General features: G+C 41.7%; 3 protein-coding genes across 5 annotated transcripts; 1 reads left to right on the top strand and 2 right to left on the bottom strand.

Annotated features, from left to right (window-relative positions):
- Window positions 1-8,203: 8,203 nt before the first annotated feature.
- lin7a (lin-7 homolog A (C. elegans)) lies at window positions 8,204-75,478 on the top strand. Of its 3 annotated transcripts, XR_004500969.2 has the most exons (7): window positions 8,204-8,308; window positions 31,651-31,769; window positions 53,685-53,756; window positions 63,461-63,670; window positions 64,108-64,319; window positions 70,697-75,197; window positions 75,239-75,478. XR_004500969.2 is itself a non-coding variant. In XM_033614668.2 (6 exons), the coding sequence occupies exons 1-6, from the start codon at window positions 8,272-8,274 to the stop codon at window positions 70,719-70,721; spliced, it is 675 nt and encodes a 224-aa protein (XP_033470559.1). In that variant the 5' UTR covers window positions 8,204-8,271; the 3' UTR covers window positions 70,722-75,478. The 3 variants fall into 3 exon arrangements, 2 of the variants coding, with proteins under 2 accessions (XP_033470559.1, XP_033470560.1); XM_033614668.2 differs by having other exon boundaries at window positions 70,697-75,478; XM_033614669.2 differs by having other exon boundaries at window positions 64,108-64,323; window positions 70,697-75,478.
- Window positions 75,479-85,891: 10,413 nt separating this feature from the next.
- On the bottom strand, window positions 85,892-88,158 carry myf5 (myogenic factor 5). The gene is made up of 3 exons (XM_033614452.2): window positions 87,537-88,158; window positions 86,589-86,661; window positions 85,892-86,403 (listed from the first exon to the last, which is right to left on the bottom strand). The coding sequence occupies exons 1-3, from the start codon at window positions 87,987-87,989 to the stop codon at window positions 86,204-86,206; spliced, it is 726 nt and encodes a 241-aa protein (XP_033470343.1). The 5' UTR covers window positions 87,990-88,158; the 3' UTR covers window positions 85,892-86,203.
- A 6,920-nt stretch (window positions 88,159-95,078) lies between these two features.
- myf6 (myogenic factor 6) lies at window positions 95,079-98,080 on the bottom strand. The gene is made up of 3 exons (XM_033614362.2): window positions 97,490-98,080; window positions 96,640-96,733; window positions 95,079-95,472 (listed from the first exon to the last, which is right to left on the bottom strand). The coding sequence occupies exons 1-3, from the start codon at window positions 97,997-97,999 to the stop codon at window positions 95,363-95,365; spliced, it is 714 nt and encodes a 237-aa protein (XP_033470253.1). The 5' UTR covers window positions 98,000-98,080; the 3' UTR covers window positions 95,079-95,362.
- Window positions 98,081-122,956: the final 24,876 nt, after the last annotated feature.

Below are 122,956 nucleotides of genomic sequence, written 5' to 3'. Positions count from 1 at the left end.
CAAATTACCAGAGTTTATCTACAAATGATTAATCTCCAAGCACCATGTTTTTTCTTACCAGTAGAGCGTCTGAATATGGATTTATAATAGAATTAGTCTGAAGATAATGATTGCCGTTTTGCATTTTGAATGGGTTTTGGATGTGGCAGTTGGCGTAGAGGCTTGTGAATGATTTCAGTCAACATTATTCATAGTTTAGAATAACTGATATATCATTACGGATTATTACAGCTGAGTGATTCTGCCTAATATTGACCATGCAAAATACTAGGGACACTTTGTTGTTGATTATTCTCATATGTAATGCCAGTCAAAGCAGGAGATGAAGACAAGAAGGGTTTTTTAAGCATTTAGCTCAATATAGATATCTTAATATTTTTTTTACCGTTACTCTGTGAGCAGCTAAAATGCCAAATAAACAGAGAGCAGCAATGAATGTCCTCGTTTCATGCTGTGCAATAATGTGACTCAGGGGACAATATGCTCCTCATAGCATTTCAAATGAAATGAGATGAAATCACTGGGAACTACTTTGTAATGTCATTACTTTAATGTCATGTATTATTTCCGTATGACAAAGTGACTGTGCGCTGTTTCCCTGAAGGGGGCGTCAGTCGCCTAATGGTCAGAGGAAAGCTGTGTTAAAGGTTAATCCCATGGCAAATGCATGGTATGGAAATCAGTGTTGCAGGCTCTCAGCTCTGTGGTGCCCATGAGTGAGACGTTTAATCCCAAAGTTGCTTCGGTTACAAGTAAAAGTCAGCTACGAGTTGGCAGCTTTGACAAGTGAAACAACATCATCATGGAGACACTTCCCTCAGTTGTTCCTGTAAAGAAAACTGTATATCTGTTTTTGACGTGCCTTGCAAGAAAATAAATACTATTTTTAAGATGTCTATCAGCTGACTGTATCTCTCTCATGTTTACATGATGATCTACTTTCATTATCTGTCAGCAGCTGCGAGATGGAGCCTGGTAATAAACAGCAGAGCAGCTGTGGGAAAGCAGCCTGTCACATCATGCAGCGCGCCTTCATACTCAAACTGTTACGTACAGTAAAGACATTATTTCTGAGATTATATCAGGTCATCAGGAAAATTTCTTATGGTTTTCCCCAGTGTTACTTGCCATACAGATCACAGTAAATGTAGCAGATGGATTAGAGCAGGGGTGTCAAACATACGGCCCGTGGGCCAGATCCAGCTATCCAAAGGGCTATGACTCAGTGCATATGGTCCCCATATGCCTGTATGCACTCCTGACAACGTTTTGGCATGCTCCTAATGAGTCAGTGCATGGTGTCCTGGGGGATCTCCTCCCAGACTTGGATCAGGACATCAGTGAGTTCCTAGACAGTCTGTGGCGGTACTTGGTGGCATTGAATGCACCGATACATAACGTCCCATAGGTACTCAACTGGATTTAGGTCAGGGGAATGAGAGGAGCAGTCAATGGCATCAGTGCCTTCGACATCCAGGAACTGCCTAAACACTCTGGCTACATGAGGCCAGGCATTGTCCTGCACCAGGATGAACCCAGGGCCTTCTGCACCAGGAGGAACCCAGGGCCAACTGCACCAGGAGGAACCCAGGGCCCGCTGCACCAGGAGGAACCCAGGGCCTTCTGCACCAGGAGGAACCCAGGGCCCACTGCACCAGGAGGAACCCAGGGCCAACTGCACCAGGAGGAACCCAGGGCCCACTGCACCAGGAGGAACCCAGGGCCTGCTGCACCAGGAGGAACCCAGGGCCCACTGCACCAGGAGGAACCCAGGTCCAACTGCACCAGGAGGAACCCAGGGCCTTCTGCACCAGGAGGAACCCAGGGCCAACTGCACCAGGAGGAACCCAGGGCCCGCTGCACCAGGAGGAACCCAGGGCCCACTGCCCCAGGAGGAACACAGGGCCCACTGCGCCAGGAGGAACCCAAGGCCTGCTGCACCAGGAGGACACCAGGGCCCACTTTTGTTTTTAAATATTTTTTTTTCTCTTTATTTTGTTTTTTCTTGTTCATATAGTTTTCTATCTTAAGTTGAGGGGAGGTCTGTTGTATAAGCTTATAGCTTCTTGACCTCTTCTGTCACATCCTTATTTTTTTTCCTATTATTTATCTGGATTCTATGTTGTTTTTACTATGTATGCAAATAAAAAAGGTAAAAAGGTAAAAAAAAAAAAAAAAAGAAAAAAAAAGGACACCAGGGCCCGCTGCACCAGCGTAAGGTCTGACAGTTACTCTGAGGATTTCATCATGGTACCTAACAGCAGTCAGGGTACTGTTGGCTCTGACATGGAGGTCTGTGTGACCCTCCAATGATATGCCTCCCCAGACCATCACCGACCCACTGATGTTACAATTAGCATAACGTTCACAATGGCGTCTCCAGACTCATTCACGCCTGTCACATGTGCTCAGTGTGAACCTGCTCTCATCTGTGAAGAGAACGGGGCGCCAGTGGCGGACCTGCCAATTCTAGTGTTCTCTGGTGAATGCCGGTCAAGCTACAGGTCCCACTAGAGGACGTCAGGCCCTCATGCCACCCTCATGGAATCTGTTTCTGACAGTGTGGTCAGAAACATGCACACCAGTAGCCTGCTGGAGGTCATTTTGTAGGGCTCTGGCAGTGCACCCTAATACGAGTGCCATCTAGTGCCATTATATTGGAGAGAGGGCAGACATTGTGACGACTGATATCGCCACACAGGGTACCATACAGACATGAGAGTGGTTCTGATCTTCTTATCTAACACTGGGTGAGAAAGTGATTTTCCAAAATGTTGAACCTTTAATGACATGTTGAATTTATTTAGCACCAGTCCTGATAGAGATTGGTGCCCACAAACCTTCTGACACTGTCTGAATGTTATGATCTTTAATCTGATAGTCAAACACACTTCAGTCTGGTGGTCTGTATTTGCCTTGTGGACATGGCCTCCCGTTCCCTCTGTGGGAGTGGAGACCTTTCAGAAATCAATTCACTTGCAGTTAAGAGCTTTAAGAGCGCTGCAGCGTAATCCCACCTCTTTAAAAAAAAAAAAAAAAAAGCAGAACTGTATTCCAGCCCATATGGGTGGGAGTCTGTAATCTCCCTCTGCCCTCTTTCCGTGCGCTCTCTAAGCCATCAGCATCCCTATCCGTCCGTCCAGCCCACCACTTAGCACCAGTTTACATCTGCATGCAGCTGGGTGGGACTGTGGGTGGCTGGAATTCACCAGCACATATGGACTGTGTGATTAGGTTTAGTAGCAGTTTCAGTCAAAAAGTGAGCTGATGACGATGAATATTCCCTGAGGGTGAAAACTGAATCTAACTGAAATCAGCAGAAACAGGTCGATATGACATTTAAAAAAAATACCATTCTTGGATTACTGCGTAGCTGCCAATATGAAGCAAAGTGAGGTGAGGAGTGAGGTAATTGCTTCCCAAATGGGTATAGGCTAAAGTGATTTTTCATGCCAGCAAGATAAATGAGATTCAGATGATTCCAGTGTCTGTGTGTGGATTCTGCTCTGAACAGCTGTGCACATGGAAGCTTAAATATTGGTCCTCGCCTCAGGTGTGTATTCGTGTTTACAGCTTGCATTTGTCATGGCGGAGTCACGGTTTGTGAGCCATGTGACTCCCCGGGCTGCCTTCACGTGCCCCCCTAACCAGGGATTTGCTACTTGTTTTTGTTGAGCGCTGCTTCTGTCGAGTGCAATGACTGTCCAGGTATGAGATATGCCACAGCAGCAGCAGGCACCATTAGGCAGCAGATCTACAGTAGATGAAGAGAGTCAGTAGTTTGGCTCTGTTCTGTGGTAGCACATAAACATGAGGATTAATCCTTAAGCCCTTCGACAAAGGTTCACAACCATCATTTAGTCCTTATCAGGCTGCATGCAGCGCATGTATCCAGGAGAGGAGATAACATGGCTCAGCGCTTCACAATAAACCTTAATGGCAAGCGTGGTCGCAATCAGCTGATCTCTGAAGTGCAGCGGATGAATGGATCATACGCGGTTAAGCGTTTACGCATGCAGGCACAGAGACACGCATGTACAGTATATGAGTTAGAGACAAAGGGCCACTGGTTTGACCTATGTGATTGGTGAAGCCAAATGTAGAAATAGCTGTAGCTTGTCTCCTTTATGGTGCAGGGAATCAATGCCCTCTAAGATCCAGTCCAAGTCCATTTCTGCCGCCACTTATCATCTCTGCACTAATTTATTTAAAAAGATTCAATGTTTTAGTGACAAGGATCCTTCTTCAGACATATCAACACTCATAAAGTGACACAGTGCTTAAATATAGCCCATAATTGCATGATAGCCCACAGCTGTGTTGAAGGGGTGTCGATAATCACACGCAGAAACACACCCACTCAAGATTTCCTCACATACAGCATCCATAGGTTTTTACACCTGTAAAAGTCTTATGACATTACTCAAGACATTACCCAGGTATACAGAATACAAACTGTAGATTAAGTTGTGTAAATATACAAAGTATGCCGTGGTCAGGAAGCTGCTTTGCAAGCTAGTAACACTCCACACTGGAAGAAGTTCGTTAAAAGTTGATCACACTGACAATGTGCATGTGATATGAAATCATGTCAAAATGTACTACGAAAAGTGGCAACCTCCAAGGCTGAAAAATGAAGCCAGCACTGCAGTGCTAAAAACTGCAGTTCCTCAAATGGCCACTTGAGGCTGGCTCCAGAAGCCAGTCAATCCTCATGCATTCTCGGAACCCATCGGCTGTATTCGGCGTCTGACTTCCGGCAGACGGCGATATGTTCCGCCTCGTTAGTTCACCGCACGGAGCGTTTAACCTGGCAACAACTGCAGCCGGCTCAAACGTGATTGGTCAATATCACGCGGACTACAAACAGCCTACAACCTGAAACCAGGGCTCTTCCGCTCTTCTTCCGGAGGCAAGATCTCCAGGGTTTGCCTACAGACTCTACATTCACTGAATGTAGAGTCTGTATATAGAGACTAATCATCATGTAACCCCTATATTGAAAACAACCCAGTCTCACTCCAATCCAGCGCTTGGGCAGTGACTTGCGGTGTCAGACACTGACGAAAAAAACATCCTTTAACGTCTGCATGATACGCGGCCGGTCGCTGCTTTAGTTTGACGTTACTCGGTGGCGTCAGGAGGGAACGTGGCGGGACAAGAACGTAAGTTCAGACGGTGAAAGTCAGAGTAGGGTGGATGGGAGGGATGGAGAATGGGTCCAAAAAACACTGACTTTCACCTGGGAGGGCAGTGGTTGTGTCCCATACGTTTATAATGCCAAAGCCTGTTCGTTTTTCCTAAACCCAACCATGTGCATTTGTTGTTGAAGGAAAAAACACAACAACGTACATTTGCAGTGTAAAGCTGACGTAGTGCCTTTATTTTGAAAGAGACAGTATGTAAACGGTAAATTTCCTGTGAAAACAGAAGTGTATTTTGAAAACAGACAATGCATGTAACAGGCAGAACTTGACATGGTGTCCCAGAAAGTCACCAGGGTACCTTTCATGCTATATCTCATTGTGGAAAGTCCATGACCAAATGTCGAAATGTGGTGAGGTCGGAGTGAGAACATGTGGGTTTTTTATGAGACTCACCCATTTAAGATTCATTAAGGCTTTAAGTTATTTCAGGTGACAAGATGTCTTCAGACAGTGTCCTCGGCTTCTCAGTTAGATCCATCCCTTGCTCCTCCACAGTGCCAGCCTCTTGCCCAAATATGGTCACTTATGGCTCCAAAAAAACAAAATGGCGACGACCGAAACGTCTAACTTAAGGCGTCAAAACAGAAAACCACAAACCAGTGGGTGACGTCATGGTAGCTACGTCCATTTCTTTTTACAGTCTTTGCAAAAAAGTCACATGCCACAAGTCACAAGTTTACAAATCATAAACCAAAAAAATAGAATACCCCACTGTTGATGGGAAAGTGTGGGAATGTCAGCTTTGGTTTTGTATTCAGTCTCCATCAGTCAGACAGCTGCCTTCAGAAAGCAGAGGTGGAGGTATTGCATCAAGCAGGATGACTCAGTTAGCCAGGTAACTTCTAAAATAGCCACAGCTTCTCTGAACTGACTCACTGTGGTCAAAGAGGGTTCAATCACAGCAGAGAAGCTATGGTAAAATAAAATAAAAGAATATTATTTTCCTTTTATGGCCTTCTGCAGTTTCAGTAGCGTAGTCGATACTACACTACTGCAAAATAAAGTTAAAGTACTTGTTTAATTACACATAGTTCACCACCTCCTAACACTGATATACAGCCTACACCTACACCTTCCACGGTTACTTTATTATTCATCAGTTACAGTAAGTGAGATAAAACAGTTGTCCTGACTGCTGCTCTGATTTATGAGATACACTGTGAGGCCAAAAGTACATGGTCCCCACATCCACAGACTTTTAAATACTTGTTGAATGTGAGCAACTTCCTGCAGCACAGCTCCAAAGTTATATGGAAAGACTGAAACAAGAAGAATGGAGGCTGTAATAGCGGCATATTAATGCCCAACATTTTGAAACAAGATGATCAGCAAACACATGTGGATGCTACACTCTGGGGTCCACATTCTTTGTTCATGTGACCACTTAATTTTACTGAATTAATGAGATTAGTTTTCAGGAAAAACAAAACAAAAAACAAAACAAAATCAAACAAACAAAAAAAAAAAAAAAAAAAAAAAAAACAGGAACAGGATATCATCATAAATGTTTTTTTTTAGAATTTAAGAGATTATTATTTCAGAATTCTGAAAAAAAAAATTCATTAAAAAATATCTGTTCTATTTTTTCTAAATGAATGAGATAATAATCTTGTTAATTCAGAAAATTATAATTTATGAGATTATTATCCTGTTATTTAAAAAAAAAGGAGCAGACTTTTTTTAAATTCTGAGATAATCTCATTAAATAAGAGAAATTTGAGTTTGAGATTTTTATCTTGTTAATTAAGAAAAACAAGAATGTAATTTTCTTTCATGTAAACTTTTCTCTAAAGTCTGAGACAATAATCTCATTACCTCTGAAAAATGAGAATTAATGAGATTCTTATTTTGTTAATTCCAAAAAACAAAAAAAAAGACTTTTTTTGATGAAAACTTTTCTGGAATTCTTAGATAATCTCATCAAATTAAAAAAATGGAGTTTATAAGATTACTATCTGGTTAATTCAGGAAAAAAGAGCAGTTTTTTTCTGATGAAAACTCAGAATTCTGAAGCAATAATCCTGTTAATTTAGAAAAAAAACGCAATTTTTTAAAATCAAAACATTTCTCAGAATTCTGAGATAATTATCCGTTAATTCAAGAAAATGAGAATTTATAGGTTTGCTATCTTGATTCCAAAAAACACAAGCAGATATCTTTTGATAAAAACTTTTCTCAAATTCTGAGATAATTACATTAAAGATGAAAAATTTGATTTTATGAGATTATCTCAATTCAGAATAACAAGAGCATTTCATTTCATGACATTTTACGAAAACGTTTCTCAGAATTCTGAGATAATAATACGGTTAATTAAGAAAAACAAGGCAAATATTTTTTTTTCTAAAGTCAATGCATTTAGCTTCTATTGATCAGTGCCTCTTTGTTTATCATTTCATAGTTGTTGACATCCACTCAAAGCCTCAGCTGCAGTATCATCACTTTTAAAATACAATTTAATCATGTGTTAGAAACAGGGTTGAGCCGAGTACTGGTACAGATAATGCACGAGTAAAATGTGTCATTGTCTGTACCCATTTTGGTAGCTGTGTTTAATCTGTTACTCTACATCTTAAAATAACAACTTCTGATTAGGCCAAACCCACTTTGACATAGGCCCCACCCACTTTGTGATAAGCCCCGCCCATTCCGAGTACAGATACAAATCATTTAGTTGGTTGAACAGATACAGTTATAGATGATGCACTCACTCGTCTTTAGGTAGAAATCAAATTTCTGTGAGGAAACAAATACATAAATGAGATGATTTTATTGCAGATGTGTCAAGACATCATCATGCCACATCTTTTTACAGTGGTGCTTTAATATGACAAGATGCACATTTATTTATTTATTTATTTTGTTTGCAAAGCTGCTGTTCCTGTGCAAACAATGCCAGGTTATGAGATATGATGAGGATGGAGGTAGATTAATCCCCCTCCCAACCACTCCCAGCACCACCACTCCCCCATCTCTCTTCCTCCCTCTCTTCCTCTCTCTCTGTCTGTGTGATGCTGCAGCTCTGTAGCTCTGTAGTCTCTCCAGTCTCCAGTAAACAGCAGTCATGGCGACAGTGGTCCAACCGCTCTCTCTGGATCGAGGTAAGGCGCTCGGAGCTTTCTCATGTCTGTGTCATCTGACGGCTTTTTGCACCTTTTGACAAACTTCGGGCAAAAGGACCTGGCAACCCGGGGTTGATCCAGGTGTTTGGATTTCCTACAGATTTGTCTTTAACGGGTCGGCATTTGAAGGCAACATGAGCTCGCGCTATTCTAAATAAGAAAAAACAGCCTGTCCGTTGCGCGCGTGCATTTTGCAGAACGGAGCGCTTGATTCATGTGTTTAATTATCGCATTAATTCACCATCATGCATGTGACAGATGGGCATCCGTACATCGCTTACAGCGCGTTTCATTCATTCCCATCTATATTATGTAACCTCCTCGGTATTATCACACCGTTACTGCTTGTTTTTTGTGCGCTTCATCTGTAAACATAAAGCTTGAGCTGCTGAAGCGCTTTGGCACCAACATCCACTTTGACATATACGAGACAACTTTTGTATTTGGATTTGTGCAGGTGCAAGCCAGGCAGGTTGGTGCCTTCACGGGAGTGTTTTTTGCACTTGTTGGAAACATCCTGTGTGCACGCAAATTGCAATTAAAGCCCATGATAACACACTGTGATGGTGTCAGCCTGCCTGTGCTGCTAATGCACCACAGGTAGTGTTTACTAAGAGCTGTGTGTAATTGCAGACCATGTGACTTACACACTTATTTGTGCATCCCCTGACCTCATTCATATGGTAGTAATGCCTCCAGGATCCAGTTTTGCATAATATGTTTCATTCTCCTTCTTAAAGAAAAGAGCTGCTGTGCTGTAACACAGTTTAGCATATTGTATAGACATTAAAGCCCCCCTTAGAAATATCATAGCAATACCACTGGGAGCTTTTAGACAGATTTCAGTACAAAACGCCCCGTATACATGAAGCACAGACTCACTTTATATCCCCGTACTTTCTTGTTAAAGTGACTATTTTTAGTGCACAAGTGAGAAACTCCCAGCCTTACATTCAGACCAATGCATATCCCATGGTGAAATGTAATATTGCGCAAGCCTTGCATAGGAAATGGATGCTGTCAAATATAGAGAGAGGAGAGCTATTTCCTCTGTGCCAAGTAAAGCTAGCATCAGCTCCCCAGTCACTTCCAAGCCACAGGAGGTGACTATAAATACACGTAATCTCGTGGGAGCATGAATTATTACGTGGGAATTAATCTGACTGGTGTCACTTGTTATGTGGAATCCAAGTAATTAGCCACAATTGATCATTTTCGGCTATAAAGAGGTTTTTTTTTTTGGACCCGCTGTGTGCTCAATTTCAATTTGTTCTTCAGTAAAGTTTAATGTGTGTGGGCAGTGAAGCTTTACTGATGCACAGTCTGCGGGCTGAAGAAGTGCTATATCATGGAGAGTTAATGAATTGAGTTTCAGATTGCAGGCAATCAGAAAAACAATACAACCCACGCATCTGCGAGTCATCCTATAGAATTATAGAAAGAGGCTTAGCCGTGCTGATAAACATGCTTTTAAACACTCAGAGGAATGTCTTCCATCTTGGTAAAATGTCAGCGTTCAGCCTTATCTGATCGCAGTCATTTGCAGGGGCAGAGATTCAGACGTGACCTCAGCCTGAATGCAGGAGGGGAGGACTGATCCATATTCGCATGCTGTGGCATGAATTCGACCAGTCAGCGGCTGGCAGCTGTAATGGCAGGAGCAGTAATAATGATAGCTTCACACAGGCTCTCTTACAGGCTCGCTTTCCTTCAGCTGCTGCCACTTTGGAGAAAACACTGTAATTGCTAATGAAAAGGTAGCCTCGTCTCATGTTGGGAGTAGGCTTCAGCTGCCGGGTTGCTGAGTTTGTCAAACACACGCAGGGAGGAAACGGATAGAGATGCTCGTTTCCAGAGCTCCCACTTGGCTTGTTGGGTCACAGCAGGATGAAAAGATCTTACATCACTGGCCTTCCTGTTATTGTCGGAGGAAATGGCTGTGATAAGCAAGCAGCAGCAGCATCCTCTATCAAGAACAATGGGTTTGAACCTCCCTGAATATTTTATAAAAACCAGTCTGCATTTCTCTGTGGAGCTGGCATTTAACTGCAAATAGGCAAGTCTCAGACATGACAGCAATTTTTGATATGGAATAGTGACAGCAGAGGTCCTTCTGGATGTATCTCAGTGGCTGCTGCTGGTCGAGGAGTATTTTTAGAAACTTACAGAGAATGAGCAAGCTAGATTTTCACCCCTTTGCCAAAAGAGAGATCGTCTGTGTGTGCAGAAATTGCAAGTTGTGGCAACTACGAACAACTATGAACAACTACGAACTTATTTAATGGGAAAAGTCCTAAGTATAGTGGAGGTTATACAGAGGTATACGGGGTATACCCACCTATCAGCTAAAAAGTCATTGAAATAAATAACAGTGTACCAACTTCCTACTCCCATCTACCCTGAAGTACACCCACCACATCAACTACCCAACACATTCTCACGCCTATCTCGTCACATATCGACGTTGGGTCATGGACTTTCCATGTTGAGATATGATGTGCAAGGTACCCTGGGTACATTGGTTGTTGGCATTCTGGGATGCTGTGTCAAGTTCTGCCTGTTACATGCATTGTCTTCTTTCAAGAACACTTCGGTTTTCACAGGAAATCCTTACAAAAATGTTTGTGGTTAGGTATAGGCAACAAAAGCACATGGTTAGGTTTAGGATAAATAACAGGGTTTGGCTTTATCATCTTATGGGACGTGAACACCACTCCCCCAGGTGGAAGTCAGTGTTTGTTGGACTTTCCCTGGCTTAACTTTCGTTCTTGTCCCACTGCATTTCAACGTGACGCTGCTGAGTGCTGTTAACCTATAACGGCAACCGGCTGTGTATCATGCCAACGTTAAAGAATGCATTTTTTTGATGGTTTCTGACACCGCAAGTCACTGCCCAAGCGTCGGATTTCGACGACTTAGGAGTGAGACCGGGCCCGTATACCTACCTCTTCTGGCTATTTACAGTATACTCACCTGTCAGCTAAAAACTGATTGGAATAAATAAGAAAATACATAAGAGTATACCGACTTCCTCCTCCCATCTACCTTGACGCACACCCACCACATTAACTACCACTATGCCACTGGGAAAGGTTACAATCAGCCTTCACTCCCAGGACAAATGATTGTGCAGTAGTCATGGGCATTTATCGGCTCCAGCTCTGACTGGCTACAATCGACAGTGTTGGAAATATGACACCTCGGTTGATGTGCCACAAAATATACCGTCCATCTCCGTCCAGTCATCACATGAATTGGAAAATTTGATCAGATGATGCTAGATCAAAAGTTAAAGGATCACCAAAGTTACTATACATCGTTCTTAACGTTCTCTCCAATAGTTGTTGATATATTTCACTCAAAACCACAAATGTCAACCTCATGATGGCTCTATACGAAGAGTGCTTATGTTTCACGTCTGGGGGAGTATGAATGTCTTTACAAAATTTCATGCCAATGCATTCAATAGCATAGTTGTTAAGATGGTAAAGTCTAAACTGAAAAAGCCAATCAACAGCAAGGCTCATATCACACTGCTAGCATGGCTAAAAACATCAGTTTGACAGAAATAACCCAACCTAAAGAAGAACTGACTTTACTGTGAATAAAATGCATGTTATACATTAGCAGCTGGTGTATATCAGGACTCATAACCTGCACGTCTGTGTGTGTCTAGACAGTGTATGATTCAAAGAAAACTGCTCTGTCAAACATCTTTTCAGGTATTATCAGCAGCAGTGTCTTGGTAAAAAACAACCAATTTTTGTGGCGCTATCCTCAATAGCAAAACAACCACAGGTTGCTAAAAAACAACCATCTTCAGTGACTAAAAAGCCACTGGAAACACAGCAGTGACTCACGAACACACAACTGTTTTTGTTATGTGTTAGTCTCAGAGCAGGGATCTGCAGCTTGGCAGGCATCTTGCCTAGGTGTCAAACCATCCATCATCCTCTCACCTCCCAGAGACAAAATCACCTCATATACTATGCTACTTTAAAAATATTGGTATGATGTAACGGGTTTGGGTTTGTAGAAATGTACAAAGCCAACATTTTCTATTGGTGACTGGGCTGCCACAGTACTTCTGATTCAGTTAGTGACTGCCTCCACATCCACTGACCTTTAAAAAGCCCAAAATACAGCGCTGAAGTTGATGTTCATCCGTTGGTTATAGAGGTAGAAGGACAGAGTGATAGCCTGGTGAAGCCTTTGGAAGGGCATGAAAGTGATACATTTTCAATTTGAGAAATATTTGAACTGTGCTCTTTACACAGAGTGCAACATCATGTAGCTGCGTCATCTTCAGGTCCATAGAGGCCAGTTTCTCTACAGTGCATTCCTCTCTGTGAGGCTGCTGAACATCACTTCAAAATGGCAGCTCCAGAAAGAACTCCTTGCTTCTTTAAGCACGACTCCTTTTTGCTTTCTTCCCTGTGTGTCAAGGTTTTGTGAGTCTCACTACAGTTTACAGCCTCCTGTCTTAATAGACTGAAAGGAATATGTGCTGCACTCGGCTGCCCCAGTCCTAGTTTTCCCTCTGAGAGATCATGGCGAGTTCACTGATTTGCGTCCGGACCTTATTCCCATCACATGCTCTCAGTCACACCAGCGATTGAAGGATTAGAGGGTTGCTGACAAGCTGACGTCACTCGTAGCTGTTGATATCTCAACCAACCCTTGTTAAATACAGAACTAAATGCTTCTTGAAGTAATTGTCTTGGAGGGGCACTTGACAGCAGATTTGCTAAGGGCGCCAAGGACCCCCAGGTCAAAGTATCGATGGCAGATGAAAAGGTCTTTTCAGGACATTGTACTCTAGCATAGCATCCCAGAGAGCATCTCTCACAGTGGAAAGGTGAGCTGAGTCACAGGAGGGTCGCTCAAGCAGAATTTCAAAGGAGGATCCTCAACCTTATGGTTTGATGAGCTCAGCTTTGGATCTGGGCGTGTTTATTTACATCGCTGCAGTTTTGTCAAAACAACGCTTTTAAGAACTGGAAATGAATTATGCTCAATTCTGTCACTGATATAAAGTGACTAATTGTACCAGAAAGCTAGAGCGTTGCCCAGTGTGAGCACATCCCCACAACATTGTTGAGCGTTGAAGCCTTCATCACGTGTCACTGTGGCTTTGTTCACCTCTGTGCCTTTTCTCTAATCAGCAGATAGTGAGGATGACCTTTTCAGTCTAAGAAAGGTGGTTTCGATACAGTGCATTCCTCCTTTTGAGGCTGTTAAACATCACCTAGACAATAATGATACATTTGAGTAATGCAATACTGTTTTGATCATAAAACTGTATTGATTTTTAATTTATAATTCACATGCAAAGATTTGTGTTGTGTTTAAATCCCTGACCACAAGATCTTTCAGTGTTGTAGTGTAGCCTAATTACAGATGTCAGTTTTGGTTAATTTTGCTTTTGACAGCTTGAAACCCATTGACATGAAGAGACCTCTCCTTTTAGTCCAGCACTCCATTGACTCGGTGAGCTTTAGCACCACACGTCAAAGCGCTATCTATTTAGAGTTGGCGACATTTAAATATTTTGTGATGTAAATGTCTTGGCTTTTATTTTATTTCATGTTGGCTTGGCTAGCAGACAACCAACTAGCCGCAATACTACACGGAAACATAGTGCCCACTGTCCACCCTCTGGTCTCCACTGGTTAGCTAATGTTAGCCTTGGCTGCTCTGCGCTGTTACCACCTGGGTCAAGTGGGAGCTAAAGTAGCTAGCGGCGCCACTAATTAGCGATTACCAATGGTAACATCGTCCCAGCGGTGGGACAGTGCTGCTGTGGAAACAAAGTGACCACCCTCCACTGAGGTAGCCTCAGTGAATATGTAGTTTAATTTTGAGCTGAAAAGCCCGCTTAGCATTGTTAACTACATTAGCACCTCTAGCTGTGTTGACACTGCTAACGTTGCTAACAGACAGTGATGCTAAAGGGGTTTTGTGGCTCAAAATTGAGATGTTTACTCACTAGGGCGACATGCAGGGAGACTATAGTGTGGGCTCAATGTTTCCACAGTAACGCTGTTTGGTTAGGATGGCGTTAGTAGCGGTAAACGCCAAATGGGTAGCACCGCTAGCTAGCTCCCACTACCTGGCTGGTGTGCAGTGCAAAGCAAGGCTAGCTAATCAGTGAAGACTGGAGGATTGGCAGTAGGCACTATATTTCGCATGTCTGTCCAGCTCTCGTCAGATTCAGGTGGTGCAAAACGCAATAAAGTGAAGAGGATGAAAATGAATGTATAGACCGACAGCGTCACCGGTCAAAAATGTTCTTGGCAGTTAATTAACTGTTGACCTAGCTGTAATTTATCTTTAGCAATTTGACTTTTCCACGTAATAACGTAATAACACATTGCTAGCAAAAACACAAAATACAACTAGCATTGATAGTTTACCTAAAATTAGTTTTAAAGGAAAATCTGGTAGGAATTAGGCAATACAATATGTATCACAATACAGGGGTTACAATTCAATATATTGTGATCATGAAAGCAAGGCAAATTTTTTTTTTGCCTGGAAGGTGCCACTGAGATACAAGATCTCTTCTTGCAGGGAGTCCTGGTCAAGACAGCGACACTATCAGGTACAGCAGTAAAAATAATAAAAATATGTCACATATTTAAACACATACAATACATTAGGCACCACAAGGGAAACATAGTCAGAGAAAAGGGGTACACAGGCCAAACCAATGATGTCCATACACAGTCCACTTGGGTCAAGGACCATAAAAGCAGCAACATGTTTCCTCTAAGGCCGTTTTTAAAATAGGTAGCAACATCTTGGAGCTCATTCCATACCCAGGGTGCATAATAAGAGGAAGCAGTTTTACTGAGCTCTGAGTGCACCCTGGGGACATTTAAAAGAATACCATTTGATGAATGAGAGCAATAGTTGCTTGTGTGAAAGAAGACAGAAGGCTGGAGATATAAGTGGGCAATTTACCTAATAATGCCTTGGCAATAAATAGTAACAATAGCAGCAGAGACCATCCAAAAGATTAATACAAAATTTATTTAAGCAATATCATACTCAAGGTTGTGCTGTGGTATTGAACATCGTCACAGCTGCGATTATGTCATAGGCACAAGGCCACAGGACGAGTGCTGAAGATAATCAAAGCGGGTGAGTTAAGTATCCAGGCTTCTTTCCTTTTACCAATTTATCGAGTAGTCACCTGCATGTTTACGATATTTATTTAATTATTAAATGATATATTTTGGTGGTTTGAGTTGAAGGTGTGAGAAAGAATAGTATCAGTAACATTGTTAACACTGTGCTACATTACAGAGAAATACAAAACCGTACTAATGAACCGTCATTAATATAGGCCTATATTTTATCTACAAGTGCACGTCACACACTGAGCGAGCCGCCTGTTAATGACGCTGTGGGCTAATGGGCATGTAGCTACTTCCATGTTTCAGATGATACGTCATGTTTGTAGTCGACCAATGAAGATGAGTTTACATATCACCTTGGGTTCGTCCTTCACCTTCTCAAAATGATCCCACACTTTGGATTTCCTGCCCGACATGTTATTAACTAGCATGTAGAATAACCGCAGGTACCAGCCCTGGAAATTAACGAGACTCTTGTCTGACTGCTGAGCGTGGACACTTCCTGTGGATTTCCTCACTCCTTAAGTACAACTCCTTTTTGTTTTCTTCCCTGTGTGTCAAGGGTTTGTCTCTGTACAGTTTACAGCCCAACATCTTGTAGCTGTGTCATACAGACTCTATAGAGACTAGTTTCTCTACGTACATTCTTCTTAGTGAGGCTGCTGAACATCACTTCAAAATGGCAGCTCCAGAAAGAACTCCTTCTTTAAGCACGACTCCTTTTTGCTTTCTTCCCTGTGTGTCAAGGTTTTGTGAGTCTCACTACAGTTTACAGCCTCCTGTCTTAATAGACTGAAAGGAATATGTGCTGCACTCGGCTGCCCCAGTCCTTGTTTTCCCACTGAGAGATCATGGCGAGTTCACTGATTTGCGGCCAGACCTTATTCCCATCACATGCTCTTAGTCACACCAGCGATTTGAAGGATTAGAGGGTTGCTGACAAGCTGACGTCACTCGTAGTTGTTGATATTTCAGCCCACCTCTGTTAGACACAGACATAAATGGTTCTTGGAGTAACTGTCTTGGAGGGGTACTTGGCAGCAGGGTTGCTAAGGGCACCAAGGTCCACCCCTAGGTCAAAGTAGTGATGGCAGATGAAAAGGTCTCTTCAGGACATTCTACTCTTGCATAGCATCCCAGAGAGCAGCTCTCACAGTGGAAAGATGAGCTCAGTCAGATCAAGGTCACTCAAGCAGAGATATCTCAGCCTACCTCTGTTTAATACAAAAATAAAGGGTTCTTGGAATAATTGTCTTGGAGGGTCGCTGTCCAGTAATTAGTGAGGATGAAGAAGACAATAAGTGTGATGTTTTCGGTCTCTGCTCTCACCACAGGCTCCCACAGGAGCCATTAGTCCTCAAGGAGTGATTTATTTGTTGTGCTTCGAGGGGATCGTCGCAGTAGGGCAAATTAGAGCTAATTCTCTTGGCATGGGAATCGTTTGGTAAAACCCCGTCGTCCCATTTCACTCATTCAGAAAGTGATTATTTCAGTTATAATGGTTGGAATAAGCAGCAGAGTTGCCAAGGGCACCAAGGACACCCAGGTCAAAGTGGTGGTGGCAGATGGCAAGGCCCTTTCAGGACATTGTATTCATGCATGGCATCCCAGATAGCATCTCTCAGGCTACAAAGGTGTGGAGGAGTGGAGGCGGAGGAAGGTCATTCAAGCAGAATTTGAAAGGAGGATCCTAAGGTTTCAGAGATTTATCACGACCGCATGGTTTAATGAGCTCAGCCTCGGATCTGGGCGTGTTTATTTACATCCCTTCAGTTTTGTCAAAACGACACTTCTAAGTACTGGAAATGAATTACGCTCAGTTCTGCCACTGATATAAAGTGACTAATTGTACCAGAAAGCTGGAGCGTTGCCCAGTGCGAGCACATCCCCACAACAATGTTGTGGGGCCTTGTCGAGCGTTGAAGCCTTCATCACGTGTCACTGTGGCTTTGTTCAGCTCTGTGCCTTTTCTCTAATCAGCAAATGATGAGGATGACCTTTTTTAGTCACAGCCTGATGTTAGAGGAGCTCAGGGAAATTAGTTTCCAGAGTATGCTGCCACACACACAATGTCAGCTATAGTCATTTTACACTATCTTTCTTCTCTGCATTGAATTTTATTATTCTTTTAAAATAGATCGAAAAAAGAAGCTATAAAGACCTCTTGTATGCGTCTACAGAGTTTGAGTGTGTGATGAGGTAAGCGTGGGTCTCTTTGGTTGTTAAAGCTAGTCGTATCAAGGGGGAACTACATTTTGCTTGCCTGATATCAGACAGAATTGTCAACTTATTACACTTCAGTCTGATATTGCCTCCAGTCTAACTGATTCCATCGGGGACGGTATTCCATTTCTCCAACCATGGGGGTAATTCACACATTTGCAAGTTACAAGCAAGTCTCAAGTTTTAACCTTAAAGTCTCAAGCAATTCCAAAGTTACTGTGGTCAGAATCAAGCAAGTCAGGTTGAGTCCCTGCTTTAAGTCAAGCGAGATAAGTCAGGTCATTGCTCAGGTCAAGCAAGTCACAAATCAAGTCGTGAAATTCTGACAAGTCCAATAAGCTAATGAGTTAGCAGCAGCATGGTGGTGCAGTGGTTAGTATTATCGTCTCACAATTAGAGGGTTCCTGGTTCGAACGGAGCTCCTCTGTGCTGAGTTTGCTTGTTCCTCCAGTAACAGTGTGGGTTTTCTCCAGGTACTCCGGCTTCCTCCCACAGTCCGAAGACATGCACATTAGGTTAATTGGTGACTCTAAACTGGCTGTAGGTGTGAATGTGAGCATGAATGTCTCTATAGCCCCTTTTAGGTAGGGATTGTGCAAATTTGCAGGAAAGCCCAATCAGTCTTTTTTCAGCATTGGCAGTATAAAAACAAAATCAGGGAGTGCAGCAAAATGCCGCCTGCCTACTTTTGTTTACAGAGAATGTGCCTTTTTCGGGGCAATGGGGGGCATGAGCAAGTAACAAAACGTGTAGCTCAGCGTGTGACGTAAACAGTGACGTGGGAGGGAAGCCGCGGCTGGTCAGTCCTTCGGCGATTCTCTCATAAGTCTGCCCGTCCTTCACTGTCCCTGTCATCTGACGGTTAATGGCCTCTTTGTTTGCAAGGACAAGGAGGGCGCGCAATTCTTTGTCTCCTCAAGTGCTCATCTTTACATTGTCTGTCAGGTTTGTGTTTCCCTCTTGCTACTAGCTGTTCGCTAACTCCTGCTATCAGCTGCTTCCTGTTTATCCACTGCCAGTGGGTCGCACGTGCGGCATCATCAACAGCTCCTCTCACAAGTCATCAACAGCTCCTCCTGTTGCGGAAGGACGCCTCTGTCTTTTTAAACCAAAAAGGTCCCGCCAATATGACTACCCTACGAGGCGGAAAGTTGGGCACCTCGGATCAACTCGCCAATCTGGCACTGTGTGTCTAAACGCTCGCAGCTTGCCAGCAAAACGGCCCAACATTCCTGGAAAATCTGGCAGTGTAAAAGCGGCTTCTGTGTCAGCCCTGTGATAGTCTGGCGACCTGTCTAGGGTGTACCCCGCCTCTCGCCCAGTGTCAGCTAGGATAAGCTCCAGCTCCAGCCCCCACTCAACCCCTAACAGGATGAGCGGTTACAGAAAATGAATGAAAAATAATTTAGCTAAAAGGACACATTTATGTACCTTTTTTGTGGGTTTTGTGGTGATGGAGGCAGTTGGATGTTTTGGTGATCATGCCACTGATTTTTTAAATTGGTGAGTTACTGCGAAATTCACCCCTCATACAGTTGTCATGAATGTTGAAGTTAGCTCAAGAGACCCAAACTGTTTTTGTACCAGGCTGTAAACATGTTTATTTCTGCTGTAAAGTTGGGCATTTTAACATGGAGGTCAATGGGGATTGACTCAGCCTCAAGTGGCCATTTGAGGAACTGCAGTTTTTGGCAACGTGTGTTGGCTTCCAGAGGCTGTCACTTTGTTCTAGTATAAATACATTTTCTAAAAGGAAAACTACTTCATTAGAAGCTTTTATACTGTCATAATCCATCTCTGACTGTTAGCATCTAGCAGGAATTTTGCTGCCTGTCCTTCCTGTCTGTTTCTACCTTAGAAAGCCTTTCCACAGCCTCCAGACAGGAGAAGCTGTTGCATTCAGTGTATGTGCCCGTATAGCTGTAACAGCCATGAGAATTTTTGCCCCAGTCATTTAAAACATTTAGTAAACCTTCAATAGAAACCCAGGTTGTTGAGGTCCATTAACACTGACTGTTTTGCTGGCTCACCTGTTTCCACCTAACTCCCATCTGCGTTGTAATACTGCCTCGAAATTGATGTCATGAAGTCATATTTTCGACACGGGAAGTCAAGTACACTATATGTTTTGCATTCAGGTGATGAAAGTGAACAATGTTGCTAGGCAACCAACAACAAAACTGCATGTTGTCTTCACGCTTTTCCTGCAAGTACAGTGAACATAATCCCACTTGAGGACCGCATGAGGTCAATTCAGGACCTTGCAGCCTGAAGCGAAAAAGAGAGAAGGGATAAAACATGTTGGGAAATTTACTCCCATTTTAATCCTGTTTGAACACCTTGAACTGATGGTTTGGAAGCGAAACGGTGGACTTAAGAGCCAGCAGTGAAAATCTGTCAGGCACATTTATTAATGCTGCTTTTTGGTTCATTACTGAACCTTCATAAATATTGTGATTTTATCGTCAGCACACAATGGAGACTTTATTCAGAGAAAGTATTAGTGAAGTCTTGACAGTCTTGTAATTAAAAAACTTGCATTAAACTTAGCTCATTTAATCGTTAAGTATCACTAATGAGAATGCCCTCATCCTAAGTATAGCGGAGGGAAATTAACTGCTGACGGGATCTCTGCCGGTGTCATCGCTCTGCTTAATATGGCAGCGGTGCATTATACTATAACTGTATCCTGATGTAGCGTGTGCACAATTTATTCTGACTGGTGTCACAACTCCTCAAACATGTCAAAAGATACTCTGTAATTACAACTCATGATTTTCCTTTGCACAATGTGATACTTTGGTTTTTTTTTTTTTTTCTGAAGCTCTCTCTTGCAGATAATGAGAGAGAGAAACTTTTTTCGTGTGTCACCGTTCTTTAAAAAAAGACCTCCTCATTTAGATACAGCAGCATCAGCTCTTTTTTCTCTTCCTTTGGAGAAGAATCTGTCAAACTGCACAGTAAGAATGACCTAATTGCATACAGTCTGTTTGCTTCACAGATATGCTAAATTTGGCAGATATTCAGTTGTCAGCGTGGAGATTGAGCAGATTTAGTTCTCACTGAGGTGGATGTATAAAACTTGTGCAGATGTTGCACACATCTGGACCCACTGATTCCCCAAGAGCATAAAACTGCGGGTCTCTGGGTTGAGATTAAAGTCAAAATAGAAAACACGAGGGCTGAACTTGATTTCCCTCCACTGTATTTTAAGAATAGATTTGGTCAGGGTTGCTGTGAAGTCCAGTAGTGGAGGAGTATTTCCCTTACATAGCAGTTGAGTATGACAGATTAAAGACTCGGATGCACATTTGAGATGCAACCTGGCGGAGGACTGAGAGTAAGAGGCACGTATATATATATATACTGGGGCAGGTTGATGAGACTATTGGGAGCAGCTGTGCAGCTGGATGTGGCTGTCAGCTGATGATCAGAGGTGAAAAATGCTCACACTAACTGCAGGGTAGGGGTGGAATAGCAGGTTCTGGAATGTCATGATATTAGTAGCTGCCAGATAAATAACAGAGGTTAAAGGTGCATAATCATTTTTATATTAAAGGGGATTTATCATGCTTTTTCTGTCACAATATTACAGTGTTGGATGTTCACATTAAACATAGCCAAAGTTTCAAATAACGAGGTAATTGTGTGTAAAAGTAATCCCCGTGAGCAAAACCTCAGGCTTCAGACCGCTCTGAATATGCTGTTTTCAACATTCTTTTCTGCTTTGGCTTTAAAATGACGTCAAAGTGTGACAGATTTCTTTATATGGTTATCTGCTCTGTGCACCTTACTGCAAGCATTTACATCAGCCTACATACACTGCTACATGTAGCCACATGCTAACGTCAGGGAAACATGTAAATGTGGTTGCCCATGTATTTTTTTCCCCAGATTTTGAAACATAAATCTGCTGGAACATGTCTGATTGTGTTAAAAAGCTTTTATTGGTAATTGTTAATGGGTGAAAGTGCCACTATACGCAGTCATTACCCTATAGCAAGTACACTTCTACATGTAGCTACATGCTAATGCCAGGGAACCATGTAATCTTGGTTGTTGATGTTGTTAATTTGACCCTGGTACCAGGTCAGATTCCTGCTGGAACATATCTGATTGTGTTTAGAAACTTTTATCTGTGATTTTTAAGTGCCACTCTACACAGTCATTATCCAAGTACAAAGACACTGCTACATGTAGCTACATGCTAATGTCGGGGGAAACATGTAATCTTGGTTGTCGATGTTGACCCTTGTTTTTGGATCATATTCTTGCTGGAACATGTTTGGCTGTGTTAAGAGGCTTTTATTGGTGATGTTTAACAGGACAAAGTGCTGCCATTCTCCATTGCAGTCATTGCCAGGCTGCAATTACACTGTTGTATGTAGCTACATGCTAACGTCAGAAAAACATGTAATCTTGTTTGAAAATGTTAATAATATTTTGTTGATCTTGGATCAGATTTCTGCTAGAACATGTCTGGTTGTGTTTAGAAGCTTTTATTCGTGATTTTTAATGGGTGAAAATACAGCTACACACAGTCATTACTCAATTGCAAATACATTGCTACATGTAGCTACATGCTAACATCAGGGAAAAATATAATATCTTGGTAGCAGATGTTGTTAATTTGACCCTGGTTTCGGATCATATTCCTACTGGAATATGTCTGGTTGTGTTTAGAAGCTTTTATTCGTGATTTTTAATGGGTGAAAATACAGCTACACACAGTCATTACTCAATTGCAAATACATTGCTACATGTAGCTACATGCTAACATCAGGGAAAAATATAATATCTTGGTAGCAGATGTTGTTGATTTGACCCTGGTTTCGGATCATATTCCTACTGGAATATGTCTGGTTGTGTTTAGAAGCTTTTATTCGTGATTTTTAATGGGTGAAAATACAGCTACACACAGTCATTACTCAATTGCAAATACATTGCTACATGTAGCTACATGCTAACATCAGGGAAAAATATATCTTGGTAGCTGATGTTGTTAATTTGACCCTGGTTTCGGATCATATTCCTACTGGAACATGTTTGGTTGTGTTAAGAGGCTTTTACTAGTGGTTTTTAATGGGAGAAGTTCAACCATCCATAGTTATTACCTGGCTGCATATGCATTGCTGCTACATGCTAACATCAGGGATACACAATCTTGGCTGCAAATATTGTAAATTTCTCCCCAATGTCATGTCATATTCCTCCTTGAACATGTCTGGTAGTGTTTAGGAGCTTTTATTGGGAGATTTCTCACGGCAGGGAGTGCTGCTATTCTCCGTTACAATCATTCCCCCAGCTGCAATGATTGGTCAGCGTTTCCTGGAAGAATACATGGCTTGAAATACAGTTTATTATTTAATTATGACATATTGTAAAGGTGTTAAATTTAGCTGTGTCCATGTGTGTTGTTGTTGTGAAGCAGAGTTGGTTGGATCATATTTCCTGTATTACCCTGCAGCTGAAGTTATTCATGGACTGCATGTAACAGGCATGTTTGTGCTGAACACATACTTAGTGTTATCTTCAACTGTGCTTCATTTGCTCAGTCAGCCTCTTTTCTCAGTCCAAGGTATAATATAAAATAAGTGTGGTCTTTCACCGTGATTATGTCATCACACAAAGGGTCATCCAGGAGCTTCCCCCCCATCCCTCTCACTGCCAGACTATTAGGTAATGTAACATGCCATTTCGCTGCACATCTGATTCGGAAAATCTTTTCCTGTAAATGTGACGTAACTGTGATCCCCCTGCAGTCATCTCAGCATGCTCTGTCATGGAACACAATCACCCTTCAATGCCTCTTCCCCTGGGTTTTTTTACACCCCTCTGATCAGTCACACAGCTCATCTGATGTCCCACTTTCACATCAAGCATGCAGAGCCGTGGGTATTGGAGTGCACTTATGGGACTTTTTTGCTTAAATCTGTGCGGCTCAGAACTTAAGACACAAACAAAAGGGAGTTGTTGTTTTTTTTGCACCATATTATGTGCTAGAAATAATCCAGCAGGCATGTGCCAGTTTTCATGCAACACTACTTTGATTTGTTTACACATTTTCTCACAACGCTATCTCCCGTGTGTGACAAACAGTGTGACAGCGAAGCAGAAAATCTTCACAGACAGAGATTAGATATCACTGGAAGCAGTAAATGTGCCAATACAGTGCCAGCAGACATTTCATTACCCCTGAGCAGCTCCGTGTGAACCAAAGAGCTATATGATTACACTTACTACCACTCATTTTGAGGTGACACCTGTAATCACCATTTCTGTGTCCCTGTACTTTTGCACTGGGATAAAACTGCAAAGGGCCATGACGTACATTGAGTGGAGCAGGCTTACAGTGTTCATCCCCTGAAAAAAATGTTGGCACTGTACATTTCTGCAAACCATGAATATGTTACACTTGCACGTTATTATGCAGCAGAAACTGTAAAATTTTATGTTTAAAAAAATGTCACTGATTTGGGTAGGTTCGGACACAAAAACCACTTGGTTATGGTTAGGAAAAGATCATATTTGGCTTAAAATACTCGTTTTGGGGGGCACAGTCCCTGCAGAAAAAGCAGCAATGTCTCTGTAAAAAATAACTGCTTTTCATAGCAACAAACCACCACAGTTTGGAGCCTAAAAATCTGCTGGAAAAACAACAACGGGTCATGACAGTACACCACTGTTTGGAACCTAAAAAGCCAATGGAAACATGCAGATGGGTTGCTACAAAACTACCATGTTTATAGCCTAAAAAGCAGATGGAAACACACCAAGGGGTTGCTACAAAATACCAAGTTTGGAGCCTAAAATAGCTGCTGGAAAAACATATACTGGTTGCTACAAAACACCCATGTTTGGAGCCTAAAAAGCCAGTGGAAACATACAGATGGTTTGCTACAAAACGGCCATGTTTATAGCCTAAAAAGCAGATGGAAACACACCAACGGGTTGCTACAAAATACTACGTTTGGAGCCCAAAATAGCTGCTGGAAAAACACCAACTGGCTGCTACAAAACACCCATGTTTGGAGCCTAAAAAGCCAGTGGAAACATACAGATGGTTTGCCACAAAACTGTCATGTTTATAGCCTAAAAAGCAGATGGAAACACACCAACGGGTTGCTACAAAATACTATGTTTGGAGCCCAAAATAGCTGCTGGAAAAACACCAACTGGCTGCTACAAAACACCCATGTTTGGAGCCTAAAAAGCCAGTGGTAACATACAGATGGTTTGCCACAAAACTGTCATGTTTATAGCCTAAAAAGCAGATGGAAACACACCAACTGGCTGCTACAAAACACCCATGTTTGGAGCCTAAAAAGCCAGTGGAAACATATAGATGGTTTGCTACAAAACTGACATGTTTATAGCCTAAAAAGCCAATGGAAACATACTGACAGGTTGCTACAAAACATCCACATTTGGAGCCTAAAAAGCAGCTGGAAAATTACAGACAGGTTGCTACAAAACACCAATTTGAGCTTAAAAAGCCAATGGAAACACAGCGACCGGTTGCTACAAAACACCCACGTTGGAAGCCTAAGAAGCCAGTGAAGGCACACCATTGAGGCACTACAAAACTGATATGTTTATAGCCTAAGAAGCTGATGGAAACATACAGACAGGTTGCTACAAAACACCAATTGGAGCTTTAAAAGCCAATGGAAACACACCGACTGGTTGCTACAAAACACCCATGTTGGAAGCCTAAGAAGCCAGTGGAAACATATCGACAGGTTGCTACAAAACACCCACCTTTGGAGCCTAAAAAGCAGATGGAAACACACCGAGGGGAAACTACAAAACACTCATGCTTGGAATGTAAAAAGACAGTGTAAACATACTAGTGGGTGGCCACCCATGTTTGGTGCTTTAAAAGCCGCTGGAAACAGCAAAGACTCACCAAAACAAAACCGGTTTACTGTTTGTTGATCTTGGCAGGTGTTTCGCCATGTCTATCCACCATCTTCTACACCTCCCAGTGACAGTCAGCTCATACATGACATCACTTCACATCACGTTTTAGAAACGTTGATATGAAATGTATGAAACGGGCAAATGTAATACGTATTTATGATTTGCAAAAACATACAATCCCAACATTTTCTTCTGGTAACTGGGTTACAGTATTATAGTTATTACAATAATTGTAATACTTAATTGAGCAGCTCATCTATTTGATCCAAAGCTTATGAAATTTACCCAAATTCAAATAGAAAGATTATATCAGGAAATGAGCAGGCATCACTTTTGATCAGCGAGATGAAAGCACCAGCAAAAATGTCTGCAATATCAATCTTTGAAGTTGAGTTCCAAACACCTAGTCAAAGTCCTTGATGTGGATAAGGAAAATGGTGCTAATGAGCATGTGAAAGCAAATAACTGCAGAAAGGGGGGGGAAATCTTTCCTGGATGGCCCTTGACCTCCATTTAATGAGAAAGAAATGCTCATAAACCTCCTAGACAGATGCCCTTGCTGCTTGGAAGTGTACCAGCTCATTACAAGCTATTCAGACTCTGTGTTTTATATATTCAGGCATAGGGGGGAACTGACCCACACCTTGATAGAAAATATTAATATGGTATACTTATCAGAAAATCAGCTCTTTAAAACCCCATATGGTGGATTTGTTTTTCAGTTAAAGCAGCTATATTATGGATATAGAGAACTGGATACAGCGAGGCATGGCCCCATTCATTCCTATTAATGTTGCTCAGTGGTGAATGAAACTCAAAAGGTTCAATTTTCAGTTAGGAAAATTTTTCAGATCTTCCACATCCATGAACTTATAGAGCAAACGCACTAGTGTTTCGTTTCCCTCCTTTCCCTTTTCCAATCGCTATAATAAATGACAGTAGGAAAATAACTCTAGAGACAGCTATGTAGTGAATTTTAAAACTTTAGAACATAATGATTTAAATCAGGGTATTTAGAGGGATACTTCAACTAGGTTTCTGTCACTCTGATGGGAGGAGTGTGTACACATGGACGGTGTTAAGGCACACCACTTGGGAAAACATGAAGGGAAACATGTAATCTTGGTTGCTGATGTTGTTAATTTCTCCCTGATTTGAGATCATATTCCTGCTGGAACATGTCTGGTTGTGTTTAGAAGCTTTTATTGGTGATTTTTAACGGGAGAAAGTGCCGCTCTAGTCATCCCCCAGCTGAAAACACACTGCTACATATAGCAACATGCTAATGTCAAGGAAACATGTAATCTTGGTTGCTGGTATTATTTATTTTCCCTGATTTCAGATCATATTCCTGCTGGAACATGTCTGATTGTGTTTAGAAGCTTTTATTGGTGATTTTTCACGTGAGAAAGTGCTGCTATTCACAATCATTCCCTAGCTGCAAGTAGGCTACACTGCTACATGTAGCTACATGCTAAAGTCAGTGGAACATGTCATCATGGTTGCTGATGGTAATTTTTTTACTAATTTCATATTATAGTTCCGCTGGATGATGTCCGGTTGTGTTGGGAAGCTTTTATTGGTGATTTTTAGCTGGAGAAAGAGCCGCATTTCCCGGCTGCAAACACACTGCTACATGTAGCTCCATGCTAATGTCAGGGAAACATGTAATCTTGGTTGCAGATGTTGTAAAGTTCTCTCCGATTTCGGATCATATTCCTGCTGGAACATGTCCAGTTGTGTTTAGAGGCTTTTATTGGTGATTCTTGACAAGTTCTGAAAGTGCTGCTACAGTCATTCCCCAACTGCTGCACACACTGCTACATATAGCTACATGCTAACGTAAGGGAACCATGTAATCTTGATTGCTGATGTTGTTAATCTCTCCCCAGTTTTGGATCATATTCCTGCTGGAACATGTCAGGCTGTGTCTGTGTGTTATTGGTGATTTGTAAAGGGAGAAACAGCCACTTAGCACAGTCATTCACCAGCTGCAAACACACTGCTACGTGTCGCTACCTGCTAATATGTAGGAACATGTAATCTTAGTTGCAGAAGTTGTCAATTTCTCCCTGATTTCGGATCATATTCTTGCTGGAACATGTCCCTATTCTCAGTCACATTTATACACAATGCAGAGATGCAGAGATATAGATGACCTTGAAGCACTGACCAATGAGAGAAAAACTGGCTTTTTCAGGAGGGGTGCTTATGGAGACAGGTGCATGGAGTCTTTCTGACAGAGGGGGAATATAGACCTGTGTTTTAGCACAGACAGTATGAGGAAAATGGTGTTTTTTGACCATTAAAGCATGTTAACATGTTTTAGTAGGAGCACAAAATGCAAGTATGAACCTGAAAATGAGCACAATGGTTCTCCTTTAACATTGTGTCGAATTTACAGGTACCGGCGACCATCTTCACAGGCAATTCTGAGTCTAATCGTTTGATTAATGGCTGATTAGCATCATCATGATGACTTGCCTCATTGCCAGCTCCCATTTGCCAATACAGCTCCCGCCGGACCAGTTCTCGCGAGCTGTAACCCGCCTTGATGGGAACTGAACTTGCAATTTCAAGCAGATCAATATAATCCGCGGTGCTTTATTACAGAGCACCTAAAATAGAAACAGGCATTGGATTTCTGCACTCACTGTCGACCATATGCAGTATAAAAGGGAAAATGCAATAAAGGGTACAATCTCAGTGTGTTCCATATTTCCTTTTTATGGCCTTAAACAGTATTCACACAGTCGGAGCTGGAGTCTCCTTCTTTTCTTGTCTCCCACAGGTCTGCAAACAGTAAAAGCTCCTCTGTCTGCCATCTGCTTTATTGAGTTACTCCCATATTCCCAGAATTCAATATCAGTGTGTGTGTGCGTGTGTGTGAGTGTAATGCCGGTGCGCACAATTCATCATTGTGTACTGTGAAAAGAAACACTGATACAACCTTGTAGAGATGACAGTACAGAGAAACTGATTAGTCAGTTTGTATTCACTTGCTGCTTGTTTAAGATCAGATAGCTTATTTTCTAAAGGTATATACTCTCATCAGCTGTGCTCATCATTAGGGCTGCAACCAACAGCTATTTCCATGGAAGCTGAACCATATTTTAGGCATTTTGATGTTGTAAAGTATTGATTTATCAACTGGCATAAGCACTATTTGTAATACTTGATTGCAACAGAGGAAAACAAGTTGTGCGTGGTTGTTGATCTCATTTTTCCTACATAAATATTGATGAGTGTGTGTGTGTGTGTGTGTGTGCGTCTGATGCAGAACACATGTACAGTAATCTGGAGAATGTATACGTGGCTGTTCAGCATTGATCGATCCCTTCTGGGCAACCAAACGAGCTGTGTAAGGTCTTTTAAAAAAATGATGCCGTTGATGCTCGGTGGAGTGACATGAATCTAAAACAGCAGCCTAGCTGTCAGTCATGTAAAGTGTGGGTGTTCTGTTTGCTGGTGGAAAATAATGTTAAATAAATTGAATTGAAATTGATTTAAAAGCGTTACAAAAACTAACTTTGCAAGTCTTTTTAAATCACCTTTTATCATGTGCCATCAAGGAACAAAAACAAAAAAACAACAAATTACAACCCATATTTACATTTTTTGTTGGGCGGCAAACTATAGTTGCCATAGTGAACATTATGGGAGCAAAGGAGAAGGTCAGGCGACGTAGTATTGAGAGCAATAAGTGGGAGTGAGAGGAGGTAGATGGGTCAAACAAACACTGGACTTTCATCCAGGAGACTGGTATTCATGTCCTGTGTGAAACCAAAAGTCAATTCAGAAAACTTAGTTTGTCCACTTATGAGTGATGTCAATGTGAGTGATTACATGTGACATATGTCATGTAAAATATGGCAATACGTACGTTTATTAAGCTAAGCCATGATCTTTTTCTAAACCTAACCACGTAATTTTGATGCAATTGCCACCGTTTCATAACGTTACCCACGAGTTTGAAACTGCAACTATTAATGGTTATATTAGCTATTCTGTCATTCACCAGTAGGTTAGCTAGTCTAGGAAACACTCCTGTGGGTCGTATTCAGAGGTATGAACATATGACATATGTGTACATATGAGTTTGAGGACTTGTTGGAGCATTTAGCAGCTTAACAGACAGATGTTTCCCTCGAGAGCTGGTGGTGACCAAAACAGAGCTAAAAGGAGAGCAAATATTCACAACACCTCTCCAGATGAATTCAGATGTTACTTGTTCGGAGCTCGCTCAACAGATCAGCTTTACATGGTTTTCAACATTATGTTTGCAGCTTGCATCGCTGCCCCAAAGTGTCCAAAAAATCTATTTGTGTATGTTGAAAGAGCTAACACGTGTAGCGCTAAAACGATCTGTGTTTTTTTTTTCATTTGAAATTATTGGAAATGCAAAAAAAGTTTGGGTTTTGGACTGTTCCTTTGGAAAACAAGTAGTAACGGGCAGTCTGATTCTTTTCACAGTACCAGTTTCTTTGAGTTTAAATATGTAAATGTTTCGGACCTTTAAAGTTTGGATACTTTTTGCAAAATATGGTGTCAGTTTCTCCATAACTCTAGGTTATAGAACATGGACGTTTGACAGCTAGTGCTGCCCGCCCCACAAAACTTCTCTTGGGTCATCAAGTATACGTTTACATTTATAAAGTTAAAGTATCAATTTTTAAGCATTGTTTCAGCATCCCACTTGTATGTAGGTAGGTAAGCTCAATACAATGTTACAGAAATGTCACTGACCAATGATATGTCGTTCTTTGGGGGACAAGTAGCAGACGTCCCTTTTACCTTCACAGCCTTGTGCTGCATTCATGTGGTGTGGGAATAATCTGAAAAATGAGTTTACCATAGTATTTCATGGCTCACCTGATAAGTTTCCTTTGCTCTTTGTCATCAATGTATTGTTTAATCGCTCTGAATGATAGAGTACAACATATCTTCTTTGTAGCGCCCATGTTTTTGACAACCTAAAGCCCATGTACACAAGTCAACCCATCTGAGAAGCACTTGAATGCACCAATGGCCTTGGCTGGCAAAGGTCTCAACTTAAGTCTGATTTAATTGCCTCTTGTTTACTCACTGTAGCAGGGAGCATGAGCTGCGATAACAGCGAGTGGGAGAGTCAGAAAAGCCAGGATTCATGAGCACTCGGACATACCATTGGCTGACCTGGTACATACCGGACACTAAAAGGAGCTGCTTAAAAAGATTTGTTTACTTTTTTAAAAACAAGCAATTTGAAGAACTCCCAATCTGTTTGGGAACTTGTCATTGGCGTAATTACCATTTTAATGAAATAACCATGAGATTAATTGATAATGAAAATAATCATCAGTTGCAGCTGTTAAAACGGGGGTAATGCAACACCACTATATTTTGGTGTGTAACTAGAACACAGAAAAACTCCCCCGCTCCACTGTAAAACTGTACCAATCGTGTGTGTCTCTGTGTTGTCGCAGGTCTCTGGACACACAAGCTGAATAAAACATGTTATTGACCCAACAGTCCAAGTCCAGTGATTGAGTACCAAATCACTCCCCCCCTCCCTCCATTATGTATCTCTATTTGGCCTGCCAGTTTCAGAGGGCGAGAAATTAATCAGCCAAGCTGGCGGACTCATTCAGCTCAAGCTAATTAGGGGAGGAGAGCTCCTGTAGACCCCGGAGTCACAGCCTCTAACTTAAGGCTTACGGTTTAGTGTAAATGCTTTGTAATGCCCGCCGGTGCCTACTCTTACCAGGAAGTGTTACCTTTGAACAAATGAGTGCCTGACTTATTCTCCCTCTGCCTTATTCTCATGCATATAGCTAAGCCAATGCAAACGATCCATGGATGGGATTGCTATTCTATCTTTCTTGCCCCAGCTGGCCTTGACTGAGTCTATTTCCATTATCCCACCCATTGATTCGCTCCAGCGCCTGTGCTGTTAATGTAATTGAATGGGGCATTTTTTCCCCCCTTTGTCCCCTTGGCATGACTACCCACACACATACACTCACACCCGCTCTCCATCCCTCTCTCTACCAGATGTTGCCAGGGCTATCGAGCTGCTGGAGAAGCTGCAGGAGTCGGGTGACGTGCCCGGTCACAAGCTCCAGTCTCTGAAGAAGGTCCTTCAGAGCGAGTTCTGCACAGCCATCAGAGAGGTGAGTCACAGCCAAGGAGGGAGCCGCTGGTCCGTGAACACCGACATGACTCATGACTTTTCGTACTTTTTCTTCTGTGAGACTTTTTATTTATTTTTATTTTCTACTTTTTTATGATGACCTTTCTGGTGCTAGAACTCGGTTGTTGCAGAGCTCCTCCAATCAATCATTGTGCTTGGTGCTGGGATGTTTTTCCCCTCGGAGTTGCTGCTGATGAAGCTGTTGTTTTTTCACCTGCTCGGTTGTGGTTGCTGTGTTGTCAGGACCTTAAAGGAATACTTCACCCACAGAATGTCTATTTGTGTATCAGTTAATCACCTAGTGTTACTTTGAATTTGTAATGAAGGCTTTGTTTTTCTTTCATGCCTCCACATTGAACAAAGAATCTAAAACCTAAGAAAATTCTTGATGAATTGAAGTCATTGGGGTCCATGTTCAACAACTATATCAAAGCATCTGTTTATAAATTCTCACACAACTCGTGCAGTATAATCCAAGTCCCATTTATCCAGTCGTATGCTCAGTGCTCCTCAAACACAAGCATTTTTACTAAAACCTTACTATTACAACACTTTTGCATATGTGTAATGAACATGGGTAACTGTATGCATTTGCGTGCCTGCACCTGGTGCACTGCTATTTACATGGCGGATTTGCAAATTGGATTAGGGGAGTAAGACATCAACTCTGCTCTGCTCTGATCTCTGCTATGTTCTGATTTTGCAAAATGTAATTCATATTTTCCTCAGTAATGATGTGTTATTTCACCTACCGACATCCCATCCATGCATCCCTGTGTATGTAACAAAAAGAGTGTGTGCATGTTGTAAGCCCACCTATGTAGGAGTGTATTATTATTTGAATAACGCACCCTTTAAATAGCAGGAAAATACTGTACCATTGAATTTATATCAGGTTTTTGTTGGTCAGTGTCACGTTCCACTGCCTCAAAATAGCCATGCGCCAACAATGCACTTGAACACACCTCATTTGAAGACCTGTACGCCCATAGGCGCACACATGGGTGCAAGTATATTTACAACTAATGCAAGATTTGTACTTCTGTGTTGAATCAACACTGTACCTACCGCGTAGGCTCTGTGTCGACGTAGAGCCTTCACAGTACCCTACCTTGTAGCCTGATGTGCACCTCCCCAGAAATGTAAATACACGTTGCGGCAACGCAGACATCCTGTCTGCTTTTGTAAGCTGAAACCATTTCCCTCAGTGGAAACAAAGCTTTTATTTACTTCAATTTCACAGATAAGAAACAATAAACTGTGAAGACGATAAAGCCTCCACAAAAATAACATTTTAAGTCTAGTGTGTGATTCATCCTGGCTTCATATGAGCAGAGGAAATCTCTGCTAGTCGCTAGGCTAAATATTACAATGACATGTAAAATGCCATAGGCTTGTGCTAATAACGTTAGCATGTTGTATTTGTTTGGGAAACATGTTCAGTATAAGACAGTTGTTTTGTCAGTGAACCTTGTGAGTTGTAATGGAGTCGCATTTTGTAACGTTACCTTTGATAAATGTTGCTGTTGTCCCTGGCTTCATATGAGCAGAGGAAAAGTCCACTAGCCGCAAGGCTAATTCCTACAATGTAAAAGGCCATAGGCTTCTGCTAAAAACATTAGCATGTAGTATTTGTGGGGAAAATGTGTCCAGATAAAGACAAGTGTTTGTCTGTGAATGGTGTTGTGCTAGTTACTGAAAAAAAAAACCTTGACTTAGGACTCTCGTCTTGGCTTGCCATCACGCCGTGACCGTGACGCACGTGCACTAGTGTCATCTATATTCTGAGTACATCCTGGCTCTAGATGACTGAGTGGGGATGCTAGAGGGTGCTAGGTGCTTTTCTTTTTTTGCAGTGTAGTTTTTCTAAGCCACAAAGAAGACAACGTTTATTGATGTTTTGGGAAACTCAGCCCTGCAGCCCAAGACATTTCCTAACTGTACTGGCTCAATAAAAATGAGCTAAAGAAAACATTTGAAGAGCTACATGATGATGTCGAGTCTGTCGCCCACTGCAGACATTGTCTGTCTACAGCAAAAGCTTCCTCGGGATAACAATGGATATCACATTACTGGATATAACGTTACTGGGACTAAAAATCTACAGAAGCGCTAACATTACCGCTGAATGTACAGCACTGTGGTGAGGCCAGCAGGTCGACAGTGACTTCAGAGATGGTGAGAGACGTGTTTCATTAAGATGCTCTGGTAAGAATTGTTCATATACCTCTATCTGACTTGACTATCTTTTATTGTTTAGGCCTAAAATGTTTTAGTGAAAGTGAACTTCAGTTTGTGAAGGAATACTGCATGCTGCGCGCCGTTTTAAAACCTGGCCAAAAATAACGGAGTAATGCACCGTTTGGTAACGGTAACTGAGTTACTGAATTTAAAAACTAACATGTTAGAGTATTAGTTACTGCCAAAACTAACAGCATTACTGTAACGCGTTACTAATAATGCGTTACTGCCCAACACTGCCTGTGAATGCTGCGAGTTATTGTGAAGCTGATTTGTGTACTTGTGTTTGAAATTGTCTCTATTAAGCCATGTTTAATGTGTGTTTAATGTGTGTTTTGAATCAACTAAACACTTCATAGAAACCCCGCTGACTGACTAGGGTTTTGAAGGTGTAACTGCAGAGTGACACAGACACACCACCACACAAGTATAAATGCTCATGATGGTGTAGGCCACATGCGTAGGCTACAGCGTAGGCTCTGCATAGAGCTGACACACAATTATAAATCTGGCTTTACACGACAACTGCATCAGCCTGAAAATAGCAATGCATCCTTTTATTTTTCTGTTAGATGTATTAAGTGCCTCCCTTATTACCAGAATAGCACCCAGGATGAAAACATCTCTCTCTATAATACTTTTGGTTGCGGCCAGTACAAGTTATATAATAAATAAAGTGGCAAATTTAGTGTTGCATTTAACATTAAATTTACACCTAAATTTGTGATCAGCTGGTGCACCTGTCTGCTATAGCCATGCTTAAAGCTGTTAACAGAGCAGTTCCATGATTTGGCTCCACTGTAGGTAAAACATAGCACCTGATTATGTTGCAGTGTGGGCTCCCAGGCAAACACTGGTGCTTTGAAACTGAGCAGAACAATAAATTTAAAAGAATTATGACTCTACAACAAAAGAAGCTGAGAGTGTACCTTTAAATTAGTGTTGTGTTACATCAATCAAAAGTGACTGCAGCGTAATGAAAATGTCAGAGATTATTGCTCTGCCTTATTACTGCCGGAGCCAAGCAGCAACAGTGCATTTTTGACTGCATGAAAAATTCACACACATTTCAATAATCACAAGGCCAGAAAACATTATGAGCATTTCATTAACTTGAAGGGTTGATAAGCTCGTTACACTGTATTTTAATTAAGCAAATCCCTGTTAGAGATTGCTTTTAATCACATTTTACAGGGACGGAAGAAAGTGTGAATCATAAACAGAGAGTTTTTCTTCTCTCACTTTGAATGCTTTGATTCACACGCACGCTAACAGCCACCCACTGATCCATCATCTTAACACCATTCATCAGGAGGACGGGGTACAAAACAAACAAGAGCTTTCACTCTTACATGACACCACTACACAGGCTGATAACAGCAGATCTTGTATATTTAGTGTCCTGTCTGTTGTGATATACTGCAGCATCACCCAGGACATGTATTTGTTAAGCAAACAGGGCTTTGAAGAGCGAAGAGACAGATGACAGATGCAGCAATGGCATCCGTGTTGCAAGTTAATTGTAAACAAAGTCAACATGTAATTTGTCCTCGGATAACAACAGACGTGATCAGACTGTCGTTATGTTGTGAATTAAAGGGACATTATTACGGTTTTACTGCTTCAGAGCACAAAATAACTATAATATATTTTGGAGTATTGATCTGTATCAATGACTCGGGGTTTTGTAGGCCAGCTGCTGAGATCTCTGGTTTATTCAACTCTTTACCTTCTGTTTGTCAGTTAGATATTTATAAGATGATAAACCAAACTAACCCTTTTTATGTACTTCATCCCTGCGCTGCAAAGTAATGCACTTATATTTCAATTATATTAGAAAGCTTTATCAATTTCCACCTCGTATTTTCATGACTTTCGGTGATCCGAACACGTGTGTACGTCGTGCATCTCCAGCAGACCACTTCTGTTCAGATTTCATTTCTGCCCACTTATCTTACGCAAGAAGGTCAAAGGGCACGGCACACAGTTATTACGTCCACACTGGGGACCGCCCATTGTTCCGATGGCCCAAACTTTCGAAGCTCCACTGGTCCGAAAAATGTCCCACAGGACTGAAAGTATTAAATATAAAGAAAGGTCAGCACACTGTAGCTCCCTTAAGTCCAGTTTATTAGCACATCCACAAGTGACATTTCGAGCTAATGCTGTTGTTCAGACTGAGCTGTACAGTATGTCCTCCTGAGACCCTGTGTCCTAATATGAGGACATCACATTTTGGGTTTAATGGACCTTATGCTTCATTCTGATTAACCTAGACCTATTGTCCTCGTTTGTGGACACTTTATGTGCCATCTAGTGGTAGTAGGAGCATAATACTGGGATCTATACTTGTGCTTTAGCTCTATAGAGCCTATGCTGTAGCTTACGCTGTTGTGAGCATTCATACTTGTGCGGTAGTGTGTCTGTGTCACTCTGCAGCTACACCTTCAAAACAGTAGTCAGTCAGCATGATTTCTGTGAGGTGCTGTAAAGTTTAGTTGATTCAAGACACACCCAAAACACACATTAAACACACATTAAACATGGCTTAATAGAGACAATTTCAAACACAAGTACACAAATCAGCTTCACTATAACTCGCAGCATTCACAGACAAACACTTGTCTTTATCTGGATACATTTTCCCCACAAATACAACATGCTAATGTTATTAGCACAAGTTTATGGCATTTTACATTGTGTAAATTAGCCAAGCGGCTAGCAGACTATTCCTCTACTCATATAAAACCAGGGACAACAGCAACATTTAACAAAGGTAACGTTACAAAATTCAGCTTCATTACAACTCACAAGGTTCACTGACAAAACAACTGTCTTATACTAAACACATTTCCAAACAAATACAACATGCTAACATTATTAGCACAAGCCTATGGCATTTTACATTGTATAAATTAGCCTAGTTTACAGAGGAGACTTCCTCTGCTCATATGAAGCCAGGATAAATCATACACAAGACTTAAAATGCTATTTTTGTGGAGGCTTTATTGTCTTCACAATTTATCGTTTCTTATCTGTGAAATCGAAATAAATAAAAGCTTTGTTTCCACTGAGGGAAATGGTTTCAGCTTACGGAAATAGTCACATTTCTGGGGAGTTGTAGAGACATGTTGTCTTCCATAGGGCAAAACAATGGACGGTCATTCAACTCGTCATAACATGGCCAAGTTGTAGAGCATTAGCGTGTCAACAACAACCACATTCTACATAGATGTCATAGTCCTTGTCTTGGACGCATCGGGCTGTATTAGCATTTACACTACAAAACATATGTTATCAAATGTGTCCCAGACCACGTTGGCAAGTAGTTAGAGAGATTGAATGACAGTACGTCTTGTTGGTCAATTACACTTGTGTTTAGAGCTGTCTACTTGTGATGGGAGCACCCAAGATGCATGTTAATCACACAGACAACAAACAATATGTTGACATTACATTCACTGTACACAACAAAAACACAATACAACAAATAAATAACACCATAAAAAGTCATTTGAGACATAATAACAGCAGAGAGGTGCCGTAAAGACCACATCTAAAAGTATTTTTAGCATATTTCTTATAGAAACTCATTAGAAGCTTTTGTTTACAGCCTCATTATGATAACGAAAAGGTCGGCAGCACTGTCAGTGACACCAATTAGGGTAAATGGCTTCTGACAGAGCATTACATAAAAAAACTCTGACATCATTCAAAGTGACAGAGAGGAAGAAAGCTCTAGTCTTCTCCTCTCACAGGGTCCAGCTCTGCTCTGGCCCTCTCGGGGAAGCCTGGCACATCCTCACACCGACTCCACGTCTGGCAAGCGGCTGACTGATCTCAGCGCCAGTTACTGGAGTGCAATGACAATGATTCTGAAAAACCTCTGAAAAGGGCCTCAGCAGCAGCAGCAGCAGCGGCAGATGCCCTTTTCCAAGAGGTGAAGATGCAGACTACTTCAGCCACAGAAAGCTTGCTAAAGACGGTCACCAGGGAAACCGGCAGAGACGCTCTGGGATTAGCGGGCTGCAGAGAGGCTGACTGTGGTTTATGGTCGATTACAGGTTTGTGAGAGCTGATGATACGACAGCTTCTCTCTGTGGTGCTGAGCCAGCTGGAGGACAGGTTGTAAGTGCTGGCCATCGCATACTGTAGGTTATTATTGTTATTACCGGAGCATTAAAGGAGCTGTGGTGGAATATCACCGTTCTCGACAGCTGGGTCCTCCGACGAGCTGGCTGCAAGACAGACTGATAGTGGAAAGTGGAGAAGAAAGGAATCTCAGTGGGAAAGCAGCAGTTAGGATTGAATGGCCTGATATGCACGAGTCTGTCTGAATGTGTTTGTTTGTGACAGCAGGGAGCGTTCACATCCACAGGGTTCACTTACCAGATAAATCTGTTCTTCTAACACATGGCAACCCTCTATTTCAGGCACTAAAAATGTTGTCAACATCACTTTGAAGAATCCCAGTGGTGTTTTGGTACATTTTAGCTCGTTTACTGCAGTACAGTGTTCTTTACATTTCTGCCAACCATATGTTGTCTTTTATATTTATGAAGGTGTATGAAAAGAGAGAGCGTTCACATTCACAGGGTTCACTTTCCAGATGATCTGTTCTTCTAATGCAGGATTAACACTTATATACTTAGTTACTAATGTAACTACACATCGCGGCGACGCAGACCTCCTGTCTATTTCTGTAAGCTGTAACCATTTCCCTCAGTGTAAACAAAGCTTTTATTTACTTTAATTTCGCAGATAAGAAACAATAAATTATGAAGACAATAAAGCCTCCACAAAAATAGCATTTTAAGTCTTGTGTGTGATTTATCCTGGCTTCATATGAGCAGAGGAAACCTCTGTTTGTAGCTATGCTAATTTATACAATGTAAAATGCCAGAGGCTTGTGCTAATAATGTTAGCATGTTGTATTTGTTTGGAAAATGTGTTTAGTATAAGACAGTTGTTTTTTCAGTGAACCTTGTGAGTTGTAATGGAGCTGAATTTTGTGACGTTAGCTCTGTTAAATGTTGCTGTTGTCCCTGGCTTCATATGAGTAGAGGAAAAGTCTGCTAGCCATTAGGCTAATTTATACAATGTAAAGTGCCATAGGCTTGTGCTAATAACTTTAGCATGTTATATTTGTTTGGAAAATGTGTTAAGTATAAGACAGTTGTTTTGTCAGTGAATTTGTGAGTTCAACAAAAGGTCCAAAACATTGAACTTGTGCGGTTGATTTCAGGGAAACCGTATGACAGTGTGCTCGCTTAGCTGAGTAATGTTATTGTGCTAAAATATGGTCACACATTATATACATATATACATATATCAATCAATCAATCAATCAATTTTATTTATAAAGCCCAATATTACAAATCACAATTTGCCTCACAGGGCTTTACAGCAGGAAGATGATTCCACAGGAGAGGAGCCTGATAGCTGAAGGCTCTGGCTCCTGATCTACGTTTGGAGATTTTTATACATATGTAGTCAGTCTGATATGAAATACAGTCATTATCTTTATCTCTTATATATAAAAGTGCAGGCATATGACTCGTCCAGCCGTTCATAAGTCTCTTTAATGAAATATTTCACAAGACATGCTACGTCCCTGGCAGGCCAACATATCCATTTATTTATTAACAAAAAATATACAAAAGCAGTGACAAAGTTGTAAGTAAAAATATCATAATATGTCCTTTATTTAATCCATAGAGGTTTACGGACAGAAATAGTCCAGGTTCATTATTAATCAGCTCTTGAAGTTTTCCAAGCAAGAAAAGAACGGAAACCAAAGGTTGTAACAAATATAACCACAGTCAGGTTTTTCTGGGGTTAAACTTTCCAGTAGTAAAGACTGTGATAAAGTTGGACATTTGTTTTTAGTAGAAGTACGCATTTCATACTGTGCATTTTTTAAATCAAATTTAAAGTCAGGCATATTCTTTAATAAACAAGGATTTAAATCAAATTCTGTTTATAAATTGGATGTAGTGAAGGAATGGATTGAATTCCAGTAATTTATCAGATTATTGCCAAAACAAATTCATAATATTCTGTCTTTAGTTTTGCATCTAGGACAGTTTGGTGAGTTATATTTTGTAATTTTATGCACATTTATAAGAGCGAGACAGAATTTATGGAGGGACCTAAAATTAACTTCCTTGGTTTTATTACTTGTAATGAGAAATCTGTTCTTTAAATGGTAGGCATGAGATGAGCTTCGACTTAATAAACTGTTTCAGACTGAGGTCTGGATTTCAAAACCTCACTCACACTGGAGTATAATTTGGTCTATATTACATCCATGTTTGTTGAGACATGATGTAATGTCACTGTAGCTGCCTCAGAAGAACGAGGAAGACAGCTGAGAGACAGAGAGACCACAGGGATAAACAGTGTGCAGATCAGCATATTTTCACAGCAACAACAATCGCCATGTCTTTTGTACATGTCACATGATCAACCTTCTTTGTCCTTTCTATTCATTTTTTTTCCCATGGTGCCACACATACAGCACTTATCAGATTTATGTGTTCAGGTGTTCTTATGTCGTCACTAGATTCAAGTTGTCAAACATCTACTGTCAGACAACATTTTATTGGTGCTGAGAAAGCTGACATAGCCACATGATTATTTTCACTACTTCCATTTTTGTTCATCTTTCGGTTTGATTCTCGACATGTCAGATTCAGATTTCTGTATTGTCATTGTACACACATACAACGGAATTCAGGTGCACTCAAGTACCGGGCTCGTATATAAAAATAAGTGATAAAAAGCAATAAGATTGTCATAAAATAAATAAATAAACGCCTCTATTCCACTCATATTCTACACAGTCAAAGATACCATATACTCATTGCCAGTGTATGCAGTTAAAATCGGATTAAAAAAAGTGTGAATGCATATTGTTGCACATAAAAAAGGTTATTGCACTTAAGAAAAAGGTCTGTAATCTGTTTCAGTGAGTTTCCTTCAGGTCAGAGCTCAGTATGGTGATGGCTTTGGAGTAGAGACTGTTTATTTTTGAATCTTGTGGTTTGTGTTTTGATGGACTTGTGGCGTTTTTGGGGGGGTAACAGTTCAAACAGGTAATGAGCAGGTCTTTTAGGATGTTATGTGTTTTCTTCAGGCACTGGGAGGTGAAGATTTATTCCAGGGCAGGTAGCTGTCTGATGTTCTGCAGTTTTTATGGTTCTCTGTGGAGATTTTATCTGCTGCAGAGCAGCTAACGTACCAGAGGTCGTCTGAAATGTTGTCTGAAATGTGCATGCCAAGGAATTTAAAGCTGGTCATCCTCTCCACCCTTTCTCCATTGATGTGCAGTGGTTAACGGACATCCTGCTTCCTCCCAAAATCAATCATGAGTTCTTTTGTTTTCTTGATGTTGAGAGTAAGGTAATTTTCTCTGCACCACTCTGTCAGCATCACTACCTCTTCTCTGTAGGCAGCCCCATCATGGTTGTATCATCTGCAGATTTAATTATGGTGGTGGTGTTATGGGATGGAACACAGTGATGAGTGTACAGAGAGAACAGGAACGGGCTCAACACACAGCCTTGAGGGGCTCCTGTGCTTAGTGTCACAGTGGGGGTCCAGTAGCAGCCCATCTGACTGTGGCCTGTTTGTCAAGATTTGAAATCTCAGATGTTGGAGCTTCCTACAAGCACATCAACACAACACTCTGGCAGAAATAAGCACTTTCAACATAACTGTCATAATGACAGTAATATGAATCCAGTAGCCTCCTGGAGGAGCAAAAATGCATCCATCAGTCTAAAAAAAGTAGTGTGTGCCTTGTAGTAAATGTATAAAAAACAAAACTCTGGTGTAGTCCCTAAATGGGAGCATTTTTCCTCCACTTCAATGTCTTTGTGTTTTCACTCCTTTCTGTATAATCCTGGTCTAATTCATTCTGACTGCACTCACTTCTCCTTCCTGTATGTCATCCATCAGTGTTAACTACCTGAGTTAAAAGAGCCATAAAACGCAGGTTAAACTGTAAGTCCAACCCTCTTGTTGTTAATTTTGATCACACACACCTCTGTGACATTTCATTATAACAGATGACCTTTCTTTCAAGTCCGGGCCTTGTGTAATCTGATTCTTTCCTCCACACACACACACGTGACGTAGCTCATTTCACAGTCCACTGGGCCGACGCAGAGCCTGACAAGATGGACATACTAATCTGTCTATATCGTAAAAACCCTACTGTAAGTCCACCTCCAGACCTGATCCTGTACTCCACGTCAATAGAACTTACCGAACATGAATCAGCCTTGTTAAGGATGACAGGCCCGGTGTCAATATGAAGAATGGATAGCAGGGAAACAGTCTGTTCAGCAGTGTTGGGCTAAATGACGAAGAGAGAGTTTGATGAGCTGGTTGTCTTTCCCCGCCACGTTCATCAATGACGGAGAGGGGGTAGAATCTCTGGGCCTGTTCGTTAGTCTCACTGCATCAGCCTGAATGAGTTGTCAGGGTCAATCAGCCTTGCAAATGGGAAAGGAAGGACACAAGACAAAATGACTGGGAGAGCTAACCAGCTGGAAATGATGGAGAGTGGGAATTCGCCGTATATTGGGTTAGAGGGTCCCTCCTGACGAACACAGGAAGTGCAAAAAGCAGGCCGGAGCGATAGTATCTTTCATCAGCTTTCACACTGCAGTTGATTTTCCACTTCAGCAGAGATTTTCAATCAACATAATTGACTGTGGGGTTTTTTTATTTATAAAAGCAAAAGCAAGCGAGGGCGGAGGGTTTGTGTTGATTTGATCCTGATGCCTCTGCCTCCCACGTCACATTAAGTTAAAGGATGAAAGGTACATTAAAGTGGAGAAGTGAAGTTGATGTTGATTGCACAATTCAGTGGCTATAGAATAATGACACCATGGGAGTTTGATTGGTTCCCTATAAGCCTCTCTGTCACCATGCAATTCTGAAGGCCTGATTTGAGTTTGCTTGCTTGCTTTTTGAAGTAATAGTATTACTTTACTTGGTACTCCCTGCTGACAATAATTTGTTAGACTATTCATTGGTTATTTTAACCTTTTTCGTCAAAATTCAGACTGTGTCTCTGTGTGAATGGCAGGGTCATCGCCGGTAAGCACAGCTAAGGTTAGATAACTTGCAAATTACTTTTTTACCTGGGGGTTTTCTGTTGCCTGCGACTGGTGTTTTGCCAAAACTCTGTCTAAAGGCCCTGACACACCAAGCCAACAGTCAGCCGTTGGTCAATTTTGGGCCATTGTTGGCCCTTGTCGCTGTGGTGTAACCTGCACCATTTGCTCTTGTTAGTGCTAGTTGGCGCTAGTTGGCTTTTTTGCCGCTGATTCAGCATGTTGAATCAGTGTGGGCGATGGCAGAACCTGTCAGTGAGTAAAATCACTCTGATTGGCAGTTCAGCTCAGCACATGAGAAGAGATTCCGAAGTGAGGAAAGTAAACAAAGGGCTAAAGTCACGAGGGAATTATACCAAAACAAACTTTTACAGAATATAAGATGTAATATTATCAGTTTTTTTTTGGTAATTTGCAAGACTACTTGTTACTGGGAAAAGCTACCATTACTGTAATGCGTTACTAGCAGCAGCAGCATTACCAGTAGCAAATAACTGAGACATGTATAGCTGGAGACACATTCCATTTGTAGAGTACACGACACGCACCTGCAAACAGCACTTACCTGCAGTACAAGACAATCCCACCAACATGATGGTTATCTGATTCCTGCTACAATGGACATTATAGTGAACAAATATCAGGCCAAATGTAGGAGTAATCCACTTAATGATTTTTAATACATGAAGATGTGATTCACCTTTTAAGTGACAAGATGTAATCCTTAACATTACCCTTATGGTAACCTTTACCGCCTCTCTTTTAAGCGAATACTTCATAGCTAGCTAAATGCTAATTCAGCATTTTCTTCAGGGCTTCCACTTCCAGACCAAGGATCGCAGGGGGCTGATCATGGACTGATGTACAGGTATGGTTGGCGAGTCATGTAGATGCAATGCTGCTTGATTTAGGGCACAAAGGAAGTGCAGCAAATATTGCACAACAGGAAGAAGATAGTGCTTTTGTCTTCCCTGGTAGTTGTTGGTAGCTATCCACAGTTTCCAAAGAGCATCAGTTCCTTGCAGTCACTATCCTCAGTGGCAGAAATGACGAACTGTGGAACAACTGAGTAACTGCCGCCAGCACTAACCATGCCGGTGTTGGTGTCGGCAAAGCCTTGGGTGCCGTAAAATGAGCGTTGTTAATTGAGGCGGGAGTGAACGACGCTCATATTCAAGTTCTTAAGTTTCAAACTGATGTGTTCAGTTCAACGTTCACTAAAAACATGTGCATGTTCAAAGAAAGCGCTCTTTTAGTGTGTTCATACACAACACTGTTTGTAGTAGTCAGGCTCTGAGGAAGACGGATCTGGTAGTCTTTGCGACAGCAGTGCAAACAATGATGCCACCTGGAAATGCTAGTTGGGTAAAGGTGAAAAGTTGTCTGTTTCCACTTTAGGTCAGTCCGTGCAAGTCTGAGGTTTTTCCCTCTGTGTCATGGTTAGCATCGCCAAGAGGGAGGCTGTATTGTTCTGTGCTGACTTTTTTTTTTTTTAATCCTATTCCAACCACATCAACCAGGCTAATGCATCTTCTGCCCATCCCCCTCCCTGTCTCTCTGACTCAGTAGAGGAAGCAGGAAGCCATGGTTACAAGCAGGGTGGTCACGTTAGTTTGCCCCGCAGGCATCTCTCTCTATTCTCTGGCTTTGTGGCATCCTCCTTGTAGGTGCCCGTGCCCGTATCCCATCAGTAATCATGTGTGTTTGTGTGTTTTACTATAATCCACTTAGGTGAACCAGGCAAAAGGAAACATGTCGGAGAGGGTGGGCCGATGGTGACAGTGTTTTAGAGATGGGCAGTGAAGATGTCTGGCGAAAGGAAAGGCAGAGGGAGAATTGAAAAGATGCCCGCAGGACAAACTGGCCTCTTTAGAGCAAAGTGCAGTCACTACAAGAGCAGGCCGACATTCAAAAGCACACAGCTATTTGTTCCCTGTTACGGCTCTGTTATTCAGGACACTGCATTCAGGTGAAATACGTAGAGACATATTAAATGTGTATCTCAGTTATTCATCAGTTCTTATGCACAAAGAAATTGTCTTGTTTCATCTCCACACAGCCTTTTGAAGAGGTAGTGTTTACAGAATAATTTCTGTCATTGACATTTAATTGTGATGGAAATATCTGAAGTCCGTCTGACATTTAAACAGATTAGAACACTGAGGACGATCGACCATGACTTCAAGTAATTCACACCCATGCCGGTTAGTGGCTAGCATATGTCAGTTAGCTACACGAACGTATTAAGAGACCTGGGTACAGCATCGGTGGTGGGGCCCCATTCATTCCTATGAAAGTTACTTGGTGGCGCGTGAAGCCAAAAAAGCTCTACATCTGCAGTATGAAATTCCCTTGATGATCGGTGCAGGCACACAAGAGAGTTAAGGTCGTCAAGATCGGCTGAGTGCTGCCGAGATGCCAACTTCCACCAGCAAAGTGGCTGACTTCCAGTTAAGCGCTCTGCTAACTTGAATGGGGATTAAATAATTTAATCTTGGGGTTCTTTTAAGCCCCATTTCCACCAAACTCTTTCAGTATGGTACCTTTGGAACCAACAGTAACCCTTCAGACATGGCACCTAGACCCTAGTGTTTCCACCACAAACAGTCCTCTTAAATGTGGGCGGGTTTGTTGTCATTCACTGCTCCGTCCAGCACTCACTGTATTTCCTCCTTTATCAGTCTGCACCTCATTTATCGTCCACTCGGGGGTTTAGTGTTGCTGTAGTCCGACGCTACGCAACCCTTTTCTTTTCTTTGAGTGAGGAATAGAATATATGCAGATGACAAATTAATATATATAAACACTTGAAGAGGGAGGCACGGTGTTGTGGTGGTTAGCACTGTCGCTTCACAGCAAGAGGGTTCCTGGTTTGATCCCGGGTGTGGGAGTCCTTCTGTGCATGTTCTCCCCGTGTCAGCGTGGGTTTTCTCTGGGTGCTCCGGCTTCCCACAGTCCAAAGACATGCAGATTGAGAATAGGTCAACTGGTGACTCTAAATTGTCCGTAGGTGTGAATGTGAGTGTGAATGGTTGTCTGTCTCTATGTGTCAGCCCTGCGATAGTCTGGCGACCTGTCCAGGGTGTACCCTGCCTCTCGCCCAATGTCAGCTGGGAAAGGCTCCAGCCCCCGCGCGACCCACAAGAGGATAAGCGATTAGAAAATGGATGGATGGAAATACTTGAAGATCACTCATTATTGTTGTCTATTGACCAATCAACAGACTGCAGTGTTCACAGCTCCACCTCTTAGTACCAGATCTGTGTGCTAGGTACCCCAACAGAGGGGGGACCAAACATGGGGACGATACGGAACAGTTCCATTGGTACCATCCACAATTTTTTGCAGTGGAAATGGAGAAAAGCGTACCAGACTGAACTGAACCGTACCATACTGCTCAGGGGAAACAGGGCTAAAGACTTTGGAAATGTTATCGGACCAAATTAATTAAACCTTTATAGTAGAACGTGTCATTTCGTGGGGGTTGTGACACTCAAAATTATCTATCCACTGATTCATAGACATCTCTTCCCCATTGTATGACTATAAAAAAAAAAAGTCTTTTGAGCCCAGTGGCATCACATAACAGACCCTTGAAGTTGCAGTACCACTGTTTGTCCACAGTGAAATTGGCTTTAAAGCTCGGCACATTTCCTGGGGGCCCCATCAGCTGTTGTTTACTCGAATCTTTGTTCTCAAGTACAAGACCCCATTGTGTACCTGGCTTTAACCAAAGAGGTCACCACTTTGATTCGGCCATAGCCTTGGTAGGCTACATAGCTACATACCATTGTAGCTGAGTGTCCAAAGTGTCTTTAAAAAGCCCAGTAATTGTGATGTGTTGATAAACACGTGAAAATGTTGGGCTGGTCAGCTCAACGTCTGCCAGGTAAGCACAAACTAACAGCAGCAGCAACAAAATCCTTGCGTCTACAGTGTTAACTCAAGAAAAATCATCCTCCCTAAATTTTCTGTTTACATCTGCTCACAGTGTAAATATCCACCAAAAACCAACATACAGTATGTGAGCAAAGAGAAGTTAAAAGAGAATCACAACTTTATGTCTTGTTATTTTTTATCCACGCTCAGGGACTGTCAGACTGCACCGAACATCCCATCCAACAAATGAGGAAAGAGAGCAGAAATTTATAAAGGTAGAGGAGGCAGTTTCCCTCGCGCTCTCTCAGCGGTCATTAATTAAACCTTCAGCTCCAAAATAAGTTTTAAAATCCATCCCTGATGCACCCTGTGAGAGAACACTCTGCTTTAACTCACCGCTGCGCCGCTGCTCCCTCTCACACACTCGATGCCAAATATCACATGAGCACTGCAGCTCTTTCTGTAACACTTCTGTCATGTCTGAAAAGAGCCATTACTGAACGTGTACGATAACAGAGATCAGTGTTTGGAGGCCCAACCCATATGGAACTGACATATATGTACATTATTTTCATATAATTTCTGTACACTTATATATGTTTGACACATGTCTATCAGTATATATGTAATATCACTGACAGGCTTTGGAATGGATACACACACATACATATGCTATAAACATATCTTTATATCCAGATGATATGATAATATATCACTTTATTGGTAACAGCATATATGTCATATATTACATTTCTATAGGGGGAAAGCCATTACTTAAATAGATACATGAAGCCAAAGTGCTAAGAACGAGCGACAGAAGCAGGCAGAATAAATGAGTAATTAGTAGTAGTGTGTAACAAAAGATAACTATGGGAAAAAGGAAGCAACTCGGCCAGAAAACCCTTTCATGGCATTTATAAAGCTGTGCTCAGCCCCAAAAAGTGCAAAGGTGGAAAAAGTTACCATTGGGGAGTTGAGCGTGTGTGTATGTGGACTGCAGGCTCCTTTTCCCGCAGATGCATCAGCGTTACAAATCTACAAATATGTGTTGCAGTGTGAAACGTAGAGCCGCGCTTTCATGTGGTCTTTGAGATTCATGAGCAAACAAGACAACAGAAGCTCAGGGATATTTTTCCTCCCATCTCTGAGATCTGTACATACAAATATCTCAGGGTTTGTATCCTATAAGTATACATCCTCTTTGATGATTCAGAGAAGCAAGGCCCTTGTAATGTTGTACCGTGGCACGCCAAAGCCACCAGGCGTGTTCGCTTCCAGGCGAGCTGCCATGCTTTGATGAGAGACATCATGTAGTGAGTGGAAACAGATGATTAAAATTCATCTCTGAGCCACAACGTATAATATGTCATAGAGGAGAGATTTCAGCTTGTATTTGCGCAGTTGTTAATTATAAAAATAATTTTTCATCATTACTCTGATTAGAATTTGATTGCTCATTTGCCCAGTTAACTGAAACTGCCATGAATGTGAATGTAAAACAAGTAGATTTGTTTGTACTTGGAAAACTTTGCCGCAACATCTGCTGTAATTTATTTGTTTGATAGAGTCAGTTGCACCGACTCAGCAAAAAACATTTCCTCTGAGACTTTTTATAAGCAGCCCATATGTCTCAACGCCTGGAAAGGGATAGTTCAGAGCTATTGAAGTGGGTATGAGGTACTTATCTATAGTCAGTGTACCTACCGTAGATGTCAGCTGGCACACCTCCAGTTTGGAGAAGCACACAGGAGCACCACTACAGAAGCTAAGCAATGTACTGCTGTGGATGGGGGCAGCAGCAAAATGTATTTTAAACACTAATAAATCAGTATCAGTTTGTGTACGATAGACCAGGGGCGTGAATATAGACAGTGCAGGCAGGGCAGTTGCACTGGGGTCCAAACACAATGCACTCCCCATGTTCCTGTGGGAACCATTGTTGTTGTTGTTGCTTGCCAGCTTGTCAGTGTTGCCAGATCTTGGGAGAGAAACAAGCAACCAGGCCTATGGAAACAAGCCCAAAAGAAGCAACTACCATGCGTTTAAATAAGTTATTAGATGGATATATATAGAGAAAGGTGACGTTTGAGAGCAAGCCCAAATAAGCAGCTCCACTTTAGAAACAAGCCCAAAGTCACGGCTAATAAGCGGACCTGGCAAGTGGCAACCCTGCGGCTTGTTCTCCTCACATTTCTTCCATCCTCCTGCGTGCTGACGTGGGACGTATCCCGCCTCTCATTGGCTGATGGTCTTTGTCAGTCGTGTCAGACTTCTCCAGTTTTCTAGCATGCCAGATATCCAGTCCCAGTCGCCAACGAGGGGGCGACTTGCTCCTAGGCTTGTCCACACATGAGGACTCATCGTGGCAGACTATCTGCTGACTCACCTCCGACCCAAGGTGGCGCTCTCAAGATCCTCTGCGATGTCAAAATCGTGGTGAAAATCGTGTAATGTGAACTAGGCTTTAACGTTCCACCTTAAAAGTCACCGGCAGTCGGCCCAGTGAATGAAGTTATTTTTTCTCCGACTCCAGCAAAACTCCGGCAGCAAAACATCCTTTCATTTTATAGTTGCAGTTTACTAATAAAACTCTCCACAGTATGAACAGTGGTTACATGAGCCTCAAAACTGACCGTCCTCTACTGACCAATCAGACTGCTGTGTTCACAGCTCCACCCTTTAGTACCAGATCTGTGTGCTAGGTACCCCAACATTTTATCATGCTTTTACTGAATCCATTTTATCCTTTTCCTTGGTGTCATGGTTCGGTAGCCTCTCTGTTAAGAATAAGAACTCTTTAAATCAAATTGTGAAATGGTCAAGTAAGCTGATTGGCGAGTCCCAGCTGAACCCCTCTTCCCTGTATACCAAACAGTTACAGCGGATAGCCAGGACCATTTTAAATGACAGGTTGCATCTTTTGCACAGCGAGTTCCAGCTTCTTCCCTCTGGACGGAGGTTTTTAGTCCCAAGTTGTAACAGCTTTGTTCCAGCAGCAATCACACTGGTAAACAAGCTGTCAAATCTTTGCACAAAACTGTCAAAGTCAGTCACTTTAGAGTATGTATCGTATTTTTTATTTATTGATTGATTTTTATCTCATTGTTTAATTCTTATTCTACTGAACTGTTTTTATTCTTTTAACTCACGTCTTGTAGGGAATTTTGCTCTCTTTGCGCTTTTATTTCATGGATTGCAGCACTTTCTGTCGATTTTAAATTTCTTTCTTGTATTCTATGTTTTATGTTTTGTTTTGATTGTTCAAACTGTGATAGATGTTTTGATTCTCGACTGCAAAACTAGTTTATTCTTGGGTATCAATAAATAATAACCTGAACCTGAACCTTCCATTGGTACCATCCACAGCTTTTCACAAAAAAGCGTACCGAACTAACCTGAACCATACTGCTCGGTGGAAATGGGGCTAAGGAGAGTGGTGCTTAGTTAAAAATGGTGCTTTATATGCCTTGGGGATGGCAAATCCATCTCCATCATGGCTTTCTTTTTTGTGACATAGCCAGCAGCAACTATAACAGGCTGGAGGGGCAGGCAAATGGGTGACCAGTGAGTGTGAATCACAAGGTAGACTGAATGATCTGAAGGATGAGCAGAGACTGGGCTGCAGAGCCGGGGTATTTGTATTGCTGGGGTTGATTAGTGGATGGCTATCAGGTGAGCAGGCAGATTGGCAGCAGGAGTTGATTGGTAGCAGCACTGATGAGACCCAGACACACAGACAAACAAGGACCCACAAGAAACAAAGGGGAGGGAGGAAAACAGCTGACACATGAGCAATGAAGGAAAGGCACAGACTATGACACTAACAGACTGTTACAGCAGCAACTCCCATGTTCTGCAAGGTAAAATTACTGTTTTTGTCAGTGGAGTTTGGTGGCTTCAAAGAGAGCATAAATAAGTTTCAATTCAGTTCCTTGTCAGAAAATGACTGACTGTCTGACTGCAAGGTAAAGCAGTAAAAATATTTTGAATATAGTGTACTTTTAGGGCCCATCCCAAAACCCCCCCTTAGCCCTACCCCTAGATTTGTACGTTCCCGCGAGGGTTAAGGGTGTCCCAATTCCTTTTTGCGTGTAGGGGGCATAACGAGGGGTAGTGGGTATGAAACTAGCCCTTCGGAGCGAGGAATTTCAGATGCTGACTTGCCAGCGAGGGGTTAGTCTTGCCACCAGACAATCAGAGATCTCCGCCTTCTGATAGTCTGGGGACACTCCTTTCTAAAGTGTGTTTAACACACCGGCGAAAATGGCCGGCAACAAAGCAACGCCTCTTGCATTTTTGAAAAGGACACGCCTTCTCGGAAATGTGCGCTCCCCCTTTTCTCGTGCGGAAGGAAACAAACACACAGAGAGCTTGAAAATGGATGCCGAGAGATTTAACTCCATTTTATCAAACGTGTGATCATCCGTGAAGAAAATATTTTTTCCAGCGGATGTCTTAGTTACAACATGATTGAGCTAAGTGGAGTAGTTTCATGTCGTATCCGACAACGGGAGGCTTTTAACAGATGACGTCCTGTTGTAGCTTTGCTGCTGCTGTTAACTGTCCCTGTCAGCTGCAGCCACTGATGCTTTCTAGACATCGTGATTTACCAAAACTGAATAAATACCACACATAGCAACACAAAACTGCTTCGCTAGCTCAATCATGTTGTAACTAAGATATCTGCTGGAAAAAAAAAAATTTTCACGGACCGTTTAATGAGTTATTACCTATTACAGACACCGCTAACAGCTAACAGGGCTAACAGCTAACGGTTAGCCCAGCTAAAGGTGCACACAGAAATAGTAATGTTTGTTCAATCATTGTGTTTATAGACTTTACAAACATCGGATTAGTCTAAACGGTGATACAGTGATGTGAAAAATGTGATATATAGGCTATATATATATATATAGCTAAAAGCTCTGCTGGTTTTCTACCCGGAAGTATTTGTAAACAACAAGGCGATTCCCTCTAACGTTATAGTCCGGCCGGACGGATGAGTCATGGCCTTGTAAAAGATTATGTTTGTTTCTTTTAGTTGGTGAGAATGTGTCGCCGCAAACGCGACAAACATCCACTAACTTTGACGGCATTTTCTGCGAGCACGGCTGAGCCATCTTGTACCGCTACACGTGTTTCTAGTGGGACTATGTTTACAAGCACAAGAATTCAGCGAGCCACCGAAGGACCGCCCTGCAGATTTACTATTGGTTCTGCAACGTAGGGAGTTTTTTTAAACTCTGAAATTGTATCCGCCCATCTAAACACAAAATCAGGGAGAAAGTCATCAGTCTTTAGTTAAGCAAAGTGTCTAAAGACTGACTTGTGAGTCTAGCGAGGGGTAGACGTCGCCATGGCTACCACCGAGCAAGAGACAGGGAAGTAGTGGGCAAGGGGTAGTGGGCAAGGACTAGGGGTAGGGCCAAGGGGGGATATTGGGATTGGGCCTTAAACTGGTATTGATTTTTGCTTGAGTTTTGCTGCTCCCCACATCCACAGCAGCACGTTGCTCAGCTTCAGCCTGGTACTCATGCCTGCTTCTCAAAACACAGCGGGAGTGGGACTGCCATCTACTGTTGGTAATACACTGACTATGGATAAGTACCTCATACAACCCTACTCCAAAAACTCCAAATGATCCTTACACACTTTCATCTCCATCCTCTGATTGTACTGTTCATTATGTGGTTGTCAGTGTTGGAGGGATTTTAGGCTGCAGCACAGCTGGTTAGGTGAAGATGTATTTGAATAGCAGCATTCAGGAGTGCACTTACAGAAAAAAGTACTTTTGTGTTACAGTGTATTAACTACACATCCTCATTCAACACTGGCTCCATCCTCTCTGCTTAATCTGTGAACAAGTTCAGTTGTAAGGTGTCTTTAAGAGACATCTTAACTGGAAAGGTCAGCTGTCTGCATTGATTCTGTCTGCCTCGGCGAATAGGCAGAAAATCTTGTTTTTTACCCAACTCGACGTACAGCAACCCGGCTCTTGGCACCAATTCAGGCCCAGTGGTTTGTGCTGCAAGGTCAGGATCAGGTTGAGCCTGCGTTTTCTTGAGCTAAGAATTTGTCTCATTCGTGAAGAGACGTATTCATACCAAGATGCTGCACAAATAAGGAGCACCCTTTAGATGGATTTAGTTCAGACTACAATTATATAATCTTCAAGTCTGGAACCTTTTGCACCTTAAAACATCCTTAATACAGTAATTGAAAAGTACTCTTATCTTGTCTGACACAAAATTTTCATCCTCATTTACCCGATTTGCTGCTGTTTGCAGTAAGTCTTCATATTTCAAAGGGATTTCCTGATACGAGTGAATTTAAGAAAACCTTGATTTGCATGGCGTCGCCTACAAATGCATCTGAGCGCAAAATAATGAGATTTACATACTGTTTGCATGTGTAGGACTTATTCCGAGCAGGACTTATGGATGATGCAATTAGTACAAGCATACAATAACTCTGTTGCCGAGCGCCGTATGTTTCCATCAGTCAGCCTGTTAATGCAGCACGTGTCCATACAGCCAGCTGTGAGCGAACACCATTATTTGACTATGGAAATGAATTGTTTGAGCTCAGATGCATTTCCAGCCCTGTGAAACATAATTATAACACCTGTCTCTCTTCATTTCTTCCAGGTGTACCAGTACATGCATGAAACCATTACAGTGAATGGCTGTCCAGAGTACCAGGCGAGGGCCACAGCTAAGGTAAGATCTGAGCTCTACATACGTTATTTGCAATATAACATAAGATATGACTGTAGCTAATGAGTGGTGAACTATCTGTTAATCACATTACCCGGCAATATCGTTCCCATCTTTTCTTCTGGCCAGAGCAGAATGAAATGAGCGGAGTACGCTCTACTTTGTTAATGGCCCTCATTAAGAGTGCGTGTGTAATTAAGCAACAACATGAGAGTGCCAGTTTTCTAAGAATAAGTCGAAAGCTGGCAGAATATCACGTGTAAAGCACCTCGACTGTATGTTTGCTGCTGTACCACAGTTTTAATGCTGATCAATTAGTGCTTGAGTTTAAGCTGTAGGTTGTTTTTACACGTGATGTTCCTGCTTTAATGTCCAGTGTGTAAGATTTAGGGGGATTTCATGGACAGGATCTCGAGGTGCAGCCAGGGGAGGAAGGGGTCCGCTTTGGGGACCTTAGAATTTCTCTCTGCTTTTCGGAGATGACGTTGTTATGTTTGCTTCATCACACCGTGACCTCCAGCATGTACTGGGGCGGTTTGTAGCCGACTGTGAAGCAGTCTGAGGCCATGGTTCTCTGCCGGAAACCGGTGGATTGCCCCCTCTAGGTTGGGGGAGAGTTACTGCCTCAAGTGAGGGAGTTCAAGTATCTTGGGGTAGGATGGAGCATGAGATGGATCAGTGGTTTGGGGCAGCTTCAGCTGTGCCAAACTGTCGTGGTGAAGAGGGAGCTGAGCCGGAAGGTGAAGCTTTCGATTTATTGGTCCATCTACGTCCAAACCCTCACCTATGGTCATGAGCTCTGGGTAGTGACCTAAAGAATGAGGTCGTGGATACAAGTGGCCGAAATGAGTGTCATTGGTGGGGTGTCTGGGCTCAGCCTTAGATATAGGGTAAGGAGCTCGGACATCCAGAGGGAGCTCGGAGTAGAGCCGCTGCTCCTTCACGTTGAGAGGGCTCAGGTGAGGTGGTTCAGGCATCTCATCAGGATGCCTCCTGGGCAACTGGTGTTCCGGGCCCGTCCCACTAGCAGGAGACCGTTGGGTAGATCCAGGACACGCTGGAGGGTGTGTGTGTATGTGTGTGTTAGGAGCTGTAGGTGGAGCTGTCGATCATGTGCAGGGGTTGCAGTCAGTTTGGTTCTGCGTTCACTTACAGCATCATGTTTTTGACTTGAGCATGAAATCAAAAGTACGAAGAACAAGCCATTATTTGTTTTTTGTGTTGGATTCATAAATGAATAATGAGATAACAAACTGTTTAATTTTCCAATTTTGGATTCCCTGTTGAATATCCTCCCAGAGTGTTATCTAGTATGCATTTTTGATTTCTCCTAGCTAGGCATTAAAGGTCTAGTAAGCCCAAAATGTGATGTCCTCATATGAAGATATTAAGAGAACATTTGTGGAGTCAAAGCGGCAGCTCCCAAACCAATGGATGACGTTGCTGTGGCCACATCCACGTCTTGTGTACAGTGTAGGGTCTCCTCTCAGATCCCTAGTTAGTATGCTTTGGGGAAAATAACACCACTCACAAGGTCAAACAAACTTGTAATCAATACTGGCATCAAAAGCAGACTTTTTTTCCCCAGATAAAAGACTGACAGATTTCAAAATGTGCTCAGAATGTAATTTCTTCAAAGGAAATCTTTCCCTTACAGTATTAATCTACCAGAATGTCCAGTTCCTCATCCTTGTTTCAACAATCTTCAGTTACTAAATGTCTTTCATTTGAGCTCTAAATCTTTCTTTAATTCCACATAATGTCCCCCCGAATCATCAGATTAGCAGCCACTAGATTTCCAGCTTTACTCCCATTAGGCACAAATTTTGTTTGCCTTAGCAACACTGATGTCACTTAAAATCCTGTTACACAACCTGGATGAGAAATGAGTCTGTGAAACGATATAATAAAAGCATATATTTGTTTCGCTGTTATCACAACTGACAGGCTCGCTGTATCTGATTGATTTTTTTCATTTTGTTTGGTCAAAGTGTTACTGTACATTCAAATCAAAGATAAACTGTTTCTGTTTTCACTTTGTAAACAGTGATATTTAGTCAGGACTCACTGCTTATATGAGAGTGTCTAGACGACAGCTGGAATCTTTTTATTGATTCAACACATAAAATGTCAGTCATTGAAAAAGCTCATCCTTTCTACTTCTTCCTCTCGACTATTTAATATTTCAGGCAGTTTTTTGTTGTTGTTGTTTTTGGTGCACAAAAGAGAGAGTCACTTGAGCGGGTCTTGTCATCAGCACCTCACCTGCAAAGAGACACAGACCTTTATGAAAGAAAACAAAGCGGGCAGGCTTGTCTGATTTCGTGTAGAGGATGAGGATGATGAGATGCGGGGAGGAGAAGAGACGAGCACCTCTCTGTCCTTCAGTTGTTCAGTGTCCAGCTGGGTCCGCTCCTCTTCAGTACATCAGAGGGAGTGGGTGGATGATATGAACAGAACGGGATGATGAATGCAGAGAGACTGTGCGAGGCTTCAAATGATGAGTGCCTTTTTTCTTTTGTTGCTTCCTCTAACCAGCACTCTGCCTCCAGCACAATAGTGCCGAGGCTGGTGAATTGCAATTGAAAACCAGGGTAGAGGAAACGTTCAACATATTGAAAAACACACATTTGCTTTCTTGCTGAGAGTTAGATGAGAAGATTGATACCTCTCACATGTTTGTGCGTTAGAGGAATAAAGGGGGATTTCTACCTACACACACAGCCTATGCTGTTTCCTAGCATTTATACTTGTGTGGTGGTGTGTCTGTGTCACTCTGCAGTTACACTTCCAAAACAGTAGTCGGTGGCAGGGTCTCTGTGAAGTGCTGTGAAGTTTAGTTGATTCAAAACACACATTAAACACACATTAAACATGGCTTAATAGAGACAATTTTAAACACAAGTACACAAATCAGCTTCACTATAACTCGCAGCATTCACAGACAAACACTTGTCTTTATCTGGACACATTTTCCCCACAAGTACAACATGCTAACATTATTAGCACAAGCCTATGGTATTTTACATTGTATAAATTAGCCTAGCAGCTAGCAGACTTTTCCTCTACCCATATGAAGAGTAACATTTAACATTTAACAAAGGTAACGTTACAAAATTTAGCTCCATTACAACTCACAAGGTTCACTGACAAAACAACTGTCTTATACTAAACACGTTTTCCAAACAAATACAAAATGCTAACGTTATTAGCACAAGCCTATGGCATTTTACATTATAGAAATTAGCCTAGCAGCTAGTGGACTTTTTCCTCTACTCATATCTCCATTATTATTAGCACAAGCCTATGGCATTTTACGTCATTGTAATAATTAGCCTAGCGAAAAGCATAGATTTCCTCTGCTCATATGAAGCCAGGATAAATCACACAAGACTTAAAATGCTATTTTTGTGGAGGCTTTATTGTCTTCACAATTTATTGTTTCTTATCTGCGAAATTAAAGTAAATAAAAGCTTTGTTTCCACTGAGGGAAATGGTTTCAGCTTACAGAAATAGCTGGAGCATATCCCAGCTGACATTGGGTAAAATTAATTTAATTCAGTTCAATAGAACTTTATTTATCCTGAAGGAAATTCTTGTGCCAGAGGATGCTTGCAATTACAGTTACTATTACTATCATATTATATTGCTGTCAGTGCCCTTTGTGTCAGCTCTCCTCTCTACAGAAGGGAGGAGTTATACAGTCTGACGGCCACAGGTAGAGAAGACCTCCTGTGGCGCCCTGTGGTGCTCCTTGCTGGTCTCAGTCTGAAGCTAAATGTGCTCTGATATGACTCCAGAGTGGAGTTCAGGAGATGAGGAGTTGTCCAGAATACTGAGTAGTTTCCTTGTCTCTGACACCTCCACTAAAGACTCCAGTTCCACTCGCAGGACCGAACCAGCTCTCCTGATGAGCATTTTGAGTCTGTTGGCATCAGCTGCTCTGAGTAATGAAACATCTGCAACCTTGTTCTGCAGGTGTTGAAAGATTTGAGTCTCCTGAGAAAAAAATAAAAAGCTCAGGTTGTGTTTGTGCATTAAATATGGAGCTTGAGCCAGGAGGTGGTTAGCACAAGTTAAACAGCTACTGGAAACAGGGGATACAATCAGCAGGGCAGTATGAAAAATATACCTTCCAACACCCCTAAGGCTCACTCATTCACAATTTATATCCTGTTTGTTTAATCTATTCAAAAAAAGAAGTGTAAAAACATCAGGTTGTGTCTGAGCATCACAGTTTTTCTCTGGAAACTGCAATCCACTTGATTTCCATCACAAACCCTCTCAGCACAGCAGTAGTCTTCTCTCCCAAACGTGGTAACACCTTTTAATCAGTTTCACACATGTTTCACACACTTTTTCAAAACAGTTAACACAGATCTCATACAAGGACCAAAAACTCGATTGCACTAACTGTGTTAAGCAAAAGGAAAATATCTATTTGCAGTTGATAGAAACTTGCATAGTTATAAATCTCTGATGCACCTGTGTGAAACTTCTTTACGCAACTCTTCAACCAGCAATCAGTCCGTATACACCTATAAAAGATGCCACCTCTGTGTTGCTAGTTGCAAGCACGGATCAAAGAAGAAAAGAGACCGCTATACACTGTTGCCAACTCCTCAGTAAGAAAAGGAGCTATTGGCTGACATCATCGCCTAATTTGCATAATTGTCCATATGCATGTAATTGTAATGGACACTGTAGAAGAGAGGAATAGCGTCGTGGGAGAGACAAAAACTGAGTAAAAAACACCCTGAATATGTTTAGAACTACAAATGAACCTTCTTTCAGTGATTTATATTAGACAAAGAAAATTTTACATTTACATCCCACCCTGACTGTAAACCAGGTCGGGATCAGCCAGCGGCGGTTCCGCGCATGCACGATTCACTCGCAGTCTGGACGTGGAGGGGTTAACATCTCCTGCTCTGACTGCTGCTGGGAGGGAGGACTGGGCCGCCTGTGAGTGCTTTGGGGCGAGGGAGGGCCCCACGGCAGCATCCGCTCCTTGTTGAGAAGAATAAGAATGATACGTGCTTTCACGTCAGAGTCTCCAAAAGTCTCAAATAACATCAGAAAAAGTCACTAGATTTGTCGCTAGTCGCTTTTTTGAGAAAGAGTCGCTAGAGGGGTCTGAAAAGTCACTAAATATAGTGACAAAGTCACTAAGCTGGCAACACTGCCGCTATGACTGAAGCATTTCTAAGTTTCAAAAGTATGAAAACAAGATTAGGTCAAGACCTATGTGACTTTAGCAGCAAAGGGATAACAGGAGGTGGTTAGCTTAACAGTTAGCGTAAACGGCTACGGCAAGCTTTAGACCAGGGAACTGGTTGGTCGCAGTCCAAAAGTTCAGAATGGACCACAAGTGACTCCGAAACGTACAGTGAATTTCAGACAGCTACTTGACCAAGATAGCTAACTAGCTTGAAGACAGGCGCAAATTCAAGTATGATGCTGAATGTATTTGACTGTGTGGACCTTTAACTAATGACTAAGCGTAAATCTGGACCCTGTGGCTGGACCAGTTGGGAACCATTGCTATAGACTGTATATAAAGATGAGCGACATGACAGCTCCCCAAAAGTGAAGCCGAAACATCTTGATCGCCCCCTGGTGGCTGGCTGCCGTATAGGTCGTAATGCCCACCCTCCCCATGTGGGCAAAACTAAAAACTCAAAGTACACATCAAATACATGTTTCCCAAAGATGGTTTCTGTCATTTAAGGTAGTTTTCATCACTCTGCTGTATATTTATGTATTCGTATTTTCTAATAACTTTGGTAGAGTGTCATGCATTTCCCCCGTCACTCAGGGAGGCTTAAGGGAAAATATTTGTAGCACCAGGGAGGATCAAGAATACAAAAAACAAACAAACAGTGGCTTCATGCACCACTGAGCAACTTCCATAGCAATGAACGGGGCCTGGCCTCAAACGCTGTATCCAGTTCTTTATATGAATCCATGCTCCAGCTTCATACTTCATGCACAGACATCAGAGCGGTGTCAATATTCTCATTTCACTCTTCAGCGACTAATCGTATTTCTCACAATGTCAAACTATAAACAAAACAAAAAGAGACTTTTTTAAGGAAAGATTTGCTGTCAACAAAATCAATTTTATTGATTTCCTCCAATTACTTATCTCCTACTGCATTTGAAATATCTCCCGTCATTTGTCAAGCAGGCTCCGACGTGAGATCTGCACAATAACATCTTTATAGTTATTTCACCCCACAAAGAAACTGTGATGGATAAGCTGGAAAAAAAGAAGTGTCTGTCTCTTTTTTCTGAGCCTGAAGCAACCATGAAGACATGATTTAAGCAGCTTTAAAACTCCTGCCTACTTTTTTCTCTTCGCCCAAAACTTTGAGAAGTTACTGCTCCTTAAATCTGTATTAAAATTGCATATCCACTGGGCAATTAAACACACGGCTAATGGCCTGAGCTGGCTTTGCTGTGGGGACACTGTCAACTGGGAGCACTGGAGGTTTTTAAAAGTTTTTTTACTCTCTCAGGAGGTGCTCACTACGCCAGGACACGGCGCCAATTGCATTCAATTAGTATCACATATAGTCTGAAAGGGAAAAAGATGCATACTTTAGCGACGGTATTGAAAATTAAGTCTATAAGCTGCTGCGGTAATAATGACGAAACGCGTGAAATATGCTGCTCATCTGCCTCTCGAGTACTTTACTTAGTGAGACGGTAAATCTCCCGACAGTTGAGATTTGTGTTTCACCTGAACAACTCGATTCTCTTTGATTGCTTCATTAATTAAATCAATTCAGCCTCTAATTCCTGGCTCGAGGCCCTTATTACTGATCTTAATGGAGACAGGGACTGAGAGGTAAAAATGGGCTCCAGAGGTAAAAAAAAAAAAAAAGGGAGTGGATGATCAAGTGACTTTGGATATATTAAGTCATACTTCCACTGTACGGTGCTGTTACCGAGAAAGTATCCTCCAGCAAGCTTTTTATTTGAAAGGCCTCCCCTGTGTTTGAGAGGCGCCGGCCATCTGCCAGATTGTTTTTTCGTTTGCAGAAACCCAGATAAAGTTGTGAAGGTCGATGTGCTGTGAGGCCTGGGAGGCGACGGTATGCATGCTGAGGAGCTGCCTTTTAGCTTCACAATGGGACAGTGAGAGAGGGAGGAAGAGAAGAAGAAGGAGGACAGAGAGAGAGAGAGAAAAGGGAGGGAGAGGGGGGAAGTTGGGAGAATACAACAAGCAGATTAAAACAGGCAGTGGTAGAATGAGCAGAAATGAATGCGTATATATGAAGATGCATATGAATATGGAAGAGAGAGTAGAGATGGGGATGCTGCCTGGAGGGAGCGTCAAAGACCTCAAAGTGCCAAGATACCCGCCTGCTGCTGGGGAATTTGGATACACATCTGCAAAAGCTTCTGACAGAGCCTCCCCTCCTCTACTTTTTTCATCCTCCCTTCTCTCGATCTACCTCACATATCATAAATGATGCCGACTTGACAGCGAGGCACCTGTGGCAATGCATCTGTGGATCAGTGGGCACGAGGTGTCTCTTTCTCTGTGCATCTGCCATTAGCTTTCCCAGCCTCGGCTAACAAGCTCCTGGGTGCTTTGTTCTGAACGCACAAGGAGCAAGGAGCTCGGGGTTCAAAGAAACCCCACAGCCAGCGAGCAACATCAACCAGCTGGTAGAGATACAGAGGGTGAAAGTTGTCTGGCTGCTTCTCCAGTGTGAACTTGGATGTGTTAATCCATGTGCTTAGAAAGCCGGAGAACTTCTCATGTGGAGTCTAAATCCCCCGGCCATGACTAAATCCTAACGCTTTGTTAAAGCCCTCCTCACTGAAATGAGAAGGTGCAGCAGAGGTTCATATTATATTCCCACCTCCACCATCATTTTGTACTACTTTTTAAATTGGTTTCCTCCTTTGCATTCCTTGTGAGTGTAATGAAGAAGATGAGAAGCCAGTGCAGATTGCAAGACTTGCTGTATTCCTCCAACATCAAGACACTGACAAGACAACTGCTGTCACAGGCTGTTTTCATGCACTGTTCGGATGAATACCTACGAAAAAGTAATGCAGCAGAATGTGTATAACATACATAATCATGATCACAGTGATTTGTATATCACCTATGTAATCAGGAAGGCTGTGATCACATGACCAATTTGCTGTAAGTCCATGTAAGGAAGTAGGTTGAGATGGTCGATGGGTCAAACAAACATAGGACTTTCTCCCATGAGAGTGGTGTTTATGCCCCGTGTGAAACAAAGTGAACTTTAAGTTATTTTAAAGGTATGTCATCACCATGTTTCTTCTCCTAAACCTAATGTTAAATTTATAGTAAGTAGGTAATGTGATAACGCCCAACCATGTTTCTTTTCCTAAGCCCTAAGCCTAACCCACGTGACTTTCTTAAACCTAACCTACATAACTTTACTCTCCTAAACCTAACCTTAACTTAACTTTAAGTACAGTAAAGTGTCTAACTTCACGTTAAGTAGATAACATGACAATGCCGAGATGCGTTTTTTTCAAGGCCTAACCAACAAATCTTTCCTAAACCTAAACTTAACTTTACGTTAACTACATCACAAAGTACATGTAAGATGAAGACACCCAACCATTTTTCTTTTCCTAGGCCTAATCTTCATAACTTTCCTAAACCTAACGTACGTAACTTTACTATACTATACCTAACCTTAATTTTACTTTTAGTACATTACAAAGTACGTAACTTTACGCTAAATAGGTAACGTGACAATGCCCAGCCATGTTTTTTTTCCTAGGTGTAAACCTACGTACCTTTCCTAAACCTACCTCCTAAACTTTACTTTTCTAAACCTCAACTCAACTTTGCGTTAAGTACGTAACAAAGTATGTAACTTTACATTAAGAAGGTAATGTGATGACCCACAGCCATGTTTCTTTTCCTAAGCCTAACCTACGTAACTTTACGTTTCTAAACCTAACCTTAATCTTACATTAAGTATGTTACAAAGTATGTAACTTTACATTAAGTAGATAAGGTGACAATGCCCAGCCATGTTTTTTTCCTAGGCCTTATGTACATAACTTTCCTAAATCTAACCTTAACTTCACGTTAAGTACGTTACAAAACACATAACTTTACGTTAAGTAGATAATGTGATAATGCCCAGCCATGTTATTTTTCATAAGCCTAATCTACATTAAGTACGTTACAAAGCATGTAAACTTACGTTTTGTCAGCCTAACCTACATAACTTTCCAAAACCTAACCTACATAACTTTACATTAAGTATGTTACAAAGCACGTAAACTTAGGTTTTGTCAGCCTAACCTACACAACTTTCCAAAACCTAACCTACGTAACTTTACATTAAGTACGTTACAAAGCACGTAAACTTACGTTTTGTCAGCCTAACCTACATAACTTTCCTAAACCTAACCTACATAACTTTACATTAAGTACGTCACAAAGCACGTAAACTTATGTTTTGTCAGCCTAACCTACATAACTTTCCAAAACCTAACCTACATAACTTCACTTTCCTAAACCTAACCTTATCTATCTCGTTTTCAAACTAAAATGGGGTCAGATGTGTTTTGTAATGTCTGAAAACACTGGAGTAGTGTGGACATTACAAGTAGTGAAAGTTATGGGCTTTAAAACAAAAACGTGTTAGTGTGGCTGAAGCCTAACAAATCCCATCTTGCTTATCTTCTCTTAGGCCACAGTTGCAGCCTTCGCAGCCAGTGAAGGTCACTCCCATCCGCGGGTGGTGGAGCTACCCAAGACGGAGGAAGGACTCGGTTTCAATGTGATGGGCGGCAAGGAGCAGAACTCACCTATCTACATCTCCCGCATCATCCCCGGAGGCGTAGCCGAGAGGCACGGCGGCCTAAAGCGAGGGGATCAGCTCCTTTCTGTCAATGGCGTGGTAGGTCTAACCACACTTAACATTTTGATACAGCTGGTGTGGAACGGAGGGAGTGTGCGGGTACAATTTTCTGTCCTTATTTATTATTTAAGCCTGCTCCCAGAAAGATATATCCTCAACTGAAATATTTTTGGCAACGTGTCACAAGATGGAGCACTGTTTAATTTCCAGTCTGAGATGAGAGTCAACAGTCAGGAGAGCTGTTGAGATCAAAGTGCTGCACATGTCTTGAGTACGGAGCAGAAACACTTCTCCAACTGCAAGAGGGACTTGAATAACTCTGACTGTAAGCCTGCTGGTTTTCACATAATATCACAGGGTATTAAAAATGAAGGAAATATCCTTTTTCTCCCTAAGAGGAGTTACTATTTTTAAGGCTATATTCAAATCAGCTTCCCCTTAAAATCCCACACCCTCTGTCTCTAAACCCCCTGTAGAGCGTGGAAGGCGAGCACCACGAGAAAGCAGTGGAGCTGCTGAAGGCGGCCAAGGACAGTGTGAAGCTGGTGGTTCGCTACACCCCCAAAGTGCTGGAGGAGATGGAGGCTCGCTTCGAGAAGCTCCGCACGGCCCGGCGGCGCCAGCAGCAGCAGCTCCTCATGCAGCAGCAACAACAGCAGAACCTGGCCTCGCAGCAGAACCACATGTCGTAGGTGAGGCGCTTCATTGCTTTAAGGGTGAGGGGTGGGGGGGCGGCGGACACCAGGAGCACAAGGTAAGGCAGAGAGGAAGAGGCATGGCATGAATGAAAAGCCAATCTCAAGATTTAAAGCAGCAATATACGACATTCAGACTATGAATATGGCAGCAAACAGCTATTTGCTGTGTAAATATATGGAGGAATAATGCATGGCGTCCAGAGCAGAGAGTGACGTCACGAGACCTCTGTGCATGTTGTAATCTGAGCCTCTCCATTTTGTTGTGGTAGACAGTCCCGCCGCATGTGCATGTTAGCGCATGTGAGCCTCTGTGTGTATGTCCCTAAGCGCTGCCACTCTGCACTGAGCTTATATGGCGGTTATCGCTGATAATGCAGTCTCGACTCACGGTGGCGGGACGTCATTGTCATGGAAACGTAACGCCAAGCCTACAACCTCCCCCAAGCTTAACACTGTTAGCTCCGTCAGCATTGTTGCCATTGTTAGCACTGTTTGTACTTTAAGCGGCATTAGCTGCTAGCACCATTAGCTGCTAGCTGCCTGCTCAGCCACCTCCATGTTAAGAGCTGTGTGCGCTTATTTACTGTCTTTCTGAGAGTTAGATGAAAATATCGGTGTCACTTTCATAGATGGATGCTAATAATGGAGCTATAGTCAGCAGGCAGTTAGCTTAGCTTAGCTTAAAGACTGATAGCGGAGGATAACAGGTCGCTCTGTTCAAACAGAATTGTAAAAACAGTTTGTGTAGTTTTTTTCAGCATGGAAATCTGCATTAGTCTGTTAATATATAAATACATGTGCTTAGTAAGCTCTAGAAGTGCTGGTAGGTTCATTTTTTTATTTTTGGGCAGAGCCAGGCGAACTGTTTCCCCCCCACTTCCTGTCATTATGCAAAGCCAAGCTATCTGTCCCCTGGCTGTAGCTTCATATTTAGTAGACAGATTTGAGAGTGGTATTGATCCTCATATCAAACTCTTGGCCAGAAAGCAAATAAGTGTATTTCCCAGAAATGTCACACTGCTTCCTCAACATCTATATTACCCACAACTACAATAATGATGAAATATTCAAGTGTAAGTGTAAGTTAGGAGTGGACAGTGGATGCAGATATCCACATACGGTATCACCTTTTTGTCATTTTCTTCATGAGCACGTGCAACGCCTCAGACCTAGACCTCCCAGCTGTCCCAATTTCAAGGTGACCTGACTTTTTCTGTCAGAATACGCTGCTGGCAGAATTCTAATCATCTTCAAAATTTCTTCAGAAATCTTATTTACTGTACAAACCTTTTATAATCTATGTATATTTATTATTGTACACCAATCTTTGTAACCTTTTTTATGCCTCTGTGCACGCAACAGCCGTAGTCAGAATGCAATATGTTTACAGGTTATTCTTCTGTCCCATTCTTGTGAACGTAATATCTCAAGAACACTTAAGGAGATTTTTGCTTCAACTTGGCACAAACGTCAACTTTGACTGAAGGACAAACTTGTTAGAATTTGGTGGTCAAAGGTCAAGGTCACTGTGACCTTGCGTTTATCTTGGTCTTGAGGGAAGTTCTTCAGAATTGGCACAAATGTCCACTACGACTCAATGATGAACTGTTTAGATTTCAGTGGTCAAAGGTCAAGGTCACTGTGACCTTGTCTGCATCTCATTCTTGTAAACACAATATCTTATAAAGGTCTTGAGGGAATTTCTTCAAAATTGACAAAATGTCCACTTGGACTCGGTGATAAACTGTTTAGATTTTAGTGGTCAAGGGGTCAAGGTCGCCTTGACCTCATCTGTCTCATTCTTGTGAACGTGATATTTCAAGAATACCTTGAGGGAATTTCTTCAAATTTGGCACAAATGTCCACTTAGACTTAACAATGGACTTATTAGAATTTTGTGGTCGAAGGTTAAAGAGGACCTATTATACTCATTTTCAGGCCTCTGTATTTGATTTCTGGACTCCTATAGAGCAGCTACACACGATTACCTGCACACAAAGCTTTGTAGATCTTCAGGACGCTGTGCCTCTCGCTGCACTCCTTCCTTGTATTTCCTGCATCCCGCAAAAACGGTCTGTGTAATTTACTCCACCCCCCGGCCGTCACCTTCCGCTGAGCCCACTCCGCTGTGATTGGTCACACTGCTGAGGACTTCCGAAGGGCTACAGAGTGCTGCCGGCATGCCTGGGCATGCCCATATAAGTAAGTTCGGCACCCATTAACGTCACACGGACTACACTGTTTAAAAAAAGACTGTAAAACACAATGTGCAGGGCTCACTTCCAAATGCACGAACCTCATTATTTGACGCGTTGGCATCGTTTAACATGAGTATGCAACATTGTAACAACATTTATAGGTCAGAAAAGAGGAAAAGCATAATAGTTCTCCTTTAAGGTCACTGTGACCTTTCGTTTATCTCAGTCTCATGAATGCAAAATACACTTTATTTTGAAGTACAATGAATATCCAGCACAGAGCTTTTTTTTGAAGTGCCGTTTCCTGCTGTAGTGTGAGTGAACAACAGACAGCTACTTGACAGAGACAGCAAACTACCTCAACAACATGGCCAAATGCAAGTAAGAGGCTGACTGTATGAAACTGTGTGGACCTCGAACTAATGATTAAGGAGAAATCTGGACCCCATGGCTGGACCAGTTGGGAACCACTAATCTAGATCACCTTACACTCGTGTTACTTTCACTAACAGTTCCATCTCGTCGTTGGTCCCAGCAAAGAAATTTCTGGTCTCACTATTTTCTGTAACTAAGCAACCAAGATCAGACAATCTGCATCCTGTGCACATCCACACATGCATGTCCTGTGTACATGAATGGTCATGTGATGTGTTTTCATGTGTGATAGTGTGGACAGAGATTATTTCTGCTTGCATGTACAAAGATTGTTTTCGTTATAAAATGCCGTTTTAAAATGAAAACGTGTTGTTGTGAATGTGTCCTGAGTGTTCAGCTGCTCCAAGTGTCAAAACTAACATATTTTACAAGCATACGGCTACAGAGGAATATAGGTGGAGAGAAATGAAGTGGAAGCAGGCTCAGCTCTCCTTTTGAGTTGTATTCGCCATGCTCTGCTTTGCCTTGAAACCACTTATATTGGCTCGTGTGCAGGTAGCAGACATTTACATCCCAGCAAGGAGCCTTTAAACCTCAGTGGTATCTTTTGCAAACTCAGCAGCCGGTATCCTCTGTGCAAACTTTACTGCCTCTGCTGTGTTCTGCCAGTGATTCTGTTGTAAAGGCTGTAAATTATTCAAGCTTAAACTGATTACATCTGTGGCTCATGCTCTGCAGGTACGCCGAGAAGTAGATACGGCTTGCAATGCTGTTAACTTGGAAGCTACAACTGGAGTGAGGGTCTGCACACACACCTCTGCTTTGGACAATATTTTCACAGTCCAAATTTAGAACAAAGCTCCGTGCTGCATGTCAAACTGAAGCACACTTTCACTGTGTGAAAATAGCAAAACTTAAAAGCAAGAAGAAACTTTTCAGACACTAATCACACCATTAAGCTAAATCATATCCTGCTACGCTTAATTCTGCCCAGGCCTTTCGAATTATTTAAGCGATTCCCCGACGTATTGGAGGCGGGCATGTGTCCAAGATCTCTGTGTCACTGCCCGTTTGATGCTAAATCCCCCAAGCATATCTCTTGTCTTGCACTTGGCACAGCGCAGCTTGGGAAGGTATTTGGGAGCTTGTAACAGTGTGTTATGGTGGAGCTACAGACAGGGAACCGAGCAGGGATCATGTTTTATCAATGCAGGCATGCTGACCACAGAGATTTGCTTTGTCGGCCAAGAGGCTGCTGACCAAGTGACACGCACAAGTAGACAAGAATGCAACATAAGCCGCTGGTTTGCCTGGTATTCATCCGTCTTTGTGTCTTTGTGTCTCTTTGTCCAAATACAAACGCCTTACATTACAGCTGAAGTGAGGTTTTGAAGACGGCTTTAATCTCCCGATCAATAATGAGTAGATGAATAAGAATGAATATATAAGAAATGCTCCTGAAAGTTAATGTGTTAGTTTATAAAAGTGTTTTAATTGGGGTATTTTAGGCAAGGCGACCCACCTCTACATTAAAAAGCTGCAGGAGGGGCGTCGGTGGCTTAGTGGTAGCGCAGACGCCCCATGTACAAGGCTGTTGCCGCAGCGGCCCGGGTTCGACTCCAGCCTGTGGCCATTTGTTGCATGTCCTTCCCTCTCTCTCTCTCCCTCTTCACGCTTAAGCTATCCTATCAATTAAAGGCTAAAACGCCCAAAAAATATCTATAACAAAAAAAAAAAAAAAAAGCTGCAGGAGACGCTGCATATATATGCAGCATTTAGTCACCCAAACGACATCAACAAAACCCTACATAAATTATCATAAGTTCTGAGGCAATATAACTTTTTGGTTTTACTACCTTGTCTGGCTTCATCAAAGAATTACTGCTGTAGTCTGAAAAACTATCACCCCACTTTTATTTAGAGCCTGTGGTGGGTATAACTCTGCGTCATGCTTTGGTTCCCAGGGTTTGTCTTTCAGCAATTTATTGCAAGGCAGCAGCATAACCTCCTTCTAACTGTAGTAAAACACCGCATTCACAGGGTCTCTCTTGCATAAATGCTCCCTGTGTCTGTGTTACACAATGAACAGAGTTATTAAATGACCCATGCTACAGTGGCCAACATTGTCTCCGCACTCTAGCGTTGCGAGTAACACAGCTGCCCTGACAAATGCCCGCAAAAATTTGTCCTCTAATTACAGAACACTTTAGCTCTAACGCACAGTCGACAGAATAAAATGTTGGCGTTGTTCATTTCTGCACACCATGGATATGTTACATTTGTAGGTTTCAGACATATGAGGTAGTTCAGGTTACATGTATAGGAGCTGAATTTCTCTTTCGAATTGATGCCTGACGTGCACTTCCATAATTTCGTGCAACCTTATACCCACTACAACACCTGCAAGTTATCCCAACCATCCCTTTGGGGACATACATGGGATTGGTGCAGAGATGAATATTGGTCTTTCTTTGACAGTTGCTCATATGGGACGATACAAGCACCTGCTGTTGTTAGTACTGTTGGGCTGTTAGCATCACTGATAATGCGGTTCCAACTGGATGACAGGAGTGGGTCACTACGGAAGCACCACTTTCTGGCCCACCCTCCCCAATCCCCAGGTCGCCATAGTCACTGTGAGCTAACCGGCATTAACACTGGTAGATCTGTTAGCACTGCACTGCTAGCCGTCACCATTTCAGCTCAGACACCTCTAAGTTTGCCTGTGATGTCTGAGGTGAGAACTTTGTCCAAACCTGGCCTGAATTACATATATTTCATAGGGGGAAAGCCCCATGATTTGGATCCACTCCAAAATTTAAGGGGTTCTTCCTTGGCCCATGCAAGTTTCATTAATATTGGGCTTGTGGGTTTTTCCATAGTCCTGGTTACAATAAGACCAACACACAAACCAAACCAAATTCAGGACCTCCTTGATGGAGGTAATTCAGGAATAGCTTTGTGGCTTCCTTGTATTTGGCTTGAAATGTAGGGTAGTGTGATGGCCAAAGACTACCTTAAAAGCTTGAGAGTTCGGTTCGGTTGAACTCAAGTTCATTTGCCCCCTAAGTGTGGTTCATTTGGGCAGGTGTGAACACAGCAATCACACTCAGGTGCGCAGCAAAACAACCGGACCAAGACCTTCTTGAAGAGGTGGTCTCAGTCTGGTTACAAACGAACTCCGGTGCGGTTCGTTTGTGGTGAGAACGTGTTCCGACCTGGATGTGAACCAACTGCAGTCACATGACACATTGTTTGGGTTAAACATGAGCATGTTACAGTCCTGGAGGATTATTAATGTGAACCTCCTCCTGTACTGCCTTAATATGCACATTCAGCACATCCAATGCATCAAAACATTGTTTTCTAGTTGGAGCCGCGCCTCGTTTTCAAACTGTATGGTTTGACTAAAATGAACAATGACAGCAATATAGTCCACGATGAGCAGCGCTAAAATCAACCTGCGTAGTTGTCCCTCCATTGTGACATTAGAAAGTGTCACATTATCTTGCAAGTGTACTCTTCTTCTACGTTTGGTTTACTTCCTGGATTTTCCCACATGGAAATTCTGACCAATCAAGAGCAGCTTTCTCATGCAGGCATTTGATCTGGTCCGCTTGTAAATGCTGCCGTGAGAACACGAACCAACTCTAGGGAGTTATACAACAAAGCAAGACAACTATTGGTCTGAAAGCACCGTTAGTCTTTGTAAAAATCAAGTTTCTATTAGTCTGAAATGTCAGGAAGCTTTAAGGCATCGCTCTCAGCTTGTTTCTCCTTTTCATGATCTACAGGTTGTTCCAAAAGAAGAAGAAGTGAAGGAGAGCGAAGAGGTGGATCTCAAAGGCCACCTGTTCATTGTTGAAGATCCCAAAGGAATCTCTCCGTCGTGGAGGAAACCAACAAGTGGAAGACTCTTTTACTTAACTCTCTCCCTTCCAGTGTACCACCGATTACTGAGCAAAAACAAAGAGAGCCGTTTGTCCCGAAATTGGTGCTTCGAAAAACAAGTATGAGGGAGGCTAGCACTGAACGTCGTCCATTTTAACTTTGTATTCCCTTTTATAAGTTGTTCTCCCCCCCCCCCGGTTGTGACTCTTATTGATTCTCCCCTTTATCTTGTGTTTGTTGTTTTGTTTACAGTCATCCATTTTTGATTGCTTACCGACATCCATTACACCGTTGTGGCACCTTTGCCATTTTGCCATAGATATCATTTGTACAGTGGTGTTTCTATTGATTCTTCAACTGGTGCTCGTGTCTCTGTATGAATGACCATCGGTTTCTTTCTGTGTGTGTCAAACTCGTCCTGTTTTGGATAAACGTGAACTCTTTTTTACCTTCTATATTGTAGCAGGAGAAGATTTTTGTATCTTGTAGGTTTAGCAATAACACACATTCTTCAGTTTTTACATTTCGCCACTAAATTCATGATCGGATCCATGCATTATATACAGAGTTTAGGGGATAGGTGCACATGTAAATCACTGTAAAGCAAAACTGGGTCTTATGTACTGTAAGGCAGCTTCTGTGTCCAAATCTATCCTCTGTGCCATTTAAAGAGATTATTGATTTACAGGTGGCATGAATAATTAATGTGCAATAATTATTGACAGACTTTGTAAGCTACTCCCGACTGAGATTTATCCAGAAATTATATGTCACCGAGAGATTTTAACAAGGTTCAAACTGACCCTCGGAAATGTTAACTGTGTCCCGACAGACAAACAGAATGTCACCAGTTTTCATTTGAGCAGAGCGGAATTAAAAATCAAAGAATTACGTTTATTTTTCAGACTTGTCTATTTTATAGTTCATGAAATCAGAGATTTAACATAAAGTTTTATTGTTCCTTTTAAATATTATATGTTCTTTCTAAGACGTGCAGATTATTATTATTATTATTTAAAAATCTATTCATTGTATTAACAGCTGAATACTAGCACATGTAGATCTGTTCCCTGCGTTTCTGTTCAGACAATCATTTTTGAGAAGTTATGAGACTGAGTGGAATGTTTCGCCTTCTTTTTTCCTCCGTACCTGTAAGGGAAATCTGTTTTTAAGCTAAAGTGGTTATCCTCCACGTTTACTTTTCTTTCCATCTTCGGTGCTAAGCGCTCCTTGTTGTGTTTGTTTTGCACTTCACTTCCCGGAGATCACTTCTTTGTGTCTCTGATACCTTCTTGTTTTTTCTGACTTTTTTCATTTTTTGTAGGTGGTGCTCTTTTCTTCGTTTATTCAACCGTTCAGGCTTTACCTCTTTTTCTGCTTCTACTTGGCATAAACAAATCCCAGTGCTATTAAATCAAGGCTAGGACACGGTACATGATACAGGGAGTATGACACATGCCAGCCTCGTCTCATGGAAATACATGAAAGGAACACAAAGTTCTAACAACGCATTACATGGTGGCGGGCACAACATTCTAAAATGATGTGCTGGTAACAAGAAAACAATGTTAACACAAAGTCAGTGAGGATCTTTTCTTGTGGTAGATACACAAATTTAAGCCCCCCTTTGCTAAATAAAAGTGTTTCTTTTGTATATGTCCCCTAAAATGTCTGACCTTGACTATACTGAGCTGTATCAGTGCAAAGTTTGTCACTAGAGAGGTGTTTTCACATTCCTCTACTGAAGGAGGCGATGTCTGTGTGCTTCCCTAAAATCTGCTGGGCAAGCTAAATTAGCTACGTCATGAATATGAAAGCCTTTCTAAGCCGGTCTAATACAGGAAACACATATCGACAGGGAACAGACTTTGACACAACAACAGCAACAAAACCTAAAAAACTTCCAGCTGTCAGCAGACTCATCAGTACAGGGTCCGGATTTAACGTTAGCATAGCTAAAGTTTTGACAGCAAACATGTTTGAATGAGCGGTTTTTGGATGTAAACTGAGTCCTGGAGTTTCCTTTCACTGTCAACCAATAAACCCTACTGCAGCAGATGGTATTGTATGTTTCATAAACACTAATGCTCAGTCAGCCACCTCCAGTTAGCCTACAAGCTAACAAGCTAAGAAACAACAGAAATAAGATGCTAACTACACGTAGCATCCTGATACATCTGCTAGTCACTAACTTTGGTGCACAACAGACTCCTCGTCTGAGTCTGAGTCTGACTGAGGCTCAAACATTTAGGGCTAAATCTCTCCAATGTTTCCTGTAACGCTAATAGTAGCCATTTTGATGCACAACAATTCTCACTGAGGGAGAAAGAGCAGATCTGCTTCAGGCCCCTTTACAGAGTGTTTTTTTTTTAACTATTATGTGGGCAAACCACGTGAAGTAAAATATTAGTTTCAGTATTTTAAAATGTGTCTGAAGAGGGAATTTAAGTATAAAGAATGAGAAAGTCACATAGGGCAGCTGGGAGGGGTATTGGATGTGTCACAGAAACAGACTTTCAACCAGGAGACTGCTGTTTGTGTCTAATGTTACACCAAAAGTCAACTTAAGTACGTGACTTTACGGACTTTACGTCACTACATAAAGTATGAAAGTTTATGTCACTTAATTCAGTGCATAGATATTTTAACCAAAACCACGATCATTTCCTTAACGCATTTGTTTGTTCTCTAAACAAAACCAGGTGTTTTCTCTCCCTAACCTAACTAAGATAGTTCTTAATAGACTTTGCATTGGCATTGTTTTCACGCAGCACATCTCATGCCCACCACCACTTAATACCTTGTTAAGAGGTTGTGTCCATTTCACAATGTCTGTGAGACTGTGTTGCACATGCACAGTCTAACTGCAGCAGAGATGTTGGAGGGTTCTAGCAGAAATAAAGGGATGGTGCTGTTCAGGCGCTCTTTGGGTGCGCTCAGTCTGACAGAACTTTTTTCGAATGGATGGCGGCCAATATAAAAAGCAAAAGTTTTCAAATAGAAACCTACAATAAGGCTATTGTTCCTATGAGGACGAAAAATAGGGGATTGCCCATTGTTCTGACAGCCCAAAAGACCGAAGCCCCATCAGTCTAAACCATGTCCATTTAGACAGCTTATTTTTCCAACAGCCCATTATCCCAAAAACAAACGCACATTTGCAGTGTATACATCTGGAAACCATAAATGCATTATATTTGTAGTTAGGTTTAGGTACAAAAATGCTTAGTTATGGTTATGTTTTGGCTCAAACATCCAAGTTTGGAGGCACCAGGGACAGGTCGGTGAGAAACACCCAGATTTGGTGGCTCAAATTCAGCTGGGAAACTCTACGCAGGGTCAGTAGAAACACCTGGGATTGGTGTATTTTTGGAGAAACTGGACTATGGGACAAATGCAATGGGCCTTTGTTGTTGGAATAACACACTATTGTAGAAATGGGCTTTCAGTCCAATGGGACATTTCTTGGACTAATGGGGTTTTGAAATTTTGGGCCGTTGGAAAAATGGCATGACACCAGATAAAAAGACTTGAGTTTTATTGCGAATTGACATTAAATTTAAGGGTGTCTCACACCAAGTAAGTCCACTCATGACTTGCAGATTAATTTAATGACATGGTCTGCTTTCCTCATACCTTTATTTTTTGTATAAAATATATCCTCCTGAGGCCCAGACTTTTCTTTGATTTGCATTTTAAGTCCCAATAAATAAACAAGTTTCAACCATAAAATGTGATCAGGTTCTGGACTTTGTCCACTTCTGTGTCGGGATCGGCTGCAAACTGACTTGGCAGAGATGGCTGCCATCTTGTTTTTACATGGATTAGTGTATTGTGCTCTTACTGCCACTAGATGGCACAAAAAAGTGTCCACAAATGAGGACAACAGGTCTAAGATAAGTAGAATGAAGTATAAGGTCAAGTAAATCCAAAATGTGATGTCCTCATATGAGGGTCTCAGGAGGATATTCTGACCCAAGGCCGGCAGCGGATGCCTCAATGAAACAAATGAATTGTCCCCATGTTCTGTGATCGTGCACCAGCTATTGAGCGTCTCAGCAAGTACAGACCAGATTTTACTGCGCATGTGTTATACCCCAATAATATGACGCGATATGATATTGTTCCTCTTAGCCAGCTGCATAAATCCAAAACATAACATTACTTCCTATATGCCGGAGGATTTTTATTCCCCAGCTGTGTGTTAAGAACAGAGAATGATAAGCTGTCATGAAGTTATTAAGTTTTCATGAAAATGTTGCCGATTATTCCTTTATGGATTTACAGAAAATGATCATCTCCATCTTTAATCCCGTCTGATCTACATCACATCTAATTGCACAAGTCCAGCAGAATGAAATCCATGTGTCACGCTGCCAGATATTCCCATTTCATAAACAACCTGTGAGCACTGAGGTCACCTAATGCCAGATCTTTTGCATTAGGTGACCTCTGGGCTCAGGGCTCAAAGGATATTCACTCACTCATCAAGCAGAACATCTCAATACAACAGATCCCTTTTTGTATCTTTAAATCACAGGTACTCTTTCTTAATTGACTTACATTTTTGAAGCTGATGGTCCTGTACTTACCGTAAAGATAAAAAAAGACAACAAACTGTTGATATGCAATTGTTATACATACTATATTTGTATAAATAAATCTATGTGCTTGTGTACAGTGAATGCTTTGTTGTGCCTTCCTTCGGTATCCTGTACTTCATCTTTATGGTCTCATTTAGCATTTAGTCGACTGTGAACAGGAGCACCAGCAATTATGTTGCCAGTGTGTCGCCCAGAGAGGTATTGATTTGATGCCTACTGAATAATAGCAGAGAAGTAGATCAAAAATATGGATTTACTAAAATACAGATGGTTATGTCCGAGCCCTCCCCAAAGAGATAGAAAATGATTTATTTGGAAAGGTTTCAGAGGTGACACAGAGTACAGCCGACTGTGGTGGTGTGCACTACAGGAGGGAGTCTGAGTCAGCCTGATCGTACAGACGAATTAGCAGTTTAAAAGAAATACTTCACCCCCCAAATGATCTTGACCATGTGTTAAAGTAAATCTGTTAAGAAATCTTCCTCAACTGCCTCTGGTGAATGAAGAATCCAAAAACAGAGAAAATCCTTGATGAATTGAAGTCCTAGATGACCACACATACTTCTGCAGAATAATCCAAGTCACATTTATCCAGTTATATGCTCCATACTTCCCAAACAGACAGCCCTTTCTGACAGGGAAACTGAAAGGACCATGAAACCTATCTATCGTCGCTGTCTGATGAAAAACACGTATCTCCACTTTTGACGATTTTGACTTTCTACGTGCTTTGATGGACACTTCTGACAGCCAATGGAGATACGTGTTGAATAGATGATGTAATAGACGTCTTTCCATTGGTCATTTGGATATCCAACGCTAACGGTTGCTAAAGAATATTATGGACACTCCATGCACTGTAGAAATTCAAAATCGTCAAAAGTGGAGAGTGTTTTTCATCGGACAGTGACGCTATGCTCTCCTCAAAGCCAAACTCTATTGACAGAAACAGGAATTTTACCGCACTGCGCGTCAGAGCTGCTGGTCTACCACTGCCTTGTGTGGTCCGTTTCTTTGTGTAATTGTGTGGCTTTAGCCCTTTTAACACAGAGATCGCAATATAGGGCTGCTATGAAGTCCCTTTCTTACACCTCATTTGCATTTTTACACAGAACCAAACAATGGCAGCATTGTGCTGCTGCAGTGGGTCATTATAAGCCCAGTTTCCACCAAACACTTTCAGTATGGTACCTTTGGAACTAACAGTAACCCTTCAGACATGGTACCTAGACCCTAGTGTTTCTACCACAAACAGTACTCTTAAATGTGGGCGGGGTTGTTGTCACTCACCGCTCCGTCCAGCACTCACTGTATTTCCTCCTTTATCAGTCTGCACCTCATTTATCGTCCACAGAACGAGGCTGCACGCCGACATTTTCAGAACAAAATATAACAGGCTGCAGTGAGAGTCTCTCTCCATGGGATATTTAAATATAGCAGGTTTGTGCATTTAGTCCTTCTCAGGCAAGTGCAGTCGGCTGGAGCCCACAGGAATGATACTTTTTCTCCGAGGGTTCGAGTGTACGAAGTTCACATAACGTGGTCGAAATTCTTTTCTTTTTTTTTTTAAAGATTATTTGTATGGGCTTTTTGCCTTTATTGACAGGACAGAGAGTGAAATGGGGAGACAGAGAGAGAGTGGGGACTGGCATGCAGCGGGGGGCCGCGAGCCGGATTCGAGCCCGCAGCTGCTGCAGTGAGGCGATGCCTCTGTGCATGGGGCGCCGGCACTATCCACTACTCTACCGACGCCCCAGGCTTTTGCCTTTAATGGATAGGACAGTGTGTGAAATGGGGAGACAGAGAGAGAGAGAGTGGGGACTGACACGCAGCAAAGGGTTGCAGGCCGGACTCGAACCTGCGTCCGCTGCAGCGAGGTGATGCCTCTGTACATGGGGCGCTGGCACTATCCACTTCACTACCGACGCCCCCGAAATTCATTTTTAAGCACTTGAAGATCCACTCATTACTAAAAGTGTATGTCATCCAAGAGAGACGTATAAGCACTAAGTGGTGATGTTTTTGGCTCAGACTCTGGTGTACCTTTTAATGAGCTAAACATTGTCACATTTAATATACTGAGTCTTAAATTACTGAACTCTTCCCATAAAATAATCCCCATATGTAGATTTTTAATTAAGAAATTAAAGAGTATAAACTCCACTTTTTGGATTCCTGAACAAAGACCCCTCTGTTTGATACTCAAATACCTGCTGAATAATCACTGTACTGACAAAAATACAGCAGCATAATGAAGTTACTAATTCTACAGTAAAAACAGAGATGTGTTAATTCCTCATAACAATGGCACAACAGCTTGTCACTGATTGTTTTTCAGTGATCTAAGTGTAGCTGCAGAAGGTGGAGTGATTAAGCCTTGGACACTGAAATGTCCCTCTGAAGACTCGTCCAGGTTTTTAGCCCGGGAACAGAAAGTCAATGGCCTTTTGTTAGCGCAATACAGAGAGCAGACACTGAAACTAATAAAGAGACTCTAGTAAATGGAAGGTATTAAACTCAAACGGTGACAGTAGAGGCACGAAGCAGGGCTGTTTTTTCACCGGCGACGTGTTGTACATGGTGTTATGTGCAATAAAATCCCTGCTGGAGCTATTCTCCACCAAATAACCAATCCTGGAGCGACTGACCAAAGCCTGAAGTGACAAAACTGAAGAGTGCAGGTGACATTAATGCAGGTGACAAATCCCTCACCCCTCTCTATGGCTGTTAACCAGGAGCAGAGGGAGTAACGCCTCCTCGGGATCACATAGTAACCACCAAAGGTTTAATTCTGAAAGCACAGATGATAAAACAATACATATCCTCATCAGCCTCTCTACAGTAACTAACATTTATATTATATTAATGGTGTGAAACTACTTCATCATCACCTCCTTGATCTCTTTTGTAATCTTCCATCTACACCTTCACGCCCTGAAATAGCAGCACTCAGAAAACTGTGTGTGTCAACGCTCTGCTTTTCTCATGCTGTTAACAGTGATATCACTCAGGCTGCTCCTTATAACCGCAGTGTCATGTCCTCAATATGAGGTGGTCTCATACTAACAAAGCCCATGTTCGCGGGTCTGAGTGGACTCAGACTGGCTGCATCAAAGGTGGAGGAGGCAGATGGAAGATGGGTGTGACCAAAAGTTTTACTAAGGCACCAGGAACTCAAAAAAAAATCCAAGGTTTCAAGGTTTGAGCGAAAAAAGCACAAAAACAGGTCCGCACACCAGAAACTGCTCCTTTTGGAAACTTTAAACGTATCACCACATGTGATGTTTCGGGCACCAGCCCTTCATCGCACATAAACAAGATAAGAAGACACACCTCTATATGATGTACAACCAAGGGTGGTCACCTAACAGATCATGTGATAACACATGTAGCCAACAAGCGGCAGTGCCAAAAACTGCAGTTCGTTGAATGGCCACTTGAGGCAGGCTCCAAAAGCAAGTTGATCCCCATAGACCCCCATGTTAAAATGCTCAACTTTACAGCAGAAATAAACATGTTTACAGCCTGGTACAAAAAAACGGGGTTTGGTCTCTAGAGCTAATTTCTCCTTTCATGACAACTGTACGGGGGGTGAATTTTTTTTTAACTCATCCATTTAAATTTGATTAACTCTTAAAGTTGTGCATAATTAACAGCGTGATCACTTTGAGTGACAGGTGGCGCCATCACAGGTGGCTAACTAGCTGCTGGCTGTCTGCTAGGCGTCATCTCAGCTAATTCGCAAGTCATTGAACCTGATGTGTTTGTGCTCTTTGGATATTTTGTTTTGTGTGAGGGAGCTGGCACCAAGCAGGAGCATGAGCGGGAGCAGCCAACACCACAGGGCTAGCAAGTGTGTAAGATTCAGGGAGATTTAAGCCTAGTTCACATGATAAGGTGATTCGCTCCGTAGGGACACTAACAACTCAAAGTAAACCTCAAATAAAATTTCTCCAGACATGTTTTTTGTTATTTTAGGTAGTTATTATCACGCTAATGTATGTTCAAGTGTTCATTTCCCCTGATAAGTTGGTTTTAATTCATTATTTGATTCTATAAACACAGTCTGACCATCTCAAGCTTTTATTTTGGTACTTCCGGTGACCAGCAGTGTGAATTTGCATATTAGCTAAATATTTAGTTTCACCCAGAACATTTAGATTTAACATTTAACATTTAGATTTAGATTTAGCATTTAGATTTAACATTTAGTTTTAGATTTAATATTTAGATTTAACATTTAGATTTAGATTTAGCATTTAGATTTAACATTTAGTTTTAGATTTAATATTTAGATTTAACATTTAGATTTAGATTTAGCATTTAGATTTAACATTTAGATTTAGATTTAATATTTAGATTTAACATTTAGATTTAGATTTAGCATTTAGATTTAACATTTAGTTTTAGATTTAATATTTAGATTTAACATTTAGATTTAGATTTAGCATTTAGATTTAACATTTAGATTTAGATTTAATATTTAGATTTAACATTTAGATTTAGATTTAGTATTTAGATTTATTTAGATTTAATATTTAGATTTAACTGACATGGGACGTATCCTGCCTCCCATTGGCTGATGCTCTTTGTCAGTCGTGTCAGACTTCTCCAGTTTTCTAGCATGCCAGATATCCTGTCCCAGTCGCAGACGATGGGGCAACTTGCTCATAGGCTTGTTCACACGAGGACTCGTCGTGGCAGACTATCTGCCGACTCACCTCCGACCCAAGGTGGCTTTCAAGATCCTCTGTGACGTCAAAATCGCGGTGAAAATCGTGTAATGTGAAGTAGGCTTTAGTGGCATCTAGAGACAAGTATCGCAGATTGCAACCAGCTGAACCTTCTTCCAGTTTCTTCAGTGTTCAATATTCAGCTAAATTATTAGGTCATGTCTTCTCTAAAACAAACAGAGCAGGTGATTTAAACTAGTAAAAACAACATTACGACTACTACTCCAACACAAATCATTAATCTTTTTTTTTCATATACACACAGGCCTGAAATACACACAGATGCACACACAGGATGATACATGCATTAAACAGAGAGATGTCAGAACGAGGGGGCTGCCCATGGGGTTCAGTGCCTCGAGGGCACCTTGGCAGTGCCAGGAGGCGAACTGGCACCTTTCCAGCTATCAGTTCACGCTTCATATTTGGTCCAGGCGGGAATGTGAACCGGCGACCCAGATCCCTATGGACTGAGTTATTGGACTTATTATATTATATTTCTGCCAATATATCCCCCTAAATCCTACACACTGGACCTTTAAAGACAAGAACATATTTCTACTAGAGCAGGATATGGATTAATTTGTTAAACCGAACCTTGAGATTTCCACATGGGAAAAAAATTTCTGAACATTGACAGTTTTATCTCAAGAATGACGGCACTGTCCCAATTAATGTCAAAAGTTTCATCTCCGCACCAGTGAAGGATTTCATGGAGCAACACCAACTACTGTTAAACAAGACTTACCCTCCAACAGCACCTTCCTGCGCTCCAGCCCCGTTGGCTAAATGCACACAGGACGCTAAGGAGCAAAATGAATTCTGATCTGTACTCCGGTTGTTACGCTGATTAAATGCTCCTTAAGCCAAAGAATCAACACTCAGCGCTGTAACACCATCAACATATCAGCTGAACAAATCAAAAAGACTTGAAACATAATGTATGCTCCGGCGCTGCCAACACTTCAGATGTATCATCGTCTCTTCCATCTTTACAGTTTCTTGCTCAGACAGATGTACAACATCACACATTTTGCCAGAGGGCAGATTCAATCCTCCAAAGACTCCGGTTAAACATTCATAATAAGATCAGTATTCAGCTCAAATAGGAGGGAAATGCATATTGCCTTCAAGAGTCAAGAGTCATACTGTGGGGATTATAATTTACAGACTATAGCTAGTTCCCTGGAGTTTAAACCTGCCCGTTTATATTGATTACATTAACATTCAAAGACAGAAGATTAAAATGACAAGTGTTAATGTGGGAAATACGAGAAACACCTCTCCCTTGTGGTGTCAGTGAGTACTACAGGAATGACTGTGCTGCTATCTGAGTCATGCTATTCCAAAGTTAATTTATTAATAATATTTATTCACTAAAAATCCAGATTCAAATGAATAGAAAATGAAAATCAGATGAAAAAAATTTCCTTCTGCATATGTTCCTCTGGTCCCATGCTCGACCTCGACAGCCGTGATATAAACTCATCTAGATGTATGTGTTTGTGTGTTGACACTCCAGACTCAGTGAGTGAGCATTCATGAATCACTGCCAGAGTGTGGTCACAGAGAAACGACATCAGTGACATTTGGAGTGTCGTACGCAGCCGTGGCGGTTGGTGAAATACAAGCCGCTGCTGGAATGTCCACAATGTTTCACAGCTCTGTAGCTGAGAGACGAGACCACTGTGGCACTGCTGCTGCTCTCGCCTGTAGGCAGGGTTTCACTCTGAGCTTCTCTACAGTGGGACAATAACAAAGTGCTGTTGGATAGATGGATGTGTTAAGATTAAATCTGTATTTGTTGTTTTTTATCCAGATAACTTGTTTCCAAAGTGAAACTTAATCAACAATCTGAGCATTTTTACCTGACTGGCAGTGGTGGACAGTGATTTCTCCTCAGTCATTTGTTTAAGGTCCACACATTTCAATGTATTCTGCCTCATACTTTTGTACAGCGTGTTTTTAACAAACTTGACACGGTCACAAGTAACTTGCGGTCCAGTCAGAACGGACCCGGGACCCATTTTTAGACCAGGACCCAGAGGAAAAGTCCGCTAGCTGCTAGGCTAATTTCTACAATGTAAAATGCCATAGGCTTGTGCTAATAACATTAGCATGTTGCATTTGTTTGGAAAACATGTTTAGTATAAGACAGTTGTTTTGTCAGTGAACCTTGTGAGTTGTAATGGAGCCAAATTTTGTAACGTTACCTTTGTTAAATGTTGCTGTTGTCCCTGGCTTCATATGAGTATAGGAAAAGTCTGCTAGCTGCTAGGCTAATTAATACAATGTAAAATGCCATAGGCTTGTGCTAATAACGTTAGCATGTTGCATTTGTTTGGAAAACATGTTTAGTATAAGACAGTTGTTTTGTCAGTGAACCTTGTGAGTTGTAATGGAGCCAAATTTTGTAACGTTACCTTTGTTAAATGTTGCTGTTGTCCCTGGCTTCATATGAGAAGAGGAAAAGTGCGCTACCTGCTAGGCTCATTTATACAATGTAAAATGCCATAGGCTTGTGCTAATAATGTTAGCATGTTGTGTTTGTGGGGAAAATGTATCCAGATGAAGACAAGTGTTTGTCTGTGAATGCTGCGAGTTATAGTGAAGCTGATTTGTGTACTTGTGTTTGACATTGTCTCTATTAAGCCACGTCTAATGTGTGTTTAATGTGTGTTTTGAATCAACTTAACTTTACAGCACCTCACAGAGACCCGCCAACTAGTGTTTTGGAGGTGTAACTGCAGAGTGACACGGACACACCACCGCACAAGTGGAAATGCTCACAACGGCGTAGGCTACATCATAGAGCTGATGCACAAGTATAAATATGCCATTACTGTGTCACCGCTGTTACAACCTACATGTACTAACTAACCAATAGAAATGCAGCATGAACTGACACACTAAAGCCAAACAAACAGACGGATAGCAGCTCGCTATGGAGGCAAAACACGCTAAAAGAAATGTGTGGGATTCCAGTAAAGAGGAAAACCTTGTTGAGTTGATGTGTCCTCCAGGTCTTACCATGATTGATTAAAGACGGACGAAGCATGAAATATTAAAATATTGTACTTTTACATTTGATACTTTAAGGACATTTAATCAAGAGAACTTCTGTTCTTTTGCTTTTGAATCACTTAAGCATTTGAATACTTGACTGCAGACCAGGAACAGCTACAGTAAAACTCCTGTCATCAGTATTTTCAATAGTGAGGAACATAGCGCTCAAGACCAGAGCAAAAATGATGATATATTGCACCACTATAAAAAAGGAATCACATAAGAGGTACAGGCATACACTCTCCATTTATTTGTAATGTAACAAACAATGAGCACATTAGAGCGAGTAGAAGAAGACGTTGTAGGAGAGGAAATTCGATTTAGAGAACAGTAAGAGCAATAAACCACAAAGGAAATATAGATTTTCCGTGTAAGTACAGCGATTTTTTAAAAACACCACACTGCCTCTCAACTGCCTCAGAACTCAGCTTACTTACAGTGTGATCAAAGACGTGACGCAGTATGACACACACATCCACCCCTCCTTCCCTTCAAGCTCAATTAGAGGCCATTTGTTCTCAGCTCCGGTGCTGGCGGTATAATCAGGGGTGTTAATGATGACTCACATTTGGAGGGAGAGCGTAAACAGGTACACACAGTGCTGCCCCCTCCAGAACACACTTTTAGAGATTAAAAATAATATTTATCTGTGTTTAAATCCTTTCTATGATGCAGTAAAACACAGGTTGAAATGACTAAATGACCTTTTTACACCTTGGCTGTAGTCAGTGCTGGACCTAAGACATTTAGCACCCTGGGCAAGCTTTTCCTGGTGGCCCCCACCCCAAGAAATATATTATTATTAGTAGTAGTAGTAGATAGTAGTGGTATTACTGTTTTATCCCAGCTCTTATAAATGTCTGTCCAATTCATGTCTCTTGTGCTGTCTGTGTTTTATTTGTTGGCATTTGGTTTTATTTTTATGCTCTGTCAGGTGAACTTGGGTGTTTTGAAAGGCACCTAATAAATAAATACATTATTACTGTTAGTATTAATAATAATAAATAACAAGCTGATCCAGACCTAGCACACTGGATAATTTAGGCAAGCTTCCCCTGGACCCACCATCAGCACACAATATAATAATATATAAAATATAATATTAATAATTATTATTATCAATTGTTATTGTCATTGTTATTATTATTATTATTATTATTATTAGGGTTCTCTAGGGCATTGAATATGCTAGGTAACAGATAATAATAATAATGATAATGGTAATAATAATAATAATAATAATAATAATAATAATAATGATGATATAGTAAATAACAAACAGTACCAAACCTAGCACCTTCAAGAGCAATGGTTATTATTATGATTATTATTTAATTATTATTATTATTTTCATTATTCTATTTTTATGAATTGTATTGTTATATTGTTATATTACTAACAAGAGTTATTATTATTATTATTTAATTATTATTATTTCCATTATTATAGTTTTATTAATAGTATTGTTATATTACTAAGAATTATTATTATTATTTTTACTATTATTATTTGTTGCTGTTTTTTGTTTTTTTTTGTACTTTATTTGCATGCCTAGTTTTTTAAGTTTTTAATTTTTAATTTTTAATTTTTGAAATCTTGAATCTGACTCCTTGACTGCTGTAACACTGGAATTTCTCAATTGTGGGATCAATAAAGGCGTGTCTTATCTTATCTTATCTTATTTTATCTTATCTTAAGAGCCTAATAAAAATGAACAACTTTACCAATAATAAATACCAAACAGTGGCAGACCCAGCACATTCAATGCCCTAGGCAGCCCCATACTATATAATAGGCTAATAAAAATAACAACAACAATTATTATTGTTATCATTATTATTTGCTTTTGTATTTATTTATTTATTTATTTTTTAGTAACTAGAACAAGAGCTGATGAGAAATCAACACAAATAAACAACTTAGCTAATTCTATCTTCTTCTGGTTTTTGTTCTGCGCCCTGAACAGCTTTTGCATTTTCGTTTTCTTTCCCTGATGCCCTCTACACACTCTCCACCATTTCCCCTGTCTTAGATTTTTTTGAATGTAAAAAAAAAAAAAAAAGAAGAAGAAGAAATTCTGGAGCACCTCTGGGTGGCGCTCTAGGTGGCCTCCTCCTATGTCACCTACAGAAAGATCCGCTGGCTCTAATGACTCATTCGCAGTGGGCCACATGAGCGATCACAGCAGTGTCACATGATTAATGTCATCAGCTGACCTCTATGAGTTCCCAATAATGTGACGTGCTCACCTTGTTAACAGGAGACTGTCCACACTGTGCTGTCACATGATGAATAACCTGCCCTGCTATTTTAATAAAACCACCTTTTTAAAGATTTATAGGCAAGCAAACACAACAATCTGCTTCCTCAAATGATCAGCTGCGGTGTTAAAAGCAGATGATGCATCTTTAAACAGTTGCAAACCCTCTAAACTCTGACTAATCAGCGGTGTAATGACATCAGCTGCTCTCACCATTAGATAATGTGTTTGTTTTATTCTTTACAAAAACCCTGTAAAAATGCACCGACAGTGTTAGCTGGCATCAGTTTGTTGTGGTTTTCTGACATGTTGCTGACAGAATCAACCTGACGTGACTATTTTGGTTCATTTCTCCACTGTTGTAGCTAATTAGACCTCCTACGTTGAGGTGATGACTAATATCTGGAGGCACAAAGAAACAGAAGAAGAAGAAACTTTAGAAAACAGTAAAGGATTTAATGTTTCATGACAACATGTAGAAATTAAAACAGCTTAAATACAACTTCATGTTGGAATAATGCAACATTACATTAACTGTCATAATTAAATATGTCTCACTGGGTATAATAGCATGTATAGAATAAATGGGCATTTACATTACATATTTACATTCTCATGTACAATATTAAAGCTGTTCGCCGCAGGTCCTCGCATGCAGCTGAGTCTAGTTCTTATCTCTTGTTGCAAATGCAGCTGGCGTTCGGTAAAAGCAGGCCTGTGGCAATATATCCACGTCAAAGTCCCCCCTCACAGGACGTGGTAGACGGGCCTGGACCCGGGGCTCTCCGGCGTGCAGGGCTGCGAGTCGGAGCTGCTGGGGGAGAAGGTGGCCATGTCTCTCAGAGCTGCCGGCCCGCCGCAGCTGGTGTCCACCGAGGAGAGGCGGTCCACGATGCTGGAGAGACACTCCAGGCTGGAGGCTCCGGGCGCCTTATCGCCTAAACTCTCTGATAAGAGGAAGACAGAGGACGTGTGTTTATTAAAACGCACAACAACTCACAATGAAGAACTTTATCAGTGTTTTATAACGCACTCCCAGAGGTGCACTAGAACACGGAAATAAAGCGGCTATTAGGATTTTACTGGCATGTCATATTCATATCAGGCTGCTGTTGCCGTCCAAAGGTCTCACCGTTCTTCGCATATGAATATCCGCCGCTGTAGTTTGCATTCAGATGTTGCCACACCGGACTGTTGCTGTCAGCCTGCAAGGAAATGAGAATTTACCCTTGAATTCTTGCACTTGAAAAAAAAAAAAAATGTGTTTGCATAAATATATATCTGGGAAAGAAGTACACAACAAAAAAACAAGCGATGCCCTTCACGATGTCTTCTGGACAGGCTAATAAATCCTGAATTCCACAGTTATGGGCTTCTTTATTTCACATCCACCTTAAAGCCAAAGTGGCAGTATATGCGCTCCCCTTCCTCTGCCCCAGCTCCGAGCGTGCCGAATCGATTGTATCAGTGGAAGCAACACCAGTTTGTGCAAGATGACACTTTCTCCTAGTAAATCTGCAGAAAATCCTGGCAGCGGTGCAGAACATGCAGTCAGGATGGAATGCAGAAAAGCGCCCAGTTTTTTTCCCCCTGCCAGACTTCAGTAAGGTGGATTTAGCTCGGTTTATTAGGGCTATAAAGTGTCCGGTGGTGGGAAAGCCATTACTCCATCCGGCATGATAAGTTCTTTTCGTATTAGCTGATACGCCGTCACCTTCAGAGTGTTGTCGAGAACAACTAATTCAACCTGACCTTTCATAACAGGCGTCACACGCAGAGATGCTTGTACGACTACAGAATAGATTTTGGTATTATGGGAGGGTATGACATGCATGGAGGAGCATGGTAATTGAGGTCTTGGGGCAAAACAAGCTTATTTGATTAATAGGTTTCTAAATTGGAAATCCAGGCTCTACTTTGAAATGAAATGCTCTACAAGGGAATGAGAAATACTGTGGTCACCATAAAGGCCTTTTCAGGCGACGTTCTAAGAGATGAAGCTCCGTCTAGCATGCAGTTGTAATGTAGAACAACTCTGCTACAACCAGATGTTGCATGAGAGTAAACATGTGGGTCTTACCATGCCGTCAGAGCAGCTGGACAGCGGGCTCCCGGGCTCCGAGCTGCTCTCCCCAGGAAGGCCGTAGTAGTTTTCCACCTGCTCTCGTAGCAGCTCCTGCAGGCTCTCGATGTACTGGATGGCGTTGCGCAGGATCTCCACCTTGGGCAGGCGCTGGCTGGGGTTGGCTGAGGTGCAGCGCCTCAGAGCCTCAAAAGCGTGGTTGACCTTCTTCAGCCGCCGGCGCTCGCGCATGGTGGCGGCGCGTCTGCGGTCCACGAAGTTGGACTTGCGCTTGCAGGCCTTGCAGGCCCATTGGAGGCAGTGTCCCGGCTGGTGAGGGGCCCCGGGTACCCTCACATGCTCGTCCTCCTCGGAGCCGTCCAGCTCCACACCGGGGCCGAACTCAAGGCTGTCCGGGGACGAAGCGCACGCTCTGTCGTAGTAGACCTGGGATGGTGAGAAGACGTCCATGTTGGCTGGAGAGGGGAGTCTGAGTGGACTCAGGAGATGGACGCAGAGGAATGAGGGTAGAGAGGAGACCTCTGAGTGATATGAGGGGTCTGTTGCCCCGGGCCCCCCTTATATGCCCCCAGGCCGGAGCCCAGGGCCCACATTGGCCAGATCTAATTACCATGGCCCATTGGCCCAGCCAGAAGGCAGGCTGGGGTTAGCTCAGCTCCCTCCCTGCCCCATCCCAACCCACTGCCTCTCACCCCCCAGTACCCTGCAGAGTTTCCCACATCTGCACTTACTGGTGTTTTCCTACTCATCACCACTCTCCTCCTTCTCCTCCTGCAAGGCCGCGATGAATACAACGCTTGGGAATGTTTCTGCACTGAGAGCTTGCAGCTTTAACCAGCACATGACCTGTTTCTGAGTCGTCACAAGCGCTTCATTTTGCATGATTTATCTGCACCCGGCCTCCGGGCGTCACGTCAAAGCTGACAGTGAATGTGCCACTCTGCTATGAAGACGTAAATATGAAAGAGAGCGTTTTGTTTGGTCAAACTGTGCAGAAAAAGAGGGCGACCACTTGTAGGAGAATGCAGGGCCAATTTTTACGGTGGAGACAACAGCGTTGCAGATGCAGCCCAGCTGCAAAGGAAGGTGTAACATTTCAAGCCCTGTGAATTCGCATGACAGCGGTAAGCACCCTCTAAACACCCCGAGCTCATCACCGAAGGTGCTGCGAATGAGGTGATCCCTGTTTGCCAAAGCTCATTAAAACTGTAATTACACAACTGACACCGCCGCTGCAATTCCCTCACGCCAGTTTGCCTTCCAAGGACCAAATTTTAACCGTTAAAAGTTATTGACACAAGTCGAGCACTTCCATTCAGCACATAACAGATGGTCATTATGGTGCTGGAGTTTGTGTTCCAGCAGAGGACTGATGGTGTGGGAGCTTTAAACAATCAAAGTTGTTTATAGGGCAGAAAATATCAGCAGGACTTTTGTTTCTCTTTTTTAAACAGAATTCAAAAAATAATTCACATTTTCTTACAGTGCAAATCAAACCATCTCATCTTAGACCTTACAGCATTTTTCAAATGGTGGAAAGTAACTAAGTACATTTACTCATGGACAGATTATGGGACAACAGGCCCCTGGGTACAGACACACAGAAGGCCCCACCATCTCCCCTTTTTTGTTGGTGTTTTAATTCATGTTGTAGTCGTGTTGTCTGTTTGTGGTAATTTTGTGTGTTTGTGTTGTTTGTTCTGTGTTTCTTTGTGGTTGTTATGAGGCTCTGTGGTAATTTTGTGCCTTTGTTAATTGTTATGTGTCACTCTGTGGTTGTTGTGTTTCTATTTGCGGCAATTTTGTGTCTTTTTTTGTCCTTCTTGTGTCTCACTTCAGTTGTTTTGTGTCTCTATGTAGTGACTTTGTGTCTGTTTGTGGTAATTTTGTGACTTTTTGGGTCCTATTGTGTCTTGTTTGGTCGTTCTGTGTCTCTTTTTGGTTGTTTTGTATCTTTTTTTGGTTGTTTTGTGTCTTGTTTAGTTGTTTTTTATCTTTTTTTGGTTTTGTGTCTTTTTTTGGTTGTTTTGTATCTTTATTGGTTGTTTTGTGTCTTTTTTTGGTTGTTTTGTGTCTTGTTTGGTTGTTTTGTATCTTTTTTGGTTGTTTTGTGTCTTTTTTTGGTTGTTTTGTATCTTTATTGGTTGTTTTGTATCTTTTTTTGGTTGTTTTGTGTCTTTTTTGGTTGTTTTGTGTCCTTTTTGGTTGTTTAGTATCTGTTTGTTGTTGCTTTGTGTCTTGTTTGGTTGTTTTGTGTTTTGTTTGGTTCGTAATCGTAAGGCACTTGTTCTTAACTTGAGTATTTCCACGTTATGCTCCTTCATACTTCCACTCCACTACACTGCTGACATCTGACAGCTGCTGATATGCTTCACACATTGACATTAATAAAACAAAATAGAACAAAATTACAACCAATAAATTATTATCAGTAATAGTATAGATTAAGTTACTGGCAGTAAAGCAGTTAAAATGAGCTCCAGCCACATTACTGATGCTTACACGTTTGCATCACTAATCATAATCCAACAGTTATTACTATCACTCCTCTTGCACATATTTTAGCATCTGTATTACACTGTGAGCTATACATCCCCTGGACAGTAACTTGGACATCCTGCACAGCTGTACACTTAATAACTTAAAATATTTACATATTACACATATATACATATATTTTCATATTAAATTGTCAATTTTCTTGATTTTATTTTACATTATGTCTGGTGTTTAACATGATGCACCATATCTCCAAGTCAAATTCTTTGTAAATGCAAAGTTATTTGGTGATAAAAACATTTCTACTTCTGATTGCAGTATTTATCATCCCTCATGGAGCCATTTTATATAATTGGTACATCTGTGTGTGTTTTAATACTTGGGTAAAATTTTGAATGCAGGAATTTTAGGTGTAAGAAAAACAAACAAGTATTGCACTGTGGTGTTGCTGCTTTTACTTCCATCACTGCTTTTTTTCAAACGTCTTCATTCTGTTTACAAGACAAATAAAGACACTGACACTGTGCGCTGCTCTGGAGTGAACTTTAACTGTCAGACTGAATGGAGGCTTTTTGCAGTTCGACCCTGACGAGCTGACTAGTTTGGGGTAATTATGCTGTTGACAGCTTACAAGGATACAATGCGGATATTTCTCACAATGTGTCAAAGCGTTTGGTGAGCCTGCTTCTCTGGGAACACCGCGCACCTAAGAAAACAACAGTACCTGCTGCTGCCGGTGGAGTTTGGATTAGGCACAGCTGAAGAAGACATCGGCTTGTAGCTGCTGGGAAGATCAAAGGCTGTTGGGGCTGAGAACAACGTCGACAATGGGAAAACCTGGGATCAAGCGACATTTAATTGAGGCTGGAGTTAGATTGGCGCAGCACGTGTTGTTTTGGGGAGGGTTGGCGCAGTGGTTGTGCGCAGGCCGGCGCTGTGATCTGTGCGCTCTGGCTGCTCTCTTGGGAACTCTTTGGGTTTGCTTTTCTGTTGTTCTCAAGGGTCAGAGACAGAGTTAAGTGAGGGGCAGGAGGTGATCTTTTATGTCCATCTCCCTCACGTCTGAAACCCTTATTTCTTCCAAACTGCCTCATGCTTTGACTTAATATGCTGCTTGTTTGGTGCAACACAAGCCCCCTGACTGAGAGGCAATTTATCACTTAGACTCTTACAAAAACAGCAAAAAGCACCAAAATTAAAGCTACTTTTAAATCATGTTTTTGCCTAATTTCACTGGTGGTGAAATTGGAATTTAAAGATTTTCTCTGCTACTATAACTACATTTAAAAAATCCATTTTTTCAGAGGTTCCTCAAAGAGAAAGTCTGTTATGTGAGTAAATTAAGTTTAATGAAAGGAAAAACACTCTTTTTAAAGCTCAGTGGTTTCTGTTGAAGGCTCCTTTCCCCCAGACAGAAAGTCCATTTCCCTTTCCCCCTCAAGAATTAGTGAAACAAAAAAAAGAAAAAAACATTTTGAGTGGCAACAGCATTTGTTTGGCAGCAGGAAAGAGGTGCGCTGCCAGCCCTGCTGCACTGAATCCTTCTCCTAGGAGCATATTCAAGGAAAGTCTGGATAAATCAGAGCATTCAGCCCTGCAGGCTTACCCCCCCCCTCCTGTAACTGCTCGCCTTTCATCAGCTTCAACTTTTAAAACACTGCCTTCACAGCCAAATGAGAATTATATGGTGTCATCAGTAACACCAGAATCCCTGTAAAGTTAGACAAGAGAAAGTCAGGGCTGAGTCTTTGTGTGGAGATGAAGCGAACATTAGAATCAGAAAGTGTAGTTAGAAACACAGCTGGAGCTTTTACATCAAAATGCAGGTTTATATGCAGCGTGTCAAGAAAAGATTTAAATCTAGCACAGTGATACGTACTCACGATGAACCAAACAGGACAAACTGTGAGTGTTGATGTGAGGTCTACAATTTAGGTTAAACGCAGTCATTACCAAACAGACATTAAATTAGCAGATACCCATGGAGCTGCGAAATGAAGTGAAGTAGCTATCAGATAGAGTGAGTGGGCAGGAGGCCATTAAAATCACATTACTGTTTAGGGATATCACGTTTCTGGCTGCTTGCTGCAGAAAACAGGATGTTTGGTAAAAGATGGTGGTTGTGTTTTCAAGCTTTTAGTTCAGCTCCCTGGAGGAACAAGTATTTAAATTGTTAACTTAAATAAAAGTACAAATGTCTAACAATAATCACTGACAAGTCCTGCATTCAAATTAAATACTTTAAATTACTTCAAATTTCCAAAATATTTTAAGTAAAAGTTACCAAAGTATGAAAAGTAAAAGGTGCTTTGTAATTATACTTAAAGGCCCCACATATAATTTATACTTCATATCATTAGTCGTGATACTTAAGCACTTAAGCAGCATTTTAAAGGGATGGTTCAGATTTTTTACACTATGTTACCTACAGTAAAAGATGGTTGGCATTCGCCCAGTTTGGAGAAGCAGCTTTACTTTGCTGTCAGACAGTGATTTCTAAAGGAGAACCCAAGTCGTTATATTGCTCTCGTGAAAGCCACCAGACTCCACTGACAAAACTAGTAATTTTACCACACAGTACACGGGAGCTGCTTGTCTACTGCTGCCACTATTAGTTAGTTTGTTTGTGTTGTCCTGTGACTCTGCTGAATCCAAACGAACCATTTAAAACTCTAAAGTCACCCAATGACACGAACTAACTAGCTTATTGAGGCAGTGGTACATCAGCAACTGCTCGATTTTGCAAGGTAAAATTATTGTTGTTGTCAGTGGAGTCTGGCTTTCAAGAGAGCATAGATAAATTTCACTTTCGATTGTCTGATGGCAAGTAGAGCTGTGAAAATATTCTAAACATAGCTTAGACTGAAGTTGATATTGATTTTTTTTAAGTGGTTCAGATACATTTTGTTGCTACCCCATCCACAGCAGTACATTGCTGAGTTTCTGTGGCGGTACTCCTGCCTGCTTCTCCAAACTGGGAGTGTGCCAGTTGCCATCTACTGTAGGTAATACCACACTCCAAAAAATCTTATCGCGTCCTTTAATGTTATAGTTGGTCAAGTAGGATTCTGACTACTTTATGAATACTTTCAATATTCATTCATTGATTCATTTTCCGTAACTGCTTATCCAGGAACAGGGCCACATGGAGGATGGGGGTACATCTGTGCAGGTCACCAGACTATCACAGGGCTGACACATAGAGACAGACAACCATTCACACTCACATTCACACCTACGGACAATTTAGAGTCACCAATTAACTTGCATGTCTTTGGACTGTGGGAGGAAGCTGGAGTACGCGGAGAAAACCCACGCTGACACGGGGAGAACATGCAAACTCCACACAGAAGGCCGCAGCTGGCCAGTGGATTCGAACCAGTAACCCTCAGACCAGCTGTGCTCCATTGACTCTAATTCAATAGTTTCAGATTTCCGTCATTTTCAGGCTGGTTTTGTGGATTTGGAGCTAAATGTTGTGCCTGGGGCACGTCATGTATTAATGATACTCGTTACCTGGAGAGGTTGGAAAAAGATATACGTTTCTTCCCTGTTCCAAAACCAAAATCAAACCCTGAAAAGTGTAGGGTTAGCTAGCTAGCTACTGAAGATATAGCCTACTGAATGTATACACATGCTGCTTTTGCTTTTTAATGATTGTAACAGGGAAAGACCGACCCTGCTGTACAGGAACCAGTGAAGCCAAACACGTTCATCTGCACACACTGCGATGCCACACAGCTGGTTCAGTATCAGCAAAGTTTCCCTTTATATTCATTGTCTTGTGTGGCGATCAGCAGTGATGTGGTGGTTCACTTTTACACTGTGATCTGTAGCCTATAGTTCGGCTTTAGCTTCTAACTATCTTTGTCTTTTTAACCTGTTGTTGCTGCTGAGTCAGTTTGACATCCTGGATATATCCTTCAAACACAGACTGTAGACCCCTCTGTCTGCTTCTCTCTGGAATCACTTCCCTTTTCCAAAAATGTTATAATACTTTTTCAAGGAGTGCAGTTAGTTACAGTGTGGGCTCCATGCTTACTCTAACAGCTTGTCGGACCATCACAAAGGGGCGGGGCTTAGCAACATTTTTTTGTGGTGATTGGGTTGATGTATCACATCATACGAAGTTTTGCAGCTGTGCTAGAAAAGTCCCTAAATTGTTCTGTAGAGCAACTCAACACACTTCACAGACACTTAAACACAGACAAGGTAGTGACCTTCCGACTGAACGCTCCCCAATTTTCTGGCATAGCTTTGCCTTCCACATATTGGATGTTACATTGATGTCTTGAGCTTCTGATAAACCTGACACACGTGTGTGACACTTTGCATGGCCACATGTGTGTCTACAGGCCTGAGAGATGACTCAGAGTCCCAAAGGTCAACCAAGGCTGTGAGTCGTCCACAGAGATCTGAGGGAGACCAGCACACCCCGACATCATCAACAAACGCCCCCCCTCTCTCATGTCAATACACGACAAACAAGACTAAATGGATTTCCATGCCGTTAGCATCTCGTCACGCATTTTAATAGCTCGCATGTAAACACTTCTCCATGTGATGACAAAGCAAGTGATGATGAATTAAGACCTAATGGCTCGGATACCTTCATTATCCCAGTGGGCTTTGCACTCACCAGCCTGCAGCCCAAGTTTCCATGTCTCCAACATCTGATAGGAGAGCAGAGGCATGCTGTGTTTTGGAGGGGACTCGAGTTACTGTTGTGGGATCAGTCCTGCTGGAGGTCAGTCGGAACAAAGAGAAGCAGCCCGGCAGCAAACTCTCCCAGTTTAAACAGATTTTATGGACGTCTAATAGCCGTGAATGCTGGGGGAACTGGTAGACCTTGAACTGGTAATGGGCTTTTTCTCTTTGGGTGTAAAACACAGAGATACAGTGAGGGCTAGAGTAACCTTTTATTTGTAGAAAAGGTTTGAACCAGCATTTGTGCCTCTGGAGAGACTTTAAATATCATTTTTTCATGATGATTGTTACTTTCGATATTCCAATGCCCTCAAAGAATGAGGACTACAATGCTTCAGAGTATTGCAAAAGTTTTATTTACCGCCTTGGTCAGTTATGTACAAATATTTAAATACAATATCAGCTTTCTCAAAAGAGTTTATCTGCTCCTGAATACAAAATAAATAAATCTAAACATCACATTATTATAAAATATGTACAAATTAGTTGCTTCTGATGTACAAATGAAGGCTGCATAACAAACAGAAGCCAGAATGGCTGAATATAGTGGAAATAATTTAGGGATAAATCATGGAAATTTGAAAATTTGTCGTCCAGTTGAGGTCTTCGCTAATGTTTCAGTTTTCGGAGACGTCTTCGCTGAAGTTGACTTTGTCTTCGGTGGTGATGCTGTCCACGATGGAGGAGAGACGCAGGAGGCTGGTGGACGCAGAGGACTCACTGGTTCCTGGAAACAAAGGAAATGAACTTATTTATTTATTTATTGCTGATTTATAAGAGAAGTTTGACCAAGCGGCAACCTCCAGGACTGAAAAAGTCCAAAACTGCAGTTCCCTGAATGGCCACTTGAGGCTGACTCAACAGCGAGTCAGGCCCAATAGACCCCCATGTTAAAATGACAAACTTTACAGCAGACATAAATAGGGGTGGGAATCACATATGATATTATCACGATACTTAGGTCACTAAACAATATTACTGCGATTTCTAATGTTTTGTGATATACTGAGTATTGCAATAAAATTATATAATAATTAGCATTAGCATTGTCACAGTTAACATCTGTTTTATATCTTTTTTTCTTGCTAGTAAAAATTAGCATTGGCACTGTCACAGTTAATGTATGTTTTATCTTCTTTTTTCTTTGCTAGTAAAAATTATCATAGTTAACCAAAGCAGTAAAAGAACCATGCTAACCAAGCTAGCTACTATTGTTAGGCTTATCGCCACCCTCTAAAGAACTGGATATCCAGTTTTTCCACATGAACATTCTGTTTTAATAGTTTGAAACCCTGTTTTCTTGCAAGCAAAAATTAGCATCAGCATTATCTCAGTTAATCATAGCTGTAAATGAACCATGCTAACCAAGCTAGCAGCTGTCTGTTGTTAGGGTTATTGCCACCATCTAAGGAGTCGGATATCCAGTTTTCTCAGCAAGTACATTTTGTTTTATTAGTTTTGAGCCTTTTTTTTTCTCACTTGCAAAAATTAGCATTCGCATTATCACAGTTAACCACAGCAGTAAATGAATCATGCTAACCAAGCTAGCAGCTATTGTTAGTGTCATCTACATCTTTTTGGGAGTCCAGTTTTCCAGTACATACATTTTGTTTTAATAGTTTTATGCTTTTTAATTTTTTTTTTTTAATTTAGCGAAAATGAGCATTAGTATTATCCATTAACCATAACCATAACTGTAAATGCACTGTGCTAACCAAGCTAGCATTAGGGTTATCTCCACCCTGTAGTCCAAATTTGGTCACTTATGGCTCTATAAATCCAAGATGGCGGCTGCCAAAATGCCAAACTCAAAACCGGAGTCCACAAACCAGTGGGTGACATCACAGTGGCTACGTCCATTGTTTTGTTTAGCCTGTGAGTTTGACAGCGGTACCTTCTCTCTGGTTTGTCATTGCTGCAGTGGAATGGTCGGCAGAGGTCGGCCAGCTCTCTGAGGACTTTTTCCAGTGGTACTCATGACTGGCCACCTGTAACAACACACAGCACAAGTTATCCACACGTGTTTTTTGTCTGTTAATATGCAATCTCATGGAGAACTATAAGTATATTTGATCAAATTGACAATTAGCACACTGAAAAAAGTGTGTTGGCTAACCCAGAAACAGGCCTTATATTTTTGACAGGCATAAAAACACAACTTTGGGCTGAAATTAATGATTATTTTCAATATCAATAAATCTGTTGATTATTTTCATGATAAATTGATTAATCTAAAAGTCTAAAATAATTGTAAAAAAAAAAAAAAAAGAAAAATGCAATCACAAGTTCCCACAACCCAAAATGATATATTCAACCTGCTTCTTTTGTGCAACCAACAGTCTTAAACCAAAAGACCTCATCATTTAGTATCATAAATGTCAAAGAAAAGCAGTAAATTCTCATATTTAAGAAGCAAATGTTTGACATTTTTGCATGAAAAATGATTTAAACAATTTATCAACTGTCAAAATATTCAGCAAATAATTTACTTCCCATCGACTAATCAGTTAATTGGCTAATTGTTGCAGCTCTAGCTCTTTTGTGTTGTTCAATGTCAGTGGGACTTTTTGGTTAAATAAAGGTTAAATAAATAATTAGAAATAATTAAAAGCAACACAGACAACTTACAAGTCTATGCAGGAATATTTTAGGGATGTAATAGATGCACCAGGGAATAAAAGGTCATGATGTCATTATAAATTCATCTGAATATCACAGCCACATTGACTCTTTTTATATCTTACACTTTGTTCTTTTAAGTTGTGGCATGATCCGTTTTTCTCCTGCTCGTCCAGCGTCTGCAGCAGGTCCTGTAACCTCTCTATGTAGCTGATGGCGCTGCGTAAAATCTCCACCTTGGGTAGCCTCTGGTTGGGGTTGGCCACGGTCTTCCTCTTCAGCGCGTCGAAGGCCTCGTTAATCTTCTTGAGCCTCCTCCTCTCCCTGAGCGTGGCGGCCTTGCGTCTGTCCGTGGGCGCCGACTTCCTCTTGCAGATCTTGCAGGCCCACATGAGGCACTGGCCGTCGCAGTGCGCCCGGAGACCCGGCGGCGCGAGGACGTGCTCCTCCCCGCTGCTCTCCCCCCCGGTCTCGGACGGAACATTATCCTGGCCCGGTGACAGCGGGCTGTCGTTGCCGTTGTACAGAGGAGACACCCCGGACATGTCCAGGTGCTGCAGTGGTCCATGATCCCCTTCTTCCAGATAGCGCAGATCATTGAAAAGATAAGGGTTGGTCTCAAAAAGGTCCATCATATTGTTGCGCCCCTCTCTCTGTGTTTTGACAGTGTGACTCTGGCATTTAAACAGAGCAGCAGGGACACAAGTCACCAGGCTTATATATAGAATGTGAAACTCTACCCAACACTTTGGCTGTCACACTGCATCAAGCATTTTTTTTCAATGGCTTCGTACAACCTACTGACTGTGTGCAGGAAATAAATATACATTAATGTCTTCAGGAGCTATGGAAATGTCACCTCAGGTTTCATGACAGGTGCTTCACATATCTGTATCTGGATAAAATGGCAGTTCAGATATATTTTCCAGCTCTGCCACTGAGAAAGTAAAGACATAATACTGTTGTTCCAGAGTTAACAAAACTGTATGTTAATGGACATGGAGTCATTGGCACCACTTTGGAACAGGAAACACTCCATAATGGGGTTTATAACTAACGCCTGTTAAGATCAGTGTGTCCCATTTGAAAGAATAACCTTTTTATTGTGTCTGCTGTACATCCTCCTGCAGCATAACCTTACTTAAAGGTCACTGAGTGTGCCGTCACAACTGCTGGAGGGTCGTTTATAAAAGTTCATTGGGCTCTAGCTTTTTAATATTTAAATGATAAATGATTCATAGATAAATGTGTTTTGATTCACATGCCCTGAAGCTCATATCCAGAGTTTCTGAAGGACAAATTTTATGCTGCAGGAGGATATGCACCAGGCAAATGGATTTTTAAACAACCTGTCAAAGTCAAAATTGTCTTTATTAATATGTGATTATTACTTATCTGTGATATATTATTTAAAAAATTATGAGCAATAAACATTATTTACAAACCAATTACACTTAATACGGTATGCTCTGTTAGAAAGCGGCTATAATCAATGTCTCTATATTAACAATGGTTCAAATGAGTATGTTGAAGGACTTACGTGTGGCGATTATTGTGTTTATAATATAATGTTTTAGCCAGAATGTATGAAGACATGACAGATCTGTTTTCCCCCCAGGGTCGTCAAATACTGATGAACTGAAGAGTTAAAAGTGCATGTAATTATTTCTTGTTGTTAAACTATATTTGTAAATTTTATTTATCATTTAAAATATTTGTTACGTTTGTTCGTTTTATCTCTATGAGTTATTTTTATTTAGTGTTATTTTTAATGTTTCCTATGGGAATAAACTTGTTGCACATCGCCTCTTCTGTACCTCCTGGGTTTCCGTAGCTCGCTCTGTCTGCCCCTCGCAGTGCTGTTGTGCATTGCTGGGTAAAGTCGTATTGAAAAATGCTGCTGTGCTACTTTAAAATTTACTCTGTAAATTGAGCAGTTTATGTTGTTATCTTTGGTGCATATTGTTTACCGTTTTTATTGTCACGTTAGCAGCTGTTTTGTTTTGTTGTGTGTGCTAATATGAGTTTTGTAGACTTATGGTGTAAAATTTCTGGTGTAAAATGTTTTTCCTGTGTGTTTACAGGTGTCCAGCAGGCAGTTAATATGTCATATTGTCTTCTGCAGGAGTGAATAAATGCTGGAAAACAAAATCTTTGAGTCGTCATTTGCGTATGCCCTGTCCACACACATTACACACGGTCACGGTTAGGTTTTGGCAACACAACTACTTGGTTAGGTTGAGAGAAAAATCCTTGTCTGGTTTTATATCATAAGGTTTGTTAAATAACTTAATGTGACACATACATATCACATACGTACATAGGCCTAAATTGTATAACATTATGTTAAAACATCTTGGACTCTTTTTTTCACTCTGGACAGGAACTGTGGTCTTCTGGATAAAAGTTTGGTTTTGTCTGACCCATGGATGTAGTAAAAGAACTGGATACAGCATTGACCGCAGGGCTTGTTCATTCCTATGAGAGTTGCTCAGTGGTGCATGAAGCCAAAATGGTTTGACTAACGCAACTAACGATAAGCAGCTAAGTCAAACGGCTAACTTCCGGTTCGGCACTGTGCTAACTTTAATGAGGCTAAAATGATTTAATCGTGCTGCTCTTCTCTCAAAGTGTTATCAGACTGAATGGATCAAATCCTGTTAGTGACATGAGTCATTTTGCAGGAGATGTGATGCTCAAAAAAATGTATCCACTGATTTACAGACATCTTTTCACCATGCGAGTGAATAGGATAATGTCTTTTTGACTGCAGGGCATCACGTGACGGACGCTGCATAATGAAGTTTCATTGTCTGGGACGTCGTGTCAAGTTCTGCCTTTTACATGCATTGTCTTCTTTCAAAATACACTTCTGTTGTCACAGGAAATTTAACATTTACGTACAGTCTCTTTCAAAATTAAACGCAGTACAACAACGCACATTTACGTTTTTTTTCCCCCAACAACTAACGCACGTGGTTGGGTTTAGGAAAAAAGAACAGGGTTTGGCTTTATAATCTTTCGGGACACGAACGCCGCTGTCCTTGGTGAAGGTCAGTGTTTGTTGGACCCATCCACCACCCCTCCCACCTGCCCTAATTGACCTTTCATCGTCTTAACTTTCCTTTTTCCTTTTTTCCCCCTGACGCCACCAAGTGCAGTTAAACTATAATGGCGACTGGCCACGTATCATACCGACGTTAAAGGACAGCTTTTTTGACGTCTGACGCCACAAGTCACTGCCCAAGAGCCAGATTTCGACGACTTTGGTGTGAAACCAGGTAGTCGAAACAGTAGTCCTCAAACCAATAGGTGCCGACATGGTGGCTACACACACTCTGTGGTTTTAGCCTCTTTGAGTTCATGGTTCTGGTTTTATGGCCTGCACCTTCATCGTTCTGATTCAGTCTCTTCATCTTGCAGCTGTTTTCAGTAAAAAAGCTCTGACAAACCCACCTCACACTACCTGCTCAGCACCAAACAATCAGACAGACACAGTTAGAAACTAGCTGGTGAACACAGTGGAGCATTTAACAGCTAAGGAGCCAGATATTTCCCTCAGGAGCTGCGAGAGAAACAGAGCTAAAAGGAGAGTGAAGGCAGGACTTCCATTCATCAAGTCGACACCAACACAACTCCAAATGAATGCTAATGGTGTTCTGTGTCTGCTGGGTGTGTAAATAAGCAACTTTTTGCTAACAAGCTCCCCATATCAGCTTAAAAGGAGATAATATGTCAGCGTTGTGTTTACAGGTCGTTTCCACCGCCCTCAAGTGGTCAAAAAATCAATTATTGGAGGTTAAAGTGATTGAACTGAGGGTTGGGGTTGAATTAAAGTGTTACCCAGAAACTACAATGTTGAATAATGAGCTTCACAGGTTGAATTTATCGCCCAGTGTCTTATTCAGATGAGCGTACAACATCACATACAGAAGCCATATGATCCTATACACACTTGAGATGTGTGTTGTGCCTGTTTTAGCCGGTGGGAATGGTATGTCCGATTGTAACTTGTAGAAAATCCCAACATAAATAGATCGGAATGTGCAGTGTCAAAACAGCTTTGTGAGGCGCATGCACGGGACGTTATAAATAGAAACGTGGCTCATTCATCTCAGATTCATAAAAGAGATAAAAGCCTGTGAGGAGGTGATATATAGCCTGTGGCATTTCTGCTGCAACCTGAAAGCTCCACAATTGGAAACTCCACCGGCGGGAATGTGAGAGATTCCTATTTTTGTTTGGGAGGCAGTACTAGTGGGGTTTTACTTTTACCCTATGGATGTACCTCCCCCCCTCTCCTCCTCCTCCTCCTCCTCCTCCTCCTCTCTGCCGGCTTCTGTTACGATGTTGTGGAAAGCTGAGAGTCACGGGTGCTTTTCATCATTTGTCAGGGTGCCTGAAATACTATTACCAGTCAACATGGTATCTCCGAGTCGCTCACGTCATATTATACAGACTGTTATTAAGAGCAGCCAAGTGAGAAAAAATATTCCTATCAGCCTCCTGGTTGTTATTCCAACTCAGGGGTGTCATATATCTCTGTGTCATAATTACTTCAGCAACAAAGTGGCGTCAGAAAAGCCGCAAAGCCTCCATCACTGACAGTTAATCAATTAAGGCATTGTTTGTTTGTGTTTTACTCATGAACGAACTACTACAGATATGACAAAAGAAGCTAATCACCTCATTTACATTTACTATATCTCTAGAAGCGGTAGTGGTTTGCATTGTGGCCTCACAGCAAGAGGGTTCGAACCCCAGGGTGGCAGAGTTTGCATGTTTTCCCCGTGCCAGTGTAGGTTTTCTCCAGGTACTCCAGCTTCCTCCCACAGTCCAAAGACAAGAAGGTTAATTAGTGACTCTAAATTGTCCGTAGGTGTAAATGTGAGTGTGAATGGTTGTCTGTCTCTATGTGTCAGCCCTGAGATGAGCCCTTTTTAAACAGGAATTGTGCAGATTTGCAGGAAAGCCCAATCAGTCTTTTTTTAGCATTGGCAGTATAAAAACAAGCTCAGCATGTGACGTAACCAGTGACGTGGGAGGGAAGCCGCGGCTGGTCAGTCCTTCAGCGATTCTCTCGTAAGTCCGCCCATCCTTCACCGTCCCCTTCATCTGACGGTTAACGGCCTCTTCGTTTGCGAGGGCAAGGAGGGCACGCAATTCCTTGTCTCCACAGTTGCTCATCTTTACAGTGTCTGTCAGGTTTGTGTTTCCCTCTTGCTACTAGCTGCTCACTAATTCCTGCTATCAGCTGTTTCCTGTTTATCCACCGCCAGTGGGTCGCACGTGCGGTGTCATCAACAGCTCCTCCCACAAGTCTTCAACAGCCCCTCCCGTTGCGGAAGGACGCCTCGGTCTGTTTATACTAAAAGGGTTCCGCCAATATGTCTACCCTACAAGGTGGAAAATTGGGCGCCTCGGATCAACTCACCAATCCAGCTCTGTGTGTCTAAACGCTCGCAGCTTGCTGGCAAAACGGCCCAACATTCGCCGAAAATCTGGCAGTGTAAAAGTGGCATATGTTGTGGCTACATAATTTCATAATTTTCAGAATTTATGTACGGTTGCCGTGCACAGACATCCATACCATAACATACTTATTTTGGCCAAAACATGATCTTTTATCTAAACCTAACCAAAGACTTTTGTTGCTTCAACCTGACCATGTCTGTTTTACAACAGTAACCACATTTTACAATGTGTTTCAGTTGTTTGTCACAGAGATACCCTGAAGCAGTAATTTCCAGCTGGTGGGTCACAGGTCCATTCTGAATGGACTACAAGTGACTCGCAAACATGTAAGGTTTGTAAAAAATGCGTTTTATTTTGAAGTACAGTCAATTTCCAGCACAGAACTTTTATTTTGAAGTTCCAGTTCCTGCTGTAGAATGAATAAGTAACAGACAGCTACTTAACAGAGACAGCAAACTAGCTTGACGACATGGCCAAACGCAAATATGATGCTGAATATATTAAGCTGTGTGGACCTTGAACTAATGACTAAGGAGAAATCTCGCTGGACCAGTTGGGAACCACTGAACTAAAGGGTGCCCTCTGTGTCGCTGTCAGACACCATAGCATCGGTAGTGATGAAATGGAAGAACAGGTTGGTATCTCACCTGACTGCAAGGCTAGAAAAGAGGATAATAATTTTGTAACAATGTGAAAGGGATCCAAAGACACAAGAGCAATGTTCAAATTCTTCATGTTCTGATAACAGTGCATGAATGCAGCATATCTACGTCACATCATTTTCAAGTTTGTCACCTCAAACACAGGTGTTGTTAATATCATTAACGACTGCAGCATCCCATTTGGGTGAACCTATCAGAGATCCTGCTGACTGCTACGGCCTACTGAGACTCTCCTCTGCAGCAGAGCCCTAATTAACAGTATTAGTTCCACCTGTGCAGGTCACAGTGCCTGCTGTGAAAAAGCTACCAGATCCTTGTCAAGCAAACAGTGAGCTCAGTTTAGACATTTCACAGACAATTTGACTTGTCATTAAAAGTAAAGCACAGGTGGAACTAACAACATTAATGAGGGCTTTGTTCTATTTAGGTTTGTCAGTAAATTAGAACAGAGAGCCAACATTCATTAGCCTGACCTAACAATTACATTTAGAAACTGAACAGCAAATAAATTAGATAGAAATGATTTTATTTCATGAAGCAAGTACTGCACCAAAACAACTGGACCGAGACCTTCTTGAAGAAGTGGTCTCAGTCTGGTTACAACTGAACTCTGGTGCAGTTCGTTTGTGGTGAGAACGTGTTCCGACCTGGATGTGAACCAACTGCAGTCTCATGACACATTGTTTGGGTTAAACATGAGCATGTTACAGTCCTGGAGGATTATTAATGTGCACCTCCTCCTGTACTGCCTTAATATGCACATTCAGCACATCCAATGCATCAAAACATTGTTTTCTAGTTGGAGCCGCGCCTCGTTTTCAAACTGTATGGTTTGACTAAAATGAACAATGACAGCAATATAGTCCACGATGAGCAGCGCTAAAATCAACCTGCGTAGTTGTCCCTCCATTGTGACATTAGAAAGTGTCACATTTATCTTGCAAGTGTACTCTTCTTCACCGTTTTGTTTACTTCCTGGATTTTTCCCACATGGAAATTCTGACCAATCAAGAGCAGCTTTCTCACACAAGGCATTTGATCTGGTCTGCTTGTAAATGCTGCCGTGAGAACACAAACCAATTTACCAAGGTGTCCAGTTGCCCAAACCTAACTGGATTTGAGATGCAGCACTCAAACCTCTGTATCCAGTGTTGAGGTCCTGCATTTCACCCCTCAGTCCTGCAGGTGCATAATTAATGTAACTGATTACACCTGTGTATTTCCTGCTGCGTCAACATGTGGTTCATTGTATTTCTGTCTCTGCTCGTAATTTCCCTTAATGAAACTTTCTTTTTCTTTTTCCACAAAGGCTGAATCAGCACTACATTATGTGAATTGATAATTATGACCAGCAGATGATCATCGTTTTACAAAATGTCAGATAATGTTATAATTAACATTTTGGCCTAATATATGCACGATATGTTTGTATTTCCTAACTGCTGCTGCAGCAGGACACAGTATGAATGTATGTTTCATTATCAGAACATAGCCACCTTATTAAAATGCTGAGCGTACTCTTGTAAAACACGTAAATCTTGCTCTCAGTGGTGTTAAAATACTGAGCACACCGTTCAAAATGTGTGTATTTCAACAAATATTGCAAATGCAAGAGATTTCCTTTATTGTTTATCTTACTCAGACGGGAGGTATACTTGGTGCAGTCATGTGTGGAGAACAATATAGCTTTTATTATTGGTTTGCTGTTTGTGAGCTTGCCATGCAGCAGAAATGATGTGAAATATGAGTGTGTGAGTGTGTGTGCGCCTATGGATGTGGGAGGTGTTAGTATCTGAGTGTGTTTTGTCAGGTAAGATAGATTTTGCGTCCCATAGTCACCATGAAAAGCCAAACAAAACTAGTGCTGCGTTCACTGTCATTGACACTTTCGTATTTTAATACTTAAAACTAGTCACAGTGACAAACAATGATAAATGAATGATGATGATTAATATGTTAAATCAACAGTTTCCCCTCATTAATATAATATATATTGAAATAAAGCCTGACTTGAGGCTATATTTGGCGTCATCCCCGAACTGGAATGAAGTGTAGCTTCACTTTTTGGGGATGAATGGAGTCGGGTCCCTGCTGTGCCCCGATCGTGTATTCCCTTCCCGGGGCTACTGTGCATCCTGAACCGGACCATAAATTCCCGTCAGTGTCAGGGGGTTGACGCTTCAGCTGTCAGGGAGAATCATGAGATAGCCTGGGTAGAAACTGAAACGGGAGGATCTGGCCTCTCAGGCAAAGAGGTGGAGTCGGGATGGACTGCAGGAAGCGTAAATCTGTCTTCAATCCAAAGAAGCTCGGAGGGAAGCAGCTCTGCAGTCTTAATTCTGCATCTGCACTGAAAATATAACATTAGAAATGTCACAATGATCTTCTTCAAAAGTTCAGTGTTAAAGTTAGATTGTGTTGCCAAGGTAAAAAAAACCATAAAAGGTCATTTAACAGCGATGGATCTGCACTAAAAGCCAAAAATCAGCCTGAGTTGACATTTTGAGAAATACACTTGTGCTGTCTTTTGCTGAAAGTTAGATAAGAAGATTAATACCATTCGCATAATAAACAGATATGACCATCAAATTCTGCTACAGAAACTGGAACATTTAATTGGCCTAAATGGTTCTGCACTAAGTTGGTTTAAATCTTATTAATCTGATTGTTTTCAGTTCATTCATGTTAATGATGAATCATCTCTACGTACTAAAGTTTGTTTTGGAGTTCCACAAGGTTCTGTGCTCGGACCAATCCTATTCACTCTATATATGCTTCCTTTAGGTAACATCATTAGAAATCACTCTGTAAATTTCCATTGTTATGCGGATGATACTCAGTTGTATTTATCGATGAAGCCAGAAGAAAGTAATCAATTAACTAAACTCCATAATTGCCTTAAAGACATAAAAACCTGGATGAGCACCAATTTCCTGATGTTAAATTCAGACAAAACTGAAGTTATTGTTCTTGGCTCCAAACAACTCAGAGACTCTTTATCTGATGACATAGTTTCTCTAGATGGCATTGCTCTGGCCTCTAGCACTACCATAAGAAACCTCGGAGTAATATTTGACCAAGATTTCTCTTTTAATTCTCATTTAAAACATTTCATTTTCATCTGCGTAATATTGCGAAAATTAGGCCTATCCTGACCCGAAAAGATACACTTATCCGCTGCGAGGGTCCTAAGGACAGAGGGATGTTGTATGCGGTAAAGCCCTCTGAGGCAAATTGTGATTTGTGATATTGAGCTTTATAAATAAAATTGATTGATTGATTGAATTATGAAGGTAAGGTCAGGCAACGCATCCTGATTCAACAGTTCCTAAGATAACCTTCACAAATGCACATGCAGTCGTCTCTATGATAGTTAGCACCTCATGAATCATGTTAGCTATGTAATGTGAACGTACTTTTTATGTAGGTTAGGTTTAGCAAAAGAAACATGGTGACAACATACCTTAAAATAACTTCACTTAGTTTCACACGGTCCCAGACATCGGTCTCTTTGGGCTAAGTTCTGTGTTGTTTGACCAATCCACCACCCCAACCTGCATTCGTACACAGACCTCTGGTCCTTATACGACTTTCTTCTTTACTGTCATCAGCGCATCAATCAAGGGATTACATCCATCTTGATTACATTAGTTACTGGCTCATGATTTGTAGGTTACATATGAATTGCAGTGCATTACTTTACGTAGGTATACATACGAATGCACGAGAGCATGCCTGAGCCAGGAGACAGTTTGCCTGGCTTGAATCAACAGTACAACACCTTAAATAACACATATCCATGCCTTTCTTTAAAGCCGACTTGACTACTGTAACGCACTTTTGCTGGCCTCCCAAAAAACACAGCTTAGAGACTTCAGCTCTGAAGCTATGAACCACAACCAAGAACCACAACCAAGAGGAGAGAGCGTGTCAGACCAGTCTGAGAGGCCGTTTACACGTTGCCGGCTATTTATTTGCCGGACATTTTACCGTCTCCGTTTTCAAAAAGATCTTCGTTTACACTTACCCATGTATATATACACAAGAGCATGCCAAACCTGTAGGTGGCAGTGTAACAAGAAGCTCAAGCCTTCCATGTATCCATTGTCACCATAGCAACATAGGTCGCACTTTTGGCACAGGCACAAGTTCCGGAGCATACTGTGACGTCGGCTGCCTATAACTCCGTTTATCTCTGTTTATCTCAGTTTACATGCAAACGCACAACCGGAGTTTTCCAAAATCTCCACTCTGGCTGGAGTTTTTAGAAAGACTCGTTTTCAGAGGAGAAATCTCCATTTGCGTGTAAACGAAGGGCACAAACGAAGGAAGATGTCTCCGTTTATCAAAATCACGTACGTGTAAACGGCCTCTGAGCTGCTCTGCATTGACTCCCTGTTACATTTAGAATTGATTTTAAGCTCCTCCTCCTGGTATACAAAGCCCTACATGGGCTCGGACCAAGCTACATTGCTAAGTCCCTTGTTAACTATTTGCCTCCAAGAACAGCGTGATAATCTGTTGCTGGTTTATTGGAGGTTACCAGTAACAGCTGGAAAAAGTTAATCAGTGCATATAGAAATAATTCTTTTATGTTTAAATATATTAATCATACAGCCTTACATCCTTTAAATTTCATTGTATGGTAACATTTTTAAAGAACATAATCTCAGCATTTCAGGTGACAAACTCCAGGGAGAAGAACTCAGTTGGGTAAAGTAAGTCCAGGCGGATTTATCCTCCTCCATCTCCCTCCATCCCTGCCTCCAGCCACATGAAATTCATGAGGAAGAAAGTCTTTCTGCACTTTGGCAGCACCTCAGTATTTCCCAACTTTAAAGCAGAACATGATCCCAGTGGGGGACAGTCGGTATCTCTTCCTGTGGCACTCGCAGATTCAAACATTTTTTCTCAGGTGAATAATTGATCAATCGCTGGGGGAGACGTAAGACAGAGATAATGATATACACCAGTGTGCCGCAGATTTATTCTCAACTATACTGATCATAACCTTTTTTTAAAGAAGGAAGGAAGAGATCCTGTATCTTTTCTTTAAAAAGGAACAGAGATTTGCAAGAACAGTATCACAATATTTTAAGTAACAAACAACCTTTTGACATTTTTTTTTACTGTATTTACTCAGCCTTTGGGTATTCTTCAAGATCACCAGACATACTGAGACACAGCTACACTGATCTGTTATATGGACCACACCTTTGTCACACAGCTGATGATGATCAGGTGATCATGCTGCACCATTAGGTCGAGCAAATCGCACTCACACAGCTGACAGTGGTTAGATCCTCAGGCCACAGCATTAGGTTGGGCAAAAAAACAAGTTTGAGGCCCTCAACATATACGTTGTCAGGAACTACAGTCAATCATATGTCATCAAACCAGAAATTAGCAATTTTATTTGCCGCTCACGATGCAAGCTATGCTGCTGTGCAAAGAGGAGGCTAACACGTTTGGCATACAGCAACATACAAACAATAGTACTCTATTATTTAATATGTTTTATCCTTAGTTGTGTAGTTCATAATGCAACTGACCTATGGCTAAGCCACGCCCCCTCCACTCACTCGGACAAACTATCAACATTCAGTGACCGGCGCTATGGCAGGTGTCACAGTACACGGCATTTCGCAGGAGTTAATTGATGATTTTTGGGGACATAACGATCAGATGTCATTGACAAGTAACCAAAAGGGCCTAAACTACACATTGGAGGGATATATTCATCATTTTATTGTTGAGAAGGTCGATGAAAAGCTTAAATTACAAGCCAGAATTTACAGGTCACAGTGTACGCTTGTGAACCACATCTTGTTGCCGTTGCCGTCAAAGACAACAAGTTAAAGTGCCACTGAAGTTAAGGTTTTTGGCTCAGAATATGAGAAAAGGATAACGGCCTTGTTACCATCTTTACCAAGAGTGTCTCTCTGTTAGTTTGGTGCTACAGTATTTACACTGAATCATTCAGCATAACGTTTGCCAACCTTTGTTATCTCTGCCATTACAGATAAGTTAATGAAGCTAAGCTCCAGAAGTTAACGTTAGCTTAACTAGAGCCCTTTGGACAACAGCTAACAATGATGTACGATCACCAAAGTACAAAACTAGAACAAAATAGGCTAATGAACTCCCAGCAAACAAGGTGACATGATGAACAACGCAGCTAGGAGCTAACGTTAGGCTAACTTTAGCTAACGTTAGCTAGAGATGTTAAAGATAACTTTCTTTCCAGCAAAGTGACAATATGTTGCCTCAAACACGATGTTGACTTAAAAACAGATGTAGACATCATTGTTAATCTTATTCAAGTTGAGTTGATGTTGTGGTCTAACGTTACCGCACAACTTTATCCAAAGGAGACACTTTTCTTGGTTGAGATGTGGTTTAAAGTGTAAAAAATACACCTGGTCGCCCAGCCTCTCAGGATACCTTGTGTCAGAGTTGCATGTACCCCATGCACACCGTTTGACCATTTTTAAACTTCAAATCTCAGAAAAAGCTCATAAAACCAAACGAAACTGACTTTCTGTAATGCATTTCAATGGACGTCCAGGCAGAGAATGTCCGAGTGTATGGGAATGGCTATACGCACTGTGATTGGCTCATCGCGTTTGAGGGCGGGACTTAGCCATAGGTCAATAAGGAAATTACAGTTAAACTCAAAGATATAAATGAAAGCCCTGATGGACATGCACCCGAGTGAAAATATATATTTTTTTAATACTTCTATTTACAGGTTTACACCATATCAGACTTCTTCCTCAATCCAGAGGGACCCTGCATCGATTATCTATTTTTCTATTTCGTTGTAATTTTATTTAAAGAGCATTTTTCATGGTACATTGAAATTGTTGCTTAATAAATTCAAATTCATTGTAATGTGTGTCACATGGTCTTCTTTATGTTTTAAGTTGAACCTGTAAATGTGTTAATATTATGAAGGACATATTCACACTGCCGCTATTTGGTCCACTTTAAACGAACCCTGGTCCACTTCCACGGATAGTTCGGTTCGTTTGGAGTGGTGTGAACGCTCATTCGAACTCTGGTGCGGACCAAACGAGTGAACCCTGGTCCGCTTGAAAACTGGGGTCTCGGCTCACTTGCAAGTGAACCCTGATGCGGTTCGCTTACAGATGGAAATGCAAACGGGCTATTCAGCAAACCAAAAAGAGGAAGTGAACCAAAGAGAAGAAGTGACGTAGAGAGCAATGCATTTAAGATAGACGTGGAGTAGTGAGGAGATGCAGGCACTTACTGATATATGGTCAGAGGACTATATATCGCAATTGCTTGTGGCTACCCACAATGGATTTCCGTTTTCGCTCGTTTTTTTCACCAACTATTTGAAGTGTTGATTGAACAGTTACATTTAGACCATATTTCACCGGCATTTATAGTATTGACCTTTAACTGAGAAATCTGGATATGATTTCTGAGTTAGCCTCCAAAATGAGGATAGACTTTATCTGTTTTGCACCTTTAGAATACACAGTTGTGAATTTTACAGGGTCGTTTGATTTCTCTGTAGGGTTATGTTTTAAGAGATCCAACGTGGATCTCTCTTTTATTTTTGCAGCAGCATCATTTAGGACAGATTTCTTTTGTCCTCTTTGTAGAAAATTGTTTTTCATTACCCTCATGTTCCTGTCAAAATCATTAGTTTTCTGGCAAATATGATTTAATCAACAACTGACTCAAAGGAAGAATGTTTTTAGTTCTCATTTCCCTCCAGCTTGGTGAATTACGAATTAATCACGCAGGTGAATTATTCACACTGACCAAATAATAACATTTCAGTTCGCCAGTGCCCCACTCACCCCAAGGAATTCAACCATTAATAATGTTTTGGTGCTACTGAACTTTATGATTTTCAATAGTTTGTCTGCTTCAAAGCTTTATTTTTCTCCTATTTGCTCAAATTTCCCGACGGTTTTAAACTCCCCGAACGCCACGGCTGCAGTATCATGTAGTCTTACAGTTCATAATGGAGTCTGTCCATGTGACTCCCTCTAGCAAGTGTTAGAAGGGGGATCCAGTTAGGACCAGTGCTGACATGGGGGGTCACAAACAGAACTGATAATGAACATGAACTGCAGGACCTTTTCTCTCTAAGCTCTCCAACCCCCCCCTCGCTCACCTCCTTCCCCCTCCTCCTACCCGGAGCTTAACTGGACCTCCTGCCTCAGACAGCCTGCACACTCATTGGGCTGTTGTAGAGGAAACTCTGATCACCGTGACGGACACACCATATATTACCCGGCTCCACACCTGGGATATGAATTAGCCAATAAGGGGTTAAGTACCCTGGTCATGGGCCCGATGACAACGCCTCACCTGGGATCATGGCCCTCTGACCTTTGACTGCACAGAGAGGATGGTGGATGAGTGGAGAAAAGAACGTGCTCATATCTTAATACAATTATAAATTATGAGAAATAATGTTGGGAAGCTAATTACAAATGTTACATCAGGTTTTCATCAGATATTGATCCAAAAGGGGAAATAAAAGATGGATGGGTCATTTCTGCAGTCTCTTTATTGTTGTTTCAACTTTTTTAATTTAATGAATTTACACGAACTGCCACACTAATGACCTCTTTATGAATCCAAATAACAGAATGACTGTATGGTGGACAACAAAGGTATCTATCTATCTATCTATCTATCTATCTATCTATCTATACCCATGTTTAGATATAGGTCTTTGTTTGCTTGTTTCGTAATTCCCCCTGACCTTGAAACTAACATACATGCGTATGTCTGACAGTATTCTCTAGACTGCACAAGGTGGCTGTCTCAAAGCAAGTGGCAAACTCCAGTGCTAAAAACTGCAGTTCTTTGAACAGCCACATGGGGCTGGCTCCAGAAGCCAGTTAATCCCCATACACCCCCATGTTAAAATGTCGAACTTTTCAGCAGAAATAAATATGTTTACAGCTTGGTACAAAAGACGGTTTTGGTCTCTATAGTTATTTTCCCGTTCATGACAACTGTATGCGAGGTACTGTAAATTTAATAGAACTCGCCCATTTACGTTGTATTAAGGCTTAAAGTTATGCATAGCTAAGGACGGGCAGCTTTGAATGACTCTCAGTCAGATCCACCCCGAGCTCCTCTACAGCTCCACCCTTTTGCTCAAACATGGTCACTTCTGGCTCCAAAAACAAAATATGGCAACAACCGAAGGCCCGAACTCGAGGCTTCAAAACAGGACTCCACAAACCAGTGGGTGATGTTACATTTTTTAACAACTGGGAAAACAAGCTAAAAATAGGCGATTCAATTCCCACTGCCAGTACATCAGAGTCATGTACACAACTCTACAGAGTGAATGTGTGATTAACTTAACCATTTGCTAATGCAGTGGTTTTCAATTTTTTTGTGCCCAAGGCACACCAAAGGGCAAGTCAAAATCTCAAGGCACACCTGTATTTCTATCTGTGCACAATAGCTTCTGTAATGTGTGATATCACTCTTATTACGTTTGCTTTTATTTACTAATATCAAATAACCATTGACAACCAACTATTAGTCATGAAATATCAAGTAATGAAATGATTTAAGAATTAATTTTTAACATTTTAAAATTACATCAAAGCACCAATAATATATCCATTTAAATGGGATAATGTATGATAATGTGATGTGTCACACAATTACAATGCCTATATGCAAATGGTGACAAATACGTTCCTCGTGAAGTTTTTTTTAAATCAAACTAAATTAAATTTTTTAAAGTAGAGTCTTTCTCTTCATAAGGAAATGGGTGTGCACAACATACTGATACACTCAATTAAAAATTCCTTCATAACTTTTTGTATAGGCCCATTTGAGAACCATGCATGTAGAAATAGAACGCTTTGTTTCTTCGGACAACAGTGCTTTCATTTTAGTGTAGCATCAGATTGGATTTACAAATGCACCCAAAGTCAATGGGCTATTGGTTAGATGCTTGTAATGAGAACTGTGGTTAACACAAGCTTTAGAGGAGGACATGAAATACATCAGTGAATACCCCATTTGTGAATTTTGAAGCTTTCGTGTGTCTTAAAAAAGGTTAAAAAAAAATGCCTAAATAACACTACAGAACATCATCTAAATTAAGTTACTTTTTGCAGTAACGAGTACTCTACCGCATTACTTGTTCAACATCAGTAACCAGTTTACAATTACTGCGATTTAAACAGGCTCGTTACTTGTTACTTCTCGTGCATAGCGAGATTACATTTTCTGTGGCGGACATGACGCAGTCACGCAGCGATGTGCAAGTGAACGAACGAAAACAACAATGGCGGTGGCCGATCACAGTCCAGGCGTGGAGTTTCTCTCGTGGAAATATGCTCATTATTTTTCCGTCCTCGCTGTAAAGGACAAGAAGAACGTCGTGGTGAGCTGTAGTCTATGTGGGGGTTCGAAAACTCTATCCACATCGAAGACTAGCAATTCCAATCTTCTGAAACATCTTAAGACACAACACGCCTCTACCAAGCTCGTGGAAAAATACCCTGAAGCTAACACCAGCGAAGCTAACACCAGTGAAGCTAACGATAATAACCAAGGAGGAGCCACTCCAGCCAAACAACGAAAGCTTGACTTTACAAAGCCTGCTGCACAGTCTGTAACCCAGAAAGGATAAAACCACACTGTTTGTCGTTAAGTTTGTTAGAGATTACTGTCAACAGTGTCAAATGTCTGAGACACAGTTGTTTAATTTTTGCACTGCTAAAAGTGTACTGCACTTGTTTTGAAGGCTACAATAAGTAACCCTTTATGTGATAGTTATAAATTGTTTAAAACTGATTTCACTTTTGAACCTTATCTGATTATGTTAAGACCTGCCGAAAGAGTTTGTTTGTCTAAGTTTCGGCGTGGAAATCATAAGTTACCTATCTCTGAGCGCAGGTATGATCGTGAAAATGTCCCCTGGAAATGTACTCTTTGTTTGACTGGCAATCGAGGAGACGAATATCATCATGTACTTGTGTGTTCTTTTTTTGATAAAGAGAGAAGAGAGTTGGTCAGACAGTTCTATAGAGCAAATCCAAATATTTATAAGTTTCAAAAGTTAATGTCATCTCGAAAAGTAAAGGTCTTGTCAAATTTGTTGAAACTTTTAAAGAAAATCTTGAATAGTTTCTCTTGATTTTCTTTGACTTGTATGTATGTACACAAATTCTGTTTTATTTATTTTGCTGTGCATTGGCTGCCGCCTGTCCTGATTTGTTAATGTTATTTTTTGTTGTCTGCCCCTTATACCCCGGGGAGGGGTCAAAAGGAATAAATAAATGAAAATGAAAAAAAAAATGAATAAATGTGCCTATCAACAGTTTCAGAACATACTGCGTGTTGTATTTTGTTGTTCCACTGCTTCATGTAGCAATACTGGGTACAATGATCAAATTTGACTTGTCTTTTCCCACATTATGCCACAGCAACCCACAAATAATGTGTGCATTAAGAGAATTGAGAGTAAAAAAAATTTTTAAAAAATGCAATAGTTACTTTGCTAGCATTCTTGGAACCCATCGGCTGTATTCGGCGTCTGACTTCCGGCAGACAGCGATACAGCCTCTGGGGGCAGACCCCCGATTTTTTGGCATTCTGGTTTGATTTGGGCAGAGGAGGCAAATTTCCGTTTCCGACTTCCATTTATATATAAGTAAATATGCTGAACCATTGCGATGGATTCAGAGTTTGCAGTGACGCCAATTATGTTCCGCCTCGTTAGCTCACCGCACGGACCGTTTAACCTGGCAACAACTGCAGCTGGCTCAAAAATGATTGGTCAATATCACGCGGACTACAAACAGCCTACAACCAGAAACCAGGGCTCTTCCGCTCTTCTTCCGGAGGCAAGATCTCCGGGGTTTGCCTACAGACTCTACATTCACTGAATGTAGAGTCTGTATATAGAGACTACTTTCCTAGTAACAAGTTATTTTGAAAGTAACGAGTAACTTAAAGTAACTGAGTTACTTTTGAGAGAAGTAACTAGTAACTGTAACTAAGTACTTGGTCACTGGTGGTGACGTGAAGTCATGTGACTGTAGTGTAGTTAACTAACAGCCTAACATTAGCTTTTTACTTGCGGTGATGCATTCAGGCTTCCAAAATCCCAAGTGTTGTTCATTTGTGTCATAATTTTTTGTTTGCTACAGATCTTATTTTCTGCAATAATCCAAACTCCAGTGGAAAAATCCCATCAGCTTTTTGAAAAGGAAGCCAGGGCAATGGGAACATCCACATAAGCCGACAGAAAAAACGTCATCCCTGGAGCACTTTATTCTGTGTGTACAAGCACAAGCAGTAACTTCTATGTCTCAACTAGGCTACTGTTGCACTATTTGGTAATGCTCTTTTCCACAGGTAAGTTCGTTCTAGTTTTCTCTCAGTCACAAACAAGAGAGGAGCACTTAAATGCAGATCTACACTACAAAAATACTGCAAAAACAAAGGCAGCGACAGCAGCAGTGTGTAATGGAGGGCCATAAACAAAGACGACAACAGGTGGTTACAATGAGCAGAAATTCCTCTTCTCTAGTTACTCAGCTTAATGACAAGTTTCATTACCAGCCAGAAATAACCTCAGATGTCACACCAGTACACGCAATTATTCACAGAGGTTATCTTTTTCAGCGAGAGGAGCCCAAAATCCATCTTTCAAGAGATTACTTTGCAATCAGTATGGCCGGTAATGAGCTGTCTCTTACCTCCAACTCGTGCCTCTCCTCTCTGTTCACACTCAATAACACCACTCAGCCTAACTACCTATTTCTTCTCAGTCATCTTTTTCAAACTCCTGCCTCAAATTATGAGCATAAAAAAAGGATTATACAGCAATGACATGAACTGGACATGGCATTTCCATAACCTTGCCGCACTGGAGAGTTATCAGTTAAGTTTGTGGAAAAAGCTGCATAACTTTAAGGGCTGAGAATACATTTTGGGTTTTGGCTGAGGGGGAGACATTTCTGTCACAGCTGAAAACCACTTTGCAGGAATTGGAAATTAGGCAGGTTGTGCCATGCATAGAGTATGTAAATTTTTTAAGCATGCAAATCTCCTGAAATTCCATTAGACCACACTCCAAGAAAGCTTTTTACTTCTGCAGGGTTTTAAGCACCACACAGGATGTTTGCATGAAATGTTAAAATGTTAATGTAGTTGCTGTTGTGTTACTTTCATGATATGGAGTAACAGAACTCCTGGGGTATATGCACAAGTGTATAGGCGTCAAATTCCCGATGGAGTCCTCCTGCACAGAGCTGGAAGAGTGCCAGCGGAGGCTCAAGTCTTGCACAAACAATAGCTCCCTTCCTTGTGCTAACAAAACTCTGAGACACTGAGGAGCAGCCACAGTCACTACCGCCAGCACGATAGCATCTCAGCTAATCTTTTTGGCCTGGCTCCGTCAAACTCACAGGCTAGACTCGACGGTGGTCAAACAAAGCGGGGAGTAACTGTCTCTGGAGCTAAGCTAACAGACGGCTCCTCTCACTCGTGCCCTGAGCCGTGGGTTAGACGGGAGGCTTGGGTTTCAAAGGCGAAAGGGGAAGGCAACGCCGATGGCATCTGCCTTCTCTCTGGTGGACGACGCAGGGATTCAGTTCAAAGGCAGAGCGGCTGAAGTACATCAATTAGCGAGGGAAAGAGCTCGCTGACTTGCCCGTTTGCCGGCCAACTTGCTATGACCTCAGAGAGTTACATTATGAGGCACGATGAGAGTGGTCAGACAATGTCAATAGCAGCCCTTGCAAATGGACTGGTATTGATGGACTGGCTTAAAGGGTTGTTCCTGCAAATGGATGCAAAGAATAATAACTTGCTGCTTAGTATTGAAAGGAGAAGACCAACCACGTCTTTACAGCGAGCAGATTGTACCAGCTGTTCACATCCCGATTGTTTCAACAGGTCTCCATTGTAACACGCACTGAGAGTAGGCCTTCTGCAGCTTATCACCTGACAGCCTGTGGTGATTTAGTTTGGACTGATCTGAAGGTCCCTCCTGATTGATTCTGTCCTCATTCAGGGGAGTGATGGATTAGCCTTTGGTGTTGTATCCCTATCTGCCGGCCAGACAGAGCCACTGATGGGGACTTACAGAGGGCACTGGCCTTGACCCAGCAGCAGACGATAGGAGACCTCTCGTCTGGCCGGTGAGGTGAGACGCTGACCCCGCTGCCCTCTGTCTGGCCCTCTGTGTTTCACTCCAGCTCTTGTTCATGTACTTTCTGACAAGTGCAAACCGTAAACGTTGAGAGAAGCATTTCTCAAAAGATGCTTTCATTGCACAAAGAGTGTGGAAATCGAATCCAAATCAAAAGTTTTTTTTTTTTTTTTTACAAGGCTGTCTGAGTCACTTTGATGTTGCAGCCTGTAAACGATACGGTGGAACATCGCTATCATTAATATCACACTGCCTCTGGGAGTCGGGGATGTAGCCAGCGATAACACAGAATGAATCCAATCATCAGCAAGTGTGACTGTAGCCATGGCAACCTCGGTGACAATGATCCACCAATATTAGTTTTTTCTGAAGTGTCTGAGCCTAGAACAAAGCGTGTTTTGTTACAAGGAAAATTAGACTGTTGAATAACAACGGCAGAGTCTTTTTTGGGGGGCAGGGGGGATAAAGCGGCTGGCTCCAAGAGAAACTAATAGGATATTGATGAATGTCAGTGTTGACGAGTCAGAAGAGAGGCACTGCTGCGCTGTATAATTGGTGATATGGAGTCTATCATTAAAACAACAGATAACAGGGGCAGTGAAGGTTTGGGTGGATGCAGGCGATAATATGATAGCCATAAAGCCGCAGTGGGTAAAGAACACAGCCATGTCTGGCTCAGCGTTAATGGAGAGCCTTTGTTACCCAAAACCGATGTTTTATCCTGTTGATTCACTAATGTCGTTAATATGAACCTTCTTTTAAAGGCGTAACATCCAGAGTCAACATCATTTGACACAGCGGTGTGAGACACTTTCAGTTTCTATCAACTTTGTACATGTCTGCAATACGTTGAAACTTTACATTTCAACTACACTGTGATTAACCAGTTGTTAGGGTTAGGCATAAAAACTACTTGGTTATGGTTAGCAAAAGATCATGTTTTGGCTTAAAATACCCGGTTTTAATGGCACAATCCCCACTGGAAAAGCAGCAATGTCTCCATAAAAAGCAACTGATTTTCGTGACACCATCGTGGCAGGAAACACAGCGATGTCCTGGGTAAAAAAAAACTTTCGTGGCACTACGGGTAACTACAAAGCACCCATGTTTTGTGCTTAAAAAGCCACTGGAAACGCAGCAGTCAGTACATTTACATGCACACAGTAGTGGAGCTATGCTCATAGCTCGGCTAATCAGTCAAGTCGGACTTCCTGTCTTGTCTGAGTATACATGCAGTAGAGAAAATCGAATTTCTGACCAAGTACGTCTCACTCCGCCTCAATTGGCCAGCGCTGTGTCGTTTTTAATATAGTGCGTATTGAACTAGTTCCATTTGAGGAAGAGGAAGCTAACAACAAATGAAGATGGCAGAGCATGAATGTAGTTTCCGCGTCCGTCCAGAAGTGTGTCCTCTTCTTCTCTGTCGTCATGGTGTTTGTTTGTTTTTCCGGGAGTTACTGCACTACTGCTATGTCATCTCCTTCTTCTTCCAGGTGAAAGCCCGTGAAAGAAAAAGTGGTGCATGCGCAAAACGACTCCAGTAGGACTAAGTGGATACATGCAGCAGTAGTTTGATTTTCAATTGAATTATCTAGGTGTGTTAGTCGAGCTACGGATAGTCCAATTTCAGTCAGACTAAGCTGTTTACATGCATTTAAAAGTCTGGTTTCAGTCGGACTAAGCCAATAATTTGATTTTCTGAAGCTGCATGTAAACGTACTGAATTACTTGCTAAATCATAACCAGTTTTGTTGCTTGTTGGTCTCAAACAGTGGTCTGCATCTCGACTAGGTGACACATCCACCGTCCCTGCCCTCTGGACGTCTTTGCGCTGGTATTGTAGCCAAGAGAATGACTGTAACAGACTATAGCAGCATTTTCAACCATAATAAATCATCAATAACTGCTTCCAAACCAAAATTTTCATGTTCCAGCAGGAATATGATCCAAAACTGGGGAGAAATAAACAACATCAGTAACCAGGATTACAGGTTTCCCTGATGTTAGCATGTAGCTACATTTAGCATTGTTCTTGCAGCTGGGGAATGACTGTAACGGAGAATTGCGGCACTTTCTACTGTGTAAATTCACCAATGCAAGCTTCTAAACCAAAAAATAAGAAATAAGAAAATATAAACTAAAGCATCCATGATTTTATGTTTCCTTGACATTAGCATGTAGCTACATGTAGCAGTGTTTGCAATGTAAACACTTGCAGTAACGTGCCTGGAGCAGATGACCCTGCAACAAAATTGGTCATAAGCTGATGTCAGCTTGTCTTGAAAGTAGTGTCATTTCTGTTTGTCATTGATGCTGCTCTGTTCTGTTCTCAGGGGGTCTTAGGCTTTCCATGTAGGCACATGGAAGGGCAGGAAGGTTTGCTTTCTCTGCCTCAGGCTCTCCTTGTTTGCACGTGGAAGGGCAGAGAGGTGTGCTCTCTTCGCCTTAGACTTTCCACATAGGCGCGTGGAAGGGCAGAGAGTCCCCAGAACAGAGCCATACCACCAAATATGATACTGCAAATGGAAATAAAGTTTTCTCTGACTAAAGTGGTCGTTGGTTTGGTTTACCCCAGTAGTTGAAACTTCGGCCACGTCTAATATGAGCATCCGACAGTGTAACATTATAAACATGACAGACATAAGGAAAAGCACAGCAGATGACCTTCAAGGCTTATTTGGGAAATCAGTAATGGATTATGGTTTTTACCAGGATTTATGTAACCGCTGAATCCTGTTGACTCCTCACCACAATATTTATGATTGTCTGACGTGGCTGAAAGCAATAAATGAAGTGTGATTTACAATTGATCCCTTTAATGCTGACAAATGGGCCGAAGACTTCCATACGTGTGTGTGGCCCACAAAATGTAAGAGAATCCCGACATTCCCACTTTTGACACTCGCATGAATTATTCCCAACAGGTTGCTCTCCACACCCCAAGACCCTCCGCACTAGCATTACTGTCTAAACACAGGAGATAATTGAGCATCGATGATTGTGTGTGTGAATCCGTGCTGGTTGAGTGTGTTTGTATGCATCATCACTGTGTGTAGAATGCCGCAGCTACGATAAGCATTTTTTTTGGCGGTGTGATGGTGCTGTTGGTACTTTGCTCTTTCATGTGCAACAGCAAGGAGCCAACAAAGAGCAAACAACAATGTGAGACGGAGGATCAGCTGTCCACACGTGTGCACGTGGACACGCACATGCAGACATAAACACACAAGTCTTACGCCACGCCTGGTGCTGCGCCTGTCGCCGGCTCTGAAGGTCATCACCACCTGTTTGATACAATAAAAAATCTAGTGTTACTGTTGTGGAAGTTATTGGAGATAGAGTTTCATTGTATGTGTGTGCGTGATAGTAGTGCAGGTGCATGCAGGGAAATGGCCAGACGAGTATTTTTTATTTATTATAATTGATAGAGAAGCATCAATCTGCACTTTGCAAGTATTTCATTTCATTGTCTTGCAGTTGGAGATCTGCAGAAAGACGTTTATCGAGTTTTCGCAGAATAAATAAAAAGGTTAATGAAGAAAATAATGAGTTGTAATGCTGCAGAAATTAATTGTCCGCCCAAAATAAAGGTCAGGAAAGGCCTGCCAGCTCTGCGCACAGATAGAAAATCAATTGCTGTGAGAAGAGAATATCTTTTTACAGAGAAAGTCCCTGGCTGAGGTTTTAGGGGATGGCTACCCTTAATGACTTAATCCAAGTTCAGTCTCAGTGGTTTTAGCTCTTTGTGTGTGTGTGTGTGTGTGTGTGTGTGTGTGTGTGAATGTAATCCTGGCTGTGAGATGGGAGCCCAGAGCTGACCTCACTGTTTGGTTTCACAGGGTCTCCGGGGGCCCAGGGAGGTTCTGGGGCTGGTCCTTACAGCGCAGCGGTCTAAGACACTGACATCCAGGACGGGGTCCGCAGGGAACACCGGCCCCGGCTCCTGTTACCGCCGGGTTAGTCACGCTCTGTGAGATTTATGTGTGGAACAGTAGTGAGGGTTTGGGTTGCACGATACCACCAAAGTGTCGCAATATTAATCCCCTGCAGTATTGAACCTGTAACGCCAAAGATGGAGGAGAGGAAAGTATCATCACTGTGTCTGTGTAGCTATAGAAAGTATAAGATCAGCCCGACGTCAATATAAAGGCATCAACACCAGAAATTACTGTCAGCGAAGAATTGATTTTAAAAGATCATTTACTTCATTAACATTCAGCTCCTGCATCACGTTTCCTGGACACAATTTCTGTCGTCAGATGTGCTAAATTATTCAGGAAAGTGTGGTTTAATTATACCTCCACATTTTAATTAACACCATTTTAGCCCTCTCCCCCGAATGGCCTTTAGGGTGATTAAAAAAAATGTATAATTCTTATTATGTGGTTTGCAGGGGTGGAAGAAGTACTTAAAGGGGCAGTTCACCACAAAATCAAAAACACATATTTTTCCTCTTCCCTGTAGTGCTGTTTATCAGTCTAGATTGTTTTGGTGTGAGCTGCAGAGTGTTGGAGATATCAGCTGTAGAGATGTCTGCCTTCTCTCCAATATAATGGAACTAGATGGCACTCAGCTTGTGGTGCTCAAAGTGCCAAAAGAAAAACAAACATATTTTCTTTGAACTACACCCGCCAGCCAAATTGCAGAAAAAAGCATGCATCTTCTGCTCGCTATTCACCTAGCACCACTGATCTAGCTAATGTTACAGCTCAGCCAAGGATGAAGCCATTAATGTTTACATCTCAAGCTGTCACTAGCACAAGCCTCTCGTCCATCGAAGAATGGATGTATAATAACAGCTAGACACTAGATGCCAAGGGGTTCGCTTCTGGGCTATGTGGCTCCACCAACAAGTTGCAGCTTGGCCCATATACATTATATTGTGATGACGTCACAGATTTTTAAACCAATTTCCTCTTTTACGATGATTGTCTATGGAGAAAATGCTCTCTAGGACACAGGGCAATGTTTTGCTGTAATATCACGAATGGCCACTGGGAAAAATTGTAAGCAAGGCTGAGCAACGTTCCTGGGGGCCTGATGAGTAGATGCACTCTTCCTTCTGCAAAGTGATACGATTCGCAGCTTTAGTTCTGTAGAAGGAAAATAGTTCCTACATGAAACTGCTCACAACAAGGTCTGTGGATTATCTTGAGTAACCAGGTCATGGTTTCTGGAAAGAGACATTGATGTTGAGTTTATGTTTTTTGCGCTTTGAGCACCACAAGAGTGCCATCTAGTTCCGTTATATTGGAGAGAAGGCAGACATC

The sequence above is a fragment of the Epinephelus lanceolatus genome, chromosome 23, assembly GCF_041903045.1.
Source record: "Epinephelus lanceolatus isolate andai-2023 chromosome 23, ASM4190304v1, whole genome shotgun sequence".
Lineage (NCBI taxonomy): Eukaryota > Metazoa > Chordata > Actinopteri > Perciformes > Serranidae > Epinephelus > Epinephelus lanceolatus.
The sequence above is the reverse complement of the archived record's forward strand: the minus strand, read 5'-3'. Positions and strand labels throughout refer to the sequence as shown.

What these genes read in the sequence shown, in the direction of transcription:
- lin7a (XM_033614668.2), top strand. Translation starts at nt 8,272, where the DNA reads ATGGCGACAGTGGTCCAACCGCTCTCTCTGGATCGAG. An exon ending in ACCGCTCTCTCTGGATCGAG is followed by an intron (nt 8,309 to 31,650) that starts GTAAGGCGCTCG and finishes TCTCTCTACCAG; the next exon opens with ATGTTGCCAGGGCTATCGAG. An exon ending in TCTGCACAGCCATCAGAGAG is followed by an intron (nt 31,770 to 53,684) that starts GTGAGTCACAGC and finishes CATTTCTTCCAG; the next exon opens with GTGTACCAGTACATGCATGA.
- myf5 (XM_033614452.2), bottom strand. Translation starts at nt 87,989, where the DNA reads ATGGACGTCTTCTCACCATCCCAGGTCTACTACGACAGAGCGTGCGCT. An exon ending in CCAGCTGCTCTGACGGCATG is followed by an intron (nt 86,662 to 87,536) that starts GTAAGACCCACA and finishes ATTTCCTTGCAG; the next exon opens with GCTGACAGCAACAGTCCGGT. An exon ending in ATATTCATATGCGAAGAACG is followed by an intron (nt 86,404 to 86,588) that starts GTGAGACCTTTG and finishes TCCTCTTATCAG; the next exon opens with AGAGTTTAGGCGATAAGGCG.
- myf6 (XM_033614362.2), bottom strand. Translation starts at nt 97,999, where the DNA reads ATGATGGACCTTTTTGAGACCAACCCTTATCTTTTCAATGATCTGCGC. An exon ending in ACAACTTAAAAGAACAAAGT is followed by an intron (nt 96,734 to 97,489) that starts GTAAGATATAAA and finishes GTGTTGTTACAG; the next exon opens with GTGGCCAGTCATGAGTACCA. An exon ending in AATGACAAACCAGAGAGAAG is followed by an intron (nt 95,473 to 96,639) that starts GTACCGCTGTCA and finishes CTTTGTTTCCAG; the next exon opens with GAACCAGTGAGTCCTCTGCG.